Consider the following 144,179-nt stretch of genomic DNA (forward strand, 5'->3'; position numbering starts at 1 on the left):
TTAATTTATGGTTCAAATTATATTCTCCAAAAACTTTCCACATTAGTAAGATTTTCTAATTCATTATCAAATAATCTTATATGATATGATAATTTATTTTTTAAAAACCTCCCTTGAGGCAAGGAACGTTCTAAGAGCTAGGGATACAGCAGGAACGAACAGACAAGAACCTGGCCTTCCCGAAACTAATGCTCTGGTGGAGGGAGTAAGAAAATATTTAACAAACAAACAAATAAAATGATTTCAGGTCACAGTGAAACTTATGTTTGATTTGCTCACTAAAAATTTCTAGTTTTCCTTCTGACCACATGGTAGAGCTGTATGGCTCTGCCCCTTTGAGTTAGATATGGCCACGTGATTGTTTTCCCATTGAAATGTGGACAGAAGTCCTGTGTCACTTCAGGGTGTATCATTTGCCATACCTACTCTTTCCCTCCGCCACAGCAACCCTCATTTCTGCTGCAATTTATTGGCCACAGGAAAGTCACAAGGCCAAGCCGGTATCAGGGTTTGGAGGAATTGTTGAGAGGAGTTGCAAAGTCATATTGCAAAAGGTGTAGATTCAGGGAAGGGTGACTAATTGTAACTATTTTGCAATCAATAGACCACAATTATTTTCTGTTTGGATTTTTAAGATTTAACTCTCTTCAGTGTTTTATTTAGAGAAAGAGAGAGAGAGAAGAAGAAGAAGAACAGGGGAGAGGCAGAGAGAGAGGGAGAGAGAGAATCCCAAGCAGGCTTCATGCTATCAGCACAGAACCTGATGCAGGGCTTGATCACATGAACCTTGAGATCATGACCTGACCTGAAATCAGATGTTTAACGACTGAGCCACCCAGGCACCCCTAATCTGTTTTTTTTTTTTAACATTTAAAAATTTTCACTTGAGTAGCTATTTCATGTGTATTAAAAAAAAAAAAAAAAACAACTTTAAGGACTACTATTTTGATCCGTTTCTGCCCGCACAACACTCCTGACACCCAATGTGTGGAGTTTTTTTCTCACACCAACCAATTCTGCAGCTTTCTGGGCACCCACTGGGTGTACCACAATTTAATTCAATTCTGACTCTAACTACGCAGAATTAGCACAGACCCCACAGTACTACAAGATGGCTTCCACTTCAGATGTCAGTGCCAAGTCTGGGCAACATATACATCTGGCTTACCAGCTACGAAGTTGAGGAGTTCCCACGAGGTCTGATAATTTGCTAAAATGGCTCATAGAACCCTGAGGATCACTTCACTTACTATTACTGGTTTATTATAAAGGATATAACTCAGGAACAGCCAGGTGGAAGGAAGAGATGCATAAGGCAGGGTATGTGGGAAGGGGCAAGAAGCTTCTATGCCTTCTCTAGGCAAGCCACCTTCCCAGAACCTCCATGTGTTCACCAGCTCAGAAGCTCTTCAGACCCTATTGGGGGTGGGGCTGAAAGGTTCAACCTTCTAATCACTGAGATGGTCCCTCTGGCAACTGGCCCCTATCCTGAAGCCAAACCCAAACTCAGGTATGCTTGAAAGGGGCTTATAATGAATAATAAAAAATGCTCCTCTTAACCCTATCACTCAGGAAATTCCAAGGGTTGTAGGAGCTCTGTGCCATGAACCAGGGACAAAGATCAGATGTATTTGTCTTATTATATCATCATATCACAAATATATTTAGACCTGCAAATTTCCATTTGAGTATCTTACCAATTACTACATGTTAATATGTGGTGGTCTTCTTTTTTTATTATTCTGTAAATAGTCTAAAATTGTAGTTTTATTTCATCGTACTCTCTTTTTTGATCTAATAGCCCATAAGGTTATGTTTTAAAATATTCAAATCATCAGGATTTTCTCTTTATCTTTGTTATTAGTGACTGCATTATATTACATTTTGGTTGGAGGATATGTTTCATGTAATTTTATTGCAGTGAGGTCTGTTTTATGAGCAATCTTTGAAAATGTTTCATGGATGCCAGAAAAAAAGGCATGGGTATTTTTAAATTGTACAAGAAGTTTGAGATAGAGCTGTATGTAAGATCAAACACATTAAGTAGAATATATGAAATCTTGAAGTACACACATCCATATAATTTATCATTGAGAGTGGCTTCTTAAAGATTCTATGAAAAACAAGTTTCTGTCCATTTATCCTCTTTTTTTGTTTTAAACATTTCAGTGCTTTGTCATTAATATATGAAAGATAATTATTGTTAGTTCATCATTTTAGATTATGTATAGTTTAATTTCTGGTCTTTATCAGGCATTCATTTTGTTCAGATCTGCTCAACTAAGGTGCATACCTATCAAGTTCCCTTATTCTGTGTCAGGGAGCAAGAATTCTTGTCCCCTTAAAGGTCCTTCTAGCAGCAATAAGAATCAAATTGACATTAGACAGATTGACAGGGGAAAATAAAATTTATTAGCATTTGTATGGGGAATCCATGTGGATAAGGAAATTCCAAATACAGGCAAAGTGAGGTATATGTCATTATGAATTAAGGAGAAGGGGGTAGGGGCCTGGGACTTCTTTTTTTTTTTTTTAAGTTTATTTATTTATTTTTGAGAGAGAGAGAGAGAGAGAAAGAGGAAGAGAAAGAAGAAGAGGAAAAGGAAGAGAAAGAGAAAGAGAAAGAGAAAGAGAAAGAGAAAGAGAAAGAGAGTGAGAGAGAATGAGGCGGAGAGAGGAAATCCCAAGCAGGCCCCCTGTTGAACTCAAGAGTAAGATCATGACCTGAGCCCAAACCAAGAGTCTTTGGATGCTTAACCAACTAAGCCACCCTTGCGCCCCAGGGGTCTGGGACTTCAAAGGGAAGGAATGCAATTTATAGGAAAAGGGAAAAGAGTAAATGTTTGGTAAACAAGTGTTTGCTGGGCCACTTGGAAACAATGGTTCATAGAGGACTTTGATCAAACAGGTCTGGCTAGTTTCCTCCCTAGTATACCTAGTTCATATCATAATGTAGTTATCTATGGTGATAGCTCCCTTCCTGGAGTAGGTCCTCTATCTAAATTCTTTTTAGGGGTGCCTGGCTGGCTCAGTTGATGGAGGACGCAACTCTTGATCTGTGGGTCGTGAATTCAGGCTCGAGTTGAGTGTGTACCTACTTAAGAAAAAAAAATCTTGTTAGGCAGTTGTGAAGGGAGGTAAAGAGTTATTCCTGAATTTGCTGAGTTTTAATTACTTTTTAACTCACAGTAATCTGCATGCCAAAGTAGCCCAGTTTGGGACGGCCTGCCCTTGGCCCCTACATCTGATACAGAGTTAATGGTTAGCTTGTCTTTCACATCTTGGGGAAACTAAGATAACAGAAAGTAGGAACAAGTGTGTTGTTTGTCACAATCAATATGGATGGATGAAACTCACCTATTAAAAGGGAAGGATTGGATTAAAATACTAAATCCAATTAGATACTACTTATAAAAATCCCAGTTTAAATGAAATAACTACTATTAGTCAAAACAAGAAACAACTCAAGTGGCCACCAAGAGTAAATGCTTAAGGAAATTGTGGTGTATAGAATACAGCAATGAAATTAAAGCAGAGCCAGCCACAGCAAATGTAGTGAATCTTCAAACATCAAGATGAATAAAAAATGTCAGGCAGGAAAAGAAAATCATTACTATTTTATCTATACAGATTTCAAAAACTTGCACTTAGGGATGTATTCCCAGATAGTAAAAGCATAAAGCAAAACGAGAGAGTGTTTGGGGCGCCTGGGTGGCGCAGTCGGTTGGGCGTCCGACTTCAGCCAGGTCACGATCTCGCGGTCCGTGAGTTCGAGCCCCGCGTCGGGCTCTGGGCTGATGGCTCAGAGCCTGGAGCCTGTTTCCAATTCTGTGTCTCCCTCTCTCTCTGCCCCTCCCCCGTTCATGCTCTGTCTCTCTGTGTCCCAAAAATGAATAAACGTTGGAAAAAAAATTTAAAAAAAAAAACAAAAAAAAAAAAACGAGAGAGTGTTTGCTTTAAGGTGTGAATAAGAAAGGACACACAAAGACATTTAAGGTTGGCAATATACTATTTCTTAATTTGAGTCGTAACTCCGTGTAAGCATTCATCAGACTGCACATAAGTTTTTTGAAACACACGAATAGAGAGTTTTGTTAGTTTCCTATGGTGCTTCATAAATTATCGCATATTTTGCAGCTGAAAACAGCATCCCTTTATTATGTCACTGTTTCTTTTTAAAATTATTTTATTCTTAATTTTTCCCCAGCTTTCTTGAGATATAATTGACATGGACTGTGTATGTTTAAGGTGTACAATGTGTTGATGTGATACATTGTGTATATTGCAAAATGATTACCACTATAGCATTAGCTAACCCTTCTATTCCAGTATGTGATTTTTTAACATAAAATTTACCCTATTAACCATTTTTAAGGGTACAGTTCAGTGGTATTAAGTACATTCCCATCGTTGTGCAACCATCACCACCATCCGTCCCTGGAACGTTTTCATCTTCCCAAACTGAAACTCCGTCCCCATTAAACAACTTCCAGTTTTTGCCATCCCTCCAGCCCTTGGCAGCCACCAATATACTTTCTGTCTGTACGAATTTAACTCTTCTAAGTACCTCGTGTAAGTGGAGTCCTACAGTATTTGTCTCTGTCTTCTTGTAGGCTGTTAGCCAGTGGCCTGCTCTCAGTTACGAGAGGCTGCCAGCCTTTCCCTGCCAGATGATGAAATCTGTGGGCACTCTTGCCGTATGGAAGGGAGGAAAGTCTCTCTCTTCTGGCTGCTTAGATAGGGTCTTGTGACATAGTGTAGTCAAAAAGCCTGATTATCATCTTGACCATAATCCCTTGCTGAGAGCAAGTTGCAGGTTCTATTTGAATTCAAGAGGAAGAGATTGACACATAAACGTTTCTATGCACTCTTTGTATGAGTAATATGTTTATAGTACATTAAAATGATTACATTAAAAGGATAAAATAGCATGGATGGTAAAAAGATGGAGATTATCTATTAACTATTGTGAATTAAGAACAAAAACAAACAAACAAACAAACAAAAAACCAAACCAATGCAGGGCAGCGATGGTTATCCTAACCATAGTAGAACTCAAAGAAAAAGCATCAAATACAATAACGAAGGTTATTTAAAAAAAATTTTTTATGTTTATTTATTTTTGAGACAGAAACAGAGCATGAGGGGCGCCTGGGTGGCTCAGTCGGCTAAGCGTCCGACTTCAGCTCAGGTCATGATCTCGCGGTCTGTGAGTTCGAGCCCCGCGTCGAGCTCTGTGCTGACCGCTCAGAGCCTGGAGCCTGTTTCAGATTCTGTGTCTCCCTCTGTCTCTCTGACCCTCCCCCGTTCATGCTCTGTCTCTCTCTGTCTCAAAAATAAATAAACGTTAAAAAAATTAAAAAAAAAAAAAAGAAAGAAAGAAACAGAGCATGAGTAGGGGAGGGGCAGAGAGAGAGGGAAACAGAATCTGACGCAGGATCCAGGCTCTGAGCTGTCAGCACAGAGTCCAACGTAGGGCTCCAACTCACGAACTGTGAGAGATCATGACCTGAGCCAAAGTCAGCCGCTTAACCAACTGAGGCACACAGGTGCCCCTAATGAAGGTCATTTTATATTGATCATACTTCATAACTTTTGTTTTTCAAAGGTAATTTTTTTCCAAGAATGAGTATTTTCAAGACCCTTTATTATTCTTTAAACTTAAAAATTTTAATAGTCTGTGTCTTCGAAGAGATCTCTCTATTCATTATCTTTATCAAAATATGGTAACGAGCTCTTCTAAAGCTAAAGCTTTGTTTCGTGCTTGGAAATTGACTTCAATTATAACTGGAGTAATGCTTTCATTCCATTTGGTTTGACTGGATTCAATTAACTTTGGGGGGAACACCTACCATTCTGTGGATTTCACGTCACTGTTTCATTTAACCTAGAGTATCTATTGCTATCTTTTTTCTGTTGTCATTTTCATCTCTTTATTCATTTCCTGTGTGATCAGAGAGTGTTTCTCCAGTTTGCCTTCTATATCACCAGGTTGCAAACTTGTCTTTTCTAGCACCCAATGTATTTATTTTATGTCTTCTCCCTGGGCGTTAGTTTCATTGCCCTTCCTTCTGATCTCAGCTTATCTCCTCATCAAGGCCTCATTATCGTTCAATAGAGACAATTCCCTATAGGAACAAAAGTAAATACATATTTTCCCATTTTTCTTCTGGTTTGGAAAAAAGATTTGAAAGATCTGGTCATTTTCCACTGAAAGATTTGGTCATTAGAAAGGTTTTACTTTGTGCTGTAGAATTTCTTCATAGATCTCCTATTGATTTTGTTCTATTATTCATGCTAGAAAGAGGAGAATTCTGTGTAGAGACGATGTTCAAGAATACTTATGTCAACGTCAGTCAGAACCCTCAGACCTTTCCTTCCAGGGGCTACCTGCAGTTTCAGCCTGAGTTTAAGCCTGGACCTACCTCCATAGGAAAAAACAATGCTGGCTTTGTTTCCAAACGTAAGACTCTTCAATGAGAATGCAAAGAGATTCATATTGAAATAGTTCTTACTTGATTCAATATCAATGGGTTATTTTTTTTTGAAAGAGAGAGAGAAAACGATCAGGGGAGAGGCAGAGAGAAAGAGAGAGAGAGCACGAACAGGGGAGGGGCAGAAAGAGAGGGAGACACAGAATCCAAAGCAGGCTCCAGGCTCCGAGCTGTCAGTACAGAGCCCAAAGCTGGGCTCGAACTCATGGACCACGAGATCATGACTTGAGCTGAAGTGGGATGCTTAACCAACTGAGCCTCCCAGGCGCCCCAATGGGTTCTTATTTGACAGAATAAGAAGGCAAATATGGATAGGCACCTAGCTTATTGTATATTTGCAGACCCCTTTTACTGTCATTGCCTTTTTTTTTCATATGGTAAAACAAATACATAATCATTAAACTCAGAATAAATCTTACGTGCATCTAAACCTGTAGTTGAAAGAGGCAGGCAGGATTATAGGAGAGCTTTCTGAGGGGCTCTTTAACCTTTCCCCTAGGCCTGTTTTTCTGGTTAATGCAGTGCTGCTTGCTGGAACGGATTTTTATCTTTGCCTTCAGAGTCAGCCTCTCGGATACTTACAACTGCAGCATATCTGAGGCAGATTCTCTCTTCTGCCTTATGCTCCAAGGACTTTCTACTTTGAGCAACCCTGCTCATTAGGGCAGTCTCCCTTCCCTTTGTCAAGTTGGGAGGTGTCCTTGGGGCCATCACAAAAGGGGTCTCAATTCAATCATCAATGGGCTTTCTCTTTTCTCCTGCCCCTTCCCTTCCTTTCCCTCTACCTCCTTTCCTTTTATTTCCTGTTTTCCTTCCAGACAATTTTCTCTGCAAAAATTAAAGAGTGGCTTGGGACCCTGTCTGGGTCTCAGTTGTGCCCCTCAAAATTCTTATGTTGAATCCCTAACACTCGATGTGACTGTATTTGGAGACAGGATTTTTCAAGGGGTAATTAAGGTTAAATGCTGTCATATGAGTGGTTTATCATCCAATAGGATTGGTGTCCTGACGTGGGGAAGAACAGGCAGCAGGCACACGTGAGCACAAAGGAAAGACGCTGTAGGGAGAACGCCCCACAAGAAGGCGGCCATCTGCAAGCCAAGGAGAGAGGCTCCGGGATAAACCAGCCCTGCTGATGCTTTGGTCTTAGACCTCCAGAACTGTCAGAAATAGACTTGTGTTGAAGCCATCCAGTCTGTGGTATTTGTTATGAGAGCCCTAGGAGATGAATACACACCCCATCTACCCATCGTGCTGCTAATCCGTGGAGACTCCTTCTGGGGATCCTGGTATCTAATTTTTATCCCTAATATCTGATATTGCTGAAATTTTCTGGCATTTTAGATGTTTTATAGGCATTTTATTTTTTATTTATTTATTTTTCAGAGAGAGAGAGAGAGGGAGGGAGAAAGAGCCTAAGTGGGGAGGGGCGCAGAGAGAGAGGGAGACACAAAATCCAAAGCAGGCTCCGGGCTCTGAGCTGTCAGCACAGAGCCCGATGCTGGGCTCGAATCCACGAACCGTAAGATCATGACCTGAGCCAAAGTCAGACGCTTAACTGACTGAGCCACCCAGGTGCCCTATGGGCATTTTAATGAGCCCTGGGAAAGAAGGTTCTGCTTGGCTTTCCCTTAATCCCCTCTGAAACTTCACATTGCTTATGGTCTCTAGCATGTCATTTAGCAGCTATGCCCTATCCTGTTTTGCTCATTTATAGTAGCAGCTTTAACATCATCTGCCCAATTCACCTATAGCTTGCAAGCTGCAGGCTATCGTGTTCTGTAATTCCTGTCTAATGCCATGCTATGCTTAAAAATGCTGGAGGGTTGGTTGATTGACTTAAAACCTCGAATTGGATCCAGGGCACAGAGATCTTGATCCTTTCTGTTTGGTAGGTTCAGATTTCTGTTTGGTGAATTCAGATTCCTGGAGGAGTGAAGGCAAGGGGGCTGGGCCTTCTCCCAACAGATGGGAACATTTTGAAGCCCCCAGTTTTGGTTTCCACATGAAGTGATGAGCTGGTCTGTTGTTTTCCCTGGGGACCCAGAGCCAGGCGCAGACAAACAGCAGGTGAGGAGGAAGAGGCTGGAGCAGGCTAAGGCTGTAAACAACAGGAGCTATATTAAGAAAAGTCTTGCATGGGCAGTCCTGGTCTCAATGCTGCCACCCACTGGGCATTTCCTGAACTGACTTTCCCCAGTCAGCGGCTCAGGGACAGGTGGTTGAATGATTTGTAACATAAAAGAGTCTTTAAGTTGGGAGGACTATTACCCATCATAAGCTTTGGTGTTTTACAAGGTCCAGTTGTGGCAGATGAAATGATTTTAGGTAGAGACATAGTCACGTTGGGTGTGCATTAACACTGGATTGCTTTTCCAATTTTCTTTTAATCCTTTTGGTATTGAAAAGGAGAAACCATCTGGTGCTGGCAGACCTTTGCACCCGATAACCTTCCTTTCTAACAGAGAAAGCATTCTCCCTCCTACATTGTGTTTCTGCTACGACCATTAGAAAGCATATGAAAGTCTTTCTTCATGTAAACAAGGTGACTTCCTTTAAAGGCAAATGTTAAGGGGCGCCTGGATGTTGGTTAAGTGTCTGACTTCAGCTCAGGTCATGATCTCGTGGTTTGTGGGTTTGAGCCCCGCGTCGGGCTCTGTGCTGACAGCTCAGAGCCTGGAGCCTGCTTCGGATTCTGTGTCTCCTTCTCTCTCTGCCCCTCCCCCATTTGTGCTCTGTCTCTCAAAAATAAATAAATATTAAAAAAAAATTTAAGGCAAATGTTAATAGTGCAGGTGATATTTGATGTTCCGCCCAGGATCCAAGAGAAAAGAGAGGCTCTCTAGGAGTCAACCGAGCTTGGCATCCGGATGGACCTTCACAATGGCAATACCTGACACACAGACAAGGTCTCCGAGTGGCCACCCTCCTACTGGTCACCAGAAGAAAGAGAGAAGAACAGTGCTGGGGGAAAGAATATTAAAAGTTGGGAGTGTAGTCCCTGTGGCTTTAAAAGGCATGAGAAACCAGGGACTTTAAGTCGTATCAAAGGGGCATATGAGCTGGCAATGCTGTGCAGAGGCAATACAGCTCGCTGCCACGAGTTGTGGATCCTGGGGCCTTAAACCATATTTTGGATTTTTCCTTTTAATCCGTCAATTATTATTACATGTTATATACTTCCATGTAGAAAAGTAGGAGAAAATAGAAACTACATATAAAATCCGTTGGCAGAGCTGTTACAAAATTCAGCTGTGCAAGTCGCTGAGTTTATTTGCTTTCAGAAGCCAACGGACTGGCCATTAGGAACTCCCATTTAGTGGAAAGGCAGGCATGTAAACAGTGCCTCATTTTCCCAGTCATTTCACAGTCACTCCTGTATTTTCCCTCTTGTCCTCTGTCCTTCTTCTTTGGTGGCTCCTACATTTCTGACATTATGGCTTGGAGGTGGGGGCTGGGGACCTGGCTGACACCTGCTCAGGGTTTTGGGTATGGACTTCATCACATCTCAGTATTTGCGGACAGAACTCTTTTTCAGCGCTGGTCATCTGACTTAGTTCTGCCTCTTCCTCCTTGCGACAGTGAGGTCCTCTTGCGACCTCTCTGTGTCCTTTCCAGAGTCTAGCATCAGAGAATCCATGGCTTGTCTCTGACCCCTGATCCCCTGCACCCCACACAGTGTTACCAACTCAGCTGCTGGGACTCATGCAGCCTTGCTACAGTGCAGCTGGGAGATTTTGCCCATTTTTCCAGGCTCAACCCAGGAAGTCAGATACTCTGTGCTCTCAGATCCCCAAAAGTATTGGGACACGGTTCCATAGGCACCTCCCCTTCTGCCAATTTCGTTCAAGCTGGGCTGACACCCACGGTCCCTTCTTGGAGGCTTTCATCAACATCTCTCTCTTGCTGGGCCTGTCTCCTTCACCTCTCCTTCCAAACCCCGTCTGCTCACCAGGATATTGATCACATCTGGAAATGGGATGGCCTAGTGCTTGGTCCAAATCTGTTATTTATGAGATACACTAAATTCAAACGGCCCAAGCTAAGGCAAATCAAAATATTTTGTTTCTTTTGGACTTATTTTCTGAGTAATGAGTTTCAACAGGCTAATTGGAAGGTCATACATTAAGAATTATCTTTGTTCTTCCTCTCAAGGCAGTGGCAGTGGCCTGAGTTCCTCTTGCTGGTAAGGGAAACACATTGGTTCATGATTCAAAATTTATCTAGTGCTGGCTAGCAGTTTATATTTTCTAGAGAAATATAAATAGCCTCTCAAAACTTTTTCCCATTCACTTTTGAACTTAAATAAAATTCTTTGCTTTGTTCCCTTCAGATTTAGAACTATTTCTTATTCAGTATCACTTAAAAAATAAATTTCTGGGATGCCTGAGTGGCTCAGTCAGTTAAGTGTCTGACTCTTGATATCAGCTCAGGTCATGAGCTCACAGTTCATGGGTTTGAGCCTTGTGTCAGGCTTTGTGCTGACAGTGCGGAGCCTACTTGGGATTCTCTGTCTCCCTCTCTATCTCTGCCCTTCCCCCACTCACCTTCTCTCTCTCTCTCTCTCTCTCTCTCTCTCTCTCTCTCTCTCTCTGTGTGTGTGTGTGTGTCTCAAATAAATAAGCGCTAAAAAATTAAACTTATTTTGAAGCTACAGATTTACATGTAGTTATAAGAAATAATAAAGATACGACATACCCTTAACTGTTTCCCTGAATGGCAACATCTTGCAAAAGTATGGTACAATATCACAATCAGCATACTGACCTTAATACAGTCAAGTACAGACTTTTCCAGCACTCCTAGGATCTCTTGCATTGCCCCCTGGTAGCCATACTCACTTCCTTCCCACCCCCACTCCTTAACCCCTGGCCACCACTAACCTGTTCCCCATTTCTAGAAGTTTGTCATTTCAGGAATGTTATATAAATGGAATCATACAGGGACACCTGAGTGGCTCAGTCGGTTTAGTGTCTGACTACGGCTCAGGTCATGATCTCATAGTTTGTGGGTTCAATCCCCGCGTGGGACTCTGTGCTGACAGCTCAGAGCCTGGAGCCTGTTTCGGATTCTGTGTCTCCCTCTCTCTCTGCCCCTCCCCCACTCATGCTCGCTCTCTCTCTCTCTCTCTCTCTCTCTCAAAAAACAAATAAACATTAAAAAATTTTTTAATGGAATCATACAGTATATAAACTTTTGGACTTAGCTTTTTTTCTTTTCTTTTTTTAAATTAGAGAGAAAATGTGTGAGTGGGGCAGGGGGAGAGAGAGAGAGAGAGAGAGAGAGAGAGAGAGAGAGAGAGAATCTCAAGCAGACTCCACACTCAACATGGAGCCTGATGTGGGGCTTGATCTCACAACGCTGGGACCATGACCTGAGCCCAAATCAAGAGTGGAATGCCCAACCAACTGAGCCACTCGGACACCCCAGGAATTAGCTTTTTCCACTCTGCATAATCTCTGGAGCTTCATCCAAATGGTGTCTATCACTAATTTGTCCCTTTTCATTGCTGAGTACTATCCCAAAGTGTGCATGTACCACAATTTGTTGAGCTATTCACCAGTTAAAGGACATCTGGGTTATTTCTAGTGTTTGGCTATTACAAATGAAGCTGCTATGAGCACTCGTGTACAAGCTTTTGCATGAACACAGTCTTCATTTCTCTGCGATAAATACCCAGGAGTGCAATTCTTGGGTCATTAGGGCAGTTGCATGTTTAGTTTTTTTTAATGGACTTTTCCAGAACAGTTTCAGATTTATAGAAAAATTGAGATTATAGTAGAGAGAACTCTCATATATCCCAAATTCATAGAAAAATTGAGATGATGGTGGAGAGAACTCTTGTATATCCCTCACCTAGTTTCCTCTATTACATAAAGATAATATATTTGCCACACTTAATGAACCAGTAAACTTCCTTCAGCCTTTCCTTCAGTAGACTGAATGATGGCCCCACAGTTTCCAGGTTCTAATCCTTGGAACGTGCAAATGTTATTTACATGGCAAGACTTTGCAGATGTGACTTAGTTAGGGATTTTGAGGTGGGGAGATTATCCTGGATTATCCAGATGGCCCCTCAGTGCAATCCTAGATGCTTTTCTTAGGCTCTGGAGAGGCTGAGAAATACTTAACACAGAATGAAGAGGAGAAAGCAATGTGACCACTGAGGCAGAGATTAGAATGTGGCCACTCTAAGGGGATGTAAGAAATGCTGCTCTAGGGACTGGAAGGAGCAAAAACCAATTCTTCAATTCTTTCCCAGAATCTTCCAAAATTCGTAACTTACTACAAGAATCTAAAAGCTTCTCTTCAACACAGTTCCCCTTTCTGAAGGCAGCCAGTGTTCCTACATTCTTGCTCATTTTCCAGAGATATTTGATACATATACAAGCAGATTATATTTGTACATATTTCTGTCCTACTTTTAGCTGTACAGTACCATGTACATTGTTCTATAGACCTTTCTGGCTTCAATTTTCTAAGTTTCCATTAATGACTGTATTAATTTTCTAGAGCTGTCATAACAAAGCACTACAGGGTGAATGGCTTAAACAACAGGAATTTATTGCCTCACAGTTCTAGAAGCTTGAAGTCTGAGATGAAGGTGTCAGTGGGGTTGGTTTCTTCTGAGGCTGGTTTCCTGTCTCCTTGTCTGGTAGATGGCTATCATCCCCCTATGTCTTCACATGGTCTTTCCTCTGTGTGTGTCTGTGTCCTGATCTCTTCTTATAAGGACACCAGTCCTTTTGAATTATGACCTTATTTTAATCTAATTATCTCTTTAAAGACTCTTTCTCTAAATACAGTCATATTCTGAGGTGCTGGGCATTAGGAATTCAACATATGAATTTTGAGGTGACACAATTCAGCTCATAAAAATGACCCACCGCCTCACTTTGGCTAATAAATTCTTTCCATATTTTAATATCTGTCCTCAAGTTTTACTAAGCCTGGAAACTATTGTATTTTCTCCTCTTGATGTGACTTTTCACATCTCTATTCTGATTTGTTATGGATTGATTTTATAGTATAACTCTAAGAAGGCAAACTTAATTCAAATATTTTTAGGGTGTGGATATTTCTCTAGTATTCCCATGTAGCACCTAATATTTATTAAATGCCTACATAGCATCAAACTCTAAGCCAGGCATTTTCCTCTGATTATTTAATCCTTATAGGGATTCTGGAAAGTAGGTGTTACCCATTTTTACATAAGATTAATCTGAGGAAATCATCATTGCAGTGTGGTTACATGAATGGTTCAAGGTTACAGAGCTACCTAGTGACAGAGCAGAAAATACATCTCATATCTTTTGACTCTTGATTCATAATCTCATTATCTCTCTCTACCAAGAGATACCAACTACTCCAAACATTCCAGATTTGTTTATTTTAATTCTACATTAGACTGCATGTTTCTAGAAGTCAGAGGCAGCTCTGATGGTTGATTTTATGTGTCAACTTGACTGGGTCACAAAAGGCTCAGATATTTGACTAACCACCATTTCTAGCTGTGTCTGTGAGGATGTTTCTGGATGATATTAACATTTGAATCAGTAGACTGAATAAGGCCATTTGTCCTCTTCAATGTGGATGGATATCATCCAATCTGTTGAGGGCCTAAATAGAACAAAAAGAAGGCAGAACTTATTCTCTCTCTCTCTCTCTCTCTCTCTGTTTGACTGTTCAAGCTGGCACATCAGTCTTCTCCTGCCCTTAGACTGGGTCTTATGCCACTAGCTTGCCTGAGTCCTTGCTTACAAATGGCAGATCATGGAACTTCTCAGCCTCCATAATCTGAGCTCCATAATTGTGAGCTACTTCCTCATAATAAATTTCTCTCTTAGATATCTAGAATAGAGATATCTCTTATTGGTTGTGTTTCTCTGAAGAGCTCTGTCTAACATAGTAGCATTGGGGCTCCTGGGTGGCTTAGTCGGTTAAGCATCTGACTCTTGGTTTCAGCTTAGGTCATGGTCTCACAGTTTGTGAGATCGAGCTCTGCATCGGTCTGTGTGCTGACAGCATGGAGCCCACTTGGGATTCTCTCTCCCTTCTCTTTCTGTCCCTCCCCCATGCATGCCCACTCTCTCTCTCCCTTTCAAAATAAATAAACTTGAATAAATAAATAAAATGGCAATGTTTAATGCAGTATTTCAGCAGAGAGGATAGCAAGTGGAAATACTTATGGGCTTTTTGAGGACCAGCACAAGCATCAGTGTGGCTGTAGCAAGTGGGTGGAAGAAGTAATAATCCTGGTTTGTCCTTGTGAAATCTTTGGCTTTTACTCTAACCAAGATGGGGAACCACAGGAGGTTTTTGACCAGAGAAGTAAAATGATCTGACTTGTAATTTTAACAAGACTAGAATTTGTTGACTCATTAGATGTGAGGATTTATAGAAAGATAAGTGAAGAATGACTTTAGGAATTTACCTTGAACTAGGGAGTTAGTTGTCTTTAAACAAGATGAAGAAGACTATGAGGGGAGAGGGTTTGGGGGGAGGATGGGGAGTTATTGAGGCAACATTGTGCTTAACAGTGTGCTAAGCACCTTACATGTATTTGTTTAATTCTCCTAAGAACTTTACCAGGTACCACTATTATTTCCATTTTCAAATAAGGAAATAGAGTCAGAGAGGTTAAGAAATGTGCTCAAGGGGCGCCTGGGTGGCTCAGTCGGTTAAGCGGCCGACTTCAGCTCAGGTCATGATCTCACGGTCCGTGGGTTCGAGCCCCGCGTCGGGCTCTGTGCTGACAGCTCAGAGCCTGGAGCCTGTTTCAGATTCTGTGTCTCCCTCTCTCTGACCCTCCCCCATTCATGCTCTGTCTCTCTCTGTCTCAAAAATAAATAAATGTTTAAAAAAAAAAATTAAAAAAAAAAAAAAAAGAAATGTGCTCAAGATCACACAGCCTACAAGAATTGGGGGTAGAATTTAAACCCAGGTTTGTGTCACTCCAAAGCCTGCAGTACCCAGTACCACAGCCAACACTAATACAGATAATAATGGCCAAGATAGCCACATTTGCTCATTAAGACGGTGGCCTAATGAGTATCCTCAGATGTGACCATCCATAGAGCCTCTTCCTCCTTGGGTAGGTGGATAAAGGAAGTGTCCAAGATAAGAGACTTGATCCGCACTATATTAGTCTGCTTGGCCTACCGTGACCAAACACCACAGAGTGGGTGGTCTCAACAACAGAAATGTTTGGGCACCTGGGTGGCTCAGTCAGTTAAGCGTCCGACTTTGGCTCAGGTCATGATCTTGCGGTCCGTGGGTTCGAGTCCCGCATTGGGCTCTGTGCTGACAGCTCGGAGCCTGGAGCCTGCTTTGGATTCTGTGTCTCCCTCTCTCTCTCTCTCTCTCTGCCCCTCTCCTGCTCACACTCTGTCTCTCTCAAAAATAAATAAACATTAAAAAAATTTAAAAAAGAAAAACAACAGAAATGTATTTTCCCACAGGGAAGGCTAGAGGTCAGAGATCCAGGTGTCTCAGGTTTGGTTTCTTCTGAGACTTGTTTCCTTGGCTTGGAGATGGCCACCTTCTCTTTGTGTCCGCACATGGTCCTCTGTGCTTGTGCATCTCTAGAAGTGTCCTAATTTCTTCTAGAAAGGACATCAGTCAGACTGGATTAGGGCCCACCCGAACGACTTCCATTTTGTCTTAATCACCTCTTTGGAGGCTCTATCTCCATCTCCAAATACAGTCACATTTTGAGGTACTGGGGGTTAGGATTTCATCATGTGAATTGTGGGAGATACAGTTCAGCCCATGACACCCACCTTCAGATCAACAGGCAGAAATCAGAAATTATGTCAACACTATACTATGTTGTTGCTGATTATTACCAAGGAGAAATAGTTTTGTTGGAGAAAGGTCATGAGTTCACGTTGCCAAGAGGCCATTGAACCTGGAGTTGATTCCTGGTATCTTACACCAAGTCTCTACGTAATGGCCTGTGGGCGATGGGAAATAAAGAAGCCACAACGAGACTTAAGAAGTCTGAGAACACGTCATGATATCATATTGCTGAGAACATTTTTTTGGTATAATACATGCTAACTAAAAATAATCATGGGTCTTTGTTAGTGGTTGGTGATTTTGGGGGGGGGGGTGGAGGGTACTGGAGATATTGGATACGTTGAGGGAGGTTGGAGGATTGGAGGAGAATGATGGTATTTTCTTTGCTAGAAGTACAAAGAACATCAAATCTCAACTAAAGTTCCACTCAGCTAGTCCCCCCCACCCCTTCTTGTCACAAAGCAAAATTACTTTTTTAAAAAAATTGTATTAAAAGTTTAAGTTTATTCATCTATTTTGAGAGTGGGAAAGGGGCACAGAGAGAGAGGGAGAGAATCTCAAGCAGGCTTCTTGCTGTCAGCACAGAATAGGACACAGGACTGAGCACCAAAGCAAGAGGTGGACGCTTAAGCAACTGAGTCACCCAGGTGCCCCAAGCAAAGTTACTTTTTAAGGTTGACATGAAGACAGGAATGAGTAGAATCCAGATTGGTCTTTGTAGAAACTTGTATAATGAAGTAAATTATTGCTACTAATAGCCATCCCTAGAAGTGGAATTAAAGATATAAACATTTCTCTTTTCTGCAGTGATAATGGCATGGTGGGATTTTATCTGCATTTGGAAATTGTGCTCTTTGTTTGAGTGGGAGAAGTGTCCCAGGAAAATTTATAATAAGATAAACATTTAAATCACATAGTAAATTATAAACTTTTTTGAGAAACATTATAGGCAATTCAATGGCAGATTTTTGCACAAAAGTAATGAGGAGTTGATTCTGTCTTTCTGTTTCTCTCCAGAACCACTATTCATAAGTTGAAAAGAAAATAGTTTTTAACTAACATTTATTGAAAACATAGCAATTGTTCTCATTATATAGAAAATCAAGCCACGTAGTAACTATGTACAGAAACACAGTTAAATTAAATTAAATTACAGTTGGGGCGCCTGGGTGGCGCAGTCGGTTAAGCGTCCGACTTCAGCCAGGTCACGATCTCGCGGTCCGTGAGTTCGAGCCCCGCATCAGGCTCTGGGCTGATGGCTCAGAGCCTGGAGCCTGTTTCCGATTCTGTGTCTCCCTCTCTCTCTGCCCCTCCCCCGTTCATGCTCTGTCTCTCTCTGTCCCAAAAATAAATAAACGTTGAAAAAAAAAAATTCTTTAAATTAAATTACAGTTAAAGTCCCTTTGTTTAAAAGTATCTTTTTCTCACCCTCCAAAAATTATTGTGCAACTTTGGGAACCCCCAAATTGTAGAGCTTGGGACAGTTGCCCAGTGCAGGTTTTTGTAAAACCGTCTAGTGCCGTCCTGTGATTACTCATTTGGGGCTATTGTGTTTACCCTAGGCTGAGAAAGCTCATTCCTCAAACTTGAATTCTAGCCTTAAGAAATTTTGATCAAATTCATCCTACACTGGTGTTTGAACTCATTCTTAGACCATCTGCAGCTAAATAGGACAAGGAGGAAAGAAACGACTTTCTATATTTGGGGTTTGAAGACGGAACAGAGGACTCCAAATTAGAAAGGATGTCTAGTACAGTCATAACCACTGCACCTCACTTCTCAGTTCCTTAGACTCCTTCACGAGGCCATGGGGTCTTCATGTTTTCACTTGTTTGAGGAACGAGGAGAAGGCATTCATTACCTGTTTTCTGGGGCCAGTTAGCAGTCATGAGCTTCACGTTGGACCCTTGACTCCAATGGAAGATTGCAGCCAAATAGGTGTGGGGTGTTGAGCCAGCTACTTCGACTGCCTAAGCTTCTGGCATTGTTTCTTAGTCTATAGAAATTGTGGGGGGTCCCCACAGAGGTAGAGGGGAAGGTGGGGGGGGGAGGATGGAAGTTGGGATAAAGGGAGGGGAGAAGAGAGCCAAACTATGACTCCTGAAACCAGTTCACGGATTCGACTTCAGGAGACTTTTTTCTGATAGACTTTTTTTGCCCACACGATGGCACTAGCTGTTTAGAAACAGCCTCGCTAACATCAGCGAGCCCGCTGCGGCACTCCTGAATTTGTGAAGAAGGAGCAGCAGCTGACGTTTAGAGCAATTAATAACACATTAGAAAATTTACTAACAGGGATAATCCACATTGAGTTAATTAGAAAGCAATTTCAAGACTGGGGAAGTGGGGGAGGAGTGAGCGTGTAGAGATGCTGGCTGTCTGCTACCAGAGCCGTGGCAAGTTTGCATTATCATGGAAGGCTCTAATCTAGCAGTGACCTATTAAGGTCCTGCTTCTTTGCCAACTCAAGTTCCTTTCCAGGCTAAGGGGAGCCAGATGGCATAGGGGTGGGAGAGGCAGGGATGCTCCCTTTCCAGTGAAGTGGAAAGAATCTTGTCCTGGGAGCCTCGAGAGCTGGTTTGCAATGCTTTTTCTGCGACTGATTCCCTCCCGTGACATTGAGCAGGACACTGCCCTTCGGGGACTGTTTCTCACCTATAAGATGTGTTCGTTGGGTCAGATAACCTCTGAGTTCCCTTTCAGCTCTGGCATTTGAGTTGGCGATGTTAGGAGGCAAGAGTTTTGTGAGCTGGAGATCTATAGATACAAGCTTATATATGTAATCACGATGTCAGTAAATAGCATCTGCTGGATTATGATAAGAGCACAAAATGCCGCGTTCACACACTTAGACCACAGCTGCAGGAGGAGATTTTGATTGATATCAGCCACTAGAGCTCATGGCTGTCTGGGAAGAAATTGAATTTGAAAAGTTCTCTTAAAAGGGCCTGCAGGAAGCCAAGGGGAGTAAGTGTAGGCAACTTGCTAAGGAGGGTTGGGGGCTCGGATGGAGAGGCCAGGGAAAGGAGTGACCGGCCTGGGAGGTGCACGTGGCCGGAGGGAGCCAGGCCAGAGCAGGGCCTGTCGACACTTCCAGGATTAACCATAGCTAATCACTCAGCTGGGAGTGCTGTGCTCAAGGCTGGAAACTGGCATCCAGTCGTCCAAACGCCACTTTGCCCTTTTCATTCTTTTCCTCTTGCTAAATTTGGCCAAGATCTGTCAGCAGTGTTTTATTTTTAATTTGCTGGGAACAACGTAGTATCCTAGGCAGCTCTGACTTTGCTGATTTATGACGGAAGTCCAAGTTTGCTCCAGGTGGGGTATGTCACGTGGAAAAGATCTGGAGCAAGAAGAGTGGGTAGAATTTTAGTGGCCAGAAAAAGGGATAAGAATTCGTGGCTGAGCTCGTTTCTCCCGATGGTCCAATGGAGGTCTTAATTCTCGGCAGAGGACCAGGTGACCGTGACGTATTTTCAACATGGATGGGAGAAAGGCCCCAGGTGTCATGGGGAAGAACAAGGAAATACTGGAAATCCTGCCCTTGAAGAATCTGATCTATATAAATCCAGACTTTTATTTAAAAAAAATTAGAAGAGTATATCTTCATATGCATCCAATATTATATTTTGCCTCATTTAAAATTCATTATAGTACTGTTACTTATTTGTAAATCTTATGTAGTTTTTTTTTCTATTTTAAAGGTAACATAACTGATAAGATTAGACAATACAAAACTCTATGGTAAATATGGTAAAAGAAAAAAAAAAAGATAAAGCTCTCTGATGGCTAACTGGTCTGACTTTCATGCCCCTGTCCCCTATGGCCTGCTGCATTTTCTTTGATGAGTCTCTGTGAACACCTAACTTCCCTAAGAAAAATTGGAAAGGATTCCATTTATGAATTTTGAGCTTAGATGAATTTTCCAACCCTGGTTTGGGCTTGAAGCGTGACCAACTGACCCTGTTTGCCTCAGACTTTCAGGTCTAAACTCAGGAAAGTTCCAGGCAAGTGGGATGGTTGGTCACTTCAGTTTGACTTAACTTCTAAGTGAGTCTTGAGAACTGAAGCCCGATCCTTGGAAGCTGGGACTCGCTGCTTTGTTCTAATTCTGTGAGATATTTCCCGTTCGCTTCAAGGCGAAGCAAGAACGTCTGGCTCTCTCTCCTTGAGACATGAGTCCATGAAGACAAGGGTTTGGGAGCACGGGAGGATGGATGGGAAAAGCATCTTCTCCCGTATCAGTTATGTTGTGCCTCCTCTCTTCCTGACCCAACTGAATAAAGAGGACTTCAAAGCCATAAAGCCCACACACCCTGGAGGCCCTACTTCCTGCTGAGTTGAACAGTTGAACATGGACATGGAACGTCTCAGCTCCTACCTGCCCAGTCTCACAGTGTCATATGAATCTCAGGCGATGAGTCCATCCCCTTGGGCACAAACACACTGAAGTGCCTAGAAGCCACAGGCCATCCCTCCCAATAATATTACAATGGCTTCTGCTCTGTCTTTAGCTTAGTGAGCAGAAGCTGTGTCCCCAGGACTGTTGTGCAGTTAGATAGACCCAAGTGCAAAATAGTGGGGATATAAGAGGAGTGTCTTAGGCGGACAGCATAGCACAGAAAAATCTGCGCACCTGCCTCTCTGACAGTTTTTGCTAAGAATCAGATGAAAACAGGGGCACCTGGGTGGTTCAGTCAGTTAAGCGTCCGACTTTGGCTCAGGTCATGATCTTGCCATTCTGAAGTTCGAGCCCTGCGTCCGGCTCTGTACCGACAGCTCAGAGCCTGGATCCTGTTTCAGATTCTGTGTCTCCCTCTCTCTCTGCCCCTCTCCCAATCACACTCACTCTCTCTCCCTCTCTCTCTCTCAAAAATAAACAAACATTAAAAAAAAAAAAAAACCACGAATCAAATGAAAACAAGACAATCCCTCACATGTTAGCCGGACAGAGGGGGTACTTTGGGAATAAAGCTGGCCTAAGAACTATGAATGGTATTTGAAACAGATGGTGCCAGGTATTCATCCTCACACTATTACAAAGCGCCTTTCAATAGTCTTTCACGGTGGAGTGGAGTGGAGTGGTTAAGGGGCCCATGTTCACTAGTTAGGGCTGTGTGATCTTGTACAAGTTCTCCATTGCTCTAAACTTCTGTTGCTTCTCTTTAGAGATAAGAATGTCAAATGTATGAGATTGTTGGGACAGTTAAATAATAGGTAAAGCACTTACAAACCTGGCCTACTGCTTGGGGCTAAAATGATCCATCCTATTTGTAGGTGAGGGGATTATGGCTCCCAAAGTTTGAGTAACGTATCAAAGACCTGAGGCAAGATTCAAATCTAGGTCTGTTGACTTCAAAACACTAGTCAAGTTTAAACTCAGTGTTGGTGCTAGGAGCACAATGTTCTCTGACTGAGAATTGACCAGGTACGAGGCTTATGGGATGGGTTGGATACTGTTTTAAAATAACAACAAGAAATTTTCACCAAGCTAGTATTTGATGAGTATCTACGGAGGGCAGACACTATCCCAAGTATTTTCCTGTCCTAACTTTCACTGTATAACCTCATTGACTCTGGGGTATATGCTATTAGTATTGGATGAGATAACTGAGGCACAGAGCCCTAGAATCTTGGTAGAAGCCAGAGCTTATGTTGACAAGTTCATTTCCAACCCAAACAGTCTTGGGGAGTGAACTGGCAGCTCTGGCAATGTTCCAGCACACACCCGTGACACCTGGGTCCCCCAGCTAAGCTTCCTGAAGGGCCAGGTGCCAGCTGGAGCTGGGGGCTCCTGGCCTGTGATTGGCCGCCATCATGTGTGGTTAGCTGTCCGTGGTGGGGGAGGCTGGGAAGGACAGTGGAGGCTGATAAATAATGCGGCAGTCTGCTCTGAGGGCCGAGAAGGCAAAGAGGAGGAGGAGAACACACTTTGCCTTCTCTTTGGCATCAAGTGATATCAGAAGAATTACAGACATCCCAACAATTTGGCCAGGCAGCCTGCTGAGCAAGGTAACACTCATGATTTTCATGCCTTGAGCCACAACATTTATTACATTTTTTTATGTTTCTAATCAGAAGGACTTAGGCTTTTCTTCCTTGCAGGGATTGAGGGGAGGGATCAAGGGAAGCTGACAACAATTTGATTTTTCTTTCTAACGTATAAAAATTGGAAAGGAGTAAGAAGCCGAGTTTAGGAAGACACTATAGGTTCATAGAGAAGGCACAGATATCCAAATTACTGGAAATGAATATTGTGGGCAGAGAAAGGCTTTAAGGAGTGCTTCTTGAATGAATGAGTAAATCAGCAGAAGGAAAGCTATGACTCTTGGAAAGGAATACTGTGCTTGTCTAGGCATGATCATCAGCAAACGGAGTCCAGGGTGGGAGGAAATGTGTAGTTTCCCAGGTATTTCCAGGTATTGCCAGGAATTTCCTGAACTAGATTGGATGAAGTAGCAGTCCAGTTTTTCTCAAAGTGTGACCCATGGACTCCTCATAGCAGGATCACCAAAATGCTTAACAAATGCATTTTCTGGACTCCATCCCAGATAAACTGAGTCAGAATCTCTGGAACCTGATGATCTGCATAAAATTTTAAAAGCAAGCTCCCCAGTGATTCTAATACCCAATAATTTTGGGAATTGCCACTGTAGAGACCCTACACAGAGGTTATGTTCTTGAACCAGGATTCCTGACCAGGGGGTTGTGACAGTGCCCTTCTCTTTCTGAAGTGGTTCAAGCAAGCAGTTGCCTGGAAGAAGGGCAAGAATCTTAGGGTCATGTTGTGGATGCCTAAGACTTATAAAAAGGCTGTGGACGTTGTCAACTTTTTGATGATGGTGTTTGGCAAAAAGCAGGAAATAGTATTTGTGGAGTGAACGAACGGATGAATGAGTGGGGTGGGTGTGACAATGAAGGGTCACACTTGGGCACGCAGTGGTCACGTGGACATTGTGTAGAGACTAAGTTGAAGATGGGAAGAGGGGAGACTGTGAGTCGAGTGCTAGGATGTAGGTGTGTGCAGGGTAAGGGTTGGGTGGGGAGTCGGGGGCGGGGCTGTTGCTGTGACCCAGCCTCCTGAAGTCGCTAATCACACACTCACCAAACCGTAGCTTCTGCCCTGGTTTGTCAAAATGAATCTGTGCCCTGTGTTGACAAAGCCCCCACAGCTGTGATGGCAGGTGATGGCAACACTGAGGTGGGAACGGGGCCGGGCCACCAACAGTCACTTTGCCTTTTAGATTCTAAGTTTGGTCTGCTGCTGAGACCTTTTTTTAGAAGAGAGGAGATCAAGCGTTTGCAAGATTCCTGAGTGTCAAACAATGACTACATGATAACTCGTTCATCATGCTAACTTCATGCTGTCTATAGGTCCATATTTTGGTTCCCTTTCTATATGTTTACCAGAAAAAAAAAAAAAAAAAGGAAAGGATGCTGGTCAGATTTGAGGCTTAGCCAGGTCTTAAAATTCAGTGAGGAGAGGGGAGAATTTAGGAAGAAATTAAAATGACTATGGGCACATATAAATCTAGTCATTAAAACATTTTTCCCTAAAGTGAACTAATCACAAAATTAAAAAAATAATACACGTGTGTTGTGAAAAACTAAAATGGTGTAAGAATGAATAAAATAGAAAATTAAAGATACCTTCTCACCAGTGTCATTCCATTTTTAGAGTAGATGTTGTTAAGATTTTAGTGCATATCCTCCCAGAATGTTTGCACTTCCAGGTCTGAGCAAATGTGCCTACATGGAATCTTACTATACTTGTTCTTGTCCGTTCTCTGCTTTGTTGTGTGGGTATCCCTCTGTATCGTTGAGGCATAGAGAAATCACACACATGCACAATGCATATGGAAATGTTAGACGTCTGTGTTGTTTTCCATTGTATATCTGGACCATAGTTTACTTAATAATGCCCTAGAGGTGATTATTTATGCTGCTGCCTCTTTTTTAAGGTAACAATTTTTTTAAACAAATCTCTTTCTGTCGCTCTGGCTTTCTCCATGTAATATTCACTGTGGGAATAACCTGTGGAATGTTTATTCCCACACAAGGTATAGCCTATGGGAATATATCTATAGAATAACTTCCTAAGAGCAAATTTATTGCACCAAAGATCGAATATATTTAAACTTTTTTTTCTTTTGAGAGAGAGAGGATACAAGTGAGCGAGGGGCAGAGAGATAAGGGGGGGGGGGAGCGTGGCTCATCCAGGGCTCATGCTCACCCTAAATTGGGCTCGTGCTCACCCGATGTGGGACTCGAACTCACAGACTGTGAGATGGTGACCTGAGCTGAAGTCAAATGCTTAACAACTGAGTCACCCAGGAGCCCACTATATTTAAACTTTTAAAAAACATTGCTAAATCGTCCACTAGAGGTATTATACCAATTTATACTTCTCCAAAGAATGTATGAAGATATTTGCATTTCCCCACACCTTCATTAATGCTGAGTAATGATAGTTTTAATCTTTGCTAACCATATAGATTAAAAAAAATACCTCATTAAGTCTAGTTATTAAAAGTTCTATCTTCTTGTAAAAGTAATAAATGTTTATTTCAGAAAAAGTAGAGATCATAGGCATGCATGAAAAATATAAAACATTTACAGCTCCCACAGATCGCCACGATTAGCATCTTGATGTATATTCCCTCAAAACAAAAAGCATAACACATCCCTTCCACCCTCTTCTTGCTTTTTTTTGGGATAAAGTTTTAGCAGTTGAGTTGAAAGACAAAATAGCAAATACATTTGATTCGAATGTCAATGGCTAATAATTGGTTGGGATAGTACTCTTTCTCTGGGAGTATTTAAAGGAATTTATTTAGGCAGATCACATTTCCAGCCAGTGGGTGTCAGGAGAGGAGTGGGCAGGGAGGGGAGATAGTTCTAAGGATCCTTCCAACAAGTCTTGTGGTTGACTTACTCATTGTGGAAGCTCATTATTTAGCTCCAGAGATGGTGATGTAGTTGTTTTTTAAAAAAAAAAATTTTAATGTTTTTATTTATTTTTGAGACAGAGAGAGAGAGCATGAGCAGGGGAGGGGCAGAGAGAGAGGGAGACACAGAATCTAAAGCAGGCTCCAGGCTCTGAGCTGTCAGCACAGAGCCTGACGCAGGGCTCAAACTCAAGGACTGTGAGATCATGACCTGAGCCGAAGTCAGACGCTTAACTGACTGAGCCACCCAGGCGCCCCTCCCCCCCCTTTTTAAATAACAACTCAAAATATTATCTTGGAAATCCAGACAACAATCATGTTAGAAAAAGACTGGGTAGGAAAAGCCTAATGGAATGAAAAGGCATTTGGGAAAGAGTTCCAGCCAATGGGACAGGGGAGACCTAGAAGGCCTTCACACCTGACATAGGGCAGAATTTAGAAACATAACTGAACCATAAACAATGTTGAGGTTGGGCTGCAGTTGAGATACTTCTGAGATTAATGAGACTTTTGAGATGGTTGAAATTGTACAGATCTCACACAGTCCTGTGTTCAGATCTCACACAGTCCTGCAATTTCACAGGATTTCCTTTTTGATCATGTTTTCATGAAAAACATCAATCTCCGAAGCCTAGTGCATGCCAGATGGAATGAACTTCAGTAGTTTAAAGGGATGACTCAAGAAGAAACTTTGTTAGCAGCAGTTAGGATTAGCACTTGTCCCTCCTTCCCCACAGATCCCACCCCGGCTCTTTCCTCTGAGGCTTAGTCTCCATGACCACATGATTATATAAAAATATCATCAATTTTGTTAGCTAATTAACTGAGAAGTAGGGGGGGAACGTGTTGCTTGATATAATTGATGGGTCAAGAGTGTTAAGCTAGGCAAATTTGGGAGAGAGATGATAGGTTGAAATATAGTTGCTATTTTTCCAGTGATGTGTACCAAGGAATTTTGAGAATAGTAGGCTGTTTGGATCTGGAGAGGACTCAAATGACATTTTCAGATTTTTTTCCACAGCATGATAGGTCTCTACACTGACACCGATCGGTAGGGTTTCCTGGCATATGCAATTGCTAATATTTTTTTATCAGAAGAAAAATCTTATTCCCACCTCTTCTTATTACAAACTATAAAGCTAATGTCCATTGTCCAGTAATGACTTCCAGGATGGCCTATGTGATTTTTATCTGAAACTACTTGAATTTTTCATCTTAAAAGTCCTTTGGAATGTTTGTACGTGCACCCTATGGTTTGTTGCAGGTTTAAAGTTCTGTGGTTTTTTGTTTCTAATAGAGACACAGCCCTTATAATTTACAGCAGTGTTCACTAATTAAAATTGTAAGCATAATTACTATCCATGATACTTATTATTAGCTAGCATTCATAAAGCTTCAAAATTCACTTCATTCTTTCAAGTAGTGAGTAATTAGTTTCTTTGGGTTTGTAGCTTTATCATCCCTTTATGGCCTGTTTAGAAGAAATAAACAACCATCCTCCTGGGAGACTGCTTTAAAAAGCTGGAAATATATCGTCCAGCTATGCAATGAGGCTAATACAATGCAGAAAATGTGACTTTTCCGTGGTTTCACTAGCCAGTTTTTCCTTGTATTTCTTCAGCAAATAAATATTCAACACTAATACTAGGAATTGTACTAGGAAGTGTACTAGGAATGTTGGAGAGACAGAAATGAATTACTCAGAGATTCTGTCCTCAAAGACCTTAAGGTTTTGGTGGAAAGAAGTAAGAGTGTACATGTCTATGTAACACAAACCATGGTGGCTCACGGTGGTGTAAACGACCACGTGCACTGTCAAGGCAGGGAATGACTGTCCTCTGCTGTATGCTCAGCACCTAACATAGTGTATTAAAATGGGAGGTTGGAGAAGTAACTTTTTGCATCAGTGAATGAATGAACAATTGAATGTATTCATTCCTATTTCTTCCAAGATGCATCAGTGGGATATTGAATTTTTTGTCTTAATCTGACTTATTTCCATTGTTCTCAGGTAACTCAGCCATCATGGCTGTCTCTTTGCCACCCGCCCTGGGACTCAGTTCCGCCCCAGATGAAATTCAGCACCCGCATATGAAATTTTCAGAATGGAAATTTAAGCTCTTCAGGGTGAGATCTTTTGAAAAGGCACCTGAAGAAGCTCAAATAGAAAAGAAAATTTCCTCCGAGGGGAAACCCTCTCTGGAGCAATCCCCAGCAGTCCTGGATGAGGCTGATGGTCAGAAGCCAGCCCTGAGTCAACCGGCATTAAAAGCTCACCCTACGTTTTCAAAGAAATCCCATGATGATGGGAAAGCAGGAGACAAAGCAATCCACCAAGCCAACCTTCGCCATCTCTGCCGTATCTGTGGGAATTCTTTTAAAACTGATGGGCACAATAGGAGCTATCCAGTCCATGGGCCAGTGGATGGTAAAACCCAAGTCCTTTTACGAAAGAAGGAAAAGAGAGCCACTTCCTGGCCAGACCTCATTGCCAAGGTTTTCCGGATTGATGTGAAAGCAGACGTTGACTCGATCCACCCCACTGAATTCTGCCACAGCTGCTGGAACATCATGTACAGGAAGTTTAGCAGTGCCCCGTGTGAAGTTAACTTCCCAAGGAATGCACCCATGGAGTGGCATCCCCACACGCCATCCTGTGACATCTGCCATGCTGCCTGCCGGGGACTCAAAAGGAAGAGTCATCAGCCAAATGTGCAGCTCAGCAAAAAACTCAAAACCGCGGTTGCCCGAGCGAGAAGAGCCCGTCGGCACAAGAAAAGAGCTCAGGCAAGGATCAGCAGCAAGGAAGTGATGAAGAAGATCTCCAAGTGCAGTGACATTCATCTTAGTACCAAGCTTCTTGCGGTGGACTTCCCGGCACACTTTGTGAAATCTATCTCCTGCCAGATTTGTGAACACATCCTGGCTGACCCTGTGGAGACCAGCTGTAAGCACGTATTTTGCAGGATTTGCATTCTCAGGTGCCTCAAAGTCATGGGCAGCTATTGTCCCTGTTGCCAATATCCCTGCTTCCCTACCGACCTGGAGAGTCCAGTGAAGTCCTTTGTGAGCATCTTGAACTCCCTCATGGTGAGATGTCCAGCAAAAGAGTGCAATGAGGAGGTCAGCTTGGAAAAATATAACCACCATGTCTCAAGCCACAAGGAGTCAAAAGAGACTTTTGTGCATATTAATAAAGGGGGTCGGCCCCGCCAGCATCTCCTGTCCTTGACGCGAAGGGCTCAGAAGCATCGCCTGAGGGAGCTCAAGCTGCAAGTGAAGGCTTTCGCCGACAAGGAAGAAGGTGGAGATGTGAAGTCTGTGTGTCTGACCTTGTTCCTGCTGGCACTGAGGGCGAGGAATGAGCACAGACAAGCCGACGAGCTGGAGGCCATCATGCAGGGACGGGGCTCTGGCCTGCAGCCAGCTGTGTGCTTGGCCATCCGTGTCAACACCTTCCTCAGCTGCAGTCAGTACCACAAGATGTACAGGACTGTGAAAGCCATCACAGGGAGGCAGATTTTTCAGCCTTTGCACGCCCTTCGGAATGCTGAGAAGGTCCTCCTGCCAGGCTACTACCCCTTTGAGTGGCAGCCACCTCTGAAGAACGTGTCTTCCAGCACTGACGTCGGCATTATTGATGGCCTGTCTGGACTGTCCTCCTCTGTGGACGATTACCCGGTGGACACCATTGCCAAGCGGTTCCGCTACGACTCGGCTTTGGTGTCTGCTTTGATGGACATGGAAGAAGATATCCTGGAAGGCATGAGAGCCCAAGACTTGGATGACTACCTGAATGGCCCCTTCACCGTCGTGGTGAAGGAGTCTTGTGACGGCATGGGAGATGTGAGTGAGAAGCATGGGAGCGGGCCAGCAGTTCCAGAAAAGGCGGTTCGCTTTTCGTTCACAGTCATGAAGATTACTGTAGCGCACGGCTCAGAAAACGTGAAGGTATTTGAGGAGGTCAAACCTAACTCTGAACTGTGTTGCAAGCCCTTGTGCCTCATGCTGGCAGACGAGTCTGACCACGAGACGCTGACGGCCATCTTGAGCCCTCTCATTGCCGAGAGGGAGGCCATGAAGGCCAGCAACTTAGTGCTGGAGATGGGAGGCATCCTTCGGACTTTCAAGTTCATCTTCAGGGGCACTGGGTACGATGAGAAGCTTGCCCGGGAAGTTGAAGGCCTCGAGGCTTCTGGCTCAGTCTACATTTGTACCCTTTGTGATGCCACCCGCCTGGAGGCCTCTCAAAATCTTGTCTTCCACTCCATAACCAGAAGCCATTCTGAGAACCTGGAGCGCTACGAGGTCTGGCGTTCCAACCCGTACCACGAGTCTGTGGAAGAACTGCGGGATCGCGTGAAAGGAGTCTCATCGAAACCTTTCATTGAGACCGTCCCTTCCATAGATGCACTCCACTGTGACATTGGCAATGCGGCTGAGTTCTACAAGATTTTCCAGCTAGAGATAGGGGAGGTGTACAAGAATCCCAATGCCTCCAAAGAGGAAAGGAAAAGGTGGCAGGCTACGCTGGACAAGCATCTCCGGAAGAAGATGAACCTGAAGCCAATCATGAGGATGAATGGCAACTTTGCCAGGAGGCTCATGACCAAAGAAACAGTTGAAGCAGTCTGTGAATTAATCCCCTCCGAGGAGAGGCACGAAGCTCTCAGGGAGCTGATGGACCTTTACCTGAAGATGAAACCTGTGTGGCGATCGACATGTCCTGCTAAAGAGTGCCCAGAATCCCTCTGCCAGTATAGTTTCAATTCACAGCGTTTTGCTGAGCTCCTCTCTACCAAGTTCAAGTATAGATATGAGGGCAAAATCACCAATTACTTTCACAAAACCTTGGCACACGTGCCTGAAATTATTGAGAGAGACGGCTCCATTGGGGCATGGGCAAGCGAGGGAAATGAATCTGGCAACAAACTGTTCAGGCGCTTCCGAAAAATGAATGCCAGACAGTCCAAGTGCTACGAGATGGAAGATGTCTTGAAACATCACTGGTTGTATACCTCCAAATATCTGCAGAAGTTTATGAACGCTCATAACGCGTATAGAAACTCTGGGTTTACCTTAAACTCGCAGCCAGGCGTGGGGGACCCAATAGGCCTAGAGGACTCTCTGGAAACTCAAGATTCGATGGATTTTTAAGCAGGGCAGCTGCCTTTGTGTTGGTTTTGCAAATAAGTTTTCTTCTGGGTTGCACTGAGACCTTCTCCTGGCACCCTTCACTTCTGTGTGTGGGGCTTCACCACCCGAGCAGTGGTAGATGGGAGAGGCCAGAGGTGCCAAATCCATGTCAGCAATGGATAACTGATGAGCTGAGTGCTTGAGCCGTTTAGGGAGTTCAGGAAAGCAACAGGAGAAATCAGTTATTTGGAAGCTCAATAACTCAGAACAGGAGTAACTGCAGGGGCCCAGAGATGAACCAAGATGTGCGTGTGTGACTGAGTGCCGTGGAAAATCAAAGCTAAGGTTGTCAAAGAAATAGCCAGGGAAGTCAGGAAAGGGATTTGTCTTGTGGTTTGCATTCCCCACCCCCTCAATTTATTATTCTTTGTATTGAGATATAAGTGGTTTTTTTTAAATACCATTTCTATAGAATTCTTTATTTTATAAATTTCACAGATCTTGGCTTATTCCACAGGATTCAAAAATCTTTAAGAGCTTTTCAGATTTCGCTGATAATAACATCTTACACTTGTATGGCATGGTGACCTTTACAAAGTGCTCAGTGCATTTTCTCATTTGGTATTTTTATGCAGAAATACCCTACATCCAGAAAATTTTTGGAAAATCAGCCTTCTTCTGAGTCTCAATGATGTCAATGTCGAGTGACCTTAAGGGGCTTAGGGGGTCATCTGCCACCGTGAATTTTTCAATAATAAAGTTGAAAGAATAAAACTGTTAGCTACAGTTAGTCATGAAATCTTCTGATAATACATTTTTCTTATCTATCAGTAGCCAAATATGATTTTTATTTTTACTTCTTAATTTCAATTAGAGTCTCCAATGCTTTTCTATATAATCTTGAAGCCTTTTAAAATCTGGGTTTACTTACTGTATAAAAACAGATCTAATGTTTTACTGAAAAATTTTTGCCAGATTTTCTCCATGTGAAACCGGGGTCAATTTTACTAAATCCAGATTTCATGGAGTCTTTCCCTCTGCAATGTGTTACTCTTTCTATTAAGACCAGTTTACTTTTTTATTATTTATTTTTGTTTTTATTTTTTGAGAGACAGCACAAACAGTGGAGCGGCAGAGAGAGAGAGACCCAAGCAAGCTTCACGCCCAGTGCAGAGCCTGACATGAGGCTTGATCTTGCCACTGGGAGATCATAACCTGAGCCAAAATCAAGAGTTGGATGCTTAACTGACTGAGCCACCCAGATACCCCAAGATCAGTTTACTTTTAGTGTATTCAGATTTTCATAGCAGGATACCTTTGTACTTTTCACACCTGCTCTGTTTAGATGAATCCTGCTCGTAGTAAAGAAGAAGAGTTAACATTTGTAGAGTGGGTTTTTTGGGGTTTTTTTGTGGGGTTTTTTTGGCCACTTTTGAATATTTTCACATTCATTTTGCCTCATTTTTCCTCACAACAACCCTGTGTGGGTGGATATTGTTATTATTCCCATTTGATGGAGGGTTAAACGATCTGCCTGAAGTTACTGTGATAGTAAATATCTGATCTGGAATTTGAACTCAGGCATTTTGTTTCCAAATTCCATGTTCCTTCCACCACAAAAATTAACCACCATCTTTTTTTTCTTTTTATAAGGCGGTATCATTATTTGTTTAGGATCCAGAACTAATCGCACTACAGTTTATAATTCTTAGGAGCAGAGATGAGTGGGTTTTACAAGTCATTATTGTGCTTTGAGCTCTTTGATAGAAGGGAATGCTAATGCCCCCAAGAGGCCCCCAAATCTCTGGTGGCTCCGGGTTATTTGGAAACTATTGTCTTCATCCTTAGGAATTTGAGAATTGCCAATTGCTGGCAATTTAGAGCAGGCATGGGATTTTATATGCTAGTGAGTCATAATGATATGTTAGTGTTAATTAGGTTTTTTCCCTTTCTTTGATTTTATTGGCCATAATTGCCACTCTTCATACACAGTATATCAAAGAGCTGTGTAATTTAGTTGTCAAACGTGTGTCAGTGACATTATCCTAAATGACGTGCATTTAGTGCTTTTGCAGGGTTTGAGCCCTGAATTTTCCACTAAAAAATACAGCAGTCTTCCTTGCTTTTTATATATAGCATATATATAAATTGCAAAGATATTCGTAATTTAGTTGTCAAAAATATATACAGATTTTAATTGTTTTTGTTTTTCTGGAGAATGTTGAGTTTTGTATTTTGTAAACTAATGGGCTTCTGAGCCACCCCTACCCTTCATCCCATTTAATCCTTACAGCATGTCTCTGCGCTAATAAACAGCTAAATTTATGTAATCATTCATTTCCTGAGGCATGCTGGTGCTGGTTATTTGCAGATTTTTCCCCCCCATTTCCACTCTGTTACTTGATTGGTGGCACTGTAAATACTTTCTGATATTAAATTCTCCTTTCTAGCATTGCGGGATCTATTTTGAATGCATGTGACTAACAGCTTGATTTATAGCACAACCTTCCCAATAATCTCTTAATCAGATCACATTTTGATAAACCCCAGGAACATCTGGCCGCAGGAGTTTCAATATGTAGAAATGCTGCCTCTGGTTGTTTGAGCCCTCAGTGTTGAGACTGCAATATCGAAGACCTGGTTTTATACTGGAGTTTTATTTTTGACAATGCCCATTGTAAATGCACGCACATTCTCCAGGGAAATTCACCACATTGAACAGAGCATTTTGTATTTTTTATTTATTTATTTTTTTTTGGAGTGTAGACTGGGACTTCAGAAGTGCAATGCATTTTTCTCCAGTGAAACCTGATTCTACAAGTTTTCCTGCCAACCCACGGAGGCACACTGCAGGGACCAGTGGTAATGGCTGATGAAAACTGATGAGTGGTTGGGGTGAGGTCAAAAAGTGCTCTGGGATTAATAAACACGCACTGAGAAGCAAGAGCAGGAGAAAAGATGTGTTTTCCTTCCAGGTGAGCTGGAGTTTAGTTTTGCCTCAATTTGTTTTCACAATATAGAGACAAAGATAAAGATTTTGTTGGTTGAGTATGTAGGTCTCGCATTACATCAAACAGAATTCAAATTCCGGGGACTAGTAGGGTTTGTAAGCCAGTGGTGTTTGAGAGGAACAAATCACCATTTGGATGTAAATGATTTTTCACTGCAGATGTGTATGTGTCTTCAGTCGTTGACTGGGAGATGGTCTGTTCTTTCATTGTTAAGAAGTAAGGGTGTTTTAAGTAAGTTTACTTTCATTGTTTTAAGTAAGGGTGGATATTTTGTTCTTTTTCATTTTTTCTCTTTAACTGTAGTAATCTACATAAATATACCTCAGAAATCATTTTTGGTAAGATTTTTGTATGAATGGCACTTCACTTTATCTTCTTGACAAATAATCATAAAGCCTGCTTAATGGCTTCCAAGAGCTTTCCTTTTTGTGTTTTGGGGAAAGTTCAGGTGCCAGGATGCAATGGAATTTTATCTGATGCAGCTCACCTGTGTTTCCCTATCAAATGTTTTCAAATTAAACAAACTATGTATTGCAATACTTACTTTTGGATTTTAATATTTTTACTCCTTATTAATATGAATATTGTTTTTGCGAACAATTTTGTGTTTAAGTATTTGAAATAAAGTTTAAACTTTGAAAACAGTGTATTGTGATTTATATTCAAATAATAATATTGAGGGCGACATTTGAAACAATGAAGTAACACATTTTTTCTTGAGGAAAATACAAAATAAATTTGGTGAACTTTAGAATAAAGGGCAACAGAGTAGTGATAACGAGTATGATTTATCCTAATATAGGCTGAGACCATTTGTTTCTAGATATTTGAAGTGAATAGTAAGCCTTTTGAAAATATAGAATTTGAAAATCAGTGGTTTTTGACTCTTTTTGAGAATCAAATAAAATATGGGCCTGTTTCTCAGAAAATTCACATTTTCATGCCCTGAAAACTTTGGTCAGAGTGGTCGAATTGTCCAGAGCCACACAGGTAATGGCAGGAATGAGCTAGATCCCGAATTCTTTTGCCCAGTGTTTTTTCTAATGGTGATATTGATGGTGATGATGATGATGATGATGATGATGATGATGATACAAACATCAACAACGTCTGCCACTTAGCAAACAGGGTGTGGTAAGCAATGGCACATGGTTTTCTCATTGGATTCTCTCAGAGCGGGTAATGTTACCTCCATGTTGCACATGAGGTCACTGAAGCTTAGCTCAGCCAGAAAAGGGCAGGCCTGCAGCTCCACAATTTCCCCTCCAGCTCTGTCCAGCTTACCTGTACACTACTCAGTCATCTCTTCATCATCCATGGATTTTCAAGCATCTCAGCACATCTTTGCTCGAGACCTCTGAGCTCCCTTCTGCTTAGAACAGAGATTCAGCCTGTCTGCTTCTGTGCAACCGTACCAGCTTTTTAAAAAAAAGATTTTTAAGGGTATTTATTTATTTTAGAGAGAAAGGGAGAATGAGTGGGGGAGGGGCAGAGAGAGAGAGAGAGAAAGCATCCCAAGCAGGCTGTGCACTGTCAGCATAGAGCCCAGGGCAGGGCTCAGCCTCAAGAACCATGTGATCATGACCTGAGCTGAAATCAAGAGTTGGACCATTAGCCAACTGATTCATCCAGGTGCCCTGTACCAGTTTTTAAAATATTGAAATATGTTTGTACTTGTAGGCAAACAGCCTGTGTCCCCAAGGCCCCCGTACTCTTCCAACTCTGGCAGCCCTGTCTCATCCTCAAGGAACCCAGATCCAGCAAGTAACGGGTTAATACTAGCACATCAGGGGGCCTTAAGAACTGCCTCAGCGCCATTTTCTTCGATTGATTTTTTAAAACTCTGCTATCCTTGCTTTGCTTTGTTTTTCCAGTTTTGTTGAAATATAATTGACAAACAAAATTGTATATCAAGCGTACAACATAATAGTTTAATACACATTGCAAAATGTTTACCATAATCAAACTAATTAATGCATCTATCATTTCACATTGTTACCTTTCATTTTGGCGTGGTGAGGGTGGTTAAGATCTACTCTCGGAAATTTCAAGTGTACAATACGGTATCATTAACTGTCGTCACCATGCTGTTCACTAGATCTTCAGGACTTACTCATCACAAAACTAAAAATTTGTACCTTCTGACCAAGTATTTGAATATTACTCCTGCCTTTGAGAATGAAGCATCTCCTTACCCCTTAAGGCCCGGCTAAGTTCTGTATTGTTCCTGATACCCTTTCTAACTACTTCAGCCTATATTTTAAAGAAATATGTATAGGATACCTTCTATGCACACGCAGTGTGTGCCTGGCACTGGAGATACAGTGATGAACAGTGCAGTTTTTGCTCACAAAAAGCTAGGTGGAAGCAGACATGAAGACAACAGTAAGCCTAATAAATGCATCACTGCACACACATAACACTAGATGTTATGAAGAAAAAGCACTAAGTTCAGTTTGAGTATAGTAAGACAATGGAATTTAAATTGGGGGGTCAGAAAAAGCATCTAGGAAGAAGGAACCTTTAAGGAGAGATGGGTAGAATGGGTGATGTGGGGGCAAGTGTGGGGGGTTAGACCAAGAGCAGACTTCACCCGTGGGAAGATTCTGAGGTGGAGAGCAGCTGGTGGAATCTAGAAACAGAAGAAAAGTCCCTCTGACAGGAGCAGATAGAGTGAATGCGAGGAAGGGGTTGTGTGTATTTGGAGAATCAGGCAGAAGCCTTATTACGCAGGACATGGCGGGCTGGGTAAAGACTTGACTACTACCCCGGTGCAAATGGAAACCTTTGAAGAGTTTTAGGCGGGCAATGGATGCCATCCAAGCCACGCCAGGAGTGGGGCATGACTGAAATGTTTTCAGAAGGTATACATGGGAGGGGATTCGTCCAAGATTAAGAAGGGTCACGCATAAATATTTCAATGACGGAGTAGCGATTTCAAACATTTTTTTATGTCAATTATACATGACCTGCTGATTCATATGTCTCACTACCTCACACAACCGTGTATAACCCTAGGCAGGAGGATGTGAAGGAGGTTCTGCAGCAGCAACATCTTCTCATGAATTTAGCATTTCTTTCCATGACAGTTTTCCTTCTTTCTTGTGGAAAGTTCCTTTTCTCCTTGGCTTCTCTATGATTGTTTTTCCTCTCTTCGTGGTGACGATGTATCTCTGCCTTCACAAAATACACACTGAGTTACTTGTAGGCCAAGTATGTGCATTTAAGTTTATTTATTTATTTGAGACAGAGACAGAGAGAGAGAGAGAGAGAGAGAGAGCACGAGGAGGGGAAGGGCAGAGCGAGAGGGAGAGAGAGAATCCTAAGCAGGCTCCACGCTGTCAGTACAGAGCACTATGTGGGGCTTGAACCCATGAACCGTGAGATCATGACCTGAGTCGAAGTCAGACACTTAACCGACTGAGCCACCCCGATGCCCCCAAAGTTTGAAGCTTCTAATCAAGGCTTGCTCTCTCGGGTGACCAGCCCCCATGCTGAAGTCATCCAGGGCTGTCTCAATAGAACAAAAGACTCTCCTAGCACCCTTATCACTCAAGAAATGCCAGGAGTTTTAGGAGCTCTATGCCAGAACCAGGGACAAAGACCAAATATCTTCCTATGACACCACATTCATAGTTTTTAATGGTTACAAATTGATGATTTGGTCATCTTTAATATGTACACCCACACCCCTCCTCTTTTGGTTATCACCATACATTTTGGATGGCACTTCGAGCAGTCTTTTCCACATTTTAGAGTTGTCTTGAACACAACATCTCTTCAGCTAAGGTCAATATAATAAAGGAGACCTAGAGATATTTTAGTCCAATTTTTAAATTTTACCACTATATTCCAGGTTAAAAAAAAGAAAACTGTTATTGCAAGGATAGCTTGCACTATACAATTTCAAATTTGTTACCAACTGCTTCCAGTGTACGATTTCACTTTCTGTAACTCTCCTGTCCTGCCCCTTGCCCCGTTCTACAGTAGGACAATAAGTTCCCTAAAGACGGGGCTCTTCTTTTGTTCTTTTTCAGGTCCCATAATATCTATTGTGGATCTTGGATTTTATTTTCTTTTTTGTTTTTTAATTTGAGAGAGAAAGTGCATTTGAGTGGGGAGAGGGGAAGAAAGAGAGAGAGAGAGAGATAGAGAGCGAGAGAGAGAGAGAGAAAGAGAAAATCCCAAGCTGGTTCCACACTGAGCATGGAGCCTGATGCATGGCTTGATCCCACAACCCTGGGACCATGACCTGAGCCAAAATCAAAAGTCAGACATTCAACTAACCGAGTCACCCAGGGACTGCCAAGGATCTTGGATTTTCAATATATGCTTACTGATGGGTCCCCTGAAATAGCCTATTAATAGAGGAATTAAGCCAGAGATTCAAGGGATCTTTATCCTTAAGCTATACATACTCACAAGCCTTTTTTTCCCCATGTTTATTTATTTTTGAGTAAGAGAGCATGTGTGGGGGAGGGGCAGAGAGAGAGGGACAGAGGATCCAAAGCCACCTCTGCACTGACAGCAGCAAGCCTCATCTAGGGCTCGAACTCATGAACTGTGAGATCATGACTTGAGCCCAAGTCAGACATTCAACCAACTGAGCCACCAAGGAGCCCCATATCCGCCAGCCTTTTTAAAGGGGTGTTATTGATAACTTTTCTTTCCTATTCTAAAAATAATAATTTAAATGAATATACATTTACTGGATTGATATCTAGAGACAGAATGAGGTATTGGTTCTCTTAGTAATAAACGTGCTGTATTAGATGTTTCTTGACAGAACTAGGTTTGGGAAAATGTAATATCATTTATGGCAAATTCCAAGTCAAAAGGCAATGTTCTATGGTAGAGTAGAATTTGGTGGCGTATAAATCATTTGGAATTCTTGTGACTGTGGGTTAGAATGGCTGCCTATTCAAGCTAAGTTTACCAAGAAATGCCCAAGAGTGGTACAGAAATAGACAAGTCCTAGGTGGTCTCACAGAGAGAACGGTGACCATGCTGAGAGAGGAAGGGCAGAATGATCTCCTCCATCATATGAGCCCAGTAGGGACCCAGGAAGCAGCTGAGAGAAAGCTAGATCTAATGATGTCTGGTGGTTAAGGCTGAGATACAACTCAGGAGTCATCATGAAGCTGATAACCTTGGCCCTGTGGGGGTGTGGGTATTGTAGCAGAAGCCAGTGAGAAGGGATGACGACCCTTAAGGACCAAATGCTTCAACCCTACTCATTCCCACTTCTGGAAACCCAGTATTATGTTTCTCCCTGGATCCTGATAAAAAGCTGGGTAAAGAGGGCAGACCCTAAATTTATTGAAATTAAATTTCCAATACACAGTAAAGGGGATGCATAATACAATGTGAGTTATAGAAAAATACAGATGGTTTTGTCTCTTGTACTGCTGAGTATATAAGCAGAGATTTGTAAGTGCTATGGCCATGAAGGAGGTAATGGGGTTCAGAGCAGCCTTCCTGAGGGAGAAGGTATCTGAACTGAGATGTAGAGTGGATAGGAATGGGCCACATAGCCTAGGATATTAGCAGGAGTTATAAAGCACCAGAGGAAAGGCATGCCCAGCAGAAGGGATGGGTTGCTCAAAAGCTCAGTTTAGCATTTTTGGAGATTGAATACAAAATGCAAAGAGTAGTGAAACGGGAGCAGGAGGGGACAAGGCAAACGGTATGAATGCAGTTGTATGTGACTTTATTTTACCGATGAAAACCTCAGGGAGCTGGCCCCTGCTTTAGGGTCACGCCATTCCATACTCCCTTTGTTTACTATGTTTTAACCAGACTGACCTCTCAGTTCCTCAAACGTGATAAGCTTCATCTCACCCCAGGGACTTCAGACTAACTATTCCTTTTCCTTATGCTTCCTCTCTTTCTAAGACATTCAGCCCCTTAGAATGGTCACCTTGGAAAGCCAAATACTTATTTATTGATATTATTCTATGTAAGCAGTTTCCAGACTTATCTTTAGGACATATTTATGAGCCATATCAGAAAGACCATTTGTACTCAGACTTTCTTTTTTCTTTTTCTTTTTAACCTAAAGTGGTAATACTGAGAGTTATACCCTACTAGGGCTTTGGATGACATTTGTCTGTTTCCAGAGATGTTTCTTCCTACTCCATCTCTAATGGTGGAAGAGGGACAGTCGTTAAGTGTCTTCAAAGGAATGAACCATAGGACCCGAAGGTGACTGAAGTGTGAGTTCTATAAATGTTTTAAGCAAAGGCAGTATATCATTGGAATAAGTGAATCCTCTTCTAATGTGGTCCATTTGAATGTTTGCATGTGCTTATCAGAACAGAAACTTCATCATCTTTAATGTCAGCTGCTGAATTCACTTAGGACTTAAAAAGACCTAATTCTACTAAAAAATGTGGTAGTAAAACCAAAGTACTTGCTTTCGTGACACATACTCAAAACACACACACACACACACACACACACACACACACACACACACACACTCTAAAAGTAGCTATGCTGTTGGCATCTGAGTTTAACTATAGAACCCAGGGAGTTCAGAATTAAATCATTTAGATTATCATTGACTACAAAATAAATATGGTAATAATTCTTCAGCTACTCAGTCACTATAGATGAGTTAAGGGAATGTATCTACCTCTTGAAGAAATAACCCTTTTGAACTCTGTAAAGGATATTTCAGTTCTAACTTATGACACTTCCTATGAACAACAGAAAAAAGAAATCAAAGTAGAGTGATCCTGAGAAAATTGAATAGTATAATTTTGTCCTTAATTGGGTAACTATGCATATTAATAATGAGAAATCGATATAAACAAAAGACATTTTAATGCTTTATTGGTTTTACATAGATGACAAAAACAACAAAAAATCAAAGCAAAGGTATAGCAAATGGTTCAAAAGGAGTATTCATTAAGCAACATTACTGAAACAAATAACAGGATTTAATTCACCCAAGTTAGTTTTAGTAGCTAAGACATGGAACTGGTAGCAGACGAACTTGTATTCCAGGGCTTTATCTCCTGTATGGTCATGTGCCCCCTAAATCTGGCAATAGAACTTCACACACTGTGGACTTTCAATGAATACTGATGAATAGGAAGCTGTGGCTTAAGCTCCTAGGATAAAGTAAGATGCTTTTTCTAGAGAAATACTCCAAAAGGAAAGACATTTATTTCTAAGGTCATCTAATTATCAGTTGATGTCTTAAAGCCTCAAAGTGAACAGTCTTTTTTAACTCTCTTTCTAGAAAGTATCTAATTGAACCATAGCAAGTTCATTGATTTTGCAATTTTCATTGGCATCCAACCCCACATGTCAACTAGAAACATACACACACAAATTTATTTTTCCCCACTTAAAATCTTATACCTATTAACTTTAGAACATTCTTCAACTTCTTGTATTTGGGGGAAATAATACTATTGTTCTTTATGAGATTTTAACTGGTGGTCTTTTCTTAGCGTGCTCTGACTTATTCCCTTTCCCAGACTGCTAAGTAGCAGTGGACTTCAGTTTTCATTAAATCTCTCAAAGAATTGGTTCAAGCAATTGGCCTTGGTCCATCATCTGTGCACCAGACAGGGCAGAGAGGGGGAATCCTCTGAATAAAGTCATGCAGGTAACTTGATAAAATATAACAAACTTGATGTAGAGTCCTTTTCTCCTCCTTCATGTCAATGGAGACTATGTCACAGCTTAAATAAGCTTTATGGAACTTTTCTGTTCATAGACATAATCAAGAGACCAGTTTAGAGTTAGAGACATATAAAGAGTACTAGCATGGGATACAGGTGATCTTGGTTTTAATTTTTGGCGAACCACCAAATTGTTATATTGTGCAAAATAATTCATTTAATTCCTTTGGGTGTTAGTTTCTTTACTGGCTTAATTATGTCTTAACTACTCTATAGCTTATTTGTTTATGAAAAATTATATGAAGGATATAAACATATCTTGATTATTACTACCGCCTCTGTATTGAAGATTGCTTGAATGAAAAAATTCAGGTCAGAAATTCTCATTTAAGATACCTTTGACTAAAATTTTTTCAAGCATTTAGCATTGTATTATGAGCACTTTCCCCTGGCACTTGATTCATAAGACTAAAAGAAAACACGGACATTTTCAATAAACAAAAATATAAATATAATTTTCATCATTGTTATGATTCTTTAAAACAGGTTTAAAAATTTGATGCACTTGAATTTGGAAGACATTTGTGAAACTAATCAAACAGCCTTCTAAGAAAAGATTTCTTGGCAGGAGTAAAAATTTTCCCAGAACCTTTTTTGTGGAGGGATTTCAGTGGAGGCTTTTTTAATGGTAGGACTCTTTTGGGGGTTTGTAGTGCTCTTGCTATCTTCACATGCTCATTGCAGTAATACTTGTTGCTTCCTTCCGATAGATGGATGAGTGTGCGTTCTGCCAGATCCATGCATTGGGCATGGACCCAGTGCCCATCTCCATGAGAGCAGTAGATCATGGCAGGTTTGTTGAGCTCAGTTGAATAAAATGGTACCCAAGTGTTGATATCCACATCACAAGTAGCGCAGCATGTAATCCAGTAGCCTGTCTCAGACTCATCTTCTTCATCGTCTTCGTTATAGGTGTCAAATTCATCATCGCCATCAAAACTATTTGCTTCTGCACTGAAACAAAATTCTTCTGAGTCTTCAAAGGGAGTGGAGTCCCCTGGGTCTTCTGTTGACGTCTGACTATTTGTGAGTGTTTTCTGATCTTCATTCACATCATCTTCAGCACATTTCAACATATAAAAATAGAATGCCTCTGAAGAAGCCTGTTTGTTGTCTCCTGGTATGCCAAGGAAAACATTTCCATTTCCCATGTTGCTCCCAAACCAGATCTTGCTGTGCTTAATATCTGGGGTCCAATCTGGGGTCTCCATCTCACGAATTTCTATCTTGTTGTCCACAAAAGAGACAATGTTGCAGACCATTCTCTTTTGATTTTCAAGCTGATAGCCACCAACAATAACAAATTCATCACTGTTTGTTTGAGTCAGGATCGCACTGGAGACAGAGATTCCTCCTGGCAATACTGTACAATTCACAGCTGGGCTACCCAGTGGGAGATCAACCTTTATGCTGTATAGGTTGGCCGGGCGGATGTTATTGGCAAGTGAGTGTCCTCCTAAAATATAAATGGTATCATTTCTGGCAATGGAGACATGAAAAGATAACCCATCCTGAAGTTCTGGCAGAATGTATGACGTAGAGCACCCAAATTCAAAATCTACCAGGAAAACATGGGGCAGACAGTCAGCTACACTATTCCATTTTTCTGTGATTCTTTGGGCAGAAGGCATGTATGACCGTCCTCCAAAGAGAACACCCATACTCCTCCCTCGACTATACACCACATCAATGGAATGACCATATCTGGCTTCAGGAACATCTCCTACCAAGTCTTTCTCCGTGCAGCAAAAAGTAACTTTTTTGTTGTTCTTGCCAACAACAGACATGACATAAATCTTATCTGAAAGCTCATTATTTGGTGTTTTCCCTCCATGGATGATATATTGATGCTTTTCAGACTCTAAGCTGCCTCTGAAGATGCAAGTGGCTGGGTAACGAAGAGGAGGAAGGTAGCAGGAATCCTTAGAGAAAACTGCAGGCTTCAGTTTGAGATGGTTATGCTTTACATCAAAGTGGAAAACTCCAGTGGGGCAGGATCTCTTGGGCCATCCTTTTTGGCCAAAGAAGAAAACTTGCCCATCAAAATTCATCAGTGAGAAGCCTGGTTGTATTAAGGCTGTATTATTACTGACTGTTATCATCTGTAGTGACATATTTTCTGATAGTGGATGGATCTTTTATCTGAAAGAATTACACACACAAAATTACTGTATCTCTTCATATAAATCATTATATGATGTTTGCATCACCTTACATGTAAAACGCTTATTTAAAAAAAGTTCTTCCACAAGCTTGTAGAGGGACTGAATTAGCAAAATCCAGGCAGCTAGGTAAGTAAAGAGCCACAGAACCTTCCTTCCTAATAGGATCCAAGCAGTTGGGACATGTTTTCGACATGGACCATCCTCCCTTAGATTTCTGGGAATTGTAGTCCTATCCCCCCACCCTCTTCACAGATTCACCGCTTGTCGGCCGAAAGAACTACATTTCCCAGGAATCCGTTCTCTATGGGATGCGTGGTTGGAGACCGTTTCTGTTGCTCCAGGAGAAGCGACTCCTGGGATGCCCCTCTGAATAAAGACGCTCAAAGTGCGGAGTGACTAGAAGGGAGCCAAGGCGGAAAACTAGGGAACGTGAGGTGAGCGCGGCTGACGCAGACCCAACATCCGGGTTACGGGAAGGCTGCAGCACCAGGAGGGGCGTCAGGCCGACTGCTGCCGAGTGTTCCCGGTGCCTCTCCGGGGACTCTTAAACAAGTGACCCCGTAGGAAGCACAGTTGTTTCTGGCCGTAGTGGGGTTGCCTGGAAACCGCAGCCTAGAAGGAAGCCCCGGATGAGGCGTCCTAGCGGACTCCTGCCTGGATGCTTTCGAGAACTCTGAGTCAGTTACACCCCTGAACGTCCTTAGGTTGCTGGGTCGGGGTGGGGGTGTGGGGGACCTGAGGTCACAGAAGCTGTGACTGTTTTACGGAAGCCAAAGACCAGGCTTTGAATACCTGGAGCGCGGGGGAGAAATTACCTGATAATGATTTCGTAGTGGAAACACTAATTAGATTTCAGCGAGTGTCTTGTCAAAAGCCCCTGGTTTTTCCTCAATCGCTCTTGCTCCTGCATTTAGGGTTCTTTCAGGGAAGCAAAGAAGGTTCCTAAATACCCCCCTGCCTCCGTTCTCTCTTCCTCTTACCTCTAGGAAAATACAGTTAGTGGCCGTTATTTCAGATCGCTCTTTCCTGCACAAGACACTTGACATAAGTCTTTAGAAACGCTGTCCAGGTACTAAGCAAAGAGGTGCCAGAATTATTCAGGATTTAATATTAGTCATAATATTTTTTTAAAATTTTAAACATTTTTATTTTATTATTATCACTTACCTTAGGGAGATGCCAGGAGCCTTAATGAGAAATATACTCTGTTTGCAGAGTGAGGTCCTAGGCACCAAAGGTTAAAGGAATCAAAAGGGCACAGATTCCCGACTGTTCAGAGTAAATTATTACTATGCTTCAAAAACAGGATGAAACAGTGTCTCTGAATATGGCTCTCAGTAGAGTATGGACTCTGAAGGCCGTTGGCTATAATCAAATCCTTTGTCTGTCACCTATTAACTATATGAACTTGGGCAAGTAATTTAACATCGCTCTGTCTCAGTTTCCTCATCTGTGAAATGAGATAATTTACCTACCTCCTTGGTTGATGTAAATTATCATTAGTAAATTACTGCATGTAAATTATTTACAATAGGGCTTTGCACACTGTGTTAGTTATAATTATGCTTGAACTTATCAAAAGTAGGGTTGTTAGTACACAATTACCCACAAGTCATGGCAGATGATACTTAATGTTGGAGATGGTTAAAAGGAGTTTAGGATCTGGGATCTGGTCAGTGGGTATAGATTGATGAATTTTTTAGACTAATAAGAATTGGATAAGCATACACAATGGAGGTGCGGGTGGTGAGTTCAATTTAAATAACAGGAAATCATTCAGTCATTCTTCTGTTACCCTTTCTCTAACCTTTCTCTCCTTAAAATGTAACCCTTTCTCTCCTTAAAAATGCAGACTTTGGGGGTGCCTGGGTGACTCAGTTGGCTAAGTGTCCGACTTCTGCTCAGGTCATGATCTCACGGTTTGTGGGTTCGAGCCCTGCATTGGGCTCTGTGCTGACAGCTTGGAGCCTGGAGCCTGCTTTGGATTCTGTGTCTCCCTCTCTCTGCCCCTCCCTTGCTCATGCCCTGTCTCTCTCTATCTCTCAAACATAAATAAATGTTAAAACATTTTAAAAAAATGCATACTTTGCAGCCTGAGTCCAAATCTTGGTCAAGTTATTTTTTCTCTGTTCTTTCTTTTCTGTAAAATGGGGATAGTATTAGTATGTATTCATTGGGTTGTTTTGAAGGATAAATGGGATAACACGTGTAAATCACATAGCACAGTGCCTGGCACGTAATAAGCATTTGATAAATGTTGGCCGATACTATAGTTTTTATTTTGCCTGCAAAGATTCCTTGGCCCATTTAGAATCTATGTGTTCAGTGTAGTGAGATTTTGGTAAGGCTTTTTGTCTTGAAGCACTTCTGTAGATCAGATGTAATTAACCACTAAATGTGCTCTTCTGTTTAGTTTTAGTTTACTTGGGAGATTCCTCAAGGTGTGATTTTTTTAAGAATCACATCTTGTGGGTTATGAAACCAAGTGAGGACATGGTGAATGAGAAGGGTTATTGTTAAAGTCATGAAAGCAAGCCCGCCTCTTCTTCATGATGGTTTGTAGGTTCAGCAACTTGCCCTGCTTATGAAATCACATGGGTGTCTTTTTTATTCATGGCCCATCCAAGTATGCATGAGAGAAGGCCCGGTGCAACCAAGAACATGCTCTCCATAGGGATTAAAAGGAAGTATCGTTCCCTCAATTCAGTAAATGAAAACTGTAAGTGACTCAGCGTGATACTTGCTTGTCAGACAGTTGTCCGCTTCTGGGTAGGGGGAGCACTGAAGCCAAAGCCAGTTTGTTTTAAGTATCTCTGAAGACTGTTCTTGGAATAAAAAGCAAGCTCTACGGGGGTCATGGAGTCCATATCCCAAGGGGTGAACATGTACCAAGAACACTAGCTTTTAAACAGCAGACTTAAAAAAAAAAATTAATGTTTATTTATTTTTGAGAGAGACAGAGACAGAATGCGAGTGGGTTAGGGGCAGAGAGAGAGGGAGACACAGAATCGGAAGCAGGCTCCAGGCTCCGAGCTGTCAGCACAGAGCCCAATGCGGGGCTCGGACCCACGAACCCCGAGATCATGACCTGAGCTGAAGTCAGATGCTCAACCGCTCAACCAACTGAGCCACCCAGGTGCCCCAACAGCAGGCTTTTTTAAAAATAAGGTCTCATTGTGGCCTTTTGGCTTCATTTTAAGGTTGTCTTAGGGAATTTGGCTTCTCATAAGTGAAAACATGACTACTACAGATGAAACAGATACATTTTCTTAGGCAAGACATAAGGAATACTACCCATTTTTTTACAGCTTAGTTTGGTTTCCTAAAGGTTTCTGACCTGTTCTCCTTTTGATGCCCTGCTCTTGATGCACCTCATAATTTCAGGGCCCTAAAAAACAGGCGAGGTTTATTACTGTTAAGGTGAATTTCCTCCTCTTGTAATGCAGTTCAAGTATCTGTGTATTTAATGTTTAGATTACCCATTTAAAACCATGACCAGATGGCACATTTATTTAAAGAATAAACAGGAACACTGAAAGTGTTTTCACATTAATTTGCCATATTTTTTTAGTTTTTGAAATTTGCTTTATTCACTTAAATATGCCCTCACTGGAGTGGACTATTGTATATTTTCCATAGTTTTAACATGACTATATTAGTCACATCTTGGTTTTTAAGAGTTTTTAAAAGGTAATACTAGAACTAAAATAATCTACTTTCTTTAAATAGTCTAGATAAAAAAGGAAGATTTGGAAAAAAAAGATACTGTTCTTCAACTGAAGGAAGTTTCAAAGTCCACGCATTAAAGATTCTTTTTAAAAGACAGAAATAGAGGACCAATAAATTTATACAATTTTCCCAACCCCATGCTAACATTCCTCAGCAGGGAGGTTTTCATTTATTCACTGTGAAGCTAGGGCACAGTTGAAAATCAAAAGAGGACTAATGGTGTGAGGTCTGGGTTTGTAGTTTCCTGTGTCTGAACTGACTCTTTTTTTTCCTTCCAAAGAAAGGTACTGTACTCGGAGGCATTAAATCTTACTGATCAGTGTTGCCCGTGTTTTCTTGATTGCTCCGAAAAAGTAGGTAACCTCATGTAACCACAGTCATTTTGGGCATGAATTAACACTATCTTGCACAGCTAATTGGGTCTGAGATATACGTTATTTGCTTTTTTTGCTGGCACTGAAGTCAGGATTAGGTCTTTTTTTTTTTTTTTTTCCTGACACTTATGCCAGAGAAGCATTTATGTACTAAGATGAACACATGGGCTCTGATGCCACAGGAATTGAATCCTTGCAGCAGCGTGACAGCAGAAAGCCCCATAGTTTCCAAATTTTACAGCATCCCTTCCCCATCTGGACACCCAATGCATCTGTAACTCACCCGCTGCTAAAGCGGGGCATCGTCTTTCCCTTCAAGTTGACAAACGTAGGTGCCCATCTTTTAGCTTTGATAGAAATGAAGGTATCGGACCTACCTGAAGGCCAGAGAGGCTGCTCACCCCTGTCTGAATCTTTGCCGCTAAACCAGGTATTAAATGTCAGCACTTGGGGAAGATTCACTGACTGCCCACTCTGACCGTGGCAGGAGGAAGGCTCACAGTAAAGAGAATGTGTATATGTGCCTGCAGATGTTCCAGTGAACGCTGATCTAACGGGAGTAACTGACTGTGACCTTTTTTTTTTTTCTTTTCTTTAGATGGTCGAGGGAGATATCCACTGGGGTACATGCTCAAGATTTAACTATTTCCTTACTGGCAAACAATGGAAACACAGTCAGCTATTTGTAAAGACCAAAACAAAACAAAACCTGGCTGAAACCTGACTTATATTTTTATTAAAAACATTTTAGAAAAATACAGAAGAAAATGAATATAATTGCTATGATTTAAATAACACTATTAAGAATCAAATGATAAATTATTTCCTAAAGCAGAGACCACTGATACCAATGTCAGTTATTTTGATCTTGAATTGCTCTTCAACAGTCTCATTTTCTTTAATGCAAAGCTCAGAAGTCATTCTAATTATTGGAGGCCTACTGCCAACTTCATATCATATATCAGGAGCTGCTGTGTAGTATTACCCAGCAGAATGATTAAGCAAATGGGCTTTGGAGTCAAACTGACCTGGTTTTCTTTACCAGCTCTGCCATTTTCCACTGGAGTCATCCTAATCTCTAAGCCTCTGATTGTCTGTGTTTATAGTGGGAATAATAGAAATAGTCACCCCAAAAGATTGTTGCAAAAAGATTAAATAAGATAGTGTCTTTATTTTTTTTAATTACAATTTTTAAAAAATGTTTATTATTTTGAAAGAGAGACAGACAGACAGACAGACAGAGCGCCAGCAGGGGAGGGGTAGAGAGATATAGAACTCGAAGCAGGTCCCAGGCTCTGAGCTGTCAGCACAGAGCCTGATGGGGAGCTCAAACTCGCAGACTGCGAGATTGTGACCTGAGCCAAAGTCGGATACTTAGCCGATTGAGCCACCCAGGTGCCCCTCAGTTAGTATCTTTAAAGTGCTCAGTGCCCAGTAGCAACAAATGAGCGTTCCTATAGCTGCATATCCTGACCAGCATTTGGTGTTGTCAGTGTTCTGGATTCTGGTCATTCTAATAGCTGTGTAGTAGGATTTCATTGTTGTTTTAGTTTGTATTTCCCAGATCACATATGATGTGGAGCATCTCTTCAGGTTTTTTGTTTGTTTGTTTGTTTTTGTCATCTGTATGTCTTTGTCAGGTATCTCTGAGCTTTTTTTTTAAGCCAGGTTGTTTGTTTTCTTATTGTTGACTTTAAGAGTTCTTTGTATATTTTGGATAACAGTCCTTTGTCAGATGTGTTTCTGGCAAATATCTTCTCCCAGTCTGTGGCTTTTCTCTCTATTCTCTTGTCAGTGTCTTTAGCATAGCCGAAGTTTTTTTTTTTTTTTTTAATTTTTTCAATGTTTATTTATTTTTGGGACAGAGAGAGACAGAGTATGAATGGGGGAGGGGCAGAGAGAGAGGGAGACACAGAATCGGAAACAGGCTCCAGGCTCTGAGCCATCAGCCCAGAACCTGATGCGGGGCTCAAACTCACGGACCGCAAGATCGTGACCTGGCTGAAGTCGGAGGCTTAACCGACTGCGCCACCCAGGCGCCCCAGAAGTTTTTAACTTTAATAAGTTATTATCAATTATTTCTTTCACAGATTGTACCTTTGGTATTATATCTAAAAAGTGGTTGCCAGACCCATGAGCTATGAACTTTATGGTTTTGCATTTTTTTTGTTTAGGTCTGTGATCCATTTGAGTTAATTCTTGTGAAGGGTGTAAGGTCTGTGGCTAGATTAATTTTTCACATGTGGAGATGCAGTTCTAGAATCTTTGTTGAAAAGACTGTGTGTATGTCTACTCTATTGCCTTTGTTTCTTTGTTAAAGATCAGTTGATTGTGTTTATGTGGGTCTATTTCAGTGCTCTCGGCTCTGTTTGATTGATCTGTTTGTCTATTTCACCAATACCACACTGTCTTGATTACTATAGCTGACTTAATTTTAAAGCAACTCATTAAAGACAGTTCCATCAGGAGAAATATATACCACTCATTAGCTTATTGCCTAATCATAAAATTTTTTATTTGTGCTCTATTACAATGTTTATCCAAATGTATATACATTTTACCTGATTATAATAAGAATGCATTTAAATTTTATTTTCTCTTTTTAATATAACATTATTTCATATACACTATGAAATGTATATTTTATTTCCACCTTTATGATTTTTAATAACTTTCTAAAATTCCATTCAGGAAATGTAAGATAATTTTTCTGACTAACCACCATTGTTGGTTATTTAATCAGTTTCCGTGTGGCTTAGATGATAGAATGCATGATCAGAAGTAGACAGATCTGGATTTGAGTCTCAGTTTTGCCACTTACTAGCTAAATTCTCCTTTTGAGCTTCAGTTTCCTTATCTCTAAAACAGGAATGATCCCTGCCTTGTTGTAAGAATTAATGGATACAAAGTGTCTGATATAAAAGAGTGTACTAGTAAATCTTGTCTGATGATGATGCTGATGCTATACATATATTTGTACAAGTGACTGAGTTTTTGCAAAATTTTAGTATATATATGTTCAGGGTTGATTTTTTAAAAAACTAATGAGTAGCTCAGTCGTTTGGCTGATTTTCATCATTTGAAGTGTTGGTCCATCCTTTAAAAAGGCATCATCATCTCTTCTAGTTACTTCCATGATGATTTTTTTCTTTGTTTGCAAAAGAGTATTGGATTATTTCCCTAATCTGTTTATGGTGTTATATGATGATTATAGTACTTGAAATTCCAGCATCAATGACAGCTCTCATAAAGTTGATGTATTGGGTATCTCCACAGTAAATACAAAATAAGAAATGCAATATAGAAACCACGGGTAGGTTTAGGCAAATATTTTAGCCTTTCTGTGTTACTAACATCAGAAAACAGGCAGTTTGTTGCTGAATGGGTTAGTTGTTTTCTGAAGCAGCTGGAATTAGCAACACATTTGGAAATGGATTTTAAAACCTTTAGCCTTTGCCACACCATTAGGAGAGCATTAGATTTGCAGTGATCTCAGTCAAGATCCCAATCTACTGAAGTGCTCAGCATAGAAACTAAATGTGAAATAGTAAACTGTATTTATTGTGCATCCACTATGTATAGGGGCATGTGGAGAATTAGAAAAATTATCACAGACACAAATCTTGTCTTTAAGAGACATACATAGTAATAGGACGAAGCAACTTTACATCCTTCCTTACACTTACCCTTAGAAGGTCTTAAAAGTTCACCAGGAAATTGTAATTATAGGTTACTCAGCCCATTCTTAAACCCCTTTGGCACAATCAAATTCAAACTTCTGCTGAGGGGCACCTGCATGGCTCAGTCGGTTAAGCATCTGATTTTGGCTCAGGTCATGATCTCCAGGTTTGTGGGTTCGAGCCCTGCATTGGTTTCTGTGCTGACAGCTCAGAGCCTATAAAGCCTGCTTCGGATTCTGTGTCTCCCTCTCTCTCTGCCCCTCCCCACTCACTCTCTGTCTCAAAAATAAACATTTTTAAAAAATTTAAAACAAAACTACTGAAATATATTAATTTCTCCTACCTTAATCCAAAACACAGTGGATAATTTAAGAATGAGAGTCAGTACAATTACAGAATAAAATAATTTTTCTTTCACAGTGGGGAGATAAAAGTAAGAGGATATACTGACATAGTAATTGAACAATTAGGAAGCATAATTGGAGAAAAATAGAATGCCAGAGATGGGGGACATCTTCAAGTCCAGTGCCTTTATTTTCACATTCAAACTACTTTAAGGTCAGAAAAGTTAAATAACAGAACAAGGGTAGCAGAGCTGCAGGGGTGTGTATCCATGGTGGGTTGAGGGGAGGCAGGGGAGGGGCACTCTTCTGTGAACTCATGATTGGTTTTCAAGAAGTACAGAGTGCCTCTCAAGCATTTCCATCCCCATTTTGCAAATGGAGAAAAAATTACATTGCTGCTCAACGAATTAATAAGTTTGAGTCAAGGACAACTTTTCATAGCATTCGGATAGGAATAGACAATTTTTACTTTTTAAATAAGTGGCTGATGTTTAAGGAAATAATATAAACAGCCTAGGAAAAGGAGATATTTGACTTGTTGAGTGAATCCCGTAATGGGAGCCACAATGGAAACTGGCAGAGAGGAGAAAAGAGGCAGGAAAAGGAAGTCTATGGAAGGAAGCAAACTACAGTTAGTATGATGGATTGTCAAAAGAAGGACATGACAAGTGACCTGTCACTTTTTATTTAGGACAATTAATTAAATATGGCCACCTGACTGGAATGACTGGTGTTTTCCTCTTCATTGTTCTGTGATTTAAGGTGGACTCTGCTGTAAAATAAAATGGAGAAAAATTGCAGAGGTGATTTACAATGTTGTACTAAAAAAAAAAAAATTCACTTCAAAATTTTATTTTTAGAGAAGGAGGGATTTTGTGTTTCTTAGTTACTGTCTTTGGATATAGAAACCACATTTGTGTATGTGTGTTACATTGTGTACATTGAGGCAAAATTGCAATTAAAATGCTGAGATTAATTGGAAGCTGGGGAAGTACTGTACTCCCTGTTAAAGCTCATTTATTATTCCACAGTCATAGTCATAGGAATTTAGAATAAAAAATAGTTGGGAAATGCATCTTTAAAATCTTATTTCTTTCAAGAAATGTCAAATGAAAAGGTCGATTTTATTTGCAAGATCTGGCATTTTGAAGCACTTAGAAATGAATTTCTGCAAGCAGAGTTGGTTTAGTTGGGTTTGTCTACACCTGCTTCTAACTGGCTGTGTGGATTTTGCTTTCAAGCAGGATTTCTGGTATTGTAACAGTACTGTGCAAGTGGCTTACAGGCTCAGGACGCTGGAGAGAAGGGGATAGCTTTAATTAAGAGTGGATACCTTTGTGCTACAATTATTATGCAATACAGGTAACATAAGCATTAATGGGGCATTGCATCCCCTGTGAAGGTGGGATTACAACTGAGCTAAAAAAAATTCTCTTATGATTGAAATATTATTGCATGGTTATAGAGCTATAAAGTTGACTCAGAAACTCTACTGCCTCTACTGGATTCACAGCTTAATCAGGCACCTTGAAAAAATGTTCGATGAAAGACTCGTCACCATTCATAACGCACTGATGTAGTTGATCACATTTCTGAAGATAGGAGATCAGTTTTGAAAGTGGTTGAAGGACATGTGTGGCACATTTTTCTTGATAAATGGACTAGCCTAGAGTTAATGTACTTGTTGGAGTTTTACTAGGGGGTGAAGATAGGGTATTTACTTGTGATTACCCATAATGAAATTTTTCAACAAAGCAAATAATCAAAAGTGGTAGTGAAAAAGTAGTCTTTCTGATTTCCCAAACAGTGGATTTTCTGAAATTTGTCTTATGGGTATATCCTTCAGATTCCATATCCACTGGTAATCTGCTTTTTAAAAAAATTATAGGAAACGAGTGGGGGGAGGAAGTTTGAATGCTTAACTGTGTGCATTTTTCTTTGCTTAATGGAATTAATAACTGTGTAATTGAAAACAGTCTAATACTCAGTTGACCTGCCTCAGTGAGTCAATGCAGACATTTCTGGATTGACTTAAACAGCTTGAAGGAAGAGTATATTTTGGGGACATAAAATTGATTTTGTACAATCTGCTGATAAACAGTAAGGCTTAATGAATGATAGCCTCAAGAAACCTCATTACAGTAGCTTGGATGGATGAGCAGGAAAGGGAAGCAAATTTTTCAACAGGAAAGTTTCTGCTTAAACATGTAATTTTATAGATTAGTGTTATTCCCATTCCCCCAGAGCTTTCTGCAGGGGAAAAACAATCAACATGCATAATTTTATTTTCTTAAATCTTTTCTTTTACCTTACTTGCCTTAGCCTTCTTCTCTTGCTCCCCTTTTCCCCTTTTAAACTTTTAACTTTGAAATAATTACAGATCACGGAACGGATTCATGTGAGTTTGCAAAAAAATGTATAGGGAGGGAGATTTTGGGCACTCTTGTTGCAGCCTTTTGCAATGTTAACATCTTGTGTATCTGTGTACATTATAAAAGTCAGGAAATTGATATTGGTACAATCCATAGAACATATCCCGGTTTTACCAGTTACATATGCACAATTTGTGTGTGTAGTTCAGCTGTCTGACATGTGTAGCCACATGTCAAGATACGACAGTCAAGATACCCAGCTCTGTCACCACTGCCAGACTAATGTTACCCCACTTATATCCACAACACAGAATTGGTGTTCTCACAATTTTTCTGATGATTTGTCTCACCCATTCTGATGAGTGTGTAGGGGTATCTCATTGTGGCTTTAATTTACATTCCTTTAATGGCTAATGATATTAACATCTTTTCATTAGATTATTTACAATTTATATATCCTCTTTGGTGAAATGTCTGTGCATGTCTTTAGTTTTTTTTTTTTTAATTGGACTTTTCTTTAAGGTTGGGTTTTGAGAGTTCTTTATATGTTCCGTGTGCTAGTCCTGTGTTGGATGTGTAATTTATAACTGTTTTCTCCCAGCCTGTGATTCTTTTTTATCTTCTTAACAGGATCTTTCCCAGAGCAAAGTTTTGAATTTTGATGAGGTTTAACTTATCACGTTTTCTTCTTTTTTTATTTCAAGCTTTTATTTAAATTCTTTTTTTTTTTTATTTTTATTTATTTATTTATTTATTTATTTATTTATTTATTTATTTAGAGACAGAGAGAGACAGCGTTAGCCGGGGAGGGGCAGAGAGATAGGGAGACACAGAATCAGAAGCAGGCTCCAGGCTCTGAGCTGTCAGCACAGAGCCCGATGTGGCGCTTGAACTCACAAACTGTGAGATCATGACCTGAGCCGAGGTTGGACACTCACCCGACTGAGCCACCCAGGCACCCTGTTAAATTCTACTTAACATATATTGTAAAATTGGTTTCAGGTGTAGAATTTAGTGATTCATCACTTATATATAACACCCAGTGCTCAGCACAAGTGACCTCCTTAATACCCATTACCCATTTAGCCCATCCCCCACCCACCTTCCTCCATCAACCTTCAGTTTGTTCTCTACAGTTAAAAGTCTCTTATGGTTTGCTTCTCTCTTTTTTTCCCTCCTTCCCCTATGTTCACCTGTATACATCACCTGTATACACACACACACACACACACACACACACACACACACACCACATCTTTATTTGTTCCTTAGTCAATGGACATTTGGGCCCTTTCCATAATTTGACTATTGTTGATACTGCTGCTACAAACGTTGGGGTGCATGTGCCCCTTTGGATCTGTATTTTTGTATCCTTTGGGTAAATACCTAGTAGTGCAGTTGCTGGGTTATAGGGTATATCACTTTTTCTTCTTAGAGACATGCTTTTGGTGTCAGTTCTAAGAACTCTTTGCTAGTCCTATGTCCTAAAGATTGTCTATATATTTTTTTCCTGCTTCTTTTATAAAATCCACTGTTTTGTCTTGATACGTTTTTATTGTTCTTACTATTACAGCCTTCATTAAAAAATACTTTCACTCCATTCCATATTGCTCTAATTTAAAAATAATCACCAAAAAAATACAAAAAATAAAAATAATCACCATACATATGGATCATCAAAGTCATTCTTGTTACAAAAATGGAGTCCTGTATAGAGTACATAGATTATAATCCTCTTTAGGAAAGGAACTAGATCTGTTTCTCTTAAGGCATCTCTTGTATCTGTGTTCATGGTGAGCATGTACTTAGCTCACATGTTTTATTAGATGCAGCTTTTAGTATGGGTGTCTCTTTTTTCTCTTTTCCTCACGGTGAGATTTTGTCAAGGAAAAAATAAGCTGCGAAATTCCCATTACTAAGACCTTTGCATGGATGACAATACAACTTCTCTCTTCTGAAACTCTGCAGTCGGCAGTAATCCCCAAGCTTTTTTCACCTCCCTCCAAGTGCTGCCCTTAAAGCTCAATGCAGAAGTGTGCCTAGGGAAGTCTTTATATAGACACGTAGATGCTTATGCCATCAACATTTTGGTGATAATGAAGAATTCCGTGCCTTTAAGTATTAGGAAAGTCTCGTTGGGAGAAGCTTATAACTTGATGTGCAGTGTATTCTTTGATGCTAGAATTGTATGTTTTTATCTCATTCTGATAAAACGCAGCAGAGGAGTTACTGTGCACACACGTATACACATATGCTTTGCCTTGCTTTGCCTCAAGGTTTTTGTATGTTGTTGAGGTACAGGATGTAGTTGGGGGCATGGTTATAACAATCCTGATGAGATTGCTGCCTTTTCCTTAATTTCCTGCTGTCTTCATGTTTGCCTTGAAATTCATAGTCATAAGCATGTTGTCATTACTGTTTTGATATGCAAACCATAGTACTGCTCCTGATCAGTAGTCCTTACTTGACAAAAACCCTACCTAAAGTTTCTTTGCCAGATTTATTCATTTATTCTCTGTCATTGGACTAGATGACCTCCAGGTTTCTCTCAACCCTGAGAATCTGTGACAATTACAATCACTGGATTTCTTTCTGTCTTTAATATGATCTAAAAGACATAAAAAATATTAGAGGATGCAAAATAGGTGTAGTTCAGTCAAGGCAGAAGAAATCAGTTCATACCATGTCTCTTCTATCGTCTAAATAAGTCAGTACACTTGCAATGTAATTTTGGTCTTTTTGAAATTTGCCCATTTTCCAAAAAATAAAAGAAGACCCATCCTGTGAAGTACCAAGGTCGATAGTTTCATCTCTGTAGGCAAGGTGAATTCTTTTGATAATATTCCATCTTACCATTCGGCACAGCAGGAGATTCTTGTTGAGCAGAACTATGAACATTTGAGAAAGTGGATTTTGACAGCCTCTGCACAACTCTTTAAAAATGTGTTGTTATTTATTATTTTAAAATATCAGCAGTAAACCTCACAGTTTAAAAAAGACAACCCCATTTTTGTCAATGTACAATTCTTTATGCTGTTAAAAAGCAGGTTATACACTTTGAGGGGAGACCAGCTCATGGCGACTTGTTTCCGAAGACTTACCACTCTTGCCTCTGAAGGTTGCAATTTGTTTAGGTAGGTTGCATTAGGCAGAGGTCTGCAGATAAACATCAAAGATGTGTTAAGTCAATGGTGATAATTCCACATGCCATGTTTCATAATTATGCTTTTCAGAGACCACAGAGCACTAATTGGCTTGGGTGGTTGTTAGTTTCATTATTTGGTAGTAGAAAACAGGACCCCGGGAAGGTTCTGTGATTTTCTCTCCATCTCTCAGTGACTGGATAGGAAGAGAACCAAGCCTGTGGTCTTCCTGTGAAATTTAGTAGTCCAAGCAGAGCAAAATATCCTCCCTGTGTTTCCCTCTGGAGGCTGTGATTGTGAAAGTGTTGTGTGTGATTTTCCAGTCAATATTTCTACACATTTACTTATCGTCACAAAAGTTCTGGGTCTTTCATGTGGAGCTCTAAGCCTTAAAATATAAAATCCATGCCAAAATAAAGGATCCTATTATGGGCAAGTCGCTCTCGCTCTTGCTCTCTCTCTCTCCCCCTTTTTCCTTTTTAGAAATAATACTTCACGATAAAAACAAATAAACGTGAATGGCAACTGAAAAAGCATTGCTTCCTTCTAGAAAACCACTAGGATTTGCATAAACCACTTGACTGTCTGGTAAATGATTACCTGCTCTGTCAGTCCCTGGGGACTTTTAACATTAGGCTATTTGCATTTTTAGAGATAAGGAAAGTTCTAAATTTGAAGGTGGGTATTTGTTACACTCTTCAGATGATGACAGTTTACAAAACTCTTTATAAAGTCAGTAAAAACATTACCTCTTCTGTATTGGGATAACCACATGAATTAAATTAAAGGCCTTGAAGGAATTTGAATGTGTCCTGTGCATAGCCTGTTAATTATGTCCTTTTGGTAAAACTGAGATGTGTTAAGGCTAAAATCTCAGAATATTACCACTTTGAGAATTGGAAAGGAAGTTTAAAAGATTTTCTATTGTCACTCTTAAAGCATCCACAAGGAGACATTTACAGCAATGTAAAACAGCCTGGCCACCTCTTTTCAGTATTTATCGGCTGAAGTAGATTTGAGGAAGAGACTGATGTCATACGGAGCTGGAATTTCACTGGGGTTCCATCCTGGAAAAGCAGATTGACGTTAACATTCTTGTAACTAAGTCCATGTCCTACTGACAGTGAAATAATAGCCACCTTTGAATTTATTATTTTTTATCTGGCAACTGCAAGCATAGTTTATTAAACTTCGAATTGCTGAAGCCTGGCAGTGTTATGGGTGAATTTGCATAAACTCTAACTGATACTTTTTCCTGTATTTAATTTTCAGGTTACAAATAGTTTGAAACAGTTTCTTTCATTTTGAGTTCATATATAGTTATATTAAAATTTTCTCTTTTATTTTTATTTTATTTTTTGTGGTTTTCAGACTTCGATAGCACCATATTTTTTCTAGGGTTGTAAAGCATGCGGGCTTATCTTGATTTATCTTGAGGTGACATCAATGCCTTCAAAGTCAGAGGGGGTCACACACAGTCAAGGCAGGTCTTTGTGGAGGCAATGGACAGAATACCAAGGCTGATCCATTATCATCATGATCATCATGGCTAACATAGTTTGAGGGTTCATTTATATCCATTTAATTCTCACCGCAATCCTGTGAAGTATGCAAAACTTAACAATTCCTTATTTAAAACCCTTAGGGTCAGATGTGTTTCAGAATTCAGAGTTTTTTGGAGTTTAGAAAGGTAATCAGGGGTAATACCATGTGTTACACAAAATCTCCAGTGGGGTCCGGGAAAACACCTCAAAAACATCCCCCTTAGAATTTCTTCAGGGAAACGTCTGAGTGGTCACACTGAGTATTAATAAAAACCATAGATACTTTCATGTTAATTCAGATCAGGTCTTGCCACCAAATGAGGTTGGCCATCATCTTATGAAAACATTTCTGTGTCTTTCTGAACTTCTGGTAGATACCAAATAAATAAATTTAATAACAGATAACAAAATTTTGTGCTTGTTTTGGAAAACTAGAAGAAGCTTGGTGCTTTCTCTCCCTCCTGTACACTATCAGAGAACACCCTCCTTTTTATTATTCCCCACGAATTATACTTCTTAGGCAGTAATTACTCTTCTGCTTTCTGTAGATAGTAAATTTCTCAAAGCTATGATATTTCATACCGAATGAATGGAATTTAACAAGGTGAAATGTCACAAGGAAAAACAAAGTTAGACTGCAAGGATTGAGGCATTGTGTCCTAGCCGACAGGCATTTAGCAGTATGTTAAGGAACTGACAGTGTGAAGAGGCCACCAGCAACGTGAACACACTTCAGCATATAGTAGGAGTGCAGTATTCAGAATGTGGGAGTTAGTCAAACCTCACTGGATCCAGAGCATATCGGGAGTCTTGTCTTCATTTCTGGTTGGCATACTTTAAAGGGATGCAGGCAGTGTGAAATCTCTTCCGGGTAGACTGCTCAGGAGAGCGGAACCGCTTGAAAGCAGTGTCGTGTTAAGGCACAGGTGAAATAATTGGGCAAGTTTAGTTGAGTTTTGCCAGTTTCTAGCAGTATTTGACTACCCTACCTGCTCAAATGAGTAATGTTAGCTTCATATTGATGGGTGCCAGCTGTATGCCATGTCCTGAGCTATTTAACACTTGGGATACAAAGAAGGAAAGACACGGGCCCTGCCTGTCGCTGGCTTCATGTCTAATGGGACACAGAAATCTATACAACTATTTCCAATACAGTATGTTAAGTGTAACCATAGACACAGTATGAGGCAGCACAGAGAAATTGTGATGATTAGCTCTCTGTGGTGATGGAGTTGGAAGGCTAAAGCCTCCGGAGAGAAACTGAATTCTTTTTTTTTTTTTTTTTTTTCATCAAGAGAGAGTGGGGGAGGGGGAGGGGGAGAGAAACTTTTTTGTAATTTTAAATGTTTATTTTGAGACAGAGAGAGGGAGAGTGTACACGTGCGAGTGGGGGAGGGGCAGAGAGAGAGAGAGAGAGAGGGAGGGAGAGAATCCCAAGCAGACTCTGAGCTGTCAGCATAGAGCCTGACATGGGGCTTGAACTCACTAACTGTGAGATCATGATGACCTGAGCCAAAATCGAGTCAGACAAGTGTCTGACTGAACCACTCAGGTGTCCTGAAAGAGACAGACAGACAGACAGACAGACAGTGAGAGAGAGAATCTTCAGCAGGCTCCACGCTCAGCATGGGGCTTGACACAGGGCTCAATCCCACGACCCTGGGATCCTGACCTGAGCTGAAATCAAGAGTTGGATACTCAACTGACTGAGCCACCCAGGCACCCCGAGAAACTGAATTCTGAGCTTGGTTTTGAAAAAAAAAATTAAGTGAGTGAGATAAAATTGAGAAAGGACAGCATAGGCTTGTTCAAATATTTGGAAAGATGTTATTTATAAGAAGGATTGAAATTGTGCAATATGATCCCCAGGGGCTCAGGGCCCTGTTGGGGAAATGTGCAGGGAGAGAGATTTTGAAGGAGTCTTTGATAGAGCGGTCCAAAGGCTTCTTTGGAATGTTCGGAGTTCCCAGTCCTTGGATGTGTTAAAGCACAGACGACTCAGTTGTTTGGTGGCAACAGTACAGTAGCACGTGGTGGGGGCAGGGGTATCACACAATGGCTAGAGGTGAAGCACAGTGAAGTGCTTAAGGGCATGGGTTCTAGATCTGACTCCTGGAACTGGTCCTTCTAACTACTGGCTCTGTGACCTGAGCTAGGATTTTTCGGAAGTTAACATCGAAGGGCTCAGAACTGCACCCGGTACACAGTAAGTGCTAAATAAGTAGCTAATGAATATTAGCTGTTATTGTTGTCGTTGGATGGGTGGTCGACATACCCTTTGAAGTACCTCTCATGTTGAAAGACTGAATTTCTGCAAATTTCTACAACATTTTCAAGAGAGGCTGGTACCCCAACTCTCTCTAGCTCATGCTTTTCTTTGTCCCATAGATAAAGTGGCCTCGTGAATAGGAATGCCTGCCCGAATATCAGAATTGGAGATCATGAATGAAGATCGATTAACTGAAGAAGTCCTGGATAAGTTTGTTAATTGTCATGAACAAACATATGAAGAATTTCTGAGCACTTTTACTCATCTTTCAAAAGGTAAAATGGGGAAGTCAAATCTGTAGAGCAGTAGAGATAAAGAATTTTATTATAATTTTGTGTCTTTGCTGTTTTTTCAAAAAGACTATTTAATAAGCATTCATTCATTCCTTTCCTTTGATCAGCTAATGCATATCAGGGATTTGAGACTGATGCATGCAAATTCCAACATTTTTCTACAACCAAGAGTTGTATTATGGAGTCAGAGCCATCGAATTTGAGAACTAAAAGGGACCCGAGAAATCATTTCGTATAATTCATTTGCTTTTGAAGAGATATAAGCACAAAGAGTAGAAGTTTTTAAAAGCATGTTTAAAATGTTTAAGAAATATAGCGTTTATAGGCTATGGAGTTACACTGTATCCCTTTGGGTCCTGGCATTGCCACTTTCTAGGTATGTGACCTTGGGAGAGGCGGTTGAGTAAGGGGGGTGGGTAATAATGGTGCCTTAAAGGTTTATGTAGGTTAATTGAGAGACTCCAAGTAAAACCCTGAGCAGAGTAGCTAACACAAGAAATACTCAATGCCAGGCATTGTTGGTTGTTGTCACTGGGATGATAGTGATGCTATGGTCACTGGAGAATGGAAACACCCCTCCAGACTGGAAGTGATAAACCGAAGCCTAAAGTCCAAGCCCATGTTGTGTGTTTCATTATGTCTTGCTCGCCTCATACAGTGGTGTTGTGTTTTTTTGATTGAGTCAACCTTTAAAAGTTGGGAAATGTTACATAAAAAATCTTGATTTATGGGGCGCCTGGGCGGCGCAGTCGGTTGGGCATCCGACTTCAGCCAGGTCACGATCTCGCGGTCCGTGAGTTCGAGCCCCGTGTCAGGCTCTGGGCTGATGGCTCAGAGCCTGGAGCCTGTTTCCGATTCTGTGTCTCCCTCTCTCTCTGCCCCTCCCCCGTTCATGCTGTGTCTCTCTCTGTCCCAAAAATAAATAAAAACGTTGAGAAAAAAAAAATTAAAAAAAAAATCTTGATTTATGGTCTTCTTCTCTGATTAAGAGGGAAGACCTGTTACCTCTGATTTCCCTGATGGCAAGATCAGCTAGAGCTGGGGAGCCCTTGCCCTGTGAGCGCCCTGTTTGTCACACCCTCTGGCATTCGCACGTTGTGAAGAAGTGTGTGTGCGTTGCCTGCTTCATTCACCGAAGTGGCTCCTGTAGGCATTTGAGTTTGTAGTCTTTGTTCTGGGTTCTGCCTCAGATGGCCTGCCATTGGCTCGGTCTCAACTTTGGTCCTTTCTGGGTCCCTGATCCACATTTGTGAGACAATTGGTTCTCCCCCTTGCTGCACATCGGACTCACCTGAGGGGTTTTTTAGAGCATGGTGATACCAGGGCCCACTCTAAATCTTAGCTGGGGCCCAGGAATTGGTATTTTGTAAAAATTCCCCTGGTGATTCCAATGTGTACCTGATTGAGAATAGGGAGTTTCATAATCTCCGGGGTGATCACACTTTCAAGATACTTCATGATTTTAAGTCATGATTCATGTGCCCTTAACAAATGTAAAAGAGGGGCATTTATAATGAAGGAAAGGAAAAGTGATTCTAACTGGTTACTTTGTGCAAGATAGTTGGAATATTGATATTTGTTTTGTTTACGCTTGAAAACTGTGGGCGATGTGTTTATTTACACTTAATGGAGAAATTAGGAAATATCTTGTTTACTTTGAGGCTGTGAACGATCTGTTTTGACATGATATGTCGATCAAATTAATCTTGCTTAAGGCCAAATCATCTTTTGGTCTATAAACTTGGGTTTGGGAAGATGTTTGCTTTCTCAGAGCCTAATGATTTAGTTCCATCCTTTCTGTACCTAACAAAGCAGTAGGAATGGTTGGGGTGGGGTGTGGAAACAAGGGCAAAACTAACAGAATTAATATATTTTGTATGACAATTGCATTTTGTGTGTGTGTGTGGTTTTTTTTTTGGAAAGAGTGTGTATGCAAGTGGGGGTGGAGTGAGGTGGGGGGAGAAGACTGGAGGGAGAGAGAATCTTAAACAGGCTCCATGCTCAGTGTAGAGCCCAATGAGGGGCTTGATCCCACAATGGTGAGATCATGACCTGAGCCAAAATCAAGAGTCGAATACTTAGCTGACTGAGCCACCCAGGCACCCCACCAATGGCATTTTGATAATCCAAATTATTTTGGAAGTTGCAAAGCTGACTTTGTTTTCATACTCTGGAAAAGTAAGAACTTCTTGCAAGGACTTGAATGTTTTAAAGGGGTTATGATGTTTTTTGTTTTGGGGGTAAGGGGCATATTGTGTTTTCAGATTTCTGTAAGATCATTGCATGCTGAGAAAGAAATTGTTGCAGATGTGGTGACTTCATTCTGAGTTCAGTTTTGTGCCCCAAATTGAGCTGAAATAAATGATGATGCAAGTTACATTAACTGCATCTCCAAGCACACTCTTTTTTCTTTCCCTTTCAAAATATCCCTAGGCACCAGTTCACATTATAAACTAATGACCTGAAAAAATTCCTCTTAAAGCACAAAGAATTGTGAGTGCAAAAATGTGTCTTAAATCAGTAAGCATCCTTCCCCTCCCCGCCCCCGAAACATTTAAGTACCTTCTGAAAAACCAAATAGTACTCAGGGACAGGCCTAGGAGTCCGCAGAATTGATCAAACTGAATGAGGTTAGTTTTGTTTTAAGGAAGAGATGAAAGCTGTTTGTTCAAAGTTTTCCTGTTCTTTCCAGCCCTTCATTTGTCTTGGTGTGCTCGCTTGTTTTGCTGGTGTGTAGAATCTTCTCTCTGTGAAAGTGGTAATCACCACACAGGCTCATGTACATTTCTTGAGTAAGTTTGGTTTCTCAAGTCTATTACAATTTCCTCTGATTGACTGTTCTATTTATTTTTATAATAGTTATATGCCAGAATGCTTATAAGATTCATTTTCTTTCCAAGACTGTTAAAAGGGTCAGTAATCCTATTAAAAATATTTCCCTGGAAAAAGATTAAACTATAGCCTGATTGAAAGAAATTCACATCACTGTTTCAGACTGTTGGAAAATCATTGGAAACTGTGAATATTGTAGCAAAAGTCTCACTCCAATACATTGATGTTGATCATATTTTGCAAGGGTTTTGTTTTGTTTTTTAAAGCAACTCTGTTTTTTTTAACTATGGTACATACTTGATAATAAATACAATGTTCTATCAAAATGTTTATAGAGACACATTAATTATGTGTTTCAAACAGACAGTTGTAATTGAATTCTCAATAGTATCATCAGTTCAAGAGAGTAAGACAAAGTTGTGAGATTTGTATTAGAAAATCAGTGTGCAGACTTTGGTTTTATTCATTATTGGTGAGATGTTTATTATACTGTTGATATTATTGAGGGTAAAGATAAGAGGCTAAGTTTCAATCCTTGGCATCTCAATTTCTTTGTGAATGTACTTCTTTTATCTATATAAATCTATATAAAGGAAAAAAGCGCCTTTTCCTTCTTGTCTGTCATATTTCTATCATTTGCTTAGGTTAGGAAAACATAGATGTGAAAACTTATATTTGATTTTCTGCTAATGCATTTATTCATTTATTCATTCATTAATTCTGTACCTCCTAATGGTCTAGGTATTGTTTTAGGTGCTAAGGATCCCAAAATAAATTGAGATATACTTTGTGTTTTCAAGCATACATAGTCCAGGATGAGAGATACATAAGTAAACAAAAAAGTTACACTATTGTATGATAAATACCATAATAGAGAAAAGCAGGAAGTTCCGTGAGAGCTCACAGGAAGGCCATCCAGCCCCTGCCTGGGTGGGGAGGGCAGTAAAATCTACTCATTGGAGACAATGTCCACAGTGAGCCTGCAGTAACCACTGAACCCAGTGGTTCAGTGCAGGAGGTTTTGGCAGATAAGAGCCAAATTGAACGATGTTAAAAATTGGATGTTAAAAAACCTCCATTGTTGGTTGTCCTTTGGATCATATTTTCCTTTGTGTTGGTACTAATATATATATTTTTTAAATAATAGGTTTTTAAGGTAGAGATGTGGCCTTATCTTAGTGAGGGTGAGAGTTGTTTCTAATTTCCTTCCACACCAAGATCAATCACCACATGAGCTGATAGGGGAGGCATTTGCTCCCATTTTTTTTTTAATTTTATTTTTTTTAAATTTACATCCAAATTAGTTAGCATATAGTGCAACAATGATTTCAGGAGTAGATTCCTTAATGCCCCTTACCCATTTAGCCCATCCCCCCTCCCACACCCCCTCCAGTAACCCTCTGTTTGTTCTCCGTATTTGTGAGTCTCTTCTGTTTTGCCCCCCTTCCCTGTTTTTATATTATTTTTGTTTCCCTTCCCTTATGTTCATCTGTTTTGTCTCTTAAAGTCCTTGTTTCAGTGAAGTCATATGATATTTGTCTTTCTCTGACTGACTAATTTCACTTAGCATAATACCTTCCAGTTCCATCCACATAGTTGCAAATGGCAAGATTTCATTCTTTTTGATTGCCGAGTAATACTCCATTGTATATATATACCACATCTTCTTTATCCATTCATCCATCGATGGACATTTGGGCTCCTTCCATACTTTGGCTATTGTTGATAGTGCTGCTATAAACATTGGGGTGCATGTGTCCCTTTGAAACAGCACACCTGTATCCCTTGGATAAATACCTAGTAGTGCAATTGCTGGGTCGTAGGGTGGTTCTATTTTTAGTTTTTTGAGGAACCTCCATACTGTTTTCCAGAGTGGCTGCACCAGCTTGCGTTCCCACCAACAATGCAAAAGAGATCCTCTTTCTCTGCATCCTCGCCAACATCTGTTGTTATCCGAGTTGTTAATGTTAGCCATTCTGACAGGTGTGAGGTGGTATCTCATTGTGGTGTTGATTTGTATTTCCCTGATGATGAGTGATGTTGAGCATTTTTTCATGTGTCTGTTAGCCATCTGGATGTCTTCTTTGCAGAAGTGTCTATTCATGTCTTTTGCCCATTTCTTCACTGGATTATTTGTTTTTTGGGTGTTGACTTTGATAAGTTCTTTATAGATTTTGGATACTAACACTTTATCTGATATGTCATTTGCAAATATCTTCTCCCATTCCATCGGTTGCCTTTTAGTTTTGCTGCTTGTTTCCTTTGCTGTGCAGAAGCTTTTTATTTTGATGAGGTCCCAGTAGTTCATTTTTGCTTTTGTTTCCCTTGCCTCTGGAGATGTGTTGAGTAAGAAGTTGCTGCGGCCAAGATCAGAGAGGTTTTTGCCTGCTTTCTCCTCAAGGATTTTGATGGCTTCCTGTTTTACTCTTAGGTCTTTCATCCATTTTGAGTTTATTTCTGTGTATGGTGTAAGAAAGTGGTCCAGGTTCATTGTTCTGCATGTTGCTGTCCAGTTTTCCCAGCACCACGTGCTGAAGAGGCTGTCTTTATTCCATTGGATATTCTTTCCTGCTTTGTCAAAGATTGGTTGGCCATATGTTTGTGGGTCCATTTCTGGGTTCTCTATTCTGTTCCGTTGATCTGAGCATCTGTTTTTGTGCACTCCCATTTTTTAAAGTGTTAGTTACTACTCATATTGTGGTCACACAGAAATTATATATGTAGGAAGCCAGCGACTTAGAAATTGACATTCAGTCTTTTCAACTCCATTTTGTTACATATGGTAGTAACTTTGGTGGGGGGAGGGTTATAGTGGTTACATCCAGTTCTCAATCTCTCTCTATCATATACATACCCCGTCATTGTTCTGGTTTTGTTCTTCAGGCTGCATGATTAGTTTTCATTAAAGTTATGTACTTTACCAACTGTTTAACTTAAAATAGTTTGGAAGTTGAAATGAATACACTGTGATTTTATTAAAACAATTTTTTTAACATTATTTATTTTTTGAGAGACAGAGACAGAGCGTGAGTGGGGGAGGGGCAGAGAGAGAGGGAGTCAAAGAATCTGAAGCAGGCTCCAGACTCTGAGCTGTCAGCACAGACCCTGATGTGGGGCTCGAACTCATGAACCGCAAGATCATGACCTTAGTCGAAGTTGGACACTCAACTGACTAGCCACCCAGGCACCCCTATAGTGTGATTTTATAATTAACTCTTAAATAAGTCTTTGGTTTTCATTCTCTCCTTTCAATCTTAAAACACATAGGATCCAGTTCCCAAGTGATTTTACCAGTTTTTATGATTACCACATAACAGCTTTCTATTCACTGCTATATTTATCTACTTTAGCTTGTTTTCTTATGTCTAGATCAAAGATTTTATTTCTGATTTTGATGTGTAATTTCGTTTCTGGTTTTCCTTATGCTACTCTCATTTTACTAATAATACTTTGTGCTTTCAGCATTTTATTATTCTTTCAATATATCTTTGAAAAAACGCCCATCAACTCAACCGCCCTTCTCCCTTCATACTTGTTAATATTTGAATTAAATTCCCCCTGAGGTAGAACATTCAGTACAAATGGCCATGCATGTGGCTTTATAAGCTGGTGGTGTTCTGGCCTTTGTTCCAAACTCTTAAGAGTTTCAAAACCTCTGAATAGGTTTCAAGTTTTCTTAGATTTTAGTAATCTTATATAATCGTAAGAGAGCTTATTCTATATTTTTCACTTTATTCACATTTAGTTCTTTAAGGAGCTCTGCCAGTGCTCTATCACCATTACAAATTTCAGGAATGTACAGTTACCATAAGATTTGTGATCATTCGGCCTGCAGTGTCCAGCACGAGAGACACAGATGGTGGTTGAGCACTTGAAATGTGGCTAGTACTGCCCACTTGAGTTTTAAATTTCACTTAATTTTAATTAGTTTAAGTTTAAATAAAAATGCTCATATTCAGCTCAGTTATTGGAAAACTTTTAAATATGTTTAGGACAACTTGGGTATGTGAATTAATTTTTTCAAATGTAAATTTTATGAAACATTGAGGAGTCCCCTTCTGTGGTTTCAATTACCTGTGGTCAACCAGGATCTGCAAGAAGATGGTCCTCCTTCTGAATTATCGTCAGAAGGTCATAGTAGCCTAATACTACATCATAGTGCCTGCCTCATTCACATCATTTCATCTCATCAGATAGGCATTTTATTGTCTCATCATCACAAGAAAAAGTGAATATGGTATAGTAAGATATTTTAAAGAGAGAGTGACCGACAATTCACACTTTTATTATAGTTACTGTTGTAATTATTCTACTTTATTATTACTGTTGTTAATCTCTTGCTGTACCTAATTTATAAATCAAAGTTTACCATAGGTATGTATGTACTGGAAAAAACAGTTTATATAGGGTTTGGTACTGATTGGGGTTTCAGGCATCCATTGGGGGTCTTGGAACAAATTCTTCATGGAAAAGCGGGGAACTACTATAAACACAGATCAAGTATTTCTGATGAAAAATTTTCACCTGGGGGCACCTGGGTGACTCAGTCGGTTGAGTGTTTGACTTTGGCTCAGGTCATGATCTCTTGGTTTGTGAGTTCGAGGCCCACATCGGGCTCTGTGCTGACAGGTTAGAGCCTGGAGCCTGCTTCAGATTCTGTGTCTCCCTTCCTCTCTGCCCCTCCCCTGCTCATGCTCTGTCTCTGTCTCTCAAAACTAAATAAACATTAAAAAATTTTTTAAAAAGTTAAAAAAATTTTTCTTCATCTGAATTGAGATAAGCTATAAATGCAAAATATGCAAGGTTTTTGAAGAATTTGTATAAAAATAGAATATAAAATATCTCAGTAATATTTTCATTTTAACTGCATTTAAAATGACAATATTTTAGAAAATTGACTTAAATAAGATATGTTATTAAAATTAAATTCACTTTCTAAAACTTTAAAAAATGTGGTTGCTTGAAAATTTAAAACCACGTATGTGGCTTACATTATATTTCTACTGAGCATCACTGCTCTAGATCAGTAGTTCTCAAACTTGGCTAAATATCAGAAAAACTTTTATAATGTCAAACATGTATAAGCATAAAGATTTCCAGGACCACCTGGGTCACTCAGTCAGTTAAGTATCCGACTCTTCATTTTGGCTCAGGTCATGATCTCACAAATCAAGCCCCACGTCGGGCTCTGTGCTGACAGCCCAGAGCCTGCTTGGGATTCTCTCCATCTCTCTCTGCCCCTACTCCACTCACACACTCTCTCTCACAAAATAAATAAATAAATAAATAAATAAATACATACATACATACATACATACATACATACATAAATAAGCTTAAAAAAAAAAGAATAAAGATTTCCAGATGCTTTCTGGGCTTATTAAATTAGAGGCTCTATAGTGAAGGGTCCAGCAATTTTTACATTCATAACGCTTTTCACTAATTCAGCTGTACCACTAGTTTTGAGAACCTCTGGTTTAGACTACAATTCTGATAATGCAGTCCCTTAAAAGGCAGGACTATCTAAATACCTTTTTAGGGGCGCCTGGGTGGCGCAGTCGGTTGAGCGTCCGACTTCGGCCAGGTCACGATCTCGCGGTCCGTGAGTTCGAGCCCCGCGTCGGGCTCTGGGCTGATGGCTCAGAGCCTGGAGCCTGTTTCCAATTCTGTGTCTCCCTCTCTCTCTGCCCCTCCCCCGTTCATGCTCTGTCTCTCTCTGTCCCAAAAATAAATAAACGTTGAAAAAAAAATTTTTTTAAAAAAATAAATACCTTTTTAAAGGTATTTTGGGGCGCCTGGGTGGCGCAGTCGGTTAAGCGTCCGACTTCAGCCAGGTCACGATCTCGCGGTCCGTGAGTTCGAGCCCCGCGTCGGGCTCTGGGCTGATGGCTCAGAGCCTGGAGCCTGTTTCCGATTCTGTGTCTCCCTCTCTCTCTGCCCCTCCCCCGTTCATGCTCTGTCTCTCTCTGTCCCAAAAATAAATAAACGTTGAAAAAAAAAAAATTTTAAAGGTATTTAGATTTTTTAAACAATACTTATTTAAGTAATCTTTATAGCCAACGTGGGACTCGAACTCACGATCCCAAGATCTAGAGTCACATGCTCTTATGACTGAGCCAGCCAGGCATCCCCTTGTTTCTGTTTAAACTATAAAGTTAGAAGAGACATTCCAGTGCTCTTAATTTTAGCTTAATTCACTGATGTATTCACTAAGCATTTGTCTTGAGTAACTTTAATTGTGACAATGATGCAAAGAAGAGCCATTACTTACCCTTTTTATAACTCAGAGAACTGAAAGCCATTGTAAATTAACACCTTGCCTGAGGACCAGTCAGGGGTTCAGACTCCAGACATCTGACCCTCCTCTGTATCACTATACTCCCACAGAAACATCTGGGAAGGTGAGATTGTAGGAAAACTAGTCTAATATTATTATTGATAAGCAGCTAGCATTTAGTAGGCACTAGATATTGTGCTAAGCACTTTACCTGGGTCATCTCATTTCTTACAATAGCCTAGTGAATTTTTTCTTATGTTTTGATCTTTATGATTGCCAACTTTTAAACAGGTGAGGACATGAAGGCTTAAGGTTAATAAACACCTTACTATTGTGGACTGAACTGTGTCCCGCCAAAATTTATACAATGAAAACTGAACCACCAACGTGAGTGTATTTAGAGATAGGGTCTATAACGAGGAGATTGAGGCTAAGGGTGGAGTCCTAACCCAATATGATGTGTGTCCTTATGAGAGAGACACCTCAGGGATGTGCACACACAGAGAAAGGCTCCAGGAGGACTCAGCAAGAAGGTGGCCATCTGCAAGCCAAGGAGAGAGGCTCAGGAGAAACCGAACCTTGCTAACACCTTGATCTTGGACTTCTAGTCTCCTGAATTGTGAGAAAATATATTTGCGTTGTTTAAGCCACCCAGTCTGTGATACTTTGTTATGGCATCCCTAACAGACTTTCCAAGGTTATGTAGCTAGTTATTGGTGGAATTAGATTATGGACCGAGTCAGTGTAGCTCCAAAGCCCATAATCAACCACTTTGCTTTTTCTGTCTTCCTCGTAGCATCGGGCAGTTCTTCTCAAGATCTGGGAGTCACTGGCATGCAGATACTGTGGACCACAGGAATAGTTGCACTTCCTCAAAAGATAATTATTTCAATGTTCTTTAGAGTGTAAGCTTCATGAAGGCTGGATTTTGTTCACCGATGTTATTCTAGTGCCTGAAGCAATGCCTGGCAATTTAGAATAAATAGATGCTTAATAATATTTGTTGAGGGTCACCTGGGTGGTGGCTTAGTCAGTTAAGTGTCTGGCTCTTGATCTCAGCTCAGGTCTTGATCTTAGGGTCATGAGTTCAACCCTTGCCTTGGGCTCTGCACTGGGTGTGAAGCCTACTTGAAAACAAATATTTGTTGAATAGATGAAATAAAAAAAAAATGTAGAATGCCAAACAGGAGGGCCTCTGAGATCCAAAGAACATCCACATTTAATGGACGGGTACAAGAAGAAGAAGCCCATGAAGAAGACCATGTCAGATGCCCCCTGTTTGGATTCAGTATACTAGCTAACGGGGAGCCATAGTAGAATTCACACACACGTAGATACACACACATACACAGGGAGAGAGACAGAAACAGAGACAGAGAGACATACATTGCAAGCGATTTTGAAAGGCAGAAGCAAAGAAGGAGAGAAACAGTTGGAGTCAGGGAGACCAGCAAGGACCCTGAGCAGAAATACGTCCTTGGAGGTACGGAGGAGGGCAGTGGAGGGGGATACGGAAAGCGGGGAAGCCTATAATGAGACCCTGACAGCACCTGGCACAAGGTGAGTGCCAGAGGAATAGGGAGAAGCGTCAAAGATGAATCACAAGTGTCTTGCCTGGAGAAGCTGAGGCCCACGGAGGCCGCCGAGTGACTGGTTTGAAGGCACACAAGTCTCATTTCAGGAGGCTTTTGTTTCTTTCCTTATTGGGCGTCTGCTCTGTCAAGAGCTTAGAATCTTGGGCTGGGATTTGCTTTACGCTTCAGGACTGATAAGTTTTGAGCTGTCAGTTCAGCCAAAGGAATATCACTACTCATACTTGACAACTTCTAAAAACTGTAATTAAAGAGGAAAGTGGTGACAGCGCGTAAAACAACACGTTTCCAAAGTTGACACATCATTTTGGTCCCCAAAGCTGTTTTGAATTTGAACGCTAGAAACGCATCTTTCAACTTCCATAGGGTTCCAAAGAGTCTCTTCCCAGTCTGAAGAATGAATTTAAAATCTGCGATAGAAAAATACCACAGAGAAAAATAGAGAAAGCAGCTGGCACTCTTACCCACTTCAGAGCAGGAAAGGAATTTCAGCGGAGCATGAAAACAGCTTTCTCTCATGAAAGAAAACACAACAACAAAAAATAATCCCTGCTGTGTAGCCTTTTGCAGTTGTTTCCTGTCGAGTATTAGACAGAGACCAGCGGGCTTAACATTGTTTTGATACCCCTGCAACCCGCAGACAGCAGAGGAAGTTGGAAACGAACCGCCCAGCTTCATGCTTCCAGGTGGCACGTTCGCCACATTTTCTGCGCTGTTGTTATCAGTCACTTAATTCCCTACTGAATATTGAGTGGTGTTTTTAGTTCACAGGCCATTTGCAGTGTCTTTCTGTTTCTCCTTTTTTTCCTGTTAGCCACGTGAGAAAAAAAAAGGCAGCTTGGGAGGCGCTTTTGCAAAAGGGAGTTTAACAGTGAAGTGCACGATGGAAAACAGCACAGCAAATAGCAGTAAACTTGCCTTGACCTAAGACATAGGCCACTGGGATGTTAACCTCAAGAGGAAGTTGTAGGAAGCATAGTATGAGGACTTGCTAATAAAAGCCACTAGGCAATTAAAAATCCCTGCTAATTAGTCTGGCATCCCCAGGGAGAGAATAAGGAAGCGGTGTTATTTTTGAAGATTTCTATTGATTTTTTGTTTGTTTGCTTTTTGGTATTGCTGAAAGAATTTTTTTAAAAAGTTCATGATTTTATATTGACTTATATTAGTTTTATATCAGTAGTTATATGTATGTGACCTCTTTATCAAAACATAGTACCGAGGCGGGGGGGAAGGGGGGCACCCTGGTAGCTCAGTCGGTTAAGCGTGGGACTCTTGATCTCAGCTCAGGTCTTGGATCTCAGGGTCATGAGTTCCAGCCCGCATTGGGGTCCATGCTGGGCATGAACAAAACAAAGCAGAAAAACATAGTACCAAGCATCACATAGAACCCTCAAGGAGGAAGAAAATGTTGAATAAAGGGAGCTCATTTGTAGCAGAGCCCCATGGAAGAAACAGCACCAGCAGCATTAACCTATTCTTTCTCTTTGAGGGAACATCTGCAAACTGTAATTAAGCAATTTTCATTTGTTTCTCTATTTCTTTTGTCATCACTAAATCACTACATTTAGGGAGCAAATTGACAAATTAGATAACACAAAATGGCTGGTTCAGTGGTGGAAGGAAATCTCCCCTCCCTCAAATTATGATGCATTTTGAACTGATTAAGCCATTTTGTTTTAGATACATTAGCGTAAATCTTCAGCTGTGGTTGTTACAATTCATTTTCTACACATGAATATTTGGTCCATAGATAATCATTTGTTTTCTGTGTCTGCTATAACTCAGGTGCAATTGGGTAAGGAAAGAAAATGTATTGGAGTATTTACAGTGTTTTGAATTATAATCATTAAACTTATTTTTTGGCAATGTTGTTAACACATAGTATTTTGTTGCAATAAATTTCTAGTGTGTTTTCTCAGTGAAGTAAGATATTATGAGCTTTTAAATTGGGTTTGTGTGTAAATAAAGGATCATTTTCTTTGATTCTCCTTATATGTTTTTAGTGTATATATATTGTATATATTTTGTGTGTGCATATAAATGAGAGAGGTGAATTTTCTTGGGCAAACGGAATCTTGAACTTTTACAAACTAAAGCAGAAAATTGCTAGTGGCCAAATAAACTTTTAAGATGGTCACGGTCAGCCTTTAAGTGGCTGATTAAAACAATATTAAGTGAGTGCGCAGTTTTGTATGCGTTTGTCTTTAACTTGAGATGTTATTTTTACTTATCGTTGTTAAATGTATTATTATACTTGAAGAGAAAGAGTAAATTACTTAACTTGAAACCGAGTTGGTTTTAAGACTGTGTCCTTTGATTCAGTTGAACGGGCCCGTATTCAAATGTGAGTGGTTTTCAAATCTGGAATCTTTCAGCTGTAGAACAATAATATTTTCTTTGAAATGGTCAGCTAAACCCAACGGGATACAAACAGGAAACTTTAATGGTAACCAAACTCATATCTTCTTTGTATGAAAATCAAACCACAGTCTGTCTAGTTTGAGATTGTTAGTGTCTTTTTTCTCCTCTACTTGGATTGCCTCCAGATGAGATGGATTTACGTGACACCACTTAGCTCAGTGTTCTTGGAGCCCACTGTTTTTTTAGCACAGAGAAGAATCATTGTACCATTTTTGTGAGTTTTCTGGACTTAACCTGCCTTTGCATTAGCTATTACAGCGTACGGGTTGCTGATTAGAAAAAAGGGATTGTGAATCAAGTACCCTATTTCCTGCCTCTTCTCTATAAATTATACTTTGTGTGACTTGCAGCCCGTCATCTAATTTCAGGGTATAAGGCTTAGTCCCCAATTAAAGTGTCAATGCAGTTCTTGCAAATGTTGAGATCATTTCAGTATTGACTGTATTCTTGCTATGTTTAGGCATTGAGCTAAAATCTGGGAATAGAAGATGAATGAGACACAGTCCCTACTCTGATATATCGTTCTTCCTTATTTCTGTGTGCCCTGTGCTCCACACGCTCTAGATGTGTGAAGGCACATTAGCAGTCACAGGCTGCATGGTTAGGGGCTGATTGGTAAGGTAATACTAACTATTCTTTACATAGTGCTGATAAAACACTACCCAGAATATTGCGCTTGGTCTGGGGGACTCAGTTTTAGATTGAATAAACACTCTATCTGAGTTTTAAAAAGAGCAATTCGAATGATTAGAACAGTGGATTCTTCAGAATTTTTCTCCTTTTTTTTCTTTCAAGCTTTTTTAATTTTATTTTATTTTTTATGAAAGATGCACTGAATTACCCTGAAAAATGAGGGAATGTGAGAGACATGTATAATTTAAGTGTATTCTTGCATTGCCCTAATGCTGTATGCCAATGAATGGGTCTTGGATTATTACAGATTTGTGCAGAAGATGTTATTCCACCTCATAAAGTTTGAAAACTCCTAAAAAGCATTTATTTGTAAAGGAGATGGAAAAAAATTACTTTCTCTAACTTTCTCCAACCTGTGTGAATAAAAGAGGTTGTTCTTAAGTTGATACATCGTTGTGCAGGTAGGCAGAAGGGCATGATCTCAGGGTGAAGGAAAGTTTTTTCGGTCGATGGGATTTTGTTTTATGAAGAGTTGGGTATACTGCCCTTGTATTTCTCATTTTGTTGCAGGCAGGGCCAGTGTATGGAAAGGATTCTATTCCAGCTTAGGATTCAGAAGACCTGGTCTAGGCATTTATTACTTCTTTGACACTACAGGCCTACCGCTTAATCTCTCTGAATCGGTAAATCAGGGATAATCCTGCCTTCTCAGTGTGTCTCATATGGTTGTGATGTGAATCAGCTGAAATATACATGAAGGTACTTGGTAGGTTTTAAAGATGTACACCAGTGTAGTTTTATTTATGGGGCCTATTTAGGATTTCAAAGAGAAACATCAAGGTTAAATATTAAAGAAATCTTGAATCTACAATACAGAAAAAAGAAAATATTGTTTACAGTGTTAGCGGTCCACATCCCATTCCTTGATGGAGTCACAACCAATTCTGTATAGTATATATTGTGTAGAGTCTATGTACAGTGTCTATTGTGTAGTGTAAGACTATACAATTCAGGGGATAATCCTACACTGGCCTCTGGTGGATAGAATAAATAGTATGTTTACACATAACCTTCAGGCAAAGGTATTTATCTCCTTTGACAAAGATATCAGATACTACATCTTTATGTGATTTTTTTTTTTTATTTTTATTTTGAGAGACAGAGACTGAGTGTGAACAGGGGAGGGGCAGAGAGAGAGGGAGACGCAGAATCCAAAGCAGGCTCCAGGCTCTGAGCAGTTGGCACAAAGCCCGACACTGGGCTCGGACTCAGGGGCCGCGAGATCATGACCTGAGCTGAAGTCGGACGCTCAACTGACTGAGCCATCCAGGTGCCCCTTTAATTGAAGTATAATTGACACACAATGTTACATGAGCTTCAGGTAGACAACATAGTGATTCAACAAGTGTGCATTATCGTGTGCTCACCACAAGTGTAGCTACCATCTGTCACCACACAACACGATTAAAATTCCTTTGACTATGTTCCTTGTGCTGTACCTTCCATCCATGTGACTTATTCATTCTATAACTAGAAGCCTGTACCACCCTCTGTTTTTAATTCTCAAGTTTTACATCCTACTCGCAAGGAATCTTTACTTGGGAGTCTTAAGTATCACCTGGGAGATGCTTATTAAAATGCAGATTCTTGGGGAATCACTCCCCACATTTTGGTTCAGCAGTGCTAGTGCACAGACTTTTGGATCAGCTTTCAGAAATATGCCCTATATGAGATCAGGGAGAGATATAGGAAGATGTATTCATTCCACAAAATTCTCTGCTTTTGTATATTGTGTTTTCCTGGGGATAAGATCCACAGCTTTCATGAATCTGTACGGTTATTTCACTTTAACCATTTTTTTTTGTGCTTAATGTTACCCTATTTATATTATTTAAAAGGAACTTGGACAGTAAAAAGTGTGATGGGTTACAGGAGCAATTTTACTGTGATCTTGCTAATTGTTAGGACATACTCACAGGATTTTAGGGTGGGCTTTGGTCTGGCATACGTTCTGTCCCAGGTCTGAGGGATTATAGAGCATGTGCACACAGGGTTACTCTAGCACAGGGAAATCTCCTGGATACTTGTGTTGCCAGAAGAACTGTGTTCTCTATGAGCATTTTTCCATTCGAAGTGTGCAGGCAAGAGTCTTGGGAGACCACAGGGATATAGAGGCATCTTTCGTGTACTTTAAGGAGATGCTCCTCCAATAATTTTGGTGCTTTTGGTACATTTTTTGCTGTGTATTTTACACACGAAGGTACTTTTAAAGACTCACTCAAGTGTAAAATTTTATGATTAGGTAACTATGATTTAAAAGAGGGACATCAAAATTGAATATTAAAAGAATCTTGGACCTATAATATAAAAAATGTAATTGTGAAATATTATGTATGTATATGTATTTTTTTTCTTCACTATTTCCAGGAAGGGCTTAAAAATATTTTTTAATGTTTATTTATTTTTGAGAGAGAGAGAGAGAGAAAGACAGAGTGTGAGCAGGGGAGGGGCAGAGAGAGAGGGAGACAGAATCCGAAGCAGGCTCCAGGCTCTGAGCTGTCAGCACAGAGCCCAGCATGGTGCTCAAACTCATGAACCATGAGATCATGACCTGAGCTGAAGTCAGATGCCCAACCGAATGAGTCAGTCAGATGCATCTTCAGGAAGGACTTTTTAAGAAGGAAGGAAATCTATATAGGTATCCTCCCTAGAAGAAGAGACTTGGTTAGGTAAAATGCTTTTCGCCTATAAATAAGTTTATTTTTTTGTTCATGGTAGGAAAGCTAGAAAATACGGAGGTATGAACACACACATTCTCTCTCTCTCTCTCTCTCTCTCTCTCTCTCTCTCTCACACACACACACACACACACACACACAAGAAAATAAAGAAAATAGAAAACATATCCTTTCTATAGCAATAACATTTTTAGCTGCTCCACAGTCACTCAGAATAAAAATGACATGTCTCATTCTCCCTGCAGCTGGGTATAGCTGTTTGACTAAGTTTGTGCCATTAAAAAGTGAGGGGAACTGATACGTGTAACTTCTGGGTGATACCCTTAAGACACATGCCCAAGTCTCTTCTAATCCTTTCCCCCCTATCTGGAAATAGGCAATCGTGGAGCAGTCCTTAGACACAGAGGTGGAAGCCATGTGCTGAGGATGGCAGGGCACCCTGCCAGCCCAGCTCCCTGGACCATCTCATGGAACAGGGCCTGCCCACTTGTCTAAACTGTTACATAACAAAGAAATAAAATTATGGGGCTCGAACTCACAAACTGTGAGATCATGACCTGAGCTAAAGTCAGACACTTAACTGACTGAGCCACCCAGGTTCCCCTATGAATACCTAAATTATAGCAAGGGCTCAACTTACTATATATATATATATATATATATATATATATATATATATATATACATACACACACACACATATATATATGTATATATATGTGTTATATATTTTTTCATTCATTTAGATATTCAAATTTATTATGATTATTTTATAAAAGTGATACCATACTATACATACTTTTGTAACTTGCTTTTTCACATAATAAACTTCCCAATTAATAAATATTATTTAACAGAATTTTTAAAGACTGCATAGTATTCAATTGTGTGCCCTAATTTACTTAACCATTCTCTTTTTTGTTGGACACGTAGTTATTTCCAATTTTTGGCTATTAAAAACGATGCTACATTGCACATCCTCATTCATTCAGTAAATGTTTATTGAACATCTGTGTGCCAAGTACTGCTCACATAACTGACCAAAAGAGACAAAGGTCATTACTTTCAGGGAATTTGCATCCTAGAAGGGAGAGAGAGCAATGAATGGTAAACATAATGAGTAAGAAAAATATTTGTGTTAGAAGATAGTAACTGCTCTGGTAAAGAAAAAAATGTACAGAGCAAGAGGTGGGATCATGAGTGCCGGTGGGGGGTAGAGGGTTGCATTTTTATGTAGAGTGATCTGGTTAGGCCTCCTTGGGAAAGTAAAATGTGAATGAAGTTTGGTAGGGAGCGATGGAGTAAAGCCTATGCATTCTTGAAGAAAAGGCATTTGAGCCCAAGGGAACAAACAACCAGTGTGGAGGCCTGGGGACAACAGCGCCCCTGCCTGGTTGAAGAGCAATGAAGAGGTCACTGTGGCCAGAATGGCATGAGCAAAGTTGAGCAAGGGAGCTGAGACCACAGGGTATGGAGGTGGTGGGGCACGGACAGCCTTGCTGGTCCTAATAATGCCTCGCTCCTTATTTATCTTTTTGGTAGCTCCAGCTTTGCACCCTTCTTATTCATGGCCTTTGGATAAATTTTTACACATGGAAATGCTGGTTCAAAGACATGCAAAAATTTAAGGCCTTGATTAAGTAAAAATTTTCAAGGGAGTAGATTAGATATTTTCTTGTGGATAAATTCTTAGACATGGAAATGCTGGCTGAAAGATATGCAAAATGTTATGTCTTTGAGTGAGTAGAAGTTTTTTTTTTTTGTTTTTTTTTTAATGTTTATTTATTATTGAGAGACAGAGACAGAGTGTGAGCAGGGGAGGGGCAGAGAGAGAAGGACACAGAATCTGAATGAAGCAGGCTCCAGGCTCCGAGCTGTCAGCACAGAGCCCGACACGGAGCTCGAACTCACAACTCACAAACCATGAGATCATGACCTGAGTCGAAGTCTGATGCTTAACGGACTGAGCCACCCAGGCTCCCCGAGTGAGTAGAAGTTTTAAGAGAATAAATTATATGCGTCTCACAGGCAGAGGCCAAGTCTTAATAACTTTCTTAACTCCTCCTCCAGTCTTTCAGCTTAGCACTCAGTGAACTCACTGGTTGAAGGGTTGAGTATCAATCTACATTCAGTCTTAAATGTTACATGTCCTTTGGACTGGAGAATGAATGTTTTCCCTTTTAAGAACTGTAAGTACTTTCCTGACAGAGAGGTTCCTGCTTTCTTTAGGCTTACATTTTAGTGGGAAGAGATAGGCCATGAAGAGTTAAGAAAGGTAATTTGAGATGATTTCAGATACATTTGAAGAAAATGGGAACATATACTAGAGTGGCCTCATGCTAAGTCTAGACCATGTGAGGAGGTAAGATGATCAGAGAGTTTTAGCTCCAATGACTACTGCATTCCTTCCATTGTCTGGGTGTGGAGGGAAGTTGAAACTATAGTTGTCTTCTGTTTTGGTTTCATCATGTTGTGGCACTGCATGGAACTGGGTTAGCAATGGCGTTCCTGGGATCAAACTCAACATCAGAATCAAGAGGGAGCACAATGTGGAAACTACCCAAATGTCCATTCACTGGTGAATGGAAAAAACAAAATGTGATCTATCCATACTATAGATAAAAAGTAGCAAAGTGCTAATACATGCTGAACCTCAAAGATGTTATGCTGAGTAAAGAAGTCAGGCACAAAGACCACATATTGTTTGATTACATTTATGTTGTCTAGAAAAGGCAAATCCATAGCTATAAAAAAGTAGATTAGTGGTTGGCTGCCGTTGGAAGTAGGAACAGAGAGGGACTCCAGATGAGCACCAGAGACCTTTTTGGGGTGATGGAAAAGACGTAAAAATTAATTGTGGTGATGGTTGCACAACCCTGTGTTTACTAAAAATCATTGAATTATATATTTAAAATAAGGAATTTTGTAAATTATACCTCAATAAAGCTATGGAGAGGTGGAGCTACTATTCATGGGTACTTAGATCCTTACTGTGAGTTCTTCACTGGATGACTATATGACCTTGTGACTCTGGATTTGGCTCGAGAAGAGGAGCATCCCATTTGTCTGTAAATATTTCCGATTAAGAAAATGAGTTGTTTGTGCACAGACTTGAAAGTTCTAAGTAGGTAAACTTGTGATACAAAAAGAAAGGAACTTTTGGATGCAGCAAGATCCTGCCTTGTGTAGACAATGTCAGCAGCAACTGTCACCCTGTTATGGACTCTGGGAGCTAAGGGAGGCTGTGCTCATGCATGAGGTATCTGCTACTAAGGCAGGCCACCTCCCTTCTGTGGCCTTGGCTAAATCAGTTGGGAAGGTGAGCTTATCTTATGGGATGATATGTGTAGCCTCTTTGCACCAAAGTGTAATCCATTTCACAGGTTGCAAGCATGCCGTATTATCTACTTCCATCATCACAGAGCTTGTTAAGAAAAAAGAAGTTACTTAGGCTGTACCAAATCAAATTAAAAGAATAGTACAGGTTGCAGTGGAGAGATAAGGTGAATATTTGTAGATATCTAGAGGGAGGAAATATAACCACATGGAGATAGTGTCTTCATTTCTGTTTTGGAGACAAAAAATAAAAATAAATAAATAAAACAAAAGAACTCCCTTTGTGAGCTCTTTTTTTCCTTTCTTAAATCCTTTGCTGAGGGTCCCTTTAGCTCTTACCTGGATTACTTCCTGTACTTTCTACTTTTCGCTCCAGTGTCTGATCTCCTCTGCTCCATTTTCTCCATCATCTCCTTAGAGCACAGCTCTGATTGTGACTCCCAAGGGCCTAGGTTAAACTACAGAGTTTTTGTTTGGCCCTCCGAGTATCACCCCTTCCACCTGTCACTGAAGGTGTACTCCCACCTTCCTGGAATACTCTGTGATTCTTCCTCAGGCCCTCTGTTTTCCCACCTTGGCAGCTCTGCTCATGCAGTTTTCCCTTTTTGTGGGATAACCTCAGCAGTGCTCCGCTGTTGAAATTGTAGCTGTAGTCTTCCAAAGCCCAGCTCAGATGCTCCACGCCTATGTGAAGCCTTTTGTGATTCTTCCAAACCTGTCGTGATTTCGCCATTCTCTTACTTTGTACTCCCTTACATCGTCCGCCGTAGTTGTGTTCTGTTTTGGTCGTTGACATATCCAGCTTAACTTCTCTGGAGACTCTGTAAGCGTGGGGACGGGGTCTTGCCCATTTTTGTCACCTTGCATATAGCCGATGCCCACAATATAACTTTCAGATTGAATGGATTGCACGGCTCAGCGGCCACTCGGATTTTCTTCCTGTAAATCACCTTTCGGCTACTTTACACTCCCTCCACAGTTTTCTCTCTGTAAGTACCTAATGCTGGACATTTCAAAAATTTCAACTTATTCCTGTTGTGTCCCTCATCTTGGTCTTTTGACACATGTTTTTCCAGGCCAGGGTTGTACATTTGTGTCTTGGCAGCTTGAGAGCTGACTGTGAATAATGAGTCAATTATCATCCAGCCTCAGGGAAAGCACAATTATTCCTGACTGGCCTGGCTGAGGTAATCCTCTCCTCCCTGTGCCCTTTCAAATGAAGAACATAAAGCAGTTGGAATTCAGAGCACTGCAAAGGGAATTTAGACAAAACCTTTGTCTGCTGAATTTAGCTTCTTTGGATTTATTCTGATTTATGATTGATTGGTTTTTAAATTGCTTATTTAATCCTAACGACTATCGCTCCAGGGGAGGCCGGATACGAAGGAGCATGTGATCAAGAAGCAGTGGAGTGAAGTAGTTTGGCTGGACAAATCAAGAGCAAATATTATTGTCCAGAGAAACATTGCTCTAGGCTAGGAATATAAAGTGAAAATCACCCCCTGACTTTCAAAGTACCCAACCTTGTTATAAGCATGATTGCTTATCCCCTATTCTTTTTGCAGAAGGCTTTTTGCAACTGCCCAGTGTTGCACAGAATTTCCCCCCATGTATTTTTCTTTCCTTCCAGCAACATAGCCAATATCTCTTCGTGACTGAGCACACGCTCTTGATTTATATTGCCGTTGATCGTGGGGCAGAAGGACAGACTCTCGAGGTTGCCATCAGGAATCAATGGGTCATGAATTCTGATGTCGGTTGTGTTGATCTGTGAAAACTCTCCCACGAGCGTGGTGATGCTGTTCTCAGCACATGGGGTCTAGTCTAGTCTGGCTTTTGTATGGGCAGAATTTGAATTTTTAAAAAGCTTTTTTACACAATTGAGTTCTCTGAAAGCGATCACTTTCATCTGGAAGATACACAACCAATATGTGGTTAATGTTTAACTTATCAAGGCATCTGTGGTTTCCACCTTTTCAAAGAGTGAAATCTTTTTCCTTGGCCTGAAATTAGACATGGTAGGTATAGTTGGTGGTCTTGTAAGGGACATCTGTTAGAAGCTTATCTGTTTGGTACCAAAAGAAAATTGAAATTCCATTGCTTCAGAATAATGAAACCTTAAAAAACCTTTAGGAAAAAACAAACAGACAAACAAACGAAAAAACCCTTTGTTTCATCCATATTGAAGTTTTGACCCAGAAACACCCCAAGAAACTGTCTTTCAGGTCTCAATAACCTACCTGCATTCTGAAATATTGCTGCTAGATTTCTAAAGTGTATTATGTCTGATACTTATTTCAAAGCAAGAAACATTACAGATGAGATGAAAGGGGTAAAAGGACCCCGATGGAGCACAGAAGCAGATGAGACGGGCGCTTGGGTGGCACGTTTGGATTGCCACCAGGATAACTCTAGGAAGCAGCAGCTGGCTCTCTGATCAGGCTTTAGGCCACTTTGGATTCTGGGCTGTGCCAACATCTGCCATTTTGACATTATCATATCGAAAAAGAACTTTTTTTCCTATCTTACTCTGCCAAGAGATATATTATTTGCTGTTTTTTTCAAAAAATGATAAAAGCTTTCATAAGAAGCATTCTGGGTCTTTGGAGTGATAGAATATACATTCTTATGAAACTACTTTCAAGGTTCAGGAAGGAGGCTTAAAACTGTAGGTTCCGTCAGAGAGAGAACAAGTTCTTTTCTGAATCTTCTGGTATTTTTTCTTTCTTTTTCTTTTTCCTTTTCTTTTTCTTTTTCTTTTTTTCTTTTCTTTTCTTTTCCCTTTTCTTTTCTTTTCTTTTCTATTCTTAAGTTTATTTATTTATTTTAAAAGGAGGGGGGCGCAGAGAGAGAGGAAGATAGAGAATCCCAAGCAGGCTTGGTGCTGTCAGCACAGAGCCCAACACAGGGCTCGAACCGACAAACCATGAGATTAAGAGATGATGTTTAAATGACTGAGCCACCAGGCATTCCTCTTCTGGTATTGTTTTTAGTGAAAGCTTTATGTTTACAAAAGGAAGTTTTAAAAGAATGAAGAAGATGTTTTGTTAGATCTGAGATGCCTGCAATAGCTCAACATCAGCATCAGACGATGGGACTTTGTTATGTATTGCTCATTATTTTGAAGGAGTCTCATTTGGTTATCTGTCAAATAACCTGAGCGTTTCATTGGAAATGGCAGAGGAGTGCATTGAGTGATTATGGAAACAATCAGAACTTGTCCTTACAGAGCATCTGTTCTTCTCAGACATCACTGCTTCTCAGGTATTTAAGTCAATAGACTATTACAACAGTGTGCTGGGACGTAGTATGTTCATAGTAAATACTAGCTTTAGGTTGTGCTGGATTTAAAGGAAAAGCAGGGAGAAGAGAAACTATTCCACCTCCTATTAGGACAGGGCACTGAAGGGGGTGCCTGGGTGGCTTAGCTGGTTAGGCGTCCAACTTCGGCTCAGCTCATGATCTCATAGTTCGTGGGTTTGAGCCCCATGTCGGGCTCTGTGCTGACAGCTCAGAGCCTGGATCCTGCTTCAGAGTCTGTGTCTCCCTCTCTCTCTGCCCCTTCCCCGCTTGCACTCTGTCTCTCTGTCTCTCTCTCTCTCAAAAATAAGTAAACATTAAAAAAATAAAAACAAAAACAGTGCACTTAGGAATGACCAGTAGCCACAGGAAGTCTTCTTGTCTCTAACTTTGATGAAGTTTGAGGAGCCCTTCCGTTCCTCAGGTGAATCCTCCTGTCTCCAGGCATTTCTGTTCAGATCTTGCTCTACCCTGCTACCTTTGCTTATCTTTCCCCCAGGACCGATTTAGGACAGCTCTGGTTGTAAAAGGGGAAGAAATCGGGGAGGTAAGTCCGAAGACCATCACTTCCTCACCTATCTGATCTTTTCTAGTGCTGGTTGCTTACTCCAGCAGTATTATTGGCAACATTCCCATTACCTTACTCACTCAGCCCTCCACCCCCTGACCCCCCACCCCTCCATGCCAGCTGCCAAGGCTAGTGCTTCCCATCAGAATTTCTGCCTTCCCAGTGGAAGCTACTTAGGAGTCATGGATGCTGGTGTAGGAGTAAGGAGAGAGAACTGACCTCAGCTTGTGTTATTTATTAATACAGACTTTTTAAGGAAAAAATGATGCATTCAGTATTTGCATTTTCCCTCTCTTGTTTATTGAGTGTTAATAACGTGTTACAGACTACATTACCTTACCTCTGTGCCCCAACAGTATTCCAGCATTAATGTCCTGTAGATACCCCTGCAAGTCTTAATTCTGCCAATGATGGGGTAGACGGAAGCCAACAAAGGACTCTGATTGAACTTGCACTAGGCTGTAAACAACAAGAATCTCACTGCTTTTGATGCCACGCAAGTCACAGCTCCAGAGAAACAAACATGGCCACTCTGCTGGGTTAGGCTGTCTCCTACCGCTTTGGTTAGATACACGCCTAGGAAGCACACAGATCAAAGTTCTCCTGGCTCTACGACTACCATTGGTTCTTCTTGTGCTGTTGTAAACTTTTCTTTGTCTCCTTTCTGGGATTTTTTTTTTTTTTTTCTGTTTCATTCTTCTGTACTCTAAACACCCTTTCCCTTCATTTGCTATATCACTCTAAGTGGCATAGCACTGTGATTGGGAGTGTGGATTCTGAGTCAAAAGGCCTGGGTTCAAATCCCCACTCTGTGATTTGCCAGCTGTGTGACTTTGAACGGGTTACTTGATCTCTCTAGTAGGTCTTGGTTTCCTCAGCTGTAAAATGGGGATAACAGATAGTACCTACCTCTAGGGTTTCTGTGTGCCTTAAATGAGATGTATGAGGCCCTCGTAAAAGAGGATTTGACACTCAATCCATGTTAACCCTCATTATTAGTTCTAATATTGAACATAATTTTATGGTTTAAACCCCTATCCCAGTGTAATTTTGACCAGATATTTACCTCTAGCTATGATACAGCCTATGTCTATGCTGCCTCTGGGATGTTTTCCTCACTATTTCTACTGGCACCTCAAATGAGCATGATCAAAGCTTAATTCATTACCTCTCATCTAAATTTATCCCCCACATTTCTGTTAATGGCATCATGTTATCATAATCTTTTCAGTCTCTTAATTTAGGATTACTCTTAGACCCTTTCCTTATCCTAAGAAGATAATCACAAATGTGAACAGATTTAGCACAAAGACACTATAATTATAAATAGTCAAGAATGGTCAAACATTGCTCTTTAGAATTACATATGTGGACGCACAGATAAAATATGAGAAAAATAGCCATTGGGAAAAAATTTTGTTACAGCTTTTCTGTTTTGTAAGATTAGGAGTGATTTTCTAATTTTAATTTTTTTCTCTTGCACATTTTCCAAAATCATCCATACATTGTTTCCACATAAGGAAAACCTAACCTCAATTTTAGAAAAAAAAAAAAAAAAAGAGAAATATAATATCTAAGAGTTTTGCAAATACTGTACTTTACTGACCTTGTAATGGTGGCTGAGAACAGTGTTGGATATATAGTAAGCACTTAATAAGTATTTATTGAAAAGTGAATGAAATAGTGTTGTCTTTCTACGCATTTTTAGAAATAATTTTATAAGTTTTTTTTTTTTTAAATAAAAGTTTACTTATTTCTTTTTGAGTGGGGGAGAGGCAGAGAGAGAGGGAGAGAGACAGAATCCCAAGCAGGCTCCATGTTCAGCATGGAGCTCAATGTGGGGCTCGATCCCATGACTGTGAGATCATGACTGGAGCTGAAATCAAGAGTCAGGTGCTCAACCAACTGAGCCACCCAGGCACCCCAGAAATAATTTTGTAAAGTTAAGAGTGCTCAATCCCTCAAGCATTCAGCTTGTAGATTTCTTTGAAAAACATTTTTTTTTTTTTTTTGGTTGTTGTTTGGAAGAAAGATTCTCAATAAATGTAAAATTAACTAGACTCCGTGTGGTGGATGTTTTATAATATCATTTCAGAGGATAACGTGACCAAAAGAGGAGCATTTGGAACTGATTCTTCAGAAAACGTATTTCCTTCAGAAGAGGAACAGGTAATACCCCACATTTATAGAAACAGGAAAAAAAAACCATATTTTATGAATTAGAAGAAGAGAGAAAGAGAGTGTAAGAACATAAGAAACATTGGACAGTACTGGATCAGTAACTCAGACTCTTAATTCTAGGCATGGCATTGGGATACTTCATTGAAAATCATGACATTTCATGATTTCAGCAGCCAAAGTTTATGATGGTAACATAGTTATCCCCCAATTTTTAAGTTCCCTTACGGAACTTCCATCTAAAAATTCTTATCATTGTTTACATATTTTAGCTTGTCCTCTACTTGGAAAAAAAAAAAAAGAGTTCCTTTTTATAATTCTCTGTGTAAAATAGGAATTTCTTTTACCTGCTCTGGATTCATCTTTTTTTTATTGATTTTTTTTTTTTTAATGTCTAGTTTTGAGAGAGAGAGAGAGACAGACAGACAGATGGCAAGCAGGGGCGGGCAGAGAGAGAGAGGGAGACACAGAATCGGAAGCAGGCTCCAGGCTCTGAGCCATCAGCCCAGAGCCCGACGCGGGGCTCGAACTCACGGACCACGAGACCGTGACCTGAGCGGAAGTCAGGCACTTAACCGACTGAGCCCCCCAGGCGCCCCGGGTTCATCTCTTAAAGTGAAGTCTATTATCCTGGTTTTTCCAAGATTTGGTCAATAAATATTGGATGCTCTCTTCCCAATTTTAAAGACTTAATAGACTATATTCATATTCTCCTTGGCTATGGTTCTTAACTATCAAGGAATCCTAGTGGAAGCTAGTGTACTTTTTACACCATTTGAGTTTCTACTTTCTAGTTCATCATGTCTTCCTTGTGGTATTGTGGACAAAAGTGTACATGAGATTGTGGTTTCATACAAGGGAACAAAGGTCTCTGTGTTATTAAAGTGTTTATACATAGCAGAGTCCTACAATTCTTTAATTCCAGAACTTGCTCCCAATGAGATGATTATGGGCCCTAACCATTTTTTTCCCCTGTAAAGGATTCACTTTCTACTGGCAGTCACTGGCAATTGGTATATTTTCTATCGAGTCTTTAACCAGCATGTGAGAGGCAAAGAATTGTCCAATGATATTGTTTCCTAATAACTTGAAAATGTTGTACTAGCATTCTCTGGTTTGTCCTTCAGAGGTTCAATGGGATGGAATGGTAGGTGGGGTAATGAGGTGGGGAGTGTTCCTACTTTACACATGAGAAAACTGAGGTTAAGTAATTTACTCTAGGTTATACTGTGGATGAGTGTAGAAGCAGAAGTAGAAGTCAGACCTCCTGAAAACTATTCCCTGGCCACTACTATGACTTAGTGGATCTGGTCCATCATGCATAGCTAATTAACAAAAACTGGAAGGGGAGTTTTATTGCCCAAGGGGCTACAATGTCAGCTCCTTTATTTTTGGTTGTTTCATTTTCCCATCAATGTGTCCTCACTGTTTTTTTCAGATAGTGATAGATGAAGGCCAAAAAGTTGGCAGTACCTTTCAAGGTGATCTGAATCGGGCAGGAAAGGTGAAGGTAAGGCTTGATTCAATTTTCTTCCGTGGTTAAAAAAAAAAAAAAACAACAACAACAACAAAAAACAACCACAAAGAAAAAGAAAAAGTCAAAACAAAACAAAACAAAAAAACCCCACAGGACTCGTTTGCTATCTCTCATACAAAATTGGATAATTCAGCACATTTTACTGGTGTTTAAATATCTTTGAAGTATGCTTGGTTGGTGGGGTTCCAGATCTTTTCCCCTGGAAGCTTAGCAAATGGAAGGGGTGCTTCAGTAGAGAAACATGACTCTAGTCACCCTGAACATACACCATTATTAAGAGAAATGGCAGTCTAACAGTTTTAGTACTGAAACCATCATGGTGAAGATAAATTCTTGCTGTCACTTGGATGCCAGGAAATAACTACAGTTATGTACTTACAGGCAATGGAAGCTTCCATTTTTAATTCATATGCCAGAGCCACGGTCTGGGAAGTAGAGCTGGGGGAAGAAAAACCCAGGCTGTGTTTTGAATTCCATTTACGAGATCTGAATTTCTAACTTTATGATATTTCGTTATGAGCATGTTTTAGGTCACGAGCATTTCGACATTATGCCTTTACTCTACTAGGTCTCCTTTATGCCGGTGGTGAAATCATTTTCTTATTTACACTGTGGTATTCACCTGAGATGAATTAGTTCGTGTCTGAAATGTTACCGTTTTGTTAATCTAAAATGTCTCATTGTCAGCTTGCTGTGGAGAGCAGGATTCCACGAGGACTAGTCTTTCATTGAAATGCTGCTATTGTGTCTGTAAAGGTCATTTGCTCTGCTTTTTACCTTTGAAGTAATTTTCAGTTTTATTTGTTCGAAAGAGAGAACACTTGATTTTTGGCCCTGCTCACCTCTCTTGTGATTTACCTGGGGCAGGATGATTTTATTTCCAATGAACCTTTCTCTTCTGCTTTCTTTAGTTTCTTCTCTCTGACTCTAGAGTGAAAAGCCCATTATGGTAATAGCCAGACCCAACACCATCATTTGGTTGAGAAGCAAAAGCAATAAAACAAAAACAAAAAACCAGAGTCACTGTTTTGGACTGTCTTGGTAGTAGTATATATCCTGGGAGAGAATCTGGGAACAAAGTCCCTTTTCAAAAACTCCTCAGACCATCCTTTCCCTTTCAGTATAGAGATCTTACTGCCTATAAAACCCAGGCTAACTTCAAATTTACTGCTTCTTTCAGATGTCTTTGGGAAAGCACAGTGAATACAAAGACAGTTAGTTGAGACTCAGAAGTTAATGAGAAAAGTGGATTCAGTTGCTTACTTTGAATGCTGTGGAAGGGGGTTCATTGATTCTTAATTGTATTTTTTCAGTAGGTCTCATATACATAACAATGATGTTAATCCTTTTTTAGGTGGACAATTTCCTAGATTTAGAAGATTTGGACACAGATGAAGAGACTCAGCCCCAAATGAGCAAGGGTATGCTTTCTGTTTCCTCTCTCTACTGCTTGACCTCTTTCCAGAAACTACAAATAAGACTTTAGACAGGTTTTTCTTTCTTTTTTTTTTTTTTTTTTTTTTTTGGCAATCCCTACCTGCACTTACCCTGACGTAGGGAAAACTACAGTCCTGCAATTTCTTTTTCAATAACAAAGATTTCAGCTGAAAGGTCAAAGCCTGTTGAAGGTTGTAAACTCTTTGGTAAAATGAAATAAAGACGCCCTTCCCTGCCCCCACCCCATATGGTTGAGTTTCAGATAATTTTAAGCCATTTGAGTCAAACCCTTATTTCTTAGAAGTACCGTGTAAATTGAATTATTTTTGAGTGATACCTAAAGTATCAATTGATCATAGAAATCATAAAAATAGCGGAATTCATCGTAAAATAAAAACATAAAATCAAAATCTTCACTTTTATAAGTATTTATTAAATGTATAAGCCAAACATTTACGACTAAAGATATATTGTAAATGTTTCTTTCAGGGCGTTTTCCCATTTGGGCTGGGCTGGGAGAGGCTTAATGCTAGTCCATTGATGTTTATGTAGATGAGGCCTTTTTCCTTTCCTGCTTAACATTACTGTGTAAACATAGGTGTCCTTTGTTGCTCAAAAAACCTTCGAAATACATTCAAAATTGGAGTCGTTTGGTTTGGAAATTCCTGTTCCTAATTTAATATGCAAGAATATCTTAATGTTGAATGCTAGGGAAGGGGCAGTTTCTCTGGGGGTTTGGTTGCTGGTGTTGAATTGTTGTTTACAGTCTTTAGGTAATTATAAACATGGATGACAGTGATTATTGTTGGGGAGGGTGATTAATTTATAATCACCTACACATTACAGTGTGGGTGTTGTTAGTTCCAGGGATGGTGACTCTGTGTAAACTGGTTGTATGAAAGTCCCTGCTCTGGCTTCTCTGGTTGCCCAAAATTGAGAGGCTTTGGTAATTGTGAATAATGAACATTTTTATTCTGCTCTGAAACATCATACTACTCCACGAAAGGGAGTGTTTCTCATGCACTCTGTTAACCAGTAGAATTTACAGATTTTTTCCTTACTTACTTGGTTCAAGTGAGATCAGAGATCTAAAGGAATCATGCTCCAGAGAGAGGTTCTTTTAACTTTAATACCCCAGGCAGCTCTGAATGTCTCTATATAAGCAGTTTAAGGGGTCCGATTGGATCAGAAGGGGTAACTAAGGACTTATCAGGAAGCCAAGTTTGTAGAGAAAACACACTGTTTGGGGGAAGAAGAGATGTTAAAAACGCAGATTCCTGGGTCCTATTCCCAAGACAGAGTCTAATTCAGAAGGTCTTTGGTGACAGCTAGTGCTCTACGTTTTTAACCACTATCCCAGGGGATTCTGATTCAGTTGTCTGTGGATGACACTTGGGGACAAATGGTTCTAGTTCACATGTACTACATTTGCAATATAAACTTAATATTCTAGGAAGGCACAAAAGTAGACAGGTTGGGCATTTTTTCCATGCCTCAGATGTCTTGCTTCCTGCCATTAACAAGAACGTGTGTATACTGGCATAAACCCACTTAGGCCACACATCTGATTTTGGTGATAGCAGTCTTTCAGATTAGCCTTTTTACCTTTCCCATTATTTTTACATTGTTTTCTTTAAACATTTTTTCAAGTTGTGTTTTTTTTTTTATTATTACCAGATCTATTTCTTTAAAGAAAATAGCATATAAACATCTCCCTGCTATAGCAGATTTTTCCAGAAATCAGATTACAGGCAGTATTGCATTTGTGTATAAAAGGTTGCTGAGGCTAAACCAGGTCTCAGTGGACTTGAAGGAGCTAGTCCCCCCGTCCCATGTGGAAAGCAATGTGCGAAGGCCAGACAGAACAGCAACCCAGGCTTCGGTGATGGATTCCAATTTCTGAAAAGACCACCAGGACTTCTCAATTTTCATAATGCACAATCTGGGTAATGAAAGGCAAAAAAAAAAGTTAGTTTGTGCCAAGGTGAATTTTCGTTTGGGCCTAATTTGTATTACACTTCAGGAATGGGAGCAGAAGGCAGATATTTATATCAGATGGGAAATGTGACATTTGAAATAGGCAAGTTGCTTGTATAATCTTGGCAGCTGAGAGGTTTACTGATTAGATTCTGTTGTTATTGTTTAAGCAACAGATTTGCCCAGGGCAACAAGGAAGAGTTGCGTATTGTTTTTCTACCATTGATTTTATTTGCTCACCTTATTTGCTTTCATAAATATTCTCCAAGATTCAGGAGCATGATTCTTTCCCGGGATTTGGCTTATCATTTTGGCAGTTTGGGAGGAGACGGTGTTTCCGAGGAGCCAACTCGGCGCAGCGGTCTCGAGCTGTCGTCTGAGGGACACATTGGCCACCAAGTTTGGTGCCCGGTGTGTCTTTGACATCAAATTAACCCCTTTTGCCTCCTTTGAATTTGAGATAGGTGGTTAGCCTGATGGTTACTGTCATACCCGACTCTTATCCAGAAAAATCGTTATTTGGCACAGGTATTAGTTATTGTGCTGAAGCCTTAAAGCAGGAAGAAACTTTTGGTCTTCTTTCTTTATTTTTTTCCCCTCATTTGGTCCAGCCTGCGTTCTGGCTGAGTGCAAGTTGACTGAAGAGAGTCTTTTGAGATTTTATTCTCAGCATGATGCCGTCTTACACAGGTCTCTTGACCGGTGGGTGTGCTTATGCCGTGGTTATGTTGGCTGAAAAAGGGCAAGTGATTCTTGCTCAGGCATTGGCAGCCTTACCTGATTTTCATTTTCAAGCTCTCTGGTACTCCCAATTCTAAGGAAGGCACTAGTCACCTCTTGTTTCAAAAATTCTTTCCTTGAGGCGCGTGTGTGTCTCAGTCAGTTAACTCTTGATTTCGCATAACTCTTGATTTCGTACAACTCTTGATTTTGGCTCAGGTCATGATCTCACGGTTCATGGGATCCAGCCCTGCCTTGGGCTCTGTGCTGTCAGTGCGGAGCCTGGTTGGGATTCTCTCTCCTCTCTGCCCCTCCCTGCTCGTGCTCTCTCTCTCTCTCTCTCTCTCTCTTTAAAAGTAAATAAACATAAAAAAAAATTCTTTCCTTCTCTGCAACTTCAAGCAGCTTGTGCAGTCTGTGAATGGGCTGGGACTCATTCCACAGACATGTAACAACTATGACTGGAGCCTGGAATATAATGAAAAATAAGCAGATCCAGGTCTGTCCTCATGCAATTCATTAACCAGATGTTAACCAGATAATCACAAATGTAGGATTATAAGTTGTTTTAGATCTCATGGGAACATGTGGGGGGGTAACTTAAATTTGTCTGTGGGATCAGAGAAAGCTCTCCCAGAGTCTGAGATCTAAAGGATTTGTACCTGTAACTAGATGAGAGGGGTGGGGGTCAGGATGAGGGGAGGGTGGAAGAGTATAGGAACAGCATAAGGAACAGCATGTGTAAAGGTCCTGAGCTCAGAAAGACATATTTCAGCCAACTTATAGCTTAGGCATTTTGTTTCTTTTATACTTAGGACTGTTAATAATCATTCTTTCATTGCTTAGAAGAGTACTAAAAACGCTGAGAGAGAAAAATCCTTGCTTCAAAATGTCTCTCTATCCCTGTTCCTCCAGTTTTTTTTTTTTTCCTGTTCTTCCAATTTTTATATGTGCAAACTTACCTACCTATGAAGGCCCAGCTTGAAAGCCACATCAGCCACAGGGGCAAATCTGCCACCCGATCCTCATGATTGGATGAAGAAACTTCCACTCCATTCCTGAGAAGAGAACAGAATTGGGAAGACATTTCTGCCCTTTCAACATCCTCTACCTTTTTCTCTCCAAGGGAAATGTAAGGCTGTATCTACTTAGAGAGATTGGGAAAACAAACTGTGTATATATGGTTCAGTCCCTTTGTTTCTTCTTTTGGGTTCATGCTCTTTGGAAGATGTATGTCTTCTTGTCTGGGTCTTTGCCATCTTTCTTATAATAGACACACTAATTTGATGGGGCCCATGCCTATCTTATCCAGTGGTTTTCAGCCTTAGAGACACAATGGAATCACTTAAAAAAAAAAACAGATACCTGGATCCTACCTTTGCAGATTCCGTTTCAGTGGTTTGGTGCATGTCCATTTTAAAGCTTCTCAGTGATTCTCCTGTGCAGTTGAGGCTGACAATTGAGATCCTCCTGTGCATCTCTAGACCTCTGGAGGCACTGCTCTCTGAGGTCCTACTTGAAGGGCTCTAGGGATGTGAAGTCGTTCTTATACTTGGGTAGATACGTGTCCGCTGTGTGGACTGTCTGTCAGGTGGAATAGCCTAACGTCTAGACTTGTAGGGAAGCTTGATACATAAGAAACCCACTTTGTGACTACAGGACAAACGCTATTTTCAAATTCAGCCCTATTGGTTGTAAAGCTCCTATTTTAATCCCCATCTTTTGACTTCTGTATGTATTTCTCTTTTGTTTCTGTACTTAAAGATAGAGGGATATGACCTATTACAACTGTCAAATCCCAACCCCACCCAGTAAAATGAGTCTTCCTTCATTGTCCCCACCTTCTCCTTGGATGGGCAGTAATCTTCCTCCTTTTGCACTTCAATTTTATTTATTCTGAATTTTTTTCTCAAAGCAAGTGTTAATGTGTCTCTTGAAAGCAGCATATGGTTTATATGTATGCATCTACATACATACTATAATTTTGAATTTTAATTGGAGTGTTTAGTTCATTTATACTTAATGTAGTAACTGATATATTTGGCTTTAAATCTAGTATCTTACTATTTTACTTTCTACTTGTCCTGCCAGTTTTATGCATTTTTCCCCTCTCATTTCTGGCCTATTTTGGATTAATCAACTATTATTGTATTATTTCATTGCCCACTATTTTTGCTGGGTTGAAAATTCTAGGGTTGTAATTATTTTCTTTCATTATTTTACAGATGATATTCTATTCTTTTGTGGTGTTAATTGTTGGAACTGTTGAAATCCAGATGTCAATCTTACTGTTGTTCATTTGAAGATTATGTTTTTCCCCTCATCTAGCTGCTTTTGTATTTCTTTCTTTTGTTTTTCAGTAATTTCACTACGACTTGGCATTGTTTTATTTGAATGTATTTTGCTTGGGGTTTGTAGAGATTTTTGTTAAGTACTGGGAAATTCTCAGCTCTTGTCTCTTCAGATATTACTTATGCCTTGAACTTTCCACAGTGTCCCATATATCTATCTTTTATGGGTTTTTTTTTTCTGCATTTTCCATCCTTTTTAATTTCCTTTCTTGCTTCAGTTAGAATATTTTCAACTATCTATATTCTAGGTCACTAATTCTTTTTCAAATTGTGTCTATCTTCTGTTAAAGCCATCAATATTTCAGTTATTTTAGGTTTAAAAAAAATTTTTTTTAAGTTTATTTGTTTTGGGGGAGGGACGGGGCGGGGGGAGAGAGAATCCCAAGCAGTCTCCACACCATCAGTGCAGAGCCTGATGCAGGGCTCAAACTCATGAACCATGAGATCATGACCTGAGCCAAAACCAAGAGTCAGAGGCTTAACCAACAGAGCCACCCAGGTGCCCCTCAGTTATTTTAGCTTTTAAAAGAGATCTGGAATATCTGTTTTTATAGATTTCAGTTTTGTACTGAAATTCTCCATTTTTGTAATGTATTTGGGGGGAACATAATCAATTGTTTTAAAGTTCATGTCTTATAATGCCAATACCTGGAAGCTCCTGTGGGTCTGTTTATTTTATTCATTTTCCCTTTTGATCTTGTATCTTTGTATACCTGGTAATTTTTGTTTGAATGCTGAATATTGTCTATAAAATATTATGTAGGGTCTGGATGATGTTATCTTTTTCTAGCATAGCTTTTCTTCAACATCTTGCTAGCAATTAGAGTAGTAATAGATTACCTTAATCCAATCTAGGGATAGGATGATATAGGATTGGGTTTAAGGCCTTGTGGGGGCTGCTTTACTTCCAGTGCTTGCTTATTCCTAGGGTATAGCCTTACAAATAAATCACAGCCCCTCCTGTTTGGAGGCCCTAAACTCTAATTTTATCTTCATCGTACTGTGACTCTGTTGGTAAATTCTGTTAAGCTTCTCAGCATCTTAGCCTCTCTTTCCTTTGCTTTTTGGCTTCTCAGCTTCTTGCAAATCAGTAGAAATGCCATCAGTTGAAAAGCATTTTGGACTGTTGGACTCATTTCTCAGTATGTTCCATCTCTCTAGGATCTTGGCACCTCAAGTCCCAGGCTGCCCTGGTAGCTTGCCAGTACCTTTAAGTAGTTGATTTTTTGGTAACTTATCCAGCTTTTCCAGTGTTATTGGTGGGAGAGTTGGACAGACATTTGTTAGACCAGCAGACCCCTAGGGATGTGGTCTGGGAACTCCTAGGGAAATCCCAAGGTCTGAAGGGCAAATGTGTTGATGTTTGCATGGATGTAGCAAAAGCAGTGTGGGTAAAGATTCTGGTAGCTTATTGAAAGTCAAAGTAGTGGCACAAAACTATACTAGTAGTCATTGTAATCTTCACTGCCATGGATTTGTAGTTCAAATAAATGCTAATTTCCATTGACAATGTTTTTGATGAAGTGGTAAAAATGGTTAGTTTTGCTAAATCTTGATCCTTGACTACACCTTTTTTAGTGTTTTGTGTGCTGACATAGCAAGTATGCAAAAAGCACTTCTGCATTCTGAAATACAGTCGTTGTCTCATGGAAAAATGCTTGTGTGATTGAGTGTATGCTGAACTAGTTTTTCTCTTTCTTTCATGGAACAACATTTTTACTTCAAAGAATGACAAACTATAGTTCTCAAAAATGAATGAAGTGAGCCTTCAAGAAAAACAACTGGTAGTGTTCATGGCCAATGATAAAATTGGCAATGGATCCAGTGAAAATTCATTTTTGGAAAACTTGTAGCTAGTACTGTGAGCTTGACAGCTTCCCAATATCTAAAGGCTTTTCTGATGAAGTTCGTAATGCTAACTGATGTGATTTTTATACTGTATAATGAAATGTGTCAACATTTGGAAGATCTACATAAACAGTGAACCAATATTTTCCAAATGACCAATTTATGATGTTATAAAATTATGCATAGGAGAAAGATCCATTCAGTGTGTAAGATAGACCAATGAATTTTAATGTAACAGTATGAAAAATTCACTGAAATAGTTTCAGATTGCACACTGAAACTATTTTTAAAAACGTTATCATTTGTCAAGATCTGGTATAGCATCAAAGAAGAAGATCCACAATTATATAAAAAGGCTATTAAAGTACGCCTCTCTTTTCCAACTACATATCTGCATGAGACTAGATTTTCTTCATTTACTTCAACAGAAAGAGCGTATTCCAAAATTGAATGCAGAAGCGAATATAAAGCGTAGTTTTTTTTTCTCTTAAGACAGACATTTACAAATTTTGAAATTGTAAAACAATGGTTTCTTTCCCACTATTTTCCTTATTTTTGGAAAAGAGATTTTTCATAAAAATATTTATTTTACTATGTAATAGTATTATTGTTACTAATTCAATAAGTATGTATAAATTTGTCAGCTTTAATTTCTAATATGGTGAATGTTGATAAGATCTAACCCACATAAACAAAACAGCTCTTTGGGGTCTTCAAAAATGTTTAAGAACAAGAACCAGTGAGATGGACTATCATAGCCGAAAACTATGCGCTGAAAGCAGTTCTTATCTATATTCTCTTTGATCTGGGGGTTGCCCAAATTTTCAGAAAATTTTGGCCATTTCTACATGGCAACAAAGGAACAAATTGGTTAATTCTTATGAATATGCCAGGCAGGGGCGCCTGGGTGGCTCAGTCAGTTAAGCGTCCAACTCTGTCTCCAAAAACAAATAAATAAACTTAAAAAAAAAAATATGCCAGGCAGATTGAAAATTATCTAAATGATCAGATGTCAGATAAATTGCTTAATTTTTAAAAAAAAATTTTAAGTTTATTTATTTATTTTGAGAGAGAGATAGAGAGCAAGCATGAGTGGGGTAGGGGCAGAGAGAGAGGGAGAGAATTTTGTCAGCATAGAGCCTAATGTGGGGCTTGAACCCATGAACTGTGAGATCATGACCTGAGCTGAAATCAAGAGTCAGATGCTTAACTGAGCCACTTAGGTGTCCCTAGATTGCTTACTTTTTAATGTTGTACTAGACTATGTGATTATAGTTTTTGAATTGTGTTTATTGGCTTAATACGGAAGGACACATGGCATCAACACACAGTTTGTACATGTTGAAATTCTTATCATTTAGTTGAGAAAGAAGATATTGGAATGTTTTCAACCCATCTTGCCTATGACATCGAGATTTGCTTTTGAGAGATGCCTTGATTCTACAATGCACACGAGCCAAGACGGTATTTAGTGAAGATGAAAACAAGGCCTTTGGTTGTTTCAGAAACAACCATTAATAAGATTGGATTAAGTTTCACGAAGCATTTCAGTTTTAGAGAGTGAGAACTTCAGAAATTCCATTTCCTCCCATCAATGAATACAATCATTTTCCCCCCAAGAGAATGTAACTTACCTATGATTTTAAAATGGCTGAAAGATAGCCTTCTTAAAATATGCCTTACCAGACTATTTCTGTATGTATTAGTTTCATTCTTCTATAAATCTGTCCTCTTTAGGGTTAAAGCTGTTCAATTTTGTCCTTAATTATTCTCGGATTGATTTTATGTATGAAAATCTTACCCCTCTAATGAAATTTATTTTTTGTGGGGAAGGATTATATACAGTTTACATCATCCACAGTGTCCTATTGGTAGACAGACTCTTGATATTTTCTGTTCAGTTTAAAAGTCGAGATGCAGGGAGTTCATTTCCTATCTCAAGCATTTGTTGAGAATTTGCTATGTGTAAGGTGCTGTGTTAGGCATCAGTGAATATGCATTTGTGCATTTTCGGAGGAAACCGAACCTTATTGTTTTGAGAGAATTGTTTCCATGGCAGTAGAATCTTTATGAAAGAAACCATTTTTGTTGAAATCCTACTTTCTCTGCGAACATATTAGGAAGGCAAAGAGTTTCAGCATAGGAATTAGAGAGATGTCTTCCTTGGCGCATAATATTGTCAATCAGATTTTAAATAGCTCCGAAAACAGAATTGATTTTGATTCACATTTGAACTGATGTTTGCGCTGGCAGCCAGTGGGTCTGGTAGTTACTGGTTTTCACATTAAGAGGCCTGAACCTTTCTCTGCTTGGCTTTGTTGTTGGCAGGCCCTGACCAGCCTTGTATCCATCGTAGGCAGTTCCACGAGGGAGATCAATGCGGGGAGCTGGCTTTGAGCTCATAAATGGATATATTAGAAAGCCAATCTTTCCATCAACCTGATTGAGTTTAAAAATGCTTCTTCTCCGGGTATAAAATGTTTCAATGTAACCATGCTAATGTGCTATAGCAGTGACATTTCTTGGCTCTGAGTTTGGACGTATCATCTGATAGACTTAAATAATTTATGTAATGAAAATGCTTGCTTAGAAGAAGTTCACCATGTGACATAGCGGGCTAAGAGTCTGGGCTGTGCTGCCAGACTGTCCAGCTCTGACACTTTCTAGCTGTGGCACCTTGAATGAGGTTACTCTCAATGCTTGAAGCCCATTGCCTGGAAAACAGGAAGTAATAGCACTGTTGGGAAGATTAGCTGAATTAATGCATATGAAATGTCACTTCATATAAGTGTTGGCTATTACTGTTGTTTTTATTTCTGCTAATTAATTAGGTCCTATTTTAAGGTTCCCGTAATTCATAGCAAAGCTACCTTCTTCACCATACCCCTACCCACACGCGTTCAGTTTCTAGGCTGTGTTCTGTTGCTGGAGTCCTAAGAACTTTGTAGTTACACGTTTTGTGAAGGTGATATCTGCAGTGGTGAGAGATGTATTTCAAATATGTTTCGGTTTTTGAATATGAATACCTGCTTGATTATCTCCCTATACGTGCTGCCATTGGCAACAGCCACGGCATGCCTGTTGTTAATTAATCACTTCCACTGAGAACTTAATTAGTGTCTTCATTAGGATCATCATGGAGTAGCAGGCAGCGTCATCCTGAGCCAGCTGCAAGTTATTGGCTAGCTCCAGCAGCCCTTCTGGTCCTATGAAAGCTTACACTGACCAGGAGGCCTGGTGTGCTTCCCTTTTTTTTTTTTTTTTTGTCCTCTTTAGAGAAAGTTGTGGAAGATCTGACCATGATGCATCCATGTTCTGTCACACATGCAAAAATAAGGCAACATACCCACTTACAACATATAGATCAAAAAACCCAGATTGGTTATTGAATTCTTGTCATGGTGCTGAACAAGCTGGAAACAAGTTGTTGTTGTTTGCAATGTCGAAAATCAGACCATGAATCCTGTCTATGACAGAGTGTTTCATTTTTCTGCTGAAAGTCAAAACTCTTTCCTTCTGGCATCATTGTTTTTTTTTAATACACACAGAGTCTGAAATATTGCCAGAGTGTTATGGGATGATATCAGCCCTCCCATTTCCTGTCTCTCCATCCCTTAGGAAAATACGGGGAAATGAGGCAAAGGTAGGCATCTTCTTGCCTTACTTTTCTGCAGAGATAGAGTCTGGGTTGGGGGTGAGAGGCATGAGTAAGTCACCCTATAAACGATACTTCTCCCAGAACTTTTGGATGGAATGTAACTTTGGGACAATAAGATAAAAATAAATGCACCAATGACTCCTATTTAATGGAAAACAGAATCCCTTGGGTCAGTCCCCAAATGAGCGCAAGCATTGTGAAATGAACGACTTTACTTGAGCATTTCTGCTTCATTCTTTTGGCTATTGTAGGCTTCTAGGTAATTTAGGTCAATTGTGAATGTGGTGAAATATTTTGTATCTCACAGATTTGCTGCTGCTTCCAGGAGAAGTGGAGGAGGACGTCCACACACCTGTTCCACCTTACATTCCTTCCGTGGCCCAGCCCTTCACCCCTGAGGTCGAGCTGGTGCCCACTGGGAGAGGGGCACACAAAGAAATGGAAGAGGTACTCCACAGGGAGTTCAATCGGTTTTGAAATTGCCTTGAGTTTGTAACTCGTCCTTTTGGAGAAATGCTGCTATATCTGTGTGCTTTTTAATTTTTCTTAGATTTGGAAAAAATTTAAATTCAAGTTGCTTAATTGCATCACTCTGAGTGTCATCTGTTTCTAATGGGTGTATTTCTTTTTAAACATGGGGAGCAGAGTGCCTGGGTGGCTCAGTAGGTTGATCCTCCGACTTCAGCTCAGGTCGTGATCTAGAGGCTCGTGGGTTTGAGTCCTGCATTGGGCTCTGTGCTGACAGCTCAGAGCCTGGATCCTGCTTTGGATTCTATGTCTCCCTCTCTGCCCTTCCCCCGTTTGCATTCTGTCTGTCTCTCTCTCTCTTAAAAATAAATAAACATTAGAAAAAATTTAAAAATTACTGAGAGCTATTATGTTTTTATGTGGAAACTTTTTATTTCATGATGTGTGTCGTGCTATAGGACAGTGTTACCTGGGTGAGGCGCTTATGCAATAGATTCTCTCTTTTTTGTTCTGGACTGGCCATTTTCTTTTTATTCTTGTTTCCAAGGTCCTGTAAACATCTGGTGGTCATTAAGGTAAGGCCAAGCTGTTGTCGCAGAGAATCCCAACAATAATGCAGTGGCTGAAAAGAGATAGAACTTTGTCTCTCATACAACAGCCTATGGAAAACCTTTAAAGTGAGCATTTGGCACTGTTCCCTGGGGCCATCAGGGGCCCAGTTTCCTTCTCTCTGGATCCCCACTATGCCTTAGGACATTGTCATATTCCCCTGGCCACCGTTAGTTACATGTTCCTATCGAGCACAGGGGGTGTTGGGAAGGGTCATCCAGTCATGTCCTTCACAATCAGGGAGAATGACGTCCCTGCCACATGTCTCTCCCACTTGTACATCTAGAAAGTCGTCTTTTGTCATCCTTTGCAACTCTTCTGTATATACTTTACAAACATGCACTAACCAAGGCTGCCGGTGATGTTGGGTAAGGACCTTTATCACCCTGTTTACTCCAGCATCAAAGAGTATCAGGTACAAGAAGCTGTGAAGGGCTCTTTATTATTGCTTCCTAATAAAACCCCTAGGGATTGATTATTTGATCATTCAGTTACTACTAGTCTTGTCACCTGAAGATATTCTGTTATGGAAGCAGTCGTTCAGTCAAAGGTAGTCCACACATTTCAATTTTAAATTGCCTCTTTCTCGTGGAACTTTAGTTTACTGACAGCACAAAAGTATGTCTAGGATGCTTGCAGGCTTATATTAAACCCCCAAATTGGTACCAGATAAACTGGTAGGGACAGCCACTTTTCAATGTGCTTTTTGGATTACAGATTGCTTTCTCTGAGTAATAAGAAATAAAATTGCAATGTTATTTCTGGCAGGAATCAGTTTCTTTTAAAGACTTGTTCACACTCTTGACTTCAGTTGTGACCATACAAATGACTGGACCAGCCAGTGGTCATGGCACCTAGTGCCATAGAGGAATTGTTATAAAATTGTTTCAGTTGATAGGTTACAGAAACGGAATGATTCCTAGAATCTATCAAATAGCCAGTAAAAATGCAAGTTAAAACCTTGTACATGATTGTATCTTTAAAAGGAATATAGATTTCTTCCCAGAAAATGTGAACATTTTTTAAATGTTGGAATCAAAATGCTCTGAACAATTTCTGTGTTGGCAAACTTCTGAAACATAGATGAAGAACTTTTGCTGTTTTTCAAATATCTGGGATATCTTGGTTGGGATTTTTATTTCTAACCACTATTTGTTAGAGAAACTTTTCAGAACTGTCTAGAATCATAATGCTGTATCAACTGTACCTTGGTTTAACAGTCTTAATCTTATTTTAAGGCACCTACTTCCAGAAAAGATCATAAGAATCATTTTCTAGCAAATATGTCTTGTAAGGACCTCCGAAGGGACTACTGTGGGCCCGAGATGATAGCTGCTTTCTGTAACTTCAGTCTCAAAAGACGAAAGTGTAGCCTGGATGTCTTGACTTCCTCTTAATTGCCTAAGAAGAGGCCACAAATTACCAGGTTTTACACATACGCATCTCCCCCTTCGAGTCAAACATTTTCCAAGAACCTTCTATATTCTATTTGTGAATACCTTCTTGCCTTAGTTATTCTGTTTTGATGAATTTTGGACAGCTTTATAGATGAAAAAAAAAATCCACATTAGGAAGATGAAAAATTGTGTGTTGTTCCTCATAGAAGAAACTTTTGTAGTATTTCAACGGGAGATCTCCTGTTTTTCTAGTGCATAATGAGACTCTAAATTTTTTCACCTATAAAGACGGTTTATTTACTATATTACTTTGTAAGATAGCCTACAGCTAAATGCTGCTCTTATTGATTTGAGCATTAGTCCTGTTTTCTTTAATTTGCCTGTGTGGTAATCTGAATGAAAATGATTCCTCCTGTAACAGGGTCTCTCTTAGAATAAGTCACATGAGCAATTGTAAGGAAACTAGCTGTTTTCTAACAGTGTGCAAATTCTATTCCCTGAGAGGCTACAAAAAAGATTTCAATTAGATTTGAAATGAGACCCCTCAAATCCACATATTTCTCTCAGCTCCTTAGGCAAAAATAACAAGTTAATAACTTAATTCACAGTTGTTTTCTTTTTAGTAGCAGGGGATTTGGTTTTCCATTGCACAAATTATTCTCTTTGAAATAAATCAGAATTTCAGTTTGTAATCCAAAAACCGTGGAGTCTTACAGCTTAGAACCCTGAAATGAACCTAACCTGAAGGAAGAGAATTCCCAGTGTGTGCCACAGTAGCCAAGAGCTGAAATACATAAATAGAATTGCAACTTTTACTGTATTAGAAAAAAAAATTTTTTTTAATGTTTATTTATTTTTAAGACAGAGAGAGACAGCATGAACAGGGGAGGGGCAGAGAGAGAGGGAGACACAGAACCCCAAAGCAGGCTCCAGGCTCCGAGCTGTCAGCACAGAGCCCGACGGGGGCTCGAACTCACAGACCGTGAGATTGTGACCTGAGCCGAAGTCGGACGCTTAACCCACTGAGCCACCCAGGCGCCCCCCTACTGTATTTTAAAAGCTGCCATTTAGAAGATCACAGTGATGTCTTCTGAATTGCCGTATACATCTGCTTTGAATTACGTATGTGACCCTCGTCCTGGAGAACTTTGAATTCACTGATGTGTGTCTTCGTAAGCTTACTTTCATTAAAGCAAAAAGGTAGAAACTAGTGCCGAGTTCAGTGCTGTGCATACGGTAGACACGCAATAAGTGTTGAATGAACAAATAAATAAACAAAAAACCTCACTACCTACCGAGAGTGTTTTTTTCTGGTGTGGTAACATGGTAGGCCCTTCTCTCTTTTCTTCTCTATTGGTTCATTCTCCTCAACATGGAGAATCCTTAATGGAATGAGATGAAACAAAGGAAAAGAAAAACAGCCTTCTCTTTACCTCAGGCCCTCTTTGGCTACGGTCTGTTCTCCCGTTCTCATCTAGACTTGAGAAACTATTAGACTAGCTGCTTCCTTTCCCATCATGCCTCATTCGGTCTACCACAGAGTGTCCTTGCTCCAGCACCTGCTGGAGTGTATTCCGAATAAAGGTCCCAATTACTCTCTAACTGCCAGATCCCAATGGACACTTCCCAGCTTCATTTTAATCGACCTCTCTACTGGGCTTCTCACCCCACTGTGCTGGGCCCTCGTGGTCCTTCTGGTTCTCCCCTCACTGCTCTCCGCAGATGCTCTGTGCATTTCCGTTTGTTCTTTCCCCGCCTCCATTGGGGGTTTCCCTGCATCCATCCCCGATGAGTTGGTGTTGCTCAGGGTTCTGTGCCAAACCTCTTCCCACTTACATACTTGAATCCATTTATCTCTAGGCTACTACCTTCTATGCTTGTGTCTCCAAATGTGTATCCTCAGACCTTTTTCTGAGCTTCAGGTTTCTGTTTTCAGTTGCCTGTTGTTATCTCTATCTGGATTCCTTTAGGTGCCTTCAAATCAGCACGTTAGAAACAGCTTACCTTTCTTTACCTGCTTCCCTCCTTGCGTTCATCCCCTCCTTCCCTTTCCATATCCAGATCAGTCATCAAGTGCTGCCAGTTTTACTTTCTGATATTTTCACATCTCAGCTCTCAGCTTCCTTTCTCATTATCTCTTGCCTGGACTGCTTCAGCAGGCTCCTAACTGGCCTCCTTGACTCCAGATCTACCCTTTGGAATCTTAAAAGTAACCTATCTAGATATAACCTCCCAAGAGGGCCGGGCATCTTTCTGTTTTGTGCAGACCTATCTGTCCAGCACTGTCTCATTATAGGTGCTCAGTTAAAATTTGAATGCATGAAGGAATTTATCTGAAATGCATAGATGACCAAGTATCTACTTTGCTTCCAAAAAATCCTTCAGTGACTTCATCATCTCTGGGATAAACAGCATATCAGACCATCATGATCTGGCACCACCTTTGTCTCTTGCTTCTCTCTGCCTTAACATTAACACTTAACTACTTGCAGAGCCTCACATGTGACACTTTGTATCTTATTTCCTTGGCCTGTTCCCTAGAACTCTCCTTATCTGCAAAGTTCTTCTTCCCTCAACCTTGTTAACTGATATGACGCTTTAAGATTCTGTTTAGATATCACCTCTGCCAGGAAGCCGTCTCTGATTCTTTCCCGTTGCCTTCCAGTGTGCGCTGGGTTAGGTATCCCTTCTCTGTTCCCAATACTCCCTAACTATGTGATTTGTACTTACTGTATTTTACTGTACTAACTTGTTCATATGTCTATCTCCTTTCTCTGTGATTTCGTACAAGTCTTCATCTTTGTATCCTCAGCACCGAGCACAAAGCTTAGAATTTAATAGGAACATAGTGTTTGTGGAAAGAATGGAAAATATCCGAATGACTGCGGGAGGCTCATCCTCTGACGTTTTTGAATCAGGGATATACTGGCCACATTACAGTGATATCCCCAAATGGTTTAAAATGTCTGGAGTATCATCACATTTTGGCATTGCAAATATGAAATTATTCCATTCTTTTTTAAAACAATTATTGATATTCTTGGTTTCTTGCTTTTGTATTTCAGCATTTAACTGATTGCCTAGGGAATTAATCTAACAACAGCTACCATTAATAATTCAGCTTCCAGGTGAAGAAATTTATATTTTTAAGTATGCTTTTATAGCTTTAAGCGTATTATGAATGAATAATTCTTGCCTTGGCATCAAATTTATTGACTAGCTAAAAACTTTATTCTTTGTTCTTGTTTTGACTAGCACCAAATGATTGATGAAAAGAATCATGCTCCATGACAGAAAAAGATTTGTGTATTAAAAAAAAAAAAAAAAAAAAACCTTAAAGGAAAATAAGATTTTCCCACTTAAGGATAAACTTCTACATCTCTAGTACTGTAATGTTGGATATTACGGCTGTAAGATATGTTGGGACCTTAGGGAAGAGGGAGGTGATGGGTTAGACCATATGTAGAGCTAAGTTGGCTATGGGAGTGAGCCCTTATCAGAGAGTCTAGATGTCCACCATGTGAACATTACTCTGTCTGGGTTGCTAATACAAGGTGGGTCATGAGCGGGGTGATGAGTAGGGAGGCAAGTAGGATTTTTCAGAGAGTGGCAATACTCAGCTGAGGGTAAGGTAAGCTTCAGCACTTCCCCTCTGTGCTTCTCTAACCTTTTTTGCATTGCTCTGTTGGAGAGCATGGCACATGATGTTGAAATCATTCATTTGCTTCTGTCTTCTCCCTGAAGTTAGGAAACTTTGTGGACACAGGTTTTGCTGTTTTCATCCTGTGTTCCCCATATCTAATACATATTACACATTCAATAAATGTTTATGGAGTGAGCAACTCAAGGGGAGTGGGGTGGGAACATGAGAGTTGTTTATGTGTTATGTAGGGGGAATGTGAGGAGTGTGGTCCGGCATCACTGGGATTTTAGCACAGCAAAGGGATTTGTCTTCTTTGAAACCGCATTCCAGCCTCAAGGGGAGGTGGGTGAAGACAAAGCAACCTCTAATCTAGTGAGAGTGGCCAGTAAGGTGGCCCACTTGGTGGACAAGTAGGTGCCAGGACTTTAACCGGGCGTGAAAGGGCAGCAAGAATCCCGTCAGACTGGATACATGGTAGAGATGGGGTTCCTCCTCGTCCTCTCCCAGGATCTTTTGGAATCAGCTCAGGATGCAATGTGGCCAGGCCTGCCAGCCCCAGTGCTCACTGCTGAGTAGAGGTAGAAACGACAGGGATGCTGATGTTCAGGAAATGAACATATTGTAGCATTGTTTGTTTATACGTTTCCTCATTTGAGATGTTCTTAACAATATTATCACTCTGTCGCTTTAACTTAACCTTAGAAACTGACCAGAATGGACAGATCCACTTACGCCGCAGACTCACGGGTTTCCTGTGTACAGCCACTCTCTTAAAGGCAGTTACGGTGTTACATGGCGCCTTGAATGTGTTTTTGATGATAAGCTCTGAGAATTGCTTAGCTTATTTAGAAAAATTCTTTTCTTCCAAAGAGCTATGTATGACTTGGCTTAGTGAAAAGCTCAAGGTTAATTCTTGCTGGTATTTTTGTTGAAAAGGTAAAGATTGAGCGAAAGCAGATTGCCCTGGATTCAAATCTTGCTTCTCTCCCTTACTAATTGTGTAGCCTTGGGCAAGTGGCTTAATCTTTCAGAGCTTCAGAAGATGGCTTATTTGAAGATTACTGCTAATGCCCACACCGTTCCTGGTACTGGGGCTGGCACGTGGTGGGAACTCACTCAGCAGCAGCTCCCATCATTACTTTTGTCAGGAGAGCACGCAGACACTTTGAAATGAGGAGGAAGTGAACAAGCCTCTGAAATTTGTTCTCTTGCTGGTTTTACTGAGAAAGGATGGTAGATGGCTATGTGATTGCTGTGAGCACTGCACCCCTAACCCCGAGACGCAGCTTGCCAAATAGATGGGGGATGGCCACTTTTCATGTTTTTTATTTCACCTTTAATAACAGCACATAGCTTCTCAGCTACGTGCTCTATTTTCAAGAACATTGCAAAATCCACTCAATGAGATAATTTTGAATGCAAGAATATTTAAAGCTGATTATAGCTTCAGGGCATTTTTTTTTCATTCTTCCATAAACCATGGTTTTCAATTATTTTAGTATCACCATACATATTACAACACAGAGGTGCTAGATAATTTCATTGTATCACACACCATTTGCTTTTGGAGAGTCTCTTTAAGGGGTGATACAATGTGATTTAAGGTATTCTCTTTTTGTTTATTGGAAAATATGCTTCTTTATCTACCTTCCTCTAGGAAGTCTTTAAAACTCACAGATTATGAATAAATAGATGCAAAATTATTACATCGCTTTGCAGCTACTCTGACTTGTAGATAAATTCTGCAAAAGTTTAAAAATTCTTAGTAGGAAATTGGGGCGCCTGGGTGGCTCAGTCGGTTAAGCGTCTGACTTTGGCTCAGGTCATGATCTCCTGATTTGTGAATTCGAGCCCCACATCGGGCTCTGTGCTGACAGCTCAGAGCCTGGAGTCTGCTTTGGATTCTGTGCCTCTCTCTCTCTCTCTCTCTCTCTCTCTCTTTCTCTCTCTCAAAAATAAATAAACGTTAAAACAATTTTTAAAAATTCTTGGTGGGAAAAAGGGATCCTGGACTTTTAAAGGTGATACTAATCCCACTGTTATTGGCCCAAGAATTATAGGTAGTTTCTGAAGAAGTAAGTTTATTGAGTGTAGAGTATTTTTATCTTTGAAAATAGTTTTTCTGAGGGTTGCCTGGGTGGCTCAGTTGATTAAGCGTCTGGCTAGCCATTTTGGCTTGGGTCATGATCTCATAGTTTCGTGAGTTGGAGGCCCGTGTCAGGCTCTGCACTGACAGTGCGGAGGCTGCTTGGGATTCTTCCTCTGTCACTCTCTCTCTGCCCTTCCCCTGCTCATCCTGTCTCTTTCTCCAAAACAAATAAACTTGAAAATTACTTTACTGATATAAGGTGTTGTTGTTTTGTTTTGTTTTGCTTTTGTTTTTTTTTTGTTTTTTTTTTTTAGTAAATGGTGAAGGTGTATTTAAGGTTGATCAAAATCTTAAGGTGTATCTTCTCTAATGTAACTCTTAGTTTTTCCATATGCCTCTAGCCCTAACACTACAAGTGGTAAAAATGTAATGAATGTGTGCAAGAGAGACTTTCTGATTCTTGCCGTGGGTGGAATTAGTTAATCATATTCATTCAGATTCAGGATGGTACAAATGGGGCATATCAAGAGACTTAAATTAGGTCAAATTGAATAATTGAATGTATTCCTTTACTTAAAAACATCTTAATGAGCAGAGAGTGCTGAAGTCTGAAAAAAAGTTGAATTAAATATTAATAGGGAGTTTATGTTTTCAACTTGTTCTTTGTTTACAGTGATTGTAGGATTTTTCTCCTTTGTTACCTTTTACAGGTACTTGGAGATGAAGTTCAGCCCTTCTCACTTGATGAAGAATTTGATTATGATGCTGTGACGCTAACCCCCAAGTTCACGCCTGCCGAGAGAGAGGCGATCACAGAGCTATCCAAGCAACAGAGGCAGATCACCAACACAGGTTTAGAGGAACCCCACGCCTGATTTCACCAAGACATCTTTGTGTTAATGTTTACTGTGTTGTTATGCAAGCAGCATCGGAATAAAAGGTAGACCTACCAGAACTCCCTTTGTGGAAATTTACTTGTGCGTTGATCGATCAGGGTTTTTGTCTGTAGGGAGATGTAACTAAGAAGATCAAAGAGATCTCTGCACTTACAGGGTTCTCTTCTGTCATGGTGTTGCTGAATCCCATGGCAGGTAGGGGGAGATGGAGGTGGCAGATGGGGACAGGAAGTGACGCCTACAGAGGGCTTCTTTTTTTTTTTTTTTAACTAAAAATTTTTTTATTTGAGTATAGTTGACGCACAACGTTACATTAGATTCAGGTGTACAACATAGTGATTGGACAAGTTTGTACATGATGCTACGCTCACCACAAGTGTAGCTACCATGTGTCGCCATGCGATGCTGCTACACCGTCTACCTTGACTGTATTCCCTATGCTGCGCCTTTTGTTGCTGTCACCGGAAAGCCCGTATCTCCCGGTCTCCTTTGCCTGTTTTGCCCATCCCCTCAGCCCCCTCCCCTCCGGCACCCCGCTTTAGTTCCAGCTGTCCCGCCAGGGTACCCTCTGCTCAGAGAGCTCAGGGACCTCCTGGCCCACACCTGCCTCAGCTCCAGCCGCCCTGCCAGGGTACCACCTGTGCAGAGTGCCCCGGGACACCCTGGCCGTCCCATTTCAGCTTCAGCTGTCCTGCCAGGGTGCCCACGGTGCACAGAACAGAAGGGTCCATTTTGATGAGAGCACAGCAACTAAGTAATATACCGGCTATTCCAAGATTGGAAACCACATCCCACCTCCTTGGGGGTGAAGCATCAAAACACACTGTAGCACATAGAGAGGAACCGGTGGGGTCGGGAGGTCCCTGGTCCCGGCCATGCAGAGACAGTCGTGTGAATGTGAGTGCCGAGAGGCTGGGCTTCTAGGATCGATCGGGAAAGGCTTTGCCAAGAAAGAAGGCATCTGAGAATTGATTATGTGTCATATGTTTATTTCTTGTACTTTATTATTGCCGTTAAGCCGTGTGTGTGATGATGGTTACAAAGTACAAGGAATGATGTCTATCTATCTCCAGAAGCTTAACATATAATTTCAGAAGGCAAGACCTAGACAGAGAAGGTAACTGGAGAATGTGGAAACGTATTATGAACTGCTAATTGTGAGGAATACGCATAAATGCATAGGAAGGAGAAAAGAACAGTGAGGGCACAAAAAGGGGGAATAGCATGTCAAAATAATTTTTACTATTAAAGGGATCAGTGACAAATCAAATGTACGAAGGCTTAATGAGTTTTCACGCAGGCTTGTGCTTGTGGGTGCCTCTTACATTCCTCATAGAGAATGTTCTTGATTTAATGTTGGGATAGAGTCAAGTGACTCCCACTTCTCTTTATCTAGTCAACAAGCTTTCATAAAACACCATTTACATGCCAAACCTTAAGCTAGGCGCTGGGGACGATATAGTAAATTGGACACGGTCTGATTTAGTGGGGAAGACAGACCCACACACTAATTATAGCAGAGTTACACTGTCCAATATAATAGCCAAGAGCTGCACGTTGGGCTATGGGGCATTTGAAACATAGCTAGTATGACTGAGGGACTGATTTTTAAATGTTAATTTTACTTTAAATTAAAAAGTAGATGTAATGTACACCATGGGGCATGTAGTCAATAACATTGTATTAACTTTGCAAGGGGACAAATGGTAGGTAATTAGACTTACAGTGGTAACCATTTCACGGTGTATACAAATATCCAATCCTTATTTTGTACACTTGAAAGCAATATACTGTAGGCCAATGACAAAGGAAGAAAGGGCACAAGTCTTTTTTTGTTTTGTTTTGTTTTTAATTTGAGAGAGAGAGTATGTAAGCGGGGTGGGGGGGGGGAGGTTGAGAGAGAGAGAGAGAGACAGACAGACAGACAAAGAATCTTAAGCAGACTCCATGCTTAGCAAGGAGCCTGATGGGGTCTCGATCTCATGACTGCAAGATTTTGACCTGAGCTGAAATCAAGAATTGGACGCTTAACCGTCTGAGCCACCCAGGAGCCCCACAAGTCTTTTTTTTTTTTTTTTGAAAAAATTGCTATTTGATGCAGTTACTGTAAAACTTTTGAGTAGGTTTGGAACAACGTGGGTGTATGACTGTACTTTTTCATCTGTAAATTTTATGGCAGGTAAATACAGATCAATTATTTTTTATGACAACTTAGTACCTAATTTAAAAATGCTATAGGGGCGCCTGGGTGGCTCAGTTGGTTAAGCATCCGACTTCAGCTCAGGTCATGATCTTGCCGTCTGTGAGTTCGAGCCCTGCGTCGGGCTCTGTGCTGACAGCTCAGAGCCTGGAGCCTGTTTCAGAGTCTGTGTCTCCCTCTCTCTCTGATCCTCCCTGCGTTAATGCTCTGTCTCTCTCTGTCTCAAAAATAAATAAATGTTAAATACAATTTTTTTAAATGCTATAAATGTAAGACACACATTGGATTTTGAAGAATTAAAATGAAAAATTATAGAATATTGTATGCTTTATATTGATTACATGTGGAAGTGATAATATTTTGGATATACCAGGTTAAATAAAATGGATTATTAAAATGCATCAATTTCTTTTTACCTTTTTAATGAGGCTACTAGCACATTTAAATTTGCACACATGACTTGCATATTTTTGACAGCACTGCAGGAGGGAGAAATCTGTGTTGTAGGAGCGGTGTGTGCCAAAGGTTACCTGGGCAAAGCAAGTGGAGTTGTTTAATCATGGATGGAGAGCTGGGGAATCTTCACAGGGGAGGTGACATTTGAGCCTGCTCAGGACAATCAGTAGGAGTTTTTGGCTGGAGGCTCTTGGAATGGTTTGTATGGGAGATAAGAGCTCGAATCAAGGCGGTGGAGGTGGAGGGATTTGATTAGAGATTTTGAGGTAGGACAAGCAATAACAAGCAAGGATTATTGATTGATACAGTGTGGGAAAGGAAGAGCAACTGTGAGATGAAGACAAGATTTTAGCACACAATCTGTCTACACACTGACTTGAGGAGACAACACATTGTGATATAATTGTTCACAAGACCAGAAACTCACTTGACTCAGAATATATATGCAGTATTTTGGTATTTTGAATAAAAAAAAAAGACGTCACCATTTTTAAGACACCTCAATTTTATGGACTTAAATGTTTTGTAATAGAAAAAAACAGTATCTTTCTACGTGTTTAAGAACTGCATTTTAGTGGAGTATTTCAGTAAGCAGCCAGGCTAAATGCAGGCAGACAGTACCACAGAGCATTCCATCTGGGTAGCCGGTGCACTAGGTTTTGGCTTTATTCCTTTTGGCAATTTTTGACTCCTGTATTACTTGGGGCAATTGTGCGTTACAGCAAAAGTGACACTGGAAAATGGGTTCCTTAAAGCCTTTGCGCGAAATAGTTGCACCGTGACTCCTGCCCTAACTAGCAAATGCTCCTCCATGACTTTCGGCTTTAGGTATCCCTTGAATTGATGTAAATGGTTCGTTTTACGGCTGGCAAACCCCTAACCAAGCACCTTTAGAAGAAGCCTGCACTTGTATCAATGGATAATGCGCACCTCGATTAGGGAGTGGCATCAGAGGTAAGATTAATAAAGAGCAAAAGATAGAAGGGAACACCTGTGTGTGTGTGTGTGTGTGTGTGTGTGTGTCTGTGTGTGTGTATGTGTATATACCAAAATGGGAGGGAAGAACACGAGCAGTTTAAAAGCGTCTTGAAATAACGCAGGAGTTGCAACACAAGCTGGCTTGAATAGAGACCATTTCGCCTCAAGCCTGCAGCGCCCGTCCTGCCTGCTCCGTGTGGTGGCCCCTGCGTTGAGCGATCCTACGCTTTCAGGTTCCACCTCAAGTGGATCAGCACAAGAAAGTGGATAAGATCTTTGGATCTGATACTGAATTCCCTTGATTCCTCCATCAAGGATTCTCTTTTCTTTTGCCATGAACGTGATGGAACTGTAGCCTCATTTCAAAAAGAAGAAAAAGAAAATTTCTTTAGTCAGAGAAAGACAAATATGACTTCACTCATATGAGGAGTTTAAGAGACAAAACATAAGGGAAGGGAAGCAAAAATGATATAAAAACAGGCAGGGGGACAAAGCATAAGAGACTCTTAAATACAGAGAACAAACTGAGGGTTTCTGGAGGGGTTGTGGAAGGGGGGATGGGCTAAACAGGTCAGGGGCATTAAGGAGGGCACTTGTTGAGATGAGCACCGGGTGTTATACATAGGGGATGAATCACTGGATTCTACTCCTAAAATCATTTTTGCACTATCTGCTAACTAACTTGGATCTAAATTAAAAAATAAATGTGTAAATAAACAAAATTTTAAAAATTTCAAAAATTTTTTAAAAAAGAAAATTTCCTTAGTGCTCAGCAACCATATGGTTGAAATAAAATGTGAAAACAACGGTTGAAAAAAACTTCATTTGCTTGTTTCTTGGCAGTTGATGGTAAGTGAATACAATAGTATGGTCAGTCTTATTAAGAATTTTCTAGAAAAATATTTCTCCATATGTGAAGAGAAATCCATACTCTTGACCATGGCCTACCCAGCCCTTACATATTATGGCCCTTGCTTACCTCTCCAATCTTATCTTGAATTGTCTTCCTCATTTTTTGTTACGTTCCCATCAGTCCCTATTCTCTTTTATTTTTCTCTTTTTTTAAATGTTTATTTTTGAGAGAGAGAGAGAAACAGAGTGTGAATGGGGGAGGGGTAAAAGGAGAGGGAGACACAGAATCGGAAGTGGGCTCCAGGCTCTGAGCTGTCAGCACAGACCATGATGTGGGACTCAAACTCATGAACTGCGAGATCATGACCTGAGCCGAAGTCAGATGCTTAACGGACTGGGCCACCCAGGTGCCCCTCATTGTTTATTTTTTAAACACACCACTTCCACTTATCTTTACTTTTGTTATTTTTTCTGCCTGGTCTTCCCTGGTCTTCGTATGGCTGGATTCTGTCACAATTCAGGTCTCCGGTGAAATGTATCTCCCCAAAATGTGTCTCTGACCACCCTATCCAAAGCAATTTCTTTCTCACAACCTTCACCCTGTCACTACGCATCCCTACCCTACCTTGCCTCGTTTATTATCAGACGCTCCCATGAGAACATAAGCTACAAGAGGGCATGGGCTTACTCTGCCTTTTTATTGACAAAAAGGGCCCGGAGAAAAGTAGGTGTTCAATAAGTATTTACTGAATGAACCGAACCTGAAAGTGTAAGCATATCAGTTTGAATAATCCGGAGATCCATTTCATCTAGTCAGTTTGGTTAGACATATATTGGGCACTTTTTGTATTCACCTTATCAACTTCTGTATAGGAATATGTAAGTTCTTACTTCCTAGACTCATGATAGTCTGATGGCCAATGCAAATGTGGAACACCTAACCTAATCGAATAGAATGGTTCCATGTTCCACATTGCCTTCTTTTCCTCACCATAGCCCCATGGAGAGTTGAGAGAATCTTGGAAGCTTCACCTGCTTCTCAACTGCTCTTTTGAAATTTTGTTATGACTTCTTCCACTAAAGATCTCATTCCGGAGCCATTCATACAATCCTGGTATGACCAACAATCCGCATTAAAAGAGTGCATTGATGACTGAAGTCAAACTGAAAGGGAAAAGAACACAAGCCTCGAGGAGAGAGGTAGGAAGAAGAAAAGTTCCATTTTGGTAGCTGTCTGTAGAGCTGAATCCTTTATCCATTCATTCAAAAATGTTAATGCTTATGAGAGTCATCCGACTTTAGAAGTGGTCTTAAAGTCCAATTCCCCTGTTTTCTTTATATTTTTATTTTTTTCTGAGAGCACAGAAGGTTTGAAACAGAGGAGGGACCTGGTCTGACTTCTATTTGGGGGGAGATGGGTGGGAAGGGGGCTGGGCTGGATTGTGCTGGGGAGAGGTGACCCTGGAGGGGGTGGTATGCATGGCTGGATTGTGAAGGAAATGTATGCAAGATCGTTATCCTCAACATTCTGAAAATGTATGATGATGTGTGTTGACATAAGACTGTTTTTGTCTTTTGATACTGGGCATTTCAGTAGCCTTTTAGTTTGGAAAACTATGTCCAGAGTTCTGAGAAATTGTCTTGAATTATTTTTTGATTATTCTCTTCCTTCAATTCTCTTCCTCTTTCCTTTCTTCCTAGAATGTCCATTTTTCAGATGTTGAATTTCTTTGATCTCTGCTCCCTTCTCTCCTATTTTATATTCCCTTCTCTCCTATTTTCCTCTCTTTTTGCTCTATTTTTCTGAGATTGTGTTCAACTTTATCATCCACAGTTTTTAAAAATAAGGGCTTTAAAAAATTTTTTTAACGTTTATTCATTTTTGAGACACAGAGTGTGAGCAGAGGAGGGGCAGAGAGAGAGGGAGACACAGAATCTGAAAGAGGCTCCAGGCTCTGAGCCGTCAGAACAGAGCCCGATGAGGGGCTTGAACTCAGGATCTGTGAGATCATGACCTGAACCTAAGTCAGATACTCAACCGACTGGAATCCCCCAAGTGCCCCAAATAAGGACTTTTTAAAAAGTTTATTTATTTATTTGAGAGAGAGGGGAAGAGAGAGAGAGAATCCCAAACAGACCCCACACTGTCGGTGCAGAGCCAACGCGGGGCTTGAACCCATGAACCGGGTCATCATGACCTGCACCGAAGTTGGATGCTTAACCAACTGAGCCACCCCGGCTCCCCTATCATCCATGTTTTTTGTTGCAATATGTGTATTGTTTTCTTTTTGAATTTTATATTCCTTTTAAATCCATAAAACAGCAAAACCATTTCCGTGAACAACGAAGGACAAACAGCAAGAAAACACATCCTCCTCGGCCAAGTGCTGCAGCAGGACAAGACTGTCAGAACTGTGAAGGTGAAGACAGCATGTCTTGTCCTCGGTCGTGTTGAGAACGGTGCCTGTTGATGGGAAAGCTCTTGTGTTTGCTCTGTTGAAATGACTGGGCGATAGGAAATGGAGTGAGATGTCGAGAGGGTAGTAGATAGAAAGCCTCAGGTGTGCACGTGTGGAAGCTTGGATCCCTGTTGTGGGATCCTTGATGCTGACGGAGGGGACAGGTGCTTTAGGGTGATGGATCTCCGGGTGCTTGCCGTTAGTATGTCCCAGGCATTCGTGCGGTAGGCGCCCCATCCTCTAAAGCAGCTCCTTTTTCTCTTCCTGATGCTCCTGTTTGTGGCACCACTTTGGTTGCCAGAGTTTGGTGTTTTTGCCTCTGTGCTACCTTTTGATCCCATTCCCTCCCCTGTATCCCCCTTGCTGTTATTCAAGCCTTCATTTTTTACTCATCTTCTCCCAGAAGCCTCCTTACTTCCCAATTAGACTCTCAATGCCTCTGTTCTCTCAATTCTGGGTTGTTTTCCACGTTGCTGGCATACTAATCTTCATTGTCGCTTACCTTGTTTCGAAACTACCACAGCTGCTCGTTGTCTACTTATTCCAGAACTCCTCAACCTGGCACTCAATGCTGTATACCCACGTACCCCCACGTTACAGATGAAGCGGACTACATGGGGCTGCCAGATGTTTCCTTCCATCTTCACACTTTCCTTCTTATGGTTCTTTCTTTCTGGATGGTCACCCTTCATTTCTGCCCAGTGAGTTTCTACTCTGCCTTTCAGATGTCCCCCAGTGGTCACCTCCTTCATGAAGACGTCCTCATTCTCCCACCCAGGTATAATTTCATCTTCCCCAGAACCTTGATATTTGTCACTTGGTTAGTACTTGTCACATTCTGCCTTGTATTGTCTGTGTACACGTTTTCCTCCCGGGCCCAAGGGCAGGCACCAAATCTCATCCATTCTCGCATCTTGAGTAAGCACTGTCTCGTGAACATCATGTCTCTGGTCACTGGCATGACTTACTTAGAAAATCCAGGTCGAGTGCTATAAAAATGGATCAGTTAAGATTTATTCATTCAACTAATGCTTATCTAGTGTCTGCTTTGTTTGTTAGAGTTTGCTATAGAAACAATTAATGGTATGGTTTATTAACTCATTGAACTCACGGTAAAGAAACTAATGCAAAATATCTGTACAAGCTATGCCAGAATGTTGATGTGCTGAGGTAACAATTAGAAAAAATAATTCCATCCAGTAAAAAAGTTGGAGGGGAAAAAAAAGCAACAATGTAATTCCAATGTAAGTAAGTTTTGCATGAACAGATATAGGAGGACATTTTAGTATCAAAATAATGGCAAGTCAGTAATCATGGTTATGTACATGATATATAATTATAATTTTTCATGTCTATAAAAACGTGCATTCTTTCCAAAGAGTTTTGTTGTTGCTGGTTCCACTTCAGATGGCAGAAGATTATCTTCATTTCGTGCACTTAGAATATTGACATCCCTGTTAAGATTAAAGAAGTAAATCCAATAACTCTCCAAATTGTGTTAATATTGGCAATATTCTCAGAAGAAATTAGCATCAATTTTAGTTTAGACTGAAAAGTATTTTCAGAGGACGGCTTATGTGCAAGTGGCGGTAATGACGCTTGAAGTAATTAGGGTGTTTAACAACCAGGCAGAAAAAAAACCCCACTAATTATTCTCTTCTTCTTCCCCTCCAGCCCCACCCCCACAAGGATGGGGAAACCTGGAAAGGATTTCAATCATACACAGATTGGGGCATTTTTATTTTAAACCAGGATATCAGATGCCTTTGCAAAAATGATTTCCAAAGTCCTTGGGTTTAAGAAGGTTGGTGTCATGGACTTGCAGAGGACTTAGCCTTGGAAAATAAAGTCAACTGATCCCTGAAGAGGCTTTAGTTCTTACAGAATAGTTTATGCCTTTCTTAAATGATTTGGCTATAGGGTCATCCCATAATTGATGCATATTGATATGTATATGATATATATTTTATACGTACATGCATGAAAATGATTATTTTTCAGTGAATCCAACTTACTTCCACATGTCAATAAGTTCCACAGATTAGTTCATTTGTCGTGCCTTTTTGTTTTGCTGAAATTGAGTTTGTTAACCTTTTTCAGGGAAAAACGAGCAGCATCCGTCTTTATTCAACTCTGTTCCTTTTTATTGTTTTGACCTGTGTCTTTGCCTATAGCATCTGTGTCTGCTTCCCCCAATCCATCAGTGTAAGCATAACATAGAGAGATGTGTGTTGCTTGTTGTTTTGTATTTAAACAGCTGAACACCTGTCTGCTCATGTGCAGGTGCACAGAACTCGGGAGAAGGGTTTTTAATTTAAGACAAACAAACAGAGGAATATATGCAACTTGCAGATGGGGTCTGGGGTGTTGGACTTGAGATGCTTCTGTGTTCAAAAACACTAAGGACATGTGACTTTCTTATATGCCAGTGACCATGTAAAATACTGGTCATTGTATCTCTGGAACATTTGTTCCCTTACATCATGGTTTCCATAGTTGTCAGCCTGAACAGGTCTATTATATCTTATTTAGTCATCGTCTTCAATTTACAAGGATCACAGAGAGTTTTACACAGATGGCACCCAAAGCGATCACTCATCATGCTGAAATTAAACTCTAATATGCTGTGTATCAAATAAATAACCAGTCCCACGCCATCACAATAGTTCAGAATGAGAAATGAAATACATTTTGCAACAAGTGTGCTCACGTGTTCATTTCCCCAAAATTGGACAGTTATCACATGTTACCCCATTTAGACAATAATTAATCAAAAGAGAAAGTGTTAAGAACATAGTAGCACTTGGGTGTCTACCGAACATCCAGCATCATCTTAGGCGAGATGTGGGAGAAGGAGAAGAGAATGAATATACACTTTGGAACACGACACAGTGGCAAATTTTGACCCAGGAAAGAGAAGTCGACGCAACACCCCAGGCAAGCCAGTGGTGAACCAGTGCCACGCTGGCTGGACTCACTGCTGCAAATACTGACTTTTTGTAGCTAAGAGAAGTAAATCGACTTTCTTTATAACTTTCTAGAAGTTGAGCTCAGTGTTCTTTTGGGCAGAGATGGCTCCTCTAGATTATGTAGCATCAAAGGCAAACACCATTTGTGTGATGTATTGGGCAGGTATTGTGAGATTGTATTTTCTTAGCCTGTCCTGCTCCCCTGTGAGACGCTTCGCTGCACCACAGCTGGCACATGCTTATCCTGTGGTAGCGAAGGGTTGACATCAAAGGCAAAGAAACCCTTGAAATCCATCCCTCTCAGCCCACAAGAGCAGCTTCTCTCTACCACAGCGATGAAAGCCCACGATAGCAGGGGCATTCCCACCGCTGCGCCCTCTCTTGTGGGCAGCTGACAGTTGACACAGGTGGGCGTAAGGTGCTGCCCGTCTTTTGAAGGTTGTCTGTTGAAGGGAATGCCACCTCTTTGGGATCGGTGCCCTGCTTTGGCACGTGGAGCTGCTTCTGAGAAGTGACCAGGTGGTGAATACCTGCCTGGCTTTTCAGAAAAGCACAGGTGGCTGTCAAAAGACCCAGTATCCGTTCAAAGGCCGTCAGGCAAAGTGGCGAGTCTTTGACAAGTGGCTGTTGGAGGGGCCACCTTGATTCTTGCATTTTTCCAAGGTCAAATTCGATTGCTCAGCAGCTGGCTCATCTACTGCCTCCCCTGAGTAGATGGGAGAGAGGCCGGGTCTGTTCGACTTGGGGAGTACACGGCTAAAGTGCATTAGGAAGGAAGCAAATGTTAAGTGAGTGTGCCGTTCACCAAGCAAACATCATTTCATTTAAATTACACGGTGCTATTTTATCTTGACCCCCAACCCAGTGGAGCTCATTGTAATACATTATCACATACAAGATAGTGGCTCATTAATAAAACCCTAGGAAGAAGTCAGGGGTAAACAATGAAAACTCCCACACATTAGCACCATAATGTACTACAATATTTTTCCTTCTTTTCGTCAAAATCTTCCACGTAATTAAATCTCAAGTAAGTCAGCAAACAAATCCCTCAGCTTCCATTACTACACTTTTTTTTTAAATAAGTGATTAGTTATTTTTCATGCTAAATAGCAACTCAGACAATAAATATTTCTTGAGTGCTCATTATATGCAAGGCACCGGCACTCCGGACTTAAAGCAGGGAGTAAGACGGAACGCATATTACCGACAGATGCTGGGATGAACATCCGTTTGGGTGAAGTGATGGAGAGCATTGAGGTGGGAAGGGCATACCTCATGAAGGAGGTTTCAGGTAAGCAGGGCGTGGAATGGGGAGACGGAGCCAGGCTCACAGTGACCTGACGAAAGCCAGCTTCCCGGCTGAGCCAATAGTCAGGCCAAAACCCTAAAGTGGGAACAAACTTGGCGGTCAGAGGAGAATGAGGAAAGCCTGTGTGGCCGGAGTGCAACGAGGGAAAGCAGAGGTTGTGGGAGACGAAGTCAGACAGGTAAGGGAGATCCAGAGACGGTAGATCATGCTGGAGAGTTGGGTTTTAATCTCAGTGCCATGGGAAGCCATTGGGTTGCTTGCTCAGTCTTTGATGGGCTTTGTAGTTCAAGACATCGGTTCTGCTTGATGAGGTTGTATGAAGTGGGGAGAAGAGGCAGGGAGGCCAGCTGGTGTTGCAGGAATTTGGGTATGAGAAGGTGGCGGCAGGGGTGTTAATGGTGGAGGTGGAGCCAGGTGGATCCAGGACGTGTTTTGGAGGTAGAGTTGATGAGGGCTTCTTGAGGGGTTAGGTATGGACGAGCCGACTCCTGAGTTCTTGCCTCACAGGTTTCTTTCTCAACCTCTGAGGGTTAAAGCCAAGATCAAGAAAAACGTGTGGCCAGGGGGTTGGGATTTGTCTAGAACTTGCAAACGTAGCACTGCATGATGATACAGGAGGTTTCATTCTCGATTACACATCATCTTCTCCGACTTGGATGTGTTATTTCTCAAGCCACATGCAATCTGCCCTTTTTTCCAGTTAAAACCTATGGATTATTTAATGATAGTCTCACTTTGAATTGGCCCAGCCTCATTCTGGATTCATCGCGGCATCTGAAAGAGGCTTCAAGCCAGCCGTCTAAATATCGTTGGTGCCCACAGCTCCTAGCACACACATAGAAATTGCCTAATAGATGCCTGGAATTGAATTGGAAAGGGATTTAGGGCAATCCCGCTCGGTGTGGTCTGCCATCCTGCGTGGTTCTGTGAACTGTTTGTTCTGAGCGGTTTGCCACGGGTCCACGGCAAGACAAACTTGGAAATGAAGAGTGAACATTTAGAAACTTTTATTGCCATTTGAATGGCACAGCACTTTTATTGCTGTGACATCTAGGCAACACTTTTTTTTTTTCCCAGTAATTTACTTTTATTCTATTTTATAAAATATCCATCTGAGATGGATTGGAAGTTAAAGAAACAAACAAAACTGTGTTTTTACCCCAGAGAGTTGAAGAAACAGTGGCTGAGGCCAATAGACAGCGTCATTGTGTCTCCAGGCAAGAAAAGTAAAGTGCAGGTGGCAACCTGACGTGACAGGTGGAAGGCATTGTGGGAAACAGAGCTGGTTCTTGCGTGCTCCAATTCCACATGGGTTGTGGGGAGTCGAGGACTCTTGTGGCACGTGTTACCCCTGTGGGTACCCGAAAAGCAGAAACAAGAAATGACTGGGAATCCCAGAAGTCCAGATTACAGGGAAGCATGAAACTGAGCTTGAATAGGTGATTGAAAGGTTCTATCAGCCGCTCCCCAGTGGGTGATATGAAATCGGTTTTGCCATTTCAGAGAGACATAAAATTTGGAGTTTGAAGGCACCCGGAGACTGTTCACTTCCATTCTCTCCTTTTACAGATGAAGTAACAGATGTCCTAGGAATATCTTTTGAGAGGAGAAAGGTCCGTAGGGTCCAGAAGCCCAGGATCAAGGACCCTTGCTGGTCTCTGTCACCACAAACTGGGCGGAGGCTGTGCGTGCTTTTTCACTGTCCTCATTTCTCAGTGTTGTGATTCGATGAGCTTTCTTTGCAAGTCCTCATCTCTGTGAAATTGGGGCGTGGGCACCCATTTTTGCCTCTTGTTTTGACATAAGCCAAAGTTCTGTTCAGTCGTAAATTCGGGCCGGAAAAACACAATCGTGTGCCACAGCAGCCTTCCTCGGTTTGCACATCTGCGGTTGGAAGTGTTGGCCATCAAAACTTCACGAGGTGCCTTTCACGAAGGGAGCGACGCCGTCGATCTGTCTGTGTCTGCTCTTTCATCCACTTCCAGTAAGACTCGCCAAGCATTTCACTGCTTTCTCGAGGGTCTTCAGGGCTCAGTGGGTCAAGAGGATGAGTTTTGGGGTCAGGAAGAGCAGAGTTTGAGTTCGGCGCATATTAGTTAGGTGATTGTGTGAATGATATACCCGCCATGGGCTTAATTTACTCGTCTTCAAGTGGGGGTAATATTATTTACTTCACAGGGCTGTTAGGGTTAAAAGGGAGGGAACGAGTAAGCACTTCCCACGGTGCCTAGCACAGAATAATCGCTCAATAGTGGGATGTTGCAGGCAGATGTATCTGATAAGGGGAGGGGTACTGAATGCAGAGAGGATCAAGTGACAAGGTAAGCTGCCCACTCAAGTCCAGTGTGGGGACCACCTGTTGCTCTAATGTGACAACAGAGGCCAAATCTCCAGAGTTTACTAGGTGCTGAATGGGGGGAGGGGGCACACCCCGGACAGGAGCTGTCCATCCGACAATGCCTTCATCTGCTAGGTGGCTGTCCTCCTAAGCAGAACATTAGAGGTGGTGACATAATCCACCTGGGAGATCTGAGGGTGAGCCTGAGCTCCAGGCTGTGGATTTCCACCCCAGGGGCTCGTCTGGGGGAAAGAGGGAGATGGGCCAGCCTGTGAAAGGATAAGGGAGATGCGGGTTAGACATCTAGACAGAGGCCAGGCCCTTTGCTACTAAAGAGGAAATCAGGTCTTTAAGGAGGACAGACGTCTACAACCAGGATTTGAATCCAGTGGGAGGCTCTTGGTTTTTTACCCCCTTGCCACAGAACACAACGTTCCGGCAAATGGACCTAGGTGAGCACATCAGGCTTCACTAGGGTGTGTGGATCTGAGCAATTTTCTAAGCGTCTCCATGTCTCACTTTTCCTACGGTGTAAATTGAGTTACTTCCTGCTTGGTTGAGTTGTTGTGGGGACCGGAGAAAATGCACACTGGGTGTCTAGCACGGCGTCTTGATAAAAATGGTAGCTGCTACTAGTGCGTCTTCTGGTTCCTAAGGGGTTCAAAGTCCCTAGGAGCTGAGTGGTCCAGGAAGGTAGCATGGCAGTTCTTTCCAAGATCCGGTAAATGGGATGGTTGCCTTAGACCAGCATTTCCAAAGGTGGGTTCCTCAAGGCCTTGAGATACTCTATAATAAAAACTTCTACGGTCAAACGTTGACATTCAAACTGAATTTCAAATTGCACATCAGAACATTAAAGACACTGTGAAGTCCTGCAGTAAAGAAAACTCTTTTTGTTGAATCTTGTGTGGGGCATTTCCCAAACCGTGAGGTCTCTTTTTTCTTTTTCCTTCCTCCTTTCTTTCTTCTTCTCTCTGTTCCTACCTTTTCTCTTCGTCTTTCTTTTTCTCCTCTTCCTCCCTCCCTCCTTCTTTATTTTCTCCTTCCTCCCTTCTTTCTTATTTTCCCTCTTCCCTTCCCTGCCTCTCTCTCTCCTTCTCTCCCCTCCCAACTTCCCAGGACACCTCTACAATCTGGGGGAGCTTTGACTAAGACCTACTCTGAATGTCTGAATAACCCAACACAGTCACTTATCTAATGAAATTCCTGCAGTTCTCCATCATATTTAAATGAAAAAAAAATTGCCAGAGAATAGTGTTCAATCTTAATCTTTGTCCATATGTCAGCTTTCTCTTTTGTGGATGAGCATGAATCTGATTGGGCTTTTTAGAGCAATGTTTCTCAAACTCTCTCGTTCATGCAAGCTCCCCAGAGAAACTGTCACAATACAGGTGCTGACCCAACGGATCTGTGGTGGAGACGGAGATTATTCTATAAGCTCTCTGGTGATGGTTGTCACAAAAACAGACTCCCAGGCCTCACCCTAGATCTCTGGAGTCAAAATATCCACTTTCATGAGATCTCCAGGTGATTCATATGCACAGAAAAGTTTGAGAAGCGTTGGTTCAGATCAGGGCTTCTCAAATCTTAGCTCTAGTGACATTTTGGGGCTTTCCTGTACATTGTAGGATATCTAGTGGCATCACCGGCTTATACCCACCAGATGCCAGTCGCACTCCCCTTCCAATGATGATAAGCAAAATTCCTCCAGAAATTGATGAGTGCTCTGTTTTTGTTGTTGTTGTTGTTGTTGTTGTTGTTTGGAAGGGCTTATGTGGCAAAATTAATCCCAGTTGAGAACTGGTGGTCTAGATCCATCAAACTGTCTCATATTTCTGTTTCTGGGGCATTTGGAGATAATTTGTTTCTTCTTCCTGTGAAGTGCCTTGTTTCTTAAAAAAAAATTTTTTTTAATTGAGGTATAATTGACATATATCGTTAGTTTCAGGTGTACAACATAATGATTTGATATCTGTATATATTGTGAAATGACACAATAAGTCTAGGTAACATACATCACCGATACAGAGAGAGTTACAGTTTTTTTCTTGCGACTAAGATCTCGGCAACTTTCAAATACGCAACACAGTATTATTTAACTACAGCCACCATGCTGTACGTGACAGCCCCAGGACTTATTTATCTTATGAAGTTTGTAACTTTTGACCCATTTGGAGATAAGATAACCAAATGATAATCTCCCTTAAAGCTGGGTTGCCTGGGTGGCTCAGTCGGTTAAGCGCCCAACTTTGGCTCGGGTCATGATCTCGTAGTATGAGTTTGAGCCCCGTGTCAGGCTCTGTGCTGACAGCTCGGAGCCTGAAGCCTACTTTGGATTCTGTGTGTCCCTCTCTCTCTGCCCCTCCCCTGCTCACACTCTGTGTCTCTCTCTTTCTCAAAAAATAAACATTAATATATATATATATATATTTTTTTTCAACGTTTATTTATTTTTGGGACAGAGAGAGACAGAGCATGAACGGGGGAGGGGCAGAGAGAGAGGGAGACACAGAATCCGAAACAGGCTCCAGGCTCTGAGCCATCAGCACAGAGCCCGACGCGGGGCTCGAACTCACGGACCGCGAGATCGTGACCTGGCCGAAGTCGGACGCCCAACCGACTGCGCCACCCAGGCGCCCCTATATATATTTTTAAAAAATAGAGTTGCCCATCTGTAGTTCCCAAAGCTGCCTAACGTCAGAATCACCTGAGGAGGCTTGCAGATTCAGATTCACTAGAACTGGGGAGGAGCTTAGGAATCTGTATTTTTTAAAAAATAAATGTAACAGTTTAGACTTATGTAACACTTAACCTGTGTCAGGTGCTGTTGTAGAAGTTTTACATCCATTAACTCATTCAATCCTGGCCCCTATAAGGTAGGTACAGGTATTGCCTCTACTTTACAAAAAAGGAAATTAAGCCACAGAGTGGCTTCTTAAGATTTCACAGCCAGTATTGGAAACTGATGGGGGCAGGGAGGTGTCTGTCCACAGAATCTGTTCCCACGTGCTGGGGACCCTGGAGATGGCTGGTATGGGGACTGCATAGCCCAGCTGTCTTCTCCTCTTGGTAGTTACCCATTTCAGCACTTGGAAAGATGGGACCACTATCGTTTTCAAAGTTGTTCTTTACGCCAAGGTTACTGGTATCTTCACTTCATCTGGGCGTAGTAACACAGTTTACCATTTAGGGCATTTTGATCGATTTCCCCCAGAAATCTGGCAGAAGCAACAGACTTTTCCTGCCTTTTACTGCCCCCTTTCCCCACTGCTTGTGTTCTATTAGACAAAAGCTTATATCTTGAGTTTCCAAATAAAACGGGAAATAAAAACAATGGATATATCCTAGTAACTCTTTATGAAAGAAGAAATAGTTATTTAAAAAGATCTAGAGTTTAAATGATTAACAGTGTGACTGACACAGCATGTTATGGATAACCTTTATTTATTTTCACCTCACCTGGGGCAGAATGATGGTATTGAAGTTGTGATTAATCACAGTGGTGAGAGTCACATGAAAACAAGATTAATTTTTAAAAGGCCTTAATGTCAAGTCCTTCACCTAAGTCCCAACATCCAGGAACACAACTTTCTAGGACTATGTCCTGGAGTTATTTCTAGAACTAAAGTTGTTAAAAAAAAGTTAGAGCTTGCATAAATTAGCATTTAGCATATTTCAGTATTCTAAGTTCTTTAACACATTTAGTCTCTCCGACAACCCTATTGGTTGGTGCTATAATTACTAGCGGCTTACAGATGAGACGATTGAGGCACAGAGGGGTTGTGTAACTTGCCCAAAGTCACACAGCTGGCAAGTGGCAGAGCTGGGATTCTAACTGGGTTGCTCTGGCTCCAGAGTCTGGGCTCTGAACTACTTTTACTAGATTTTGGATAGGATTATGTCAACTCACTGTCGTGACGTTGGTAGCTCTGTGCTGACGACAGCTTACATTGTCATTCTCTTTGTCCTTTATTAATTAAAAAAATGGGGAACAAAGGAACTTTAGTCAATACTATTCGTTTGATTGGCAATATATATCAAGACACAGATTCCATGGAGGAAGGTAGAAGGCTATGATAAAAACGATCCTTAATTGTGAAGATATTGGGTAAACGTGCATGACGACCGCTCATAGGACCATAATGTTGCCCCTCCTGCAATATTTCTGTGTCAGAGGGAGCTTAGCTGGAGTGACTCAGGAGTACATTTAAGGGGCTGTGGAAATGCTAGCATAGAGATTTGGGATCAGGGAGACGTTTTAGAATCGCCATTTGCAGTGGAGATGGCCGTGTCTACTGTCTAAATAAGGCTCTCAACAGAGGGTATCAGTACTCCTGATGGGCCTGAGTATTTCGGGTGAACAGTTTTTTGTTTGTTTGGGGGTTTTCGCCTGAGAGAATCAGAGATGAGCAAACACGGCTAGCAGTTTCCCCCACCCCTTGCTACTCTCTCTAAAGCTAATGATCTCTCCCCCACCTGAACTGTTAAAACACATAGCTCCAAGCTTTCCTGAAAGGACGTGTTTTCATCATTCTTTCTGCTTCTTTCAAAGGATTGAGAAGGCATTCTGACCCAGAGTTCCAGGACCCTTGGATTCAGCTGCTGCAGGCCTGTGACAGATGCACCAAGTGCCCCCGTGTCCCCCATAGCCTGGGAGCTCCTTTTCGGTGGAAAGGGTGAATCTCCTTTGAAGTATTTCAACTCTGCTGAGCTATTTTAGAAAACCCAGTCTTTCAGAGTCCTTATTTGAAACATTAAAAAAAGATGAAAATCAATTAACTTCACACATGAAAAAATTCTTCATAGGGTTAATCTTCCTTTACATAATTTCTTGATTATGTTTGGAAGGAAATTGCCTTGATTATACCTTGGAATGGAAAGGAATGTCTTTTAATTAATTTGGAACATGCGATCGTGATGCTGATTTGTACCCCGGAATGATACATTGGGTTGGGAGCAATAAGTCTGTCTGATAAGGAGTGAGCTGCAGTTTTTATTTTATTTTTGGCTGAGTGGTGATCCAGAGTTCTGCTTTCTTAAAGGGAAAAAGCAAAGGGTCTGTTTTCTTATTTGGAAGCCAGGCTGAGTTCTATTGGCTTTTGGTTGCAGGATCATTTGTGAGAGCGTTTTGGCAACTGCTGCTTGCTTTCTTTAAAACAACAAATTACAGGGGCGCCTGGGTGGCTCAGTTGGTTAGGCGGCCGACTTCGGCTCAGGTCATGATCTCGCGGTCCGTGAGTTCTAGCCCCGCGTCGGGCTCTGTGCTGACAGCTCAGAGCCTGGAGCCTGTTTCAGATTCTGTGTCTCCCTCTCTCTGACCCTCCCCTGTTCATGCTCTGTCTCTCCCTGTCTCGAAAATAAATAAACGTTAAAAAAATAAATAAATAAAACAACAAATTACTGGGGTCATAAACTGAGACACTGGCAACCACAAAGCTAAGAACTCTGATATCTTTGAATGACAGAGCTGGATGGGGCAATTATGGAACAGTATCCAGTGGCTACTCTTTATTGAGGGCATTATCTCATTTGATTTTAACTCCCTTTCACTTGAGGAAATTCTGAAGCGAGATCAAACACCCTGACCAGGTTCCCACTGTTAGCTAATGGTTAACCCTGGTTTTAAAACCAGATCTGTTTATTCCAAATCTACTGTCTTTTATTTTATTTTATTTTATTTTATTTTATTTTTTCAAGTTTTTATTTAAATTCCAGTTAATTGACATACAGTGTATTATTAGTTTCAGGTGTACAATATAGTAATTCAACACATCCATACAGCACCCAGTGCTCATCACAAGTGCCCTCGTGATTTAATTAATTCTCATTATGCATTTAACACATCTCCCCACCCATTTCCCCTCCAGTAATCATCAGTTTGTTCTCTATCATTAAGAGTCTGTTGGTTTGCCTCGCTTTTTTTGTCCCTTATGGTCAAGGCTATGGTTAATTGTTCAGGCATTACAATGTTAGGAATCTGGGGGCTTCTTATGTGACTAGTGGTAGATACTAAATTGCTAAAATTAATCTCAGTTTAAGTGGGTATAAATAACAAAATATACCTTGTAAAGTCTATCTGATGTTTAGTCGAATAATGTATCCATGACTTTCAATGTAGGGACTCATTTACCAGATAGCCTATTGTTTCTTTTGCTGATAGCATGACTGTGTTTGAATTTAGGGTTGATAAAAGGTTTAATGTAATAGAAAGTATTATTGATCTTTATTATGAGGCCATTATTCATTGCTGGGGCATTCCTTAAATGTAGGTAAAGTATAAGAAGTATTTATTTCTAGGATTTTAGAATACATTGTTTAATTAAAAAAATAAACTGAATATTCCCAATGAGCAAATCTGAGTGTATTGCTGATAAAAATACAATAGATAATGTGATGAGGTAGAGTGGTGTCTTCTACCAATGTCAAAGTGACCCATTTATTTACTTTTTGTATCCTGACTACTTGCAAATCACTGGATAATTCTTGCACCGTTTTGTTTTTTTGTTTTTTGGTTTTTTCCCCCCTTAACAGAAGAGCCATAGTTTCAAAAGAAGATGTCCTCCATCTGAGAAAAACTTTATAGTTGGTGTGTGATTAAGCCAGATGTTTACTGTACTTTGGGACATATTGAGAAGATGTTTAAACATCTTCTAAAACCTGTAATTGATAGGGGTGCCTGGGTAGCTCAGGTGGTTAAGTGTCCAACTTCAGCTCAGGTTATGATTCCATGGTTCGTGGGTTTGAGCCCCACATCAGGCTCTGGGCTCGCAGCTCAGAGCCTGGAGCCTGCTTTGGATTCTTTCTCCCTCTCTCTCTGCCTCTCCCCTGCTTGTGCTCTCTCCCTCTCTCTCTCAAAAATAAGTAAATAATAAAAAAAAATTTAAAAAGTTATTAAAACCTGTAATTGATTAATGTGGGTTGCATAATCTTCATCTTTCTGATGGAGAAACTAAGGTCTATAATAGCTAATTGTGTTCAAATTATCCAGAGTATTTCAGAATTATCCCTCCTTCCTGATATTTAATTCCTACTTGTTAGTTAATCCAAGACAACCAAATAGCATTCAGATGTGTTTAGTTTTTATATTAGTTCCATGACATAATATTAAAATATTTTTAAAATCACAGGCATGGTAAATATTTGATATAGAAAGTTTGGAGCATAAAAAAAAGAAAAAGGAAAAACAAACCTCCCGGCAACTCAGAAAACCTCTCCACAAAGGTAGAGGAGAAAGAAAACAGTTCTTTTTTTTTTTTTTTAATAAGTGTTAAACTAGAATGTGTGGGCATCACAGGTAATCTGCCAAGAGATTACAAAGACAGAAAGAAATCTCACCCTTTAATATAGCCAAGCAGATACAACCCATTTTATACATGTTCTCAAGATAAAGGATAACTAGTCCTCAAGTTAGGGGACATGACAGCACTATTTGCTACACATAGTTCATCCCAAGTTCACCTGATAAGTGGGATGGCCATCTGTGTTTCTGAGGTGACTTTATCCAAAGGAAAAGTAAGTTTCTAATATCTTTAGGACAGGAGGTAGGTTTGTAATAGGGATCCAGGAAGTGAGGCTCTTATCCTTCCAGGAAGCTGAGAGGCAGCCTATCTTTCTTGATGATTACATTTCAGAGAAATGATTCCTTGGTCCTGGAGAAAACATTTCTAGATTTTAAAATTGGCAAGAGGCTTACTTAGCTTTTAAAAAGATTTACAAGGGCACCTGGGTGGCTCAGTCAGTTAAGCATCCTACTCTTGAACTCAGGTCATGATCCCATGCTTTGTGAATTCAAGCCCAGAGCCAAGCTCTGTGCTGAGTGTGGAACCTGCTTGTGACTCTCTCTCTCTCTCTCTCTCTCTCTCTCTCTCTCTCTCTCTCTTTCTCTTCCTCTCTCTTCTTCTCTCTCTGTCCCTCCCCTGCTCTCTCAAAATAAATTTAAAAACTTAGCACACACAAAAAAAGATTTACATACATTTCAAACAGGCCAAGAGCTTATAATGACTACTTTTTCAAGGTAAAATTTCAAAGAACAAGGCAGCAGGAGATGGTCTTTTTCCATTTTCTTTACCTCAAGGAGAATTAATTTTTTTTTAATTTCTAATTCATATTGACCCTTATCACAAAAGCATCAGTGTCACCTAGGAACTTTACAGATGCAAATTCTCAGATCCCAACCCAGACCTACTGAACCAGGAACTCTGGGGATGGACGCAGAAATCTGTTTTCATAAGTTCCTAATGTCCCCTGAAGCCCAAGCATCTTCACTGAGAAATGTTGACAGCAGGTCATAGGAAAAGGATGTGGGCATGGTGAAGGATTGTATTTTACTTGATTTAAGAGTTAGCTGCATTTGGCATTAGACAGTCACCTGTTTGGCTAGCATGTTACCCTTAGTTAATTGGCAAGAAATTAAGATATCTGACTTAAAGATACTAGGTAAGCTTCAGCCAAGATCACCAACTCTTAATGACTTGGGTAATGGAGGAGAGCAAAGCAAAAACATTATTAAAAAATACTAATAACCAATGTTTACGTTCTTTTGTCTGTAGAGTGCATTCTCTGATTTGAAGAGTTGCCTGATTTTCCAGCAAATCACAAAATACTTAAATTAAGCAGAGCCATAAAAGCCAAACTCAAGAGAAATGAGACATCTGTGTAATTTTCTCACATACACCCCTTCTTAAATCCACCTGGCTCTCCCCTGGGGACCAAATCTATTCTTCACTAGTCTTCACAATGTTGAATGCAAAATAGAATCACCTGAAGATTATTTAAAACCAAAACAGCAGCAGAGGCTAGAAGGGGGGAGGGACAGGAAGTAAGCATGCTCCTCACTTCTCAGCAAGGACCAGAACCTCCATGGACCTTCAAGACAAAACATTCAGAGACGTTGTTGGTGTTCTAGGCACAGGACAGAGGAGGGTTATTTGGAGTAGTTTGGAACTGTCTCATTTAATGAGTGTGTCCTGTGCAGTTTTTATACTTCAAATCTGACCCATTCCTGAAAGACAGCCCTAATACCTTGGCCCCATTCATGTGGACCTCACCCTCACGACCACATCTAATCCTCATCACCTCCCAAATGTCCTACTTCCTAATACCAGGACATGGTGGGGTAGGGACACGGACGTTCAGATCATTACAGGATCCGCTTGCTGGAGAAGGTCGTGAAGAAGAAGGATAAAGAAAACCAGGAGATTCTGTGGTGACCTGAGTTTGGAGGTAGAGAACCTTCTGTGGAAGTCCCTGATCAGTGAACTTCTCCTCCTCCTATCTGTCCATCTGTCCGTGTGACCCTGTTAGCAGACAGGAGTGTTCTTGTCATTTTTTTTCTTTTGGTGGAAATCTAAATGATCCTCAAAAAAGTTATAGAAAATTCAGCATAAGATATTTTGACTTTCGAATGTTACTTTTCATGCTCTATTTGGCTTGTCACGTGTTGATGCTAATCTTAAAAAAGGCACAAAGGGGGAAAACACACACACGATCCGGAGTAACTCCTGGCAATATTTCGTTCTGTCCTTTTAAGGCTTCTATCCATGAGAGTTGACTTGAAAAAATCGACCTCTACCATTCTCCTAGGGGGTCTTTCTGGAATTAAAGCAGCCAGGTAAAAAATCACTTGATATAAAACTTAACTTTTAGTGGACTGTATTTCACATATAGAAGACTGCACAGGAATGAGACATTTTGCATAATATTTAATTAGTGGCTGTTTGCTTGGTAAATCCTTATGTGACCCGTGAAGCAATCAAAATAATTGTGGGCACAAATTGCATATGCAAAATTGAGCCCCGGTGGGTGTCCTCATCCCCCTATGCTTATACCCCAGGGAATTACTGGTTCCTGACAATAGGGTTGTCTGCAGAAAGTTGCTGGTTTTCTCTTTGCTTCAGTGCTTTGCTTTGAAGCAGCTGAGAGATTAAAAAAATAAAGAACTTCACAATAGCAGAAAAGGAGGGGAAATCAGGGGTCGGGAGAGTGCCTTTTGAACTGCCAGTTAGAGCTTTTATTGACTTCACTCATTCAGAGGAGTGAGGTCTTACCTTTCATTATTATTCAAGAGGCTTTCTTACTATCAGAAGGTAGTTTCCTTGGGGTTGTGGCCATGTCCCCTGTTTCTTCTGTACCCCCTGTAGTACTTTTTCTAGCTTTGGGAAAGTGGCTCAGGAACGACCTGGAGAATTTAACTGAAGACCTGGGATAGTATCACAGGGTGATATTTTGATATTTTTGTCTTAACTGAATTTTGCATTTTTCTGTGCATAATCTTCCCCCCAGATTACCAAGGCCTCTTCCTACCTCTTAGAGTGGTTACTGGAGACATGCAAAGGGAAAAAGTTAATATTCCAGGTTTGGTATTTAAAGTTATGTTTTTTGATTCTGCAGTAAGATAAGGCCTTTGTCAAGAGAGGACAAGGTTTTCAGAGCCCCTGTTACTGCTCACCCCCGCCACGTGAAAAGAAGTCCTCAGTGGATTAATACACAGAGATTTCCATGTGCAGAGTCTCCTCCCCGTGCCTAGGACAGGTAGGGCAAAGACTTGATGTCCGGAAGGAGGACAAATTTGCAGAGCCAGGGAACGTGTGTGTAACACCTGCAGTGAGTTGGGGATTCTGGGTGTGGATGTGTTTCACAGGCTGCCTTTGCTGTAACCCGTGGGCGTCTTCATTAGAGGACGCTGCTCAGCACAGCCTGGGTAGGTGGCGGAGGGCCTGGCTTTTCTCAACCAGCCTGAATTCTCAAGTGACTAAAAAAGGGGCCTAAGAGGGGCGCCTGGGTGGCGTAGTCGGTTGAGCGTCCGACTTCAGCCAGGTCACGATCTCGCGGTCCGTGAGTTCGAGCCCCGCGTCGGGCTCTGGGCTGATGGCTCAGGGCCTGGAGCCTGTTTCCGATTCTGTGTCTCCCTCTCTCTCTGCCCCTACCCCGTTCATGCTCTGTCTCTCTCTGTCCCAAAAATAAATAAACATTGAAAAAAAAATTAAAAAAAAAAAAAAAAAAAAAAGGGGCCTAAGAGTTCCTCATGCCCTCAGGGAGAGCCACTGAGTAGGCCCTGAACTGCAGAGCCTGACTGGGGAGCTTGGCAGAAAGGGGTTGCTTCAGTGAGTAGGGGAGCTACTGTTGCTGAGGATGGCCAGTCAGGGATCCCTGGCCACGCCTCAGAGGTTGTCCACTGTGATGCAGGAACTGAGGTCAGGCTAGTCTACAGATGTCATGTGAGGCCAGCCATAACCTTCAGGGGCACCAGCAGAATGTCCAGGGCACAGGGTCATCATGCTGCTGTGGTCTGCAGTTCAGGGGTCAGCCCAGCCTGAACCCTCTGCAGCAGAGGCCAAATGACCACCTAAAGGAGCCCAGCCATCTCCCTTCTGTCCCTGTCAGGTCACATAAGCCACATTGGTCTTCCCATCCTCCAAGGTACCATCTTAGGAGGCAAAGCAGGTCAGACTCAGAAACACTGAGCATTAACCAAGCCATCCAAGCAGAGATGTGATACCAACAAAACCTGAATTAGTAGGCTGGACAAACATTTCATTTTTTCCTCCTGCCATCAACCGGGTGGAGAGACCTGTGAGGGAAACCAGATCAATTACAGAGGAATAAAAAGGCTATTTGTTTTTGTACATCTGAGTATAGTGTAAGTGAATATTGATCCTGCTACAGTGTGTTTTATGTTTCCTAAAATTCTGTAGGAATGAATATTTCCCAGCTTTCTCTGTAAGCTCCCAAGTTAGATCTCTGTTTATAAAGGCGTCAGCAGGAGGCAGTGCCTCCCAAGGTGGAGGTTATGTGGGACAAAAGCTTCCTGGCTGCTTCCGAGGGTCTGGGAGCCTGGGACAGCTGGCATGAGTGGACCAAAGCTTCTGGCAAGCAGATTCCAGCAAAGAAATATGCTTATTCTCCTAGAGGGATCCCCTACCCTGCCTTCTCCCAGTCAGCCCAAATGTTTCAATTTGCATTCAATGCTAACTCATCTCCAGGGATAAGGATAAAAACCACTTTGAATTTAACTTTTTAAACTAGGAAACAATAAAGCTGTCAGCTTCTAAGGGAGTGAAAGAGATTCTCTGTCTCCCACTGCAAATAATGCATTTTTTTCCAGGTACTGGAGGGTATGTATGTGTATGTGTGTGACAGTGGCATAAAAAAGCCAAGTGTTTTGAGAATTAGAAACAGCATGGACTGTAGGACCTAGCCAGACCCTGGTATGCAGTGAGGTTATTAATAATATGGAGATAACTGTAAAAATATGGGGTGACCAGAATTTTTTTGGGCGGATATTCAGTCAGCCTTCAGTCTTTAAGTTCACATCAGCTGCAGGGTGAGGCTGTGAGAGAGAGTGCTATCAAGTGATTCTGGTCATCAGAAGGGCGCTGGTTGAAGTGCGGAAGGGGGCTACCATTTATTATCCCGGGCCAAGAACTTGTGCATGTTTTCATGCAATATCACATTTAATCCTCTTAATATCATGAAGTAGAGATTTAAGTACTGATTCTATTCATAAGAAAAGAGGCTTCAGTGGTTTAAATGACCTGCCCAGATCCCCTGCTGATGGGTGGGAAGGTTTGAATTCAAATCTAAATCTGAATTAAAAGACTCTTTTGCTATCCTACACTGCCTCCTCTTGGGAGAGATGAGAAAATCTCCCAGAAGGATCTAACCGTCGTATTCCGTACTTCTCCTTTGTAGAACAGATCTCATCTATACTTTTTTTTTTTTTTTTTTTTTAATTAAATATCTGTCTTTCCTTCTGGATGGTGAGCAATGTGAGACCTGGGGCCATGTCTGTTTCGCTTACTAGAACACACGACACGTGCTTGGCACGTAGTCCGTGCCCAAGTTTCATTGGCTGACTGACTGTAAGTAGTCATATGATATTGGAGCCATGAAGGTACACTAATGCAAATTTTGGGGATTGTTCTTTGTGGATAAATAAGTTTCCTGATCTATGCCTTTGATTAATTTAACAAAATAATTCTTTTTCTCCTAAGGTTATAGGTGGCTGGTGAGATTCTTTGATATTTATACTAACTCAAAAGTCCCACAAGATTGATAAAGAGGTAAGAAATGTCAAAGAACAGGCAGGTCATCTGCTGGAGGGATTGCTGTGAAAGTTTTATGAGTTTTCCTGCCTTTTCTCTCCTCCTGCCTCCCCCCCCCCCCCCACCTCTGGCTCCTTGTCCTCCTCTTTTCCTTCTTACAGATCAGGGTGAGATTTGTCTCCTAATGATTGGGCATGGACTTTGTGATCAGAATGGTTGTGGGGCTTATGATTTGAGGTCGGGAAAGGGGAGCCTTAAATAACCAGCCGTGGAGATTCAGAAATGGCTTGGAGGTCCATTAAGCTGATAGCTACTAACCAGAAAGCAACAGGGTAGGGAGAGAGCAGACTATACTGAACAAGAGGTGAAAACGAGTTCCTAAGGGTAAGCTGATTACCCAGTATTGTTGCCCTCGCGAATGCCTGTGTCCATATGGAAATAAGTCTAGTCACTCCTTGCCCAGCTGATTTCTGAGCTGAACGCACAAAGGTTAAGCACGTAGGGAGGGCTGGGAAAGCAGTGCGTCTGTTATAGTGGGGGTGGATATTATTTCCACCTAAGCCATTTTTAGCTGGGGACCACATGGTGGCAATGTTGCATCATTCCTTGGGAAATCTTACCCCACAGCCTGACTCCAGGTAAATTCAATTGCTAAGCAATAAATTGGGAGATGCAGGACGGTGTTGGTTTAACCAGTGAACATTATACTTGTATTTGGTACCAATGATTGTGTTTTCCATGACAAAATATAGCATACTCCAGGAAAAGTAATGCATTTTCACCCCTTGTTAGAACATTCGTGTAATTCAAGCCAATAACAAATGCAGACAACAGTCTGAATTCCAGCCTTATAGGCTCCGTTTTCCCCAAGATCAAACTAATTAGTTTTGTTCTATCCAGTCAACACCTGTTTGAGAAGAACATTTAGTGTCATAAAACAAACCACCCACCAAGAAATAAGGAGACTGTGAAAGGCCCACATACCAACATCATGTTGCCAAGTTCAGCTCTTAAACAAAGCCTTACAACATACCCTGGTGGTTCTCTTGGAGAAAACTCTATTTTCTAACATAAACTTCTCCATAAAAAAAAAGTGTGGAGTTGTGAAATGTTTCTAAGCAAATGATTTTGTTGGGAATCTTTTCCCTCCTCGCTAAGAAGCAATCTCTCAGGACGTGTTTGGGGCTGAGTTCTTTGAGCAAGTCTTGAGTCCTCTGGTTTCTGAATGTGTTTGGTGGGGGGAAGGGACTAAAATGAAATTATGCGGCATGACCAAATGCCACAAGGTTTGGAATCCTGCAAAGATTGAGGGACTTAGAATGCTGAATACTTTTTGATGGTTCCGAAGGTAAGGTTACAGGTGTTGGAATTGTTCTAGTAAAGGATGAAGTATAAATAAGTTTCTTTTATGGAGGGGGTGAAGGGAAAGTATGCTGCTAGATCAGCAGTTCTCAAATATACCTGGTGGACTTGTTAAAACAGTGCTGGATCCTATTCCCCCCGAGTTTCTGATTCAGTTGGCCTGAGGAATTGCCATTCTAACAAATTCCCAGGTGGAGTGAATGCTGTTGGTCTCTTGGAGAACCTGTACTCAAGACCTGTTTTTCTTAATAAATGGGCAGCTGGGTGAGTCTCATTTAGATGCTCTGCATGTTATGTCGAGGAACATGGACTCCATGGAATTAACAGCTTACTGTAGGATATAAAGATGTGAGTTCAAATACAGGATCTATAATTCTGGAGCTGCGTGAATGAGGGCAGTAAATCAACTTCCTGGAACTTCCATCTGTCATCTGCAAAACAGGGTTTTACTCAGATATCGGGATTTGAATCCTGGATCTGCTAATTACTCTGTGGTCTTGTACAAATTACTTAACTACTGAGTCTGCTTCCTCGTGGATTAAAAAGAGAGGTCTTTATTCAGAGTTATTTCGGAAATAAAACATTTAATGTTAAGGATTTACTGCTCCTTCCTTCCCTTCTATTTTTCCTTCCTCAGTTTTGTGTACCTGAAAGCTCTTTATAAAGACCTATAAAACCTCACAGACACATTAGTTAATATTTTACAGAGAAATGGCTTTAGGAGAAGCCTTTCTGGGTTCCTTAGATGGTCAGTTTTCATGGCCCAGACTAGTTAGTTCAGAAAAATTTGCTATTTTCTTTCCTTAATCTCATATTTGTTTGACTGAAATCACTGGGTAAGCCAGAAGTTTGCATAACATAGTTTGGGTTGCAGGAGGAAGCTCTGATAAATCCTGGATTCTTCTCCAGCTTGGGTTGGCCAGCTCTGCTTCTGTCCTTCAGCTCCCATTTTTAAAAATATGAATGAAGACTCAAGAATTAGATGACTAATGCAACATGGTTTAGAGAATGGGGGTTGGCTGGGTGGGGAGATCTTTCCAGATCCCTTTTCCGGGTTCCAGGATAGGCTGGAGCCCAAGCAGAATGTACTGACTGGTTTCTGCCTCTGGCTGTGTCTCCTAGATGTCAACATGACTTGTTATAAAGTGAAAAAATAGTTGGTCATAGGAACGTTGATTTGAAGATGTTAAGACCTCATTCTGTTTCTGCCTGTACTAGAAGTATAATCCTCGAGTTACTCATTTCCCCTCACCAGGCCTCAGTTTCCCCATTAATGAATTGAGGGGTTTGTGTGAGATCAGGCTTCTTAAGCAGCAGTCTATAGATGGGGTTAGTGGACCACCCCAAACTCCAAATCTTGTGGTTGTGCAATTTAGTGGAGAGAGGGTCCATAGCTTTTATCAGATTCTTAAAGGAGTCTATGGCACTGGAAAAGTTTAAGCTTTGGTGTTATTGAAAATCATGAAGTCTAGTCTTGTATCTCTGCCTGTGCTGCTAAATAACCATTTTGAATGGGCTTTTAATCACATAATTAAAAGGGATGAACTAGCTCTTTGGTATTGTATAGATACTGCCTATGAGTCCTACCATTAAAGGAAATTAGCCTTTTAAACAACAGTGCAAGAATGGAAAAAGATCAATGGAAAAGGGAAGGATAGAGTCATAGAAAGTCTCCTTGGTAAAATACAGCAGCAGCTTTGTAAATGTACCACTGTCCATGGACTATAGAACTGGGCTTTATCAGTATACTTAGAATTGATCAGATTCAAAGCAATAAATACTCGCTAGTCAATTCACATGAGATTAGTGGACAAACTAGAAGGCCAATGTGACTGTTTACAACAAGAGAGGACCCCTTGTGTGTGCCTGGGTGGCCCTTGTTCTAGGCATCGAGCTATATTATTAATCAGTAGATGACTGAATAAAGATTCAAAGCAAAAGGATGAAGATTCCTTTTCAAGGAACATTTATTTGGAGTCAAATTGAGGTCCCAATGTGCCAACATCATTGATTATGTTTCAGAAAAACCCTGGTAGATTTTTTGCTTCCTTCTATTCAGGGATAAGTTTATTTGGTTCGTCTGTCAGTGGCCACCCTTGTTTCCAAGTTCTTTGGGGGGAAAATTCCCTTTGCTCCCAAGTACTGCCTTAAGCTGATTATTTAAAAAAAAATTTTTTAATGTTTATTTATTTTTAAGACAGAGAGAGGCAGAATGAGAGAGGTAGAGGGGCAGAGAGAGAGAGAGAGAGAGTGGGAGACACAGAATCTGAAGCAGGGTCCAAGCTCTGAGCTATCAGCACAGAGCCTGACACGGGGCTCAAACCCATGAACTGTGAGATCATGACCTGAGATGAAGTCGGACACTTAACCAACTGAGCTGCCCAGGTGCCCTGCTGATTATTTTTGTTATTGAAAATATTCTTAAGGATCATCATATGCAAACCCAGTTATGTTGATGAGATATAAGGTATGCTTTTGTATTAACAACACCCTTTGGATTATTGACCTGTGTTGGAAGAAACTTGAGTGTCTAACCTTATGTAACACAATGGTAAATATCATTATTCTTGAGTTTCCATTAACCATTTCAATGAAAATGGGCATTTGTTCAAATACCTTTTTATCAGTTATTCTTACAATAAGAGCCTATAGCCATAAGAAGTGTCTTATCTTGTTCTTGGCATCCTCTTTGTTTCCAAAGAGCCTGACTGCTTGGTCCTCTACAACTTGTCAGGTGAGCGAATCTCTTACCAGCTGGGGATGATCATATTTATCCTATGCATTCCATACAGGCATATGAGATCATCGGGACTCAGTGCAGAACCTTGCCCACCTGAGCAGGCATTTTGTAAATTAAATCAGCAGTTGTCATAGAGTTCTAAATATTCTGCCTTCCAGAGAGAGATACAGGGCACATTGTAAGTGTACCTCACAAACCTCATGTAAAAAAAAGCATGCCCTTATCCAAACTAGTCAAGACATTTTCACTGTTCAAGATGATCTCACAAGTTTTCTCCTGGAGTACCTATGCTGTGATTTGACTTACAAGAAATTATTTACCCAGAGCTTGTCAGAAACATATATACTGTAGAAAGTGAAATACTGAGCTGGAATCACAATGCTGATGCAATATTAGAGGCAGATGATTTTAGTAACACAATCCTGCGGAATAGGATGCGAGCTACAGTTAGACACCTCAACCTCTTTTTTCCATATATTGGTCTACATGCAATTTTATCAAGGCCAAGCAGGAAGTACATACATAAAACGAGTGAGGCTTGCTCTCTCGGACCCTCATTCCTCTTTAGCCTTGCTTTTGATGTGTGGTGATGGACCTGCCCCAACCATTCAGGTCACTACCCCCACGTATTCTTTCCAGTGCCCTAGAAAAATGGCTAAATTTATTCAGATCTATCTAAGGCGTAAATGATTGACCACGGCTTGATATGTGCTTTACCTATATGGTATTTGCATTTTAACAGCAAAAAAAAACCCCTAAAGGAATACATTTCTGGTTCTAGAATTTCATACCATAGCAAAATGGTAGGTTACATTTGGGGGAGCTGTAGTGAGGCAAACAGCACATCGCATTAAATCAGACTTCATGCCATATTTCTAGACCTGAATTCTCTGTGCTCATTACTAACTGTGCAATTGATATTAATAACATAATGGTTACTGCCACTCCTTTAAGATCAAGCATGCATTAACCTGTGGGGTTGTTTTATAGTAATTAAGTGATAAAACCTTTCTGAGGTTGGTGTGTGTGTATCGAAAGCTTTTGTAGTTGATTAGCAAGGAAGGAAGATGAAGGGTTTAATCAACCACCAGAATTGGTATGTTCAAGTTTATACCAGCACATTTCCTATTCTCTATTAAAGGAAGGCAGGCAGAAAGGTATGCGGGAAGGGAGGAAGGGAGGCAGACTTGCATCCACTGACATGCAGCACACATACTTTTTGTCGTTTTATCACAGGTTGGAGAAGATCCGTCCTTATGTTTCTCAACCCCACTGCCAGACTATGTGTAAGCTAAAGAGCCTGGGTTCAGCTGAGGAGGGAGTGATGCTGATGAGGAGGCCAAAATCAGAATTTTCTTCAAGGGTAGAGCCAGTTGGCTTCGTCCATAGGCTGATACTGCTGAGGGCTCTCAGTCAGCCATTCTGTAATCATTGGGCCCAGGGTAACAAGGATGAGGAAATATGGTCGTCTCCATATAATCCATCTTGATGTTGGGAAACATACAAAAGTGAAATCTGTCGGTAGGATTGTAGTGATGTAATCTTTGTATGTAAAGAATAGCACCTTCCTTCTCCCTCATTCATTCATTCATCAAATGTTCCTTACAGCTCATATTTTCCTCTGGGCTTGGTGCTGAGAGAAGTGCAAAGATTGATAAAACATGATTCCTGACCTCAAATAGCTTACAGTAAAGTCGGGGAGGAAACTCCATACTGTTTCCCATAATGAATGTACCAATTTACATTTCCACTAATGCAGTACCTGGGTTCCCTTTCTTCCCACATCCTCGTCAACACTTGTTATCTTTGGTTGTTTTGCATAACAGGCATCCTAACGGGTGTGAGGTGGTAGCTCATTGTGACTTTGATTTACATCTTCCCGATGGTTAGTGATGTTAAATATCTTTTCATGTGCCTGTTGGCCATTTTTATGTCTTCCTTGAAGAAAGATCTATTCAGGACCTCTGCTGATTTTTTTTAGATGGCCTCTTTTTTTTTTTTTTTTGCTTTGTTTTGTTTTTTTTTTTGCTATTGAGTTGTAAGAATTCTTCATACTTTTTATATGTCAGTCATTTCAATAGAGTGGTTTTTTTTAAAGGTGGGAGAAAGTCTAGAAAACTAATATATAGAACACTTTGTCATATATATTGTATTAAGTGAATAGAGAGGAGGATATAATTGATTATTTCTGGGAGGACCCATAGAAGGCTTTTAGAGGACATGTCTGCTTACAACAATGGTTAAGAGTTAGCAAGGTGGAGGAATGGGAAGTTTGAATATTCCTGTTGGAAGAAACATACAATACAGAGAATGGGAATGGTTCCTGATTTTCTGTGGCTACAGTGTAGGGTAGTGGGTAAGTGGAATGGTAGCAGATGAGACTGAAAATGTAAGTAGGGGCTAGAGGTGGGTTTCTGGGCCATGCCAAGAATTTTAGAATACACCTGTTAGGTAACAAGGATTCTCTAAATATTTGTTATTGGAAAAATGTTTAATTTGTGATTAAATATTTAGAAAGAGCCTATGTCAGCACTGTGGGCAGTAGGTTGGATAAAGTATTGATTGTGTGACCAAGTAGGAAGGCTGATGTCATGGTCCAGTGAGAGATGAAGGGGTCTAAATTCAGTTGCAGTGAGTATAGAGGGCAGTGACAACTTTAGGAGATTGGCATCTCACTACTCCTTAGTATAATTGACATACTCCATTGGCTATCGATGTATGAATGCTATTGGAGTAAAAGCAGAAAACTCTAAAAAAAAAAAAAAAAAAAGAAACAGAAGATAGTGAAGTTTTTTTTTGTTTGTTTGTTTTTTTCTCAGAGAAAAAAACCTTTTTCTCAGGTAAGCACTCTCAGAGAGTGCTGCTACCTTGGAGTGAGTTCTGGGTAGGTATTGATGGGGAAGTTTGCAGGAAGCTCCCAGATGCTTGGGTGCTGGGGAGGATGCAAAATTTAAAAAAGGAGGCAGGAGAGAAGAGCAGAGTGGAGATGAATCCCTTTGTTTTGTCAGAGACCAACCCTATTAAGCCCTTCAAGCAGGATTTCATATTATAACAGTAGTGGTAATGATAGCAGTAAATTACTTAACTCTAAGCATTTTGGGTATAGTAGCTCATTTAATGATGACAACAACTCTGTAAGGAAAGGGAAGCTCAGAGAGGTCAATGACACCTAAGGCAGGGCTAATAAGCAGGAGAGCTGGGCTTTGCACCCAGACAGCCTTGCCCACGATCCATGTGCTCATGGCTGAGCTGTCTCCCAAACCATTGGTAAGAGAGGACCTCCGCTCTAAACCCCGGGTTATGTCTGTTTCTTCATCTCAACGATTCCAAAGGGAGCCATTCCAATTCTATATTTAGGTTAGAATGGAGAAAGACAGGGAAGGATATTATCCTTGTGTCTGTGAATTCCAGGTGATAGCCAATTAAGGAAGAGGACATAATCCCACGCTCTGGGATGCCTAACAGGCTGGCTGGTCCTTTGGGGGGGACGAACTGACCACATTTGAAAGAATGTTGTCTTTTTAGATCTAAAAGTGATGTTATTAAACCTGGGTCATTCCCCGTCAGCCCGCTTCTGGAAATGGTGGGCAGCTGAAGCCAAGATAACAAAGAAGATTAGAGGCAACTGAGACCTAACCAAGTCACAGACCTGGAAGATGAAAAGGTGAGTCTTGTTTGAAATTGCATCTCCTGGGTCCACTTCGATGCCTGCGCTTTCAGACAGAATTGTGGCACACACGCTTTTCTTTATTTTTAAAAGGTAAAACATTGATTGTTCTGGAGACAAGAAACTCACCTTAGCTGTGAACTAATGCCCTGGTGGAATGTGGGGATCAGTCTCTCCACGGCTTTCTAACCCCTGGGCAATGTTTTATAGCAATTACCTGTACAACCAGTTGCTATAGTTACCTATTGTCTACACTTCAAGAGGAGAAATATCTAGCTAGGCTAGTTAGCAGGAG

At 40.8% G+C, this 144,179-nt stretch overlaps 3 protein-coding genes across 8 annotated transcripts; 2 read left to right on the plus strand and 1 right to left on the minus strand.

The window, feature by feature from the left end:
• The first annotated feature begins 22,181 nt into the window (after window positions 1-22,181).
• RAG1 (recombination activating 1) lies at window positions 22,182-31,419 on the plus strand. The gene is made up of 2 exons (XM_045485001.1): window positions 22,182-22,307; window positions 27,255-31,419. Exon 2 carries the CDS (start codon window positions 27,269-27,271, stop codon window positions 30,398-30,400), a length of 3,132 nt encoding a protein of 1,043 aa, XP_045340957.1. The 5' UTR covers window positions 22,182-22,307; window positions 27,255-27,268; the 3' UTR covers window positions 30,401-31,419.
• Window positions 31,420-40,210: 8,791 nt separating this feature from the next.
• On the minus strand, window positions 40,211-47,918 carry RAG2 (recombination activating 2). The gene is made up of 2 exons (XM_045485002.1): window positions 47,733-47,918; window positions 40,211-43,229 (listed from the first exon to the last, which is right to left on the minus strand). Exon 2 carries the CDS (start codon window positions 43,199-43,201, stop codon window positions 41,618-41,620), a length of 1,584 nt encoding a protein of 527 aa, XP_045340958.1. The 5' UTR covers window positions 43,202-43,229; window positions 47,733-47,918; the 3' UTR covers window positions 40,211-41,617.
• On the plus strand, window positions 43,527-109,567 carry LOC123601607 (intraflagellar transport associated protein). Of its 6 annotated transcripts, XM_045485007.1 has the most exons (8): window positions 43,527-43,686; window positions 60,827-60,982; window positions 86,796-86,869; window positions 88,317-88,388; window positions 89,770-89,836; window positions 100,297-100,391; window positions 100,714-100,853; window positions 109,323-109,567. In XM_045485007.1, the coding sequence occupies exons 2-8, from the start codon at window positions 60,850-60,852 to the stop codon at window positions 109,381-109,383; spliced, it is 642 nt and encodes a 213-aa protein (XP_045340963.1). In that variant the 5' UTR covers window positions 43,527-43,686; window positions 60,827-60,849; the 3' UTR covers window positions 109,384-109,567. The 6 variants fall into 6 exon arrangements, with proteins under 6 accessions (XP_045340963.1, XP_045340965.1, XP_045340964.1 ...); XM_045485003.1 differs by lacking the exon at window positions 100,297-100,391 and having other exon boundaries at window positions 43,531-43,686; XM_045485005.1 differs by lacking the exons at window positions 43,527-43,686; window positions 100,297-100,391 and adding an exon at window positions 43,762-43,929.
• Window positions 109,568-144,179: the final 34,612 nt, after the last annotated feature.

The sequence above is a fragment of the Leopardus geoffroyi genome, chromosome D1 (genome assembly GCF_018350155.1).
Source record: "Leopardus geoffroyi isolate Oge1 chromosome D1, O.geoffroyi_Oge1_pat1.0, whole genome shotgun sequence".
In the NCBI taxonomy this organism is placed as follows: Eukaryota; Metazoa; Chordata; class Mammalia; order Carnivora; family Felidae; genus Leopardus; species Leopardus geoffroyi.

Bases quoted from the DNA above. Each gene is read 5' to 3' on its own strand.
- LOC123601607 (XM_045485003.1), top strand. From the start codon at position 60,850: ATGCCTGCCCGAATATCAGAATTGGAGATCATGAATGAAGATCGATTA. The intron at 86,870-88,316 runs GTAATACCCCAC...TGTTTTTTTCAG, and splicing joins TTCCTTCAGAAGAGGAACAG to ATAGTGATAGATGAAGGCCA. The intron at 88,389-89,769 runs GTAAGGCTTGAT...ATCCTTTTTTAG, and splicing joins ATCGGGCAGGAAAGGTGAAG to GTGGACAATTTCCTAGATTT.
- RAG1 (XM_045485001.1), top strand. From the start codon at position 27,269: ATGGCTGTCTCTTTGCCACCCGCCCTGGGACTCAGTTCCGCCCCAGAT.
- RAG2 (XM_045485002.1), bottom strand. From the start codon at position 43,201: ATGTCACTACAGATGATAACAGTCAGTAATAATACAGCCTTAATACAA.